Below are 131,427 nucleotides of genomic sequence, written 5' to 3' on the forward strand. Positions count from 1 at the left end.
AGTTGCAAAAAATGTTGATTAAAAAAATCCGAGGCGGTTTCAAGCTGCCCACCCCCCCCACTCCTCCACCCCTCCACTCCTCCAACCCCTCCTCCTGACAAGGGGACCGGTTTCAAGGCGGCCCTCCAGCTCCTGTAGGGGGAGAGACGGCGCTGGAGCTCAAACCACCGAGGGAGAGCGGAGGGAGCAGGGGACGATCCTCCGAGCTGTAGCCGCCGGCGGGTGCATGAGCTCGGCGGCAGCAGAGAGGAAGCCCCGCTGCAGCATGGTGGTGGTTCCGGGTGAAGCAGCGACACGTCGTGTATCTGATTTTTCACCGCCGAGCTGGAACAGAAGAGGCCGCTCGGCGACAGCCCTCACCCCGCCGACCCGTCTGCTCGCGGCGGCTGTCACCTCTGAGGGGACCCGGGAAGGGAATTACCAGGCGGAGATCAGAGCGGTGTCCCCGGCCTTTGTTCTGCAAATCGCTCCGGCTGGGAATTCAGACAATGGGTTCAGATTAAGGCCCCATTGTTGCTCTCTGCTCACCCGGGGAGCAGGAGGCAGGTTTCAGCTTCAGGTTGTTGTTGTTCCATGTCAGATGCAGCGGTGCTGGTGGGGGGTTATCTCCACTCAGAGGTGGGTGTGTGGCGGCTGAATGGGTCCTGCAGCGTCCCGGTGCTTCTCATACAATTTGATTGAAACAGCTTGATAGCAAGGAGCACAATATATATTTTCTTTTTTATAAATGCATTAATTAAATTAAATACATGTTAATGTAATGTCCACTGACTTAAATGCCTCATCCCGCACTTTATATTATTATTTGACATTTTTCTATGTATTTATTATCTGTGCTAAATAAAGCTGATTTATGTCAAAATGCATCAGTTCTGAATTATTGTTGATAAAAACGAATCTTAGTGCATTTCTGTGTATCATCCATCAGCCATTGGAGACTAATTCAAAATCTCTTATTCCACTGTGGACATAAAACAGCCACCAGTTTATTAGTGGAACAATGTGTGCTTTATGTGCAGGGCTCGCACCTCCATCATTGTAACTGTAATAACAGATCTGCCTACTTTCTGTTTATTTCTAGGTTAGAGCTTCTCGCTGTGACGCTTTACTGCAGGAACAGATGGGACCAGTTGGTAGATTATGTTTTTTTATAGCCTATAGACACCAACTGTGTCTCTGAGGACGGTCCAATCTAAAGCATCCGAGCTCCATGTGGAGCTGCAGTGGAAAAGTACTGAAAACCACCATTTGTGATCCAAAAAACCACCACCAGTTAGTCACTCCACCAAGTCATCGAACTAAAGAGTGCACAATGAGATCACGTTTAGGGTGCAGTTTCCCCCCGTCTTGTTTTCCTTCTTCGTCCAAACACCATATCTCACATCAACCACCCGTGTGCATGGCTGCCCAAATATTTCCGCTGCTCTTTCTGTCCTGTATATCAGCTGAAGGATCAGGTAAATGATTTGATTTGGAGGCCAGACTATCTGATTTTCCCCGGGCAGGCATGTGGCTGCATTAACCCACAGGGGACACAGCTCAGAGACAGCATTGATTAATTCAGCTGGAGGGGGAGTTTCCACTCCTCTCTGGTAAAGAAATACATAAATAAATAAATACAGGATGATGTGGTCCTGCATAAGCACCCACCCTTCACTAGCAGCACTTTCCTGAGCACATCTCACCTTGCACTGGTGGTGTTATTAAAGCATGAATGCATGGCCGCGTTCCCAATAACACCTACTTTCTACAATACTCCATAAATGACAAACTGTAATAAATAACAAGGGTCCAGATATTTTATGTGCCCCCTCTCAAACTGCTCTCTCCCACACACACAGTGCCTGCACGGCCACAGGGCTGTTTCATTCATCATACCTTGTCCAATGCTCCACACAAGCACTGCGTTGTTGTGGAAGCGACTGCTACTGCACTGCAGCAAGACCAATCCATAACACGATGCTGAAGAAAGCTAATTGCAGTGTCATGTTATCTGTTGGACTGAAACGTACGTGCCAACAGCGACACACACACACACACACATGCTATTAACATGCAGCTGACTCTAAAACAGCACATACCACACATACACACACACACCAACCCCCCACTTGAAGCGGGCACACACATGTACACACACACAGCCCTCATGGGGTACCTGCCAATCATCAGACAGGGCCCTGCAGGGGAGGGCTGGTGGTGGTGGGGGTTGGAGCCGGAGGACAAACAGTCGGCCACAGGCGCTCACCGCCCTGACAGTCACACAGCTGAATGTGCAGCAGTCAGATGACACCAGCGCACAATGAAAATCGCTGTCTGTTGGTCTGCACACGATCATTATCTGTCACTAAAAATACTATGATTTTGTAATTGCTCATTTCTGGTCATTACTGTCTGTTTCAATATGATGAGATTTGTTAGAGTGAAATAATAAGATGCAAACATATATGTACACGGCCATACATGTGCTAACCATCCATTACATTACATTAGGTTATGCTATAGTAGAACAGTGCTTCAATATGCAGCCGTTTGGGGTTCAGTGTCTTGCCCAAGGACACTTTGGCACACAGAATGGAGGAGCTGGGGATCAAACCACCTACCTTCTGGTTAGTGGACGACCCACTCTTCCTCCTGAGCCATAGCCCTCGTACTGATCCACCACCCATGCATCACTTCAGCTAGAAGTAAATTGACCCAAATTTCTGCCACATCAAACCACATTTATCCTGAATAGATAAAAATCTCAACATCTATTACATTTACTCTCCCTGTCAATGAAATCATACAAAAACACGAGGATGAGACTCAGTAGAACTCATATCTCCACCAAGGCCCAACAGTCCACTCATGAAACCACATTGACTAGATCCTGATTTTTATTTGGATCTGCATCAAATTTCAGTTCTCTTTTTTTTTTTTCAAGATCCATTAAATATTCTCTGAGAAATCAAGGAAAATGTTGTCCCTACATTGGGTTTTGTAAAAGTCTGTCTGCTAGTTTTTGCGTAATCTTGCTAACAAACAAATAGACAAGGGTGAAAACAAAACCTTCTTGGCGGAGGTGAACTGCAGTTTAAGTTAAATCAAATGCAAATAACTGAGACGAGGAGACAAAAGTCCAACCAAGAAGAGGTTCCCATCTGCCACTGCTCCAAACCCTGATGGGGGATGGGGAGGGCAGTCATCTGTGCGTGTAGGGCGCGCCGGTAAACTTGCAACGCACTGGGTGTGTATGTTTTGGTGTCTCTCTTCCTGCAGTGACAGGACTCTGGGAAATTATGAGGTTTTTCTCGAGAGAGAGAAAGAAAAAAACAACCATACCACAACCTTTAAGGAAACACTGATGCAACAGATTCGGGGCCACTGAAACCTCAAGGAAAGGACAGTCAACCCCAGGGAGGGCCTCCACCCTGCAGCTCCTCGCACTCAGGACTCTTTCTGCTGAGTATACATGATCAGTCTGAGATATGTAAAACCTGCTCCCTACTTTAAACAATGACCCCAGTGATCAGTTATTATCGCCTCCTCTCAGTCAGCAGCCGCCACCTGCAGTGAGTCAATCAAACAGAATAATATTCACTGCCATAACGGGGCAGGGGGGGTGCGCTGTGCCCTCAGTGCACATGTCACCCTCAGTCGAATGCAAATCACTCTGCGGCCGGCAAAAGGATGAGCCACAATATTAGAATCTGATCTATTATTCTCCCCTGGCCTCCTTCTGTCAGCTGTAGTAGCCTTCTCTTTGCCTTTCACCTACTTTACATGCCTCACGCAGCCCAGCAGCTCCATCTGTTGGGAAGAGACGAGAACCGCTGGGTGGATCAGGGACCTGAGCGATGGAGCTGCTGGGAAGCTGCTCGGCTGTAGTGAATGGAGGAACACAGTGAGACTCACTGGTCCCCCCTCTCTCTCTCTCTCTCCCTCCCTCTCTCTCTCTCTCTCTCTCCCTCCCTCTCTCTCTCTCTCTCTCAGGGGAAGACGATGTGCTGTTATGGACATTTCTGAACCGATGAGCTGTAGTGGCTCATTCACAAACACCTGCAGTGCTCCCACTTGCACAGGCAACACACACACACACGCACACACACACACACACACGCACACACACACGCTAACCTCGAAAAGCAAAAACACCTACACACTCTCTCTCTCTCTCTCTCTCTCTCTCTCTCTCTCTCTCTCTCTCTTTCACACACACCTACACACACATGCACAATAACCTCAACAAGCAAAACACACACGTACTCTTTCTCTCATACACACACACACACACACACACACACACACACACACATACACACAGATGCATGCACACACACTCTCTCTCTCTCTCTCTCTTACACACATATACAAACACAAACCACAAACCACAAACGATAACCTCAAACCTGAATACTATACATTCATAGTACAACACACACACACATGCATGATAACCTTAAACCTGGATACAAACAGTAGGCTACAGCACACACACACACACACACACACCCTGGCAGTGAGTGTTTTGCTGGCGTGGCAGTAAAAGGATATCACAGGGAAGCAGTCTCAGCAGAATCACAGGGGGCTGCGGTGAGATTGAATAAATTTCCAATACCAAACACACTTGATCTCCAGCGTGTGTATGCGTGCAGCTGGAAGTGTGTGTGCAGCCTGACTTAATGGACGCATACATGAATTCATATCTGTGCAAACACACACTTCTGTATGCAAGCGCACAGCCGGCTAGCATCACCATACATCACGAGGAGCCTCGAGAATGCAGCATGGAAGTGGGACATCCAGACTAATGGACGCTGCAGGACGTTGGTTATTACTGGATCTGATGGTGTCATACACAGAAACAGGATATGATGCATAGAACATGAGGGTGGAGCAGCACCATCCATCTTATCCTCCTTCATCTCTGCAATATGCAAATGTGAGAGAGAGATCGGGTTTCAGATGTGGACACAGGGAATGTGAATCTACTTCCACCGTTTCCAGGGAAGCTGGGACAAAATGTCAGCATCAGCATTGTGCTATAACCTTTACCCATGCTCCTTTGCTGCTGCATGAAACACACACTCCTGCAGTGTCGGACCAATAAAACCTCCCAGAGTAAATTAAAATCAAATGTAACTTTATTATCCAAAGACAGAGATTCCTACACAATATTCAAATCATTATAAAAGTCCAGATCTATTCCTTTTCAGAGGCTTTGATGTTAAATGAATTTGAAGGCGTGTCGTTAACTCACATCTCACTTTGAGTAGAAATCTAAAAACAGGCTTTCATCGCCATCTCCTGTCTACACCGTGTAACTGCTGTGGATGATTCACAGTCGGGTTATGATGGAGAATTCTTTTGTGTCAGAGCAAAGTTGAAAGAATACTGGACCAATTATGGAAAGTGGAGATGCATGACTGTGGAAATGTTTCGAGCTGATAAACAAGCTGCGATCTCATGACCCCGCAAACAGCGTGATCGAACATCTCGGGATGTCATGACCAGAGGCCCGAGGATGGGGATACAATTATTTTCTATATGTGACAATCGATGACTGTTCTGAGATCTGTGCTCATCATGCGAAGCTGACTCACTGTCTGACCTTTTCACTGCTTCGTTCTACAGCTGCGAGCAAACAGGTCAGAATACAGCAGATACAGATTTAATGGTGGTGATATATCTGCTACTTGTAATGGAAACATATTGATTCCTGATACGGAACGAGCACTTTAAAGAAACATTGTGTTACAGAATAAAAGATAAAAGTTATAGTCAGTCTCTGTCACACTTCATTTCGTGATAATCAGGTTATACGTATTAACAATGTAAACCTGCACCAGTGTTTTACTGTAAATGCTGCTATTATACATCTGCTGCTATTTATCTCCCCCTGTGGATGCACATTACTTTCCATAAAGCGTTATGCACTATTCATATCTTATCGACCCTGAGCCTTTTGACTTTGTACTATGTTGTGTTCTTTTTTTAATGATTAATATGTTCCGCACTTATATGTTCTATTTATAAGTTTACAGCAGGGATTAGAGAGAAACAGCATTTGACCTTCACATGTGGCAGAACTGACAATAAAGTTGACTTTGACAAAGTTTATGTTTGTGTGACTTCATCAGATGCTTTTAAAAACCACGTAGCTCTCACCGTGTAATCTGAGGTTTTATTTCTGTGTATAACATTACCTTAAGTCACTGGTCCGTGTGTAAACTTCACACATTTCTCACATCCTCTTGTGTCATCCAGGATTCATGCTGCTGTTTGACTAATACATCGTGTTTAAGCAGGCGCACCTCTGGACTCGTCACCTCTCATCTGTGTTTGAGCAGGTTATGTCATCCTGTTTCCGACTGGAAAAGTCTTATCACTTCACTGACGGGCCGACATTAAGTGCTGCAGGGGTCAGCAGCCGTGTCTATGAAATCCTAAAGCTTAGAATGGTTTATATTCACATGTGGTGTGAACAGTGAAGGACAATAGCTCATTAATACCAGTTTTCATCTGTTTGTTATAAGGATTACACAAAGACCACTCATGAAATTTTGCAGAGGGGTGGGACCTGACCTAGGGAAGAACCCATTAAGTTTATTTATTTCAGGCATGTTTAGAGGGCTGCCATTTGTGAATGTGCACAATTTAAATGTGGCTTCATGAGGGGACTGGAGGTCATAGCTGTGACATTCCAGTTTAATATTTTAATTCCTCAGACAGAGGCTCAGATTCCTGCCACTGAAGGTGACAGCTTTCATGTAACAAGCTTGACCAGCACAGGCCTGTTTGAGTTAATAGGTGATTCTAGAGGTTTGAATCATTATTTCACAGTAATTTATTCTAAACTCTAAGTACCAATTAAAAATAATTTGATACCAATTAGGTGGTTTCCCCTGAGGCTAAGACTAGAGTTGAAAACTGAAGATTATTGTTTCATCTGAGATATATTCAAAACTTATGAATGTTTAATTTTAACTTTTGTGTTGCAAGAACCACCAGCAAAGCATTTCATACAACTTTTTCCTGTTTGAAGAACATCCTGCCATGATCCAGTGTTTTCTGGCAAAGTTCAAAGATTCTCATTTCAGTAGCTTTCAAATATTTCAAAAGACAGACAAGAGTCAAACATCATGTCGGAACACATGTGCACTTTATTGGGATTGTTTAGTCAGTGTACAGGTTGGCCCCACCGGTCTGGCACCCCATGTTACCCCATCACTTTCGAGACCCCTTGCCCCACCACCCCGGGGATGAAACCTCCAACAGGGGGAAGAAGAGGTCACGATTGGGTTTTGCATAACAAAAAACAAGAAAATTAACAGGACCAAGATATTTTTAAGGCTGAAAGTACAAAAAACCCCAGACATAATTTACATACAAGCGATACTACAACCATGTTTAAGTATGCGCCAACCACTGGGCAGCCTTCACAGAGGCGAATACGTGTCTGAACAATGCAGTTAACATTTGGAACCATGTGTCTGAACAATGCAGTTAACAAACATTTGGAATGACTCGAAAAAAATAAAACTAAAGAAAAAAAAACAAATGTACATTTTTAAGTCCCCAGATGCAACTGCAGAACCTTGGGGTGCTTTTTCTTTTTAAACCTAGCCAAACATTACTGTCTCCATCGTTCCAGTTTTAAAATCCTGAGTCAAGCGCCAAAAATAACTGAAGCCATGCCAATGAGTTGGTCATCTAGGCTCTGCGCCTGAGTGTGTATGAGAGATGTGTGGTGTGGTTGTTTTGCACAGAGCTGAAGTTGTTGGGCGTTTGGTTGGGGAGGGAGAGGAGGAACAGTCTGTTTAGAAGCATTTGCGGTGGACGATGGAGGGGCCGGACTCATCGTACTCCTGCTTGCTGATCCACATCTGCTGGAAGGTGGACAGGGAAGCCAGGATGGAGCCTCCGATCCAGACAGAGTATTTACGCTCAGGTGGGGCAATGATCTGCAGAGAGACAAAACCAAATGTTAGGACACCAGAGCTTTTTGTTCTGATTAAAACTTTCCTGATAATTCAATGCAAGCAGCAGCAGCAGTGACTCTGCTGTTGTGCAACAGGTCAGCTCACCTTGATCTTCATGGTGGATGGGGCCAGGGCTGTGATCTCCTTCTGCATCCTGTCGGCGATGCCGGGGTACATGGTGGTACCTCCAGACAGCACAGTGTTGGCGTACAGATCCTTACGGATGTCGACGTCACACTTCATGATGCTGTTGTAGGTGGTCTCGTGGATTCCACAGGACTCCATACCTGGGAGAAGATTGGAAATACTTAGTTAGTTGAAGTGTAGAACACCCATAAAAAGGTAAAGTATGTTTTTTAGCATGTAATGGATGTTGGGCATCAGTTTGGAAACGTACCGAGGAAGGAAGGCTGGAAGAGGGCCTCTGGACAACGGAACCTCTCATTGCCGATGGTGATGACCTGTCCGTCAGGCAGCTCATAGCTCTTCTCCAGGGAGGAGGAGGAGGCAGCGGTGCCCATCTCCTGCTCGAAGTCCAGGGCGACGTAGCACAGCTTCTCCTTAATGTCACGCACGATTTCCCTCTCAGCTGTGGTAGTGAAGGAGTAGCCACGCTCTGTCAGGATCTTCATGAGGTAGTCTGTGAGGTCGCGGCCAGCCAAGTCCAGACGGAGGATGGCATGGGGCAGGGCGTAACCCTCGTAGATGGGCACTGTGTGGGTCACACCATCACCGGAATCCATGACAATACCAGTGGTACGACCAGAGGCGTACAGGGACAGCACAGCTTGGATGGCAACGTACATGGCGGGGGTGTTGAAGGTCTCAAACATGATCTGTAAGGGGAGAAGAGAACATTTTAGTGTTTACCAAACACAGAAGTATTTAGCTTTTGTGTCCACTGCACCAACTACATGCAATAGAGTGAGGCTCAGACTGAAGTTAGTAGAAAAAAGGTGTAAAAGTCAGCATTCCTTCACACTGGTGCATGTCAGATGCCCATTAGGTGCCAATCTACTGGCTCAGATAACACATTAAACACAAGTGCAGAGAAGGCACACAGTCAAGAGAGACCTGTTGATGATAGATCATCTTATAGGAGAGAGGTCCTGGAGGAGAGGGGGGAGGAAGGAGCAAATGAGAATGGAATAGAAGAGGAAACCAAGGGGGAAATAAATGAGGCAACTACAAATGAATAACCATGTGTGCACATGAACGGTTTGTACCTGGGTCATCTTCTCCCTGTTGGCTTTGGGGTTCAGGGGGGCCTCTGTGAGCAGGACTGGGTGCTCCTCGGGGGCGACTCTCAGCTCGTTGTAGAAGGTGTGATGCCAGATCTTCTCCATGTCATCCCAGTTGGTCACAATACCGTGCTCGATGGGGTACTTCAGGGTCAGGATACCCCTCTTGCTCTGGGCTTCATCTCCTACGTAGCTGTCCTTCTGGCCCATACCCACCATCACTCCCTGAACACATCAGAAAATATGTTTAGTTAACAATGTCACAATAAAGACTTATACCTGCATTGAAGAAATTTAAATGTAATCTTTAACAAAAGAGAGTTTGACATCGCTCACCTGATGCCTGGGGCGACCAACAATGGAGGGAAAGACAGCACGAGGGGCGTCGTCTCCTGCGAATCCGGCTTTGCACATACCGGATCCGTTGTCAACAACCAGTGCGGCGATTTCATCTTCCATGGCTGAACTATTGAGGAGAGAGAGAAGAAGAAGAAACAGTTACTCTCAGGTCACTCATCCACTTCCCAGCAGCCATGATGACGCTCTGCTGTCACTTCCTGTCTACGCTCCAGCTGCAGTTGGCCACGTCGGCCGGTAGGTGGAGCTCTCGCCCTGCACATTCCGACCCCGCCAGACAAAAGGAAGTGGCGCTGCGTTCTGTTATTACCATATAAGGACATGGTTCGGTTTTCAGCAGCTTTGCGGTTACCGGCGTCATGGCGCGAGGCCAGCGCGAGAGGAAAAAAAAAAAACACGCAACATTGGACACGATCGCACCCGGAGCGACGGGACCACTCCCTCCGCTGGTCCACTGCGGTCACTGGTTTGAGTCCGCCATCAGAAAACCTTTGCTTCACCGTCACTGCGTCACATCCATTCATTCATTCATTAATTCATCGCACGCGAGACTCTTCACGCAGTCACTACACGATGTCTCGTTTTTTTTTTAATACGTTAACGCACAAAAGACATAGTTGCATAACGACGTCATGTCTAATGTTCGAGTCCTTGACCGTTGCTCCATTTCCTGGAGGCCACGCCTTTTCTGGGATTAGCGGATTTTGTCATTCGCACTTTCGTCACGTTCACATAACGGGAAAATACTGCGATTCAAGGAGAAAACTGTTGAATTCATCAAAGCCTTTAAATTCGATTTATACTTATTTCTGTGGGCCTCGTGTTCCACTAATTAAAGTCTGGTAATTAATCAGACAACAGGAAAAAAAAAGACACGCCCTGAAAGTGCACATAATAAACCAGGGAGTTGGTTTTTATCTTGATTTAAAACCGCTCCCGTCCCCAGTCTGGGAGCTAGCATGCTGCGGCTAGGCTAGTCAGCTAAAGTAGGTCACACCCCGCCGCATCGGGAGCACAAAGGGAGCAGCCGGGATCCGGACCCACAGAACCCGGGGTCTCTCTAAAAAAAAAAACCCTGCCCGAGGTTAACACACTAAAAACCCGCATCACTGGAACCCGCATGACGCCGGGATGAAAGTTACACAACCAGGAAGAGGGAGCGAGACAAAGACCGCAGGCTACAAATTCCTCCTCCCAGCCGGTTTCCTCTATAAAAAAAAATGCACCTGTAATTCATAACGGTCCCCGGCCATCACCGCAGCATCCACCGGGAGAATTAAAACACTGGTGTCGCAGAATTAACGTGGATTGGTTCGTTTGCAGCGGGACAAAGAACCTCGTGGTCGGTTGCCATCTTTTCACATTTTTCCCCTTTCTTTTAAAACCGCAGAACAGGCAGAAATTCAAAGTAGCCGAGGCGATGATAAAACAGATCTACAGCATGCTAACGCGTCATTACTTGTCTTTTCCCCTTTGTTTTCTCGTGCTGGTCCTCTTACCTTATTGGGTGGGGGGGCTTTTCGCTTTAAGGGAACCGGTTCCAGGCAAGTGATATCCCGCACGAGCTGCGTGTGACGGCGCTCAGAGTGAATCCGTTAGCTGCGGGCGCGCGTCCTTTATACCGCGTCAGTCGCCCGGCTCGAGCCATAAAAGGTAAACTTTCGGAATGGCGCGCTCCCATTGGTCCAGCGTCACACACTGGGGCACGACGCGCGCACGCCGCGGTGCACTGGGCGCTCGCGAGTTTCAGGCGGCGATGATAGTGAAGGAGAGAATAAAGAGAGAGAGGGGAAAAGAGGAGGGGGGGAGGGAGGGAGATCAGCGTAGTGAGGCCTAGTGAGGATAATGTATGAATGTAGGGTTTTATACAGATGTTTAATAGTGTTTAAAGGTGAATACGTGCGAGGACAACTTCCCGCACCTGCTTCTTTATAACGGTTTCTATGTTTTATTGTGATCAGAGCTCCGCTGCAGGGCTCCTCCCTGGGCAGGCTGCACAGGCCCGGGACTCTCCACTCTTATGGGATCCTCCCGACACTGTTTCATATCTCAGACACGAGGCCATGGTGGTGTTGTCGTCCACTTTGAAAAGCAGCTGGTCACACACACAACACACAACACACATGACAACACACACACAGAGGAGGGGGGGGATGACCACCTATTGTATTGTGTCCTGCTCATGTGCAGCCAACGCCTGCTGATAATGTGCAGTTATCGATCAAGTATTTGTCTTCTCTGCAGTCAAGGCTCCACCTAAATCTTTGCTCTCACACACACACACACTCGTCTCTCTATAGTTGTGAGGCCACTCATTGACATGATGCATTCCTCAGCCCCTTACCCTGACCTTAACCATCACAACTGAGATGAGATAAGATAGGATAATCCTTTACTAGTCCCACAATGGGGAAATGTGGAATCTGAATGCCCAACCCTAATTCTAACCCTAAACTCTTAACCCTCAAGCAACCCATTTAGTGGCCCTCATAACTATAGGAAGATTAGCACACACACACACACACACACACACACACACACACACACTGAAATACAATAGTCTACACGTTTAAAGGGAGAGTTAAAGGTTTTCAGCTGCTGCTTCCTCTGCAGTCACGTAAGTTACGTCTCTGATGTCACTGCGAGGCAGGAAGTGCCTTAAAATCACAGTTTTCATTCGCCTTCATCAAATAACACACTGACACACACACACACACACACATCGTGTTATTTTCCACTTGCAGCTAAACTTGTAAAACTTTTTTTTCCTTTCTCCCGCCGCCTCTTTCATGTCCAGACTGATGAAGCCCATGTGACACATTCTCAGACTGAGATTTCAGGGTTCTTGGTCCTCGGGCCTGCAGGACAGTAACATTTCCATCCCTGATTCACCATATTAACATTCCACACTCAACCAGGCCGCGGTCTTATCATAAGTTATGCTCCTCCGCCCTCTTACACTTTTCTCTTTTTCACCTCTTCTCTTTTCCCTCTCTCTCTCCCCGATCCCCCACATCCCTCTGTCATCTATCTCTTCTTTAACTCGCTTTTTATTCATTTGTGTTTGCATTAGTAAAACGACAGGACGGCCTCAAGTTGTAACCGCATGTGGCCACTGAGACACGCTGCAAGTGTCCCTCTTCCTTTTTTTACCACTTCCTCTTCCTCTCTCTCTCCTATCACATCCTGTGTGTCTGTTTATTTTTGGGGCTCTTCCTCTCTTCCTTGTCTTCATTCATGCCCTTGAATTGGCTTTAAATGGACATTACTGTCGTCCCCACATGACTCGTACAGCCCCTTTCATTTAGCTGCAACTCAGGGACTCTCCAGTGTGAGACAGTGCTCTTTTCATATCTCTAACCTTCCAGATTTTGATAAAGTTAAGCGGCACATTTCAGATGTATTTTCCAAACGCAGTTCAGTCTCACCTTGGTCCAAAACTAAAATTAATTCGAATGACAGGTAACAATCGGAGCTAGGTTTCTTGTGACAGACTCTGCGTTGTTCGAGGGTTTACAGACGGGAGGAAGAGCACTTGAGATGGTCAAAGGTTCACTGGGCCCATTTATTGATTTACAGGCCCTAAGTCCCATTGTTAACGGTCAGATCTCACACCCAGTTTTCTCTGTGTTCAGTCATATTTGGTGATAATGATGTGGCGCGAGATTGAAGTACGGGTGCGTCCAGGTGATGCTGTTAGCAGAGATTTGAACAGAAATAAGCTGAGAGAACAGTTTCTCCACGTTAACGCTGTAATGGAATGAGCAGCGATTAACTGGGAAATGTTTAATCCAGCCTCAAGGGTGTGTGTCGCTCAAACTATGTGTTTGCACAAACAAGTGTGAGTGAATCATTATTCCGGCCCAGCCCAGTTTACTCCTGGACTCGTCGACTCCAGAATAAAGAGCGATATTAGAGTTCAAATATGTTTCATTGTGTTGAATAAGTTTCCAGTCAGCTTAGGTAAGCAGGACTTTGGACATGCATGTATTTAGATACGTGTGTGTGTGGCCCACTAGCAGTAAGTGAGAGGACTCTGGTTAAGTGTCGTGTTGTCAACACTCATCAGGGGGAATTTACACGACAAGTGCTTGGAATACTGTCCTGGATAGACTCCTCTCATGTATCATAACAGTGTGTGTGTGTGTGTGTGTGTGTGTGTGTGTGTGTGTGTGTGTGTGTGTGTGTGTGTGTGTGTGTGTGTATATGTGTGTGTGTGTTTATGTCCTGGGTGCCAACTAGACGCAGACTGTCTTAAGCCGGGCCTCGCTGCCAAGGTCCTTAGTGCCATGAAGCCACCTGAAGAATTCGTCTGGGAATCTTTCTTCCATGCAAGAGTTTATACACACGCACTTGAGATGTTGATCATTAGTTCTGTAAATAGACCACTTGTCAAGCTAAGTGACACTTTAACAACAGCAGCAAGTGCGAGCTCGGAGGTTAAACCTGCCCTTTGTGGTCGGGGAGAGTCAGCGACTGAAAATAACTGTAATTTAGCCGTGAAAGAGCTGTTAAAAACACCTGGAACGTCAGGTTCTACGTGACGAGTGTTCAGCAGCTCACCTGAGCCACAGTCAGGTGGAACAAAGGTTTTCAGGCAGGTGACTTGTTGGGTTTTGAGCCTTTCGATGCTTCTTGTTTCCACATATCTGCTCGACTGGAATATCTCAATTCACACAAGCCAGTGGTGTGAAGCACTGACACGGATTGAAAACTTTAAAATCTGAATCTAAAGCTCATCAATTCAGGTTTTATATTGTTTGCTTGTTTCATTACAAAAGTGACAAATTCATTTGTTCTCCTAAACTAAAATAAATAATGCCTAAAAGACTGACTTTATGTTTTTCAATCACATATTAAATATACACGTAACTTTATCACATAAGTTCAATGTAAAGTCACATTTAATGAAGTGTTTTCTATCATGTTGAGTTAGTCATAATAAAACAAAGAACTTGATTTGATTAAATAAAGTTAAGCTTGTACATTAATATACACATTAAACACACAAGTTTTATGTTTATATTTAGACCTAGTTTTTTTTTGGGTGCATGTGACGTGAATAGTTTCCGAGCAACCTGGGGAGTCATGTTTAGTGGTGAGATTTAAAAGTGCAAGTCGGCAGATTTTGGTTCTTTTAGTCAGAGTCAGGCAAGTTGTGTTTTTACCCCTGATTTGTTCATTGGTTGGTTTGTTAGCAACATTGTTACACAACTGTTACACAAAAACAACTGAACAGATTTGTATGAGACTTCCTTCCTTCTGAGCCTAGTGACGTAAAAGTATCTGTTGTCTCCTCTAAAGCTTCGCTATGCATACAACTGTAATCCCCAAAATAAACTATTCCTTTAAATAATGACTTCTTAATCTAATCTAATAAATGTATTTAAACATCTACTTTTTTACTGCTATGTAATCATGTGTTTCAGGCCTTTGATTTATATCATGTGAGCAGCATAAATGACAAGTGATCTCATGAATGTTTTGCCTTTGTCCTGCTGAAGTCAGGAATCATCACGGCCATGTGATAAGTTAATCAGTAACTCCGTGGCCACTGAAACACGTGTGTTTATATGCGTGTCAGTGTGTGTGTGTGTGTGTGTGTGTGTGTGTGTGTGTGTGTGTGTGTGTGTCTGTGATTCAAAGGTCAAAAAATCTAAAATGGCAGCAGCTAATCGTAACCAAATGCTATCTTTGATGATGATGGAGGTGTGTATGAGTAATTCAGAGCTCCCTGCTAAGTTCTGCTGTATGATCTGAGTGAGCGCACACACGTGTCTGACTGTATGTGTGAGGGTCAGGCTACACGCTTGACACTCTGCTGACACATCACCACCCAGTCAACTCAGTAAGAAGCAGGTCTTAACCATTTAAAAGCCCAAACACACACACAACCGTACAAACTATTCATGCGTGTGTGCCTTTGAGCATGCGTGTGTGCCTGTGTAGTCTCAATGTTTACTAATGAATCGAAACTGTTGTGACGCCCTCGCGTGACGTCACTCACTCAGGGTTTTCTCTTCAAATAAGGCAACGAGCAGCCGGCTAGCAGCAGTTCCACAGAAGAAACAGTCTGTTGTGCAGCACCGCCCCTCCCTGCGTTACTGCACCCGCCCCGCCATGACTTCCTGTTCTTCTAATGAGTAAAGAGGCCGCGAGTTTCTCTTCGCTCTCGACCCTGAGAAGGCCATTGTTGTCCAACTCACTTCCATTAACTACTCTCCATCTTCATTTATGGTGTCTCCTCTCCTTCCTCTTTGTGTCACTCGTATCATCAGACTTGCATTGATTTCATGGAGACTCTTTCCAACCCATGGACTTAACACTACTGGCCTAACACACACACACACACACACACACACACACACACACACACACAGAGAGTTAAACATCTGCAGCCTAACTGCGAGACAGCAGGACTGCAGTTCAATACAAAAAACATTAGTTGCAATTAGTCTTAAGTGAGGTTGAAAGCTCTGTGCTGGAAATGTGGACATTCAAAGAGGGACTGGAAACCAGTGTGAGACGAGATAAATCCAGATGGATCAGTGTGTGTTAGCATGAAGGAGATGATGAGAAGCATTTACTGACGTCTTGCAAAAGCTTCACACTTGTCATCCTCTGGAGTTGAAACTCTTGCTTCACTGCCATGTGTAGTAATATGTACGGAAATGTAAAAGGTCAAACTGAATGAGGCAATGTTGGGAATTTTACTCTTTAAGATTACGAGGTGCTTAAATTAGCAGTTTGACACTTTATTAATTACACTTGGTTACACTTGAGAGTCAGATGAGACCGATACCACCTTCATGTAACACAGTAAATATGAACACTCACCCTGGCTCTGTTCAAAAGAAAAAGGAAATCCAACCACTTAATTGTAAATTCATGGCATTTTATATGGTGTTTTAGCTGAATAGACAAGTTACGTACACTCCTTCTCTAACACACAAGAACTCGTATACCAATGGTGTAGAAGGCTTCACCCAAGACTCATGCAGACTGGATGAGCCCGGGATCGAACCAAGACAAACACGAATGTGCAAGATATTCGTATTCGCATTATCGTTGCTGTCGTCGTCCATCTTTATTTAGAGTCCACGTTCCTGACTGGCTGATTTGTTCAGAGCCAAGCTAGCTGTGTCTCCAGTGTTTGTGCTAAGCTAAGTAATTCGGCTTTGTGGTTTTAATCTTTACATTTATCTTGTCATCAAACTAGTGTAATTCGTGTGTACAATTGTGCTTTAATGTCAAACTTTAGCTTTGACAATGTTGAAGAAGTTGCGTCTGTCAGCATCTTTCTTTCTTCATTCATCCATCCCCCATCTCGCTAAGGAGGCCGTTCCACCCGGCCATGCAGCCTGTTGAAAAGTGACTGGCTGACCAATTGTTTGCCATCTGTGGGTGGTGGTAGTTTCAGAGAGGGAAGAACTATTCACCACTCTTCCCCCCCCGCCTCGCTCCACCATCAACCCCCCAACCTGATGCAGCCAATAGATTGCTAGACTGCAGCGTCATTGATCCGTGGGTCACCGTGGTGATAAGTCTGACTCGGAGGCACGGGCCAGTTACCAGCTGTGTGTGTGTGTGTGTGTGTGTGTGTGTGTGTGTGTGTGTGTGTGTGTGTGTGTGTGTGTGTGCGTGTCCTGCCCGCCAGCTGGCCTGTTTGTGCTCCGATTGGATTAGCTTCCCATTTACGGCCCAAATGGATCCTTAACTCCAACCCCCCACTTCTTACCCACACACACTTGTGCACATACACACTTTATTGGCCACAGTATCATGACCAGCATCATACATCATTTATCAAACCTTGCAACACACACAAGTCCTTTGAATCCACTCAACTGTTTTGCGTGTGGTGAGTTCATCCACAGCAGAACAACAAGTCGTTCAGAATACAAAGCACATATTGTTCCGAGGATCCAAACACATTTTTGTTGTTTTTCAGGCTTTGCACTTCCTCTTTCAAAACTGTGTCACAACTCCTGTTGGTTTCTCTCCAGTTCCTGGTGTGGGAGCTCTGAAACAAATGGGAAATTGTTAGAGCCGGCTTCAAAACTAATGTGTAAGGTCTTCAGCTGATAATCGATCAGAAGTCTACCGCTGCTCGGGAGAACATGCGCTTTGCAAATCCTGCGGGTTGTTTGTGTCATCTGATCAGAGGCTTGACGAGTTTAACCCAGTTTTCAGACTTTTTTCCCTCTCAGACAAAGGGAGCTTCTCTAAAACATCCAAACTGATGTAATAACCACATGCAGCGCTCGAGGCAGTGGGGCCTTATTTCTGTCCCTCGTGAACACACACCAGGACCACTGTCCGCACCTCGTCTTCTCCTTCCTGGGCCTCATTCGCTCACAGCGCTCCGGCCTCCCATTGGCCCAAGGTAGAGACTGAGGTGCCTTTTAAGGCCGTGAGGTGAAACTCAGGTGTCTCGTCTTGACCATTAATGGAGACATGTCAAAGCGGAGCCCACGTAGAGACACCCCACTGTGTTGTGTACGCTGTGTTACTTTAGAATGTGTTTTTGTTTTGTAAGTTTATACAAATTTAACATGTGAAGTTAATCTATCTTTACTGCTCAGTCAGGCTAAGAAGACTTATCTATCTCTGTATCTAATTCTATGTCTCTGACACACACACACACACACACAAACACACACATGCACACACACTCACATGCACATGCACACTCCTTATTCAACCCCTGCATGGTGGCGAACCCAGGGAAGCTTATCTTTCCTCTGCCATCTGTCTCTGTTCAGTGGGAGGGCTCGCTCCTCTCAGATTGGCTCACTACACATGCAGCCAGCCTTCTGATTGGCCCGTCTGGTAGCAGGGAGCCTCCTGACTGGCGAAGGCCCTGCTCTTACTTCCTGACTTTCCTTCCTCCGCCGCTGCCCCCACCTCAACTGTGCAGCGAGGGAGGTCAGCCACCCACACACGCCCATGCACTTTGGTCTGCACAGTCCCTGGCACTCGGCTCTCTGTGGAACGTTCTTTACGTAATGTTGCAGCCCGTCCTGCCTCCTCGCTTTCTCCCCTCATCCTGTCAGTATCGTTTCATATCTCTCTGCCCTTTGTCTGTTCCCTTTTCTTCCCATGTTTAACTACGACAAACACTCAATCAGGTGTGAACCACTGATTCATAGAGATAAGCACATGCACAGGAATTTAAGTAGGATGCCGAGTCATCCCTCCGTCCAGACACTCCTCTTGGCTCTGGAAATCTATCTCCTCTCCTCTCCTCTCCTCTCCTCTCCTCTCCTCTCCTCTCTCCTCCTCCCCTCCCCTCTCCTCTGCATAGTAACCAAGCCCACCCTCCCTGTTTTCCACCAAAGAACAACTTTAATGCGGCGCTGCAGCCTGCACCCAGTGGCCTGAATTGCTGAGTAAAGTTTGCATGCGTTGCTTTGCTTTGTTGTATTGTAACACCTCCTGTTTTGTTCCAAAGCCAGCAGGCAGATTGTGTGTGTCTGTGTGTGTATGTGTGTGTGCTATATTGTTTTGTATGGTGCAGCACTGTTCTTTTCTGTTTGCAGTTCCCACCCTTCTCCTCTCTCACACTCGCCGTTTGAATGAGCTGCCTGCTCCGCTCTGATTGGCTGCCGGTGGCTGCCATATAAGGACATAGGGCAGCAGCAGAGGCAGGAAATGGGGTAAAGAGGAAGTAGCGAGCCGGCTCCTGGAGACCAGCAGCAGAGAATTCATAGAAGAAAAAAAAAACAACTGCCACACCTTTTCCTCCAATACTTCTCCATCTTTTTCCTTGCCACCACTTCATATCTGCTCCACACTATTCACGTCCATCGCCCTCTCTTTTCTTCCTCTCTCCTCCTGTTTTCCTCCCCTCCTCTCCCTCATGACTTAGCATCCCATCCCCATGAACGTGTGTCGCCTCCCTGGTAATACCTGCTGTGTGTATAAGTGTGTGACTGGAAGTCTCCTAATCACTCATGGCAGCACTGATCTTTCAGCTTAGTGCAGCAGAGTAGCTTTGCTTTACAGCCAGGGCTCGGACAAAGTCCTCCCAGGGCTACGCAGCAGCAGGACACGGTGTTATTGTGCAGCAGATTGTTATATGAGTACAGCGTGATGTAATGTGTCAGTAAGAGACTCTCTGTCCATCTGTGAGACTTTAACTCCCTAAAGAAACCTATTACAATGCACAGAGAGGGGGACAAAGAAAGCTCCTTGGTGTCTTTTACTTTCTTTACTCATCATTTTGAGGACAAATTCAAAAACCTATCTATCGCCATAGTTACCGCTGCAGACACTAAGGTCAAAGCCGTTTGGGTTTTAGAAAAACTCAGCGAGCTCACATCATATATGAAGTGCTGGGTATTTTAGGGGCAGATTGAGGTATTTTAACAGTTACAATTGTACGACTTTTTTGCGGCAATCAATAAAGTTTCTGATTAAGAGTTTGTTGCGTGATTCATGTCTGAAAGCAGCTTTAGGATCAGGTGTGCGATCAGAAAACCTCGACCTCCTGTAGGAGCCACGTTTAAGTTTATTAATGTTCACTTTATGTATCGTTGTTTTAATCTGTGTTGGTAAGTAAGCGCTCTCCTCAGAACGTGTGAACAGGCGGGTGACAGACGATCATTGACCTCAGCCTCTATCTCCACAGCAGATCAACAGACTTTACACTTCTGCATTTCGTTTTCTTATAATGTTTATTAAAGGACAGAGAACCTGAAAACTCCTTGGATTCCTTTTGGGATGTTTTGGCTGCGAGGCTGATAAACTGCCTCACATTCTCCATGGGGGACGGTGGGGGAAGAATTGGGTTACAGGTCAAACCCCACCCCAAATGTTTTATTGTCTACATTACATAGCTTGAGGATAGGGGGAGGAAGAGGGAGAGGGGGAGGGAGAGGGAGAGGGAGAGGGGAACCTGGACATAATCAAACAATGAACCGGGCAAACAACCAAGACCTGAGAGAAAAAGTCTGACACTGACAAAAGAGACATTTGCAGTTATTAACATATCAGCCACAGGGACAACATTTCTATCCCCATTTTACATTTTAACAATGGCTTTTATTAAAATTGTAATCTTTATTTCCAGTTTGAGTTGAGATCATGATTCAGTAGCAGCAGTTTGTCAGAACGAAAGTCTCTGTACCCATGAAGAGACGCCTAGGAGGATGACATCGCTGCCAGTCTCATTTCACCACTCCCTCACTCCCTCAGTTTTCTGTCTCTATTTGTGTTTGAGTTGGCAGGAAAGTGTGAGGTGTGTATTTATGTGCTCTCTCATTTGTGTGTGTGTGTGTGGACGGACCTGGGTGTGCATTAGTGAGGCCACATCCTCCTGTTAACACTGACATCCATAAAAGGAGATCTTTAAGTTTGTCACATGACAACAATCTGAGGAATGCAAGTCAGGTCACATGGGATGCCGTCTCAAGGAAATCAGCTTCACCCCCAAGGACTGGGAAATTATGTGTGTGTGTGTCTCTGTGTGTGTGTTTGTGGATGTAGATGTGTGTTTGTGTCCTCATCATACCTGCTAGTGCCCACAGGCAAAGCATCTTACATCAACGTGTCAGTGATGAAACTGAGTAGCATTGTGTGTTTTAAATGTGTCTCCCCATCAGTGGGAATGTGTGTGTGTGGGGTTGTGACTAAATAGGGAAACTCACAGCTCAAAAGATTTCACTTCTCTTCTTGTCATGTTTCAGTAATTAGAAACTGCAGAGGAGGACATTTAAATGTCCTTCTCTTTGTGTTTGTGTGTGTGTGTGTGTGTGTGTGTGTGTGTGTGTGTGTGTGTGTGTGTGTGTGTGTGTGTGTGTCAGTGCGGCTTCACACTTTCAATTGAAAACCCCAAAAAGGAATTATTTAAAAATTAAAGACCCAAATTCACATTGCACTATTCACAGCCCCGCCTGGTGTCAAGTATGAAACCGTCCTAAATATTAGTGTGTGTGTGTGTGTTTCTGCAGAAATGAAAATCAGCACTCTCACCACTTCCTAAAGCTGCGGCTGCTGTGTGGGGCTGCTGCTCGGTGCTGCCTCCTGCAGCTGCCAGCCGTCTACTGAAACCATGAGGATGCCACTTTTCCGTCGCTGCACGCAGAAAGGGACTTCCTCCTGGTTCCCCATGAGGGACCATATAAGGTTAACGTTTGACAGGTATAGACACAGACACCAGTACGTCTGCACCAGTAAAGAGACGCTGGCATTGGTGGAGCAGGGGAAACCATATCTGGTCAAACTGGAGGCGTGTAAACCATATTTTCCTTTTTATTTGTGGCACTGTCAGCGTGTGTGTGTGTGTGTGTGTGTGTGTGTGTGTGTGTGTGTGTGTGTGTGTGTGTGTGTGTGTGTGTTAGTCATCAGGAAATTTTGGGCTGTTCAGCTGTCATCAGCACATCACTTCTGTTTTTTCCAGACTGGACCAACAGCAGATAAAAGTTCCCCTTTTTAGTGTAATTTTAACTTTTTCAGAGCTGCATTTTTTTTAAAACTATGTCAACAGCGAAGCTCTAGGAATTTTAATGTCGACTGACTCAATAACCAGTGGATGGACTGTGAGGAGAGGATGAGCCCGACAGACTTTAGTGATCCCGACCTTCCCTTCACTGCCACCATGAGACTTACATAGTTTTTATATTTACTGCTACTACGTCTCAACAGCCTTGAAGTGAAGCTCTGCTGTGTCTGCCTTACAGAACAGATTTCCTCACACACTTCGATGTTGTCTTCCTAACTGGTGCATTCTTTGTTAGTTTAATGTCACAGGCTCGACAAACTTTGTATTCGAGACACGAAGTGGACTCAAAATTCTGAATGAAACCAGTTGAGTTCTCCTCTGAACCTCGTCCATGGCTCATCTGATGTGGAGGAATGTGCTGCACACCGCTGCACCACAGGGAATTCATAAACAGTTTCTACTTTGAGCTTCTGTCGTTCCCCTGGCGGCTCGTTTCTCCGTGCGTGACCTCCGAGCTCCACGGCCACAGACTCAGCTCCACTGTGACCTGCACGTTCACCTCACCTTCCCCGGCCTCGGGCTTTTATAGCTGCAGGAGAGCGTCTGGAAAATATAGAAGGGAGACGCAGAGTGTGTGTGTGTGTGTGTAGGTCAACTAGCCGGTTTAACAGTGTGTAATAAAATAAAACACCCCTCTCTGCAGACCTTGCCCTCTCCCTCTGCAGTCACACTGACCATTTGCACAGAGCTGTGGCCTCCTCGCACTCCCGCTTCCCGCCTGGCTGTGTGCACACATTCACTTCCTGTCATTGGATTAAAGTGGAAGCAGCTGTTTTACAGAGCGGGCTCAAGGTTTCATTTGTTGGAAGAGGAGACGAGCGGGGGAAAGAAGTTAGGAGAGAAAAGACAAAACAAGTAAAAATGAAGGTATACTGCGTGTCTGTGTTCACGTGCATGAGTATGTGTTAGGGAGCATTTGTGCAAATGTGTTACGACTAATCATGTGTGATTCCCTGAGTGGTAGGGTACAGTCAGATTCTGAAATGTAGGTCAAGAGGCACAGTATTTTCCTTGCACTGTTGCATAACCATGCACAAACACACACGCACACATTTTTGTGTAGTTAGGTTTCCACGCAACCAAGATGCACAACATTAGCTGTTTCAATGCCGATGTGCAGGGAAGACACAACGTTCTTAATGAAACCTTCACTGTTTCCTTCCATCTCTACACACAGACCTCTGATAGTCAGTGTGTCGGTGTGTCAGGGAACAGAACAGGGGGACTGGACTTTTGCAGGCATAGATAACCTGCTGCTCGCTCATTGGCCGAGGGCTGCAGGTAATCACCTCGACTCGTTGGCCTTTTAAGGAGACTTTTAAGTCACAGACCCGTCGTTAATCCCTCAATCATTAACTCTAGATTCTCCTCCTCCTCTCTATCCACTGATCCACACACTCCTCTGTGGACTGAAGGCAGACGGGACAACAGGGAGAGGCTGAAGAGACATGAGGACAGTAGAGGAGGTGTTCCGCCTTCTTTTGGCTCATCTGATTGTAAGATGATGACCAGGAAGGCGCTACCCAGCTGTTACATAAGGGATAGGAGACACCCTGACAGCCATTGTGTGTGTGTGTGTGTGTGTGTGTGTGTGTGTGTGTGTGTGTGTGTGTGTGTGTGTGTGTGTTACAAAGTACAAAGTAAGCAGCGGTCCCATTTCTGTCTTGTTTCTTTGGTAACACATGGATAACTAGGTTAGTTGCACTGACATCCTTTCTTCATGGAAAAAAATGTCCTTGTGTCTGTGTGTTTGTGTGTGTGTGTGGATGTGTGTGTGTGTGTGTGTGTGTGTGTATGTGTGTGTGTGTGTGTGTGTGTTTGTGTGTGTGTGTCCTGGCTTTTATTCCCCCTCCTTAGTCTGACCTAATTTCACAATCACATGTATAAACTAGTGACATGTGAATGTTGCGTTCAGGCGCACGGTGGGAAATCCTGAAATATACATTTGTATAACTTTATGAGTAAAACTCGGGGAGGGGATGGGGGGGGGGCAGTAAATTGCTGTTTCAATAAATTATTAAAAGTAAAACTTGCATTGAGAAAATTCCCTGGGCTCTACCCCCTTCACTGCTCCACTGTGTGTGTAAGGGGATCCTATACATTTTCATTTAGGGTGCACGTTCTACTTGAGTAACTCGCACACAATTAAGGACAAAAACCTTTATTGTGAAGGTTATATAATGTGAGAACAACACAGCGAAACTTCATTGTGTGAAATGTTCTGTTGAGCTGCTTGGCCTGGAATTATAATATAGAATTTAACATTATAATAATCCGCACTACAATAAGTCTCATGACTCATAAAACAGAGGATTCTTCTATTTGTTGGAGACCTGATGGGAAACCTGCAGTAAATATGAAGCTACAGGCCGGCAGCTAGTTAGCTTAGCACAATGACTGGAAACAGAGGGGAACAGTTAGCCTGGCTCTGTCCACAGAGAATGAATAAATCCGCTTTGTTTCATATGTTTAAAAATCCAAAGTGTAAAAGACACAATTTTTTGATGTGTTGCCAGGCAACCAGCAGAAACTCAGTTACTGCCACTTCAGGGGGACGTGGTCAACGAGGCCCCGGAGGCTGGCGGCCTTCACGGGCTGCGTAGATCACGAAGGCTGAACCGAACCGAGACGATCGGGTCTACAGAGGATTCGATCTGAGTCTCCAGCTTGTCCTGCTCTGACCGCTGTCGCCTAGCAACAGAGCTGCAGTTGGACACAATGGGACAGTTTTAATGCCCCTTGGTTTTTTGAACGTGTCAATCGTTAGCTGTTGGGTTGAGTTGAAGTCTGATACTTTAAAAAGTGTAAACATAGTTTGGGTCTAGTTGCTTTTCGTCACCGTTATTTCTTTGAAAAACCGAAGTGCAATGAATCCTGGGATAGGTTGTGTCTGGGAAGGATCCACCTGTTGCAGTCTTCGTTAGTCGGGAAAGGAAGGACGCATCCGGAGGAGCCTTCTGAACGGGACAGCTTCGTTACGGTGCTGTGATGCAGTCTTCACATGCAGCCTCTGAAGGAGGCGGCCCCTGAACTTAGACACAGTTGTAGACAAAAAACACATTGTCTCAAGTTTACACTCATCTAACTCATCAATGAAGCATGTGTGTCCTAAAATGTCAAATGTCCCTTGAAGCAGTTGTGTAATGACGTCCTACAACAATGTGAGAATGAGATGATGCTTGAACATCATTTCCACGCTCGCTAATGTCATAACGTCAGATTAGAACTCATCCTGTCGAGTGGATTGGTTGGAAACATCAGCAGAAGTCTGGATTATTAACATGGATTAAATTCTTACTGCAGAATAAAGAACAATCAGTTTCCTCCAGGTCTGAGCAGGAGAACAAAGATGGCTGAGGTGTGCATGCAGTTCCGCCTTCCAGCAGGAAGGGGCAGCACTGAGAACAGTCTAGTTTGAATTATTTGAATTGGGAAAAGAAAAGAAAGTTGCTTTGATATCATATGAAGAAAATACTTTTGTATGTGCACAGTAGAATGAAATTACATTGCTTCCAGCTCACAGATTATTAATGCTATGGTTTCCTAAGCAGGTATTAAAGATATCTAAAATATAATCAGTAGTAATATATGTTCAAGAATAAATAGATAAATAAAGTAAAAATAGACATTAGGATACAAGTGAATGAAATCACACATATTGATAAATAAGATGTAAACAGACATGAGAATTATTGCTCATGTTGGATATATATTTACTTTGTTATATATAATATCTTCAGTATCACTGGATCTGTAGAAGGACAGTTTACCCCCTGGTGTGGCCCACAAAGGTAGCTGCTGTTTAAAATGGCCATCTGTGCCAGATGTTAATGATCCCCCTGTGTGTGTGTGATAGCTTGGTGTGTGCATGTGTGTGTCAGCAGATGGTTTCATCCGGCACACACATGCTCTCCTCCATCATCACTTCCCAGTCATCAATTATTCACACGAGGAGACTGAAACCAGTGAAGGAACACAACAAACAAATTTACAGAAACATCATTAAAATCAGACACATTTGACCCAGAAGGAAAAATACTTCAATACATAAATGCTTCTCTAAAGAAGTGTGTGTGTGTGTGTGTGTGTGTACAAGATGCATGCATGTGTGTGCAAAATGAAAAGAACCAGCGGAGCTAAATCTTTTAGGTGATCTGTGTAATAAGAAGCCAACAGAGAACAGCTGGTGTTTGAGTTTTGTGTGTGTGTGTGTGTGTGTGTGTGTGTGTGTGTGTGTGTGTGTGTGTGTGTGTGTGTGTGTGTGTGTGTGTCCAAAGAACCCCCCGTAAATGGGCCTCTGACCCTTTGTTGCCGGGGCATATCATTAGCATCTAAAACTCCTTATTGCCCACGAAGAGAGAGAAAGACGAGATGAAAAGCTGAGGAGAGAGGAAACAAGTGAAGGAGGGAAGGAGAGAGGGAGTCAGAAAGGAAGGAGTGAGGGAGGGAGAGGAAGAAAGGAACCCAGGGGATACAACAGGAAAGTGGTGGCAATGACCAGCAACACCTGCCAGTTACCCCACTCATGTGCCCTCTTTGTGTGTGTGTGTGTGTGTGTGTGTGTGTGTGTGTGTGTGTGTGTGTGTGTTGCTCACAGTGGGTGTGTGTGTGTCTGTGTGTGTGTCTGTGTGTTGCTCACTGTGGGTGTGTGACCATGAAATTGATTCATAAGTGGGTGGAGGCTCTGGCTGTGGTGTAGTTCTCCGCTGTCACCAGTAGGTAGAGCAGCAGCGCTCCTTTAGAGGCCTGTTCAGTCAACACACTGCAGAAGATGGAAGGAAACAGAACTCACAAATAATTAGAATCAACAAAAAATAAAATGCTTAAAAACCAGGAGAAATTAAATAAAGAAGCTATTTTCAATAAATACATTTAACTAGGGGATAGTATGACACTCGCTGGAAGGATGGGACGTGGGTCAGGGGACAATATTTGAAAAGATTTAACCAGTTGATGTATCTTTAAGATATTTTAGTAAATCTAAAGGTGGGCGGATTTCCTGAGGATCGTGACCTGATACAGTCTGAAGGGGGGGAAAAAAATCTTTATTTTTAGACAGAGAGAAGTTAAGGTAACACTCTGCAGCCGTTTTCTGCCTCAGGGATCAAACAAGTGACTCATGGTGTTAGGAAAAGGAAGGAAATGAGTCAGGGAGGAGGGATGTTCAGGTTCCTGACCACAGAAACAGGGCTCATTCATGAGGACAGGATGTGACGTCACAGGCCTCACGCCGAGAGGCAGGAAGAGGTATTTTTAGTGGCGTCCTGATCAAGTTTCCCTGTGGTCAGAGCTGGAGGCGCCAATCAGGGCCCATAATCAATTCAAGCATGCACACACACACACACACACACACAGGCACATACGCACGTGCACACAAACAATACACACACACACACACGCACAAACAATAGTGTGATACATCCTCATGACCTTGGGAGGAAAATCTGCATCTCGTTTCATCCCCTGCAGAAGTGTCTGTGGGGGTGGGGAGGTGAAAATGAGATGATGTGACACTTGCAAAGACTGTGATGCTCTCTCTCTCTCTCTCTCTCTCTCTCTCTCTCTCTCTCTCTCTCTACACACACACATACACTACACACACAATACGTAAAAACACGCAGGGACACACACCACACACACACACACACACACACACACACACACACACACACACACACACACACACACACACACACACACACACACACACACACACACACACTCACACACACACACACACACACACCCTGCAGTGCCACACTCATGCCTCCCAGCTCTGTCTCTCCAGACTGACCTATATCTTTCTGTCGGCTTCAGGCATCATGGCCACACACACACACACGTGCACACACACACAGAACTACACACAGAGAATCACACACACTTCATAATGTGTTAAACAGAGGGAGAAGCTATGAAGTTGCTCTGCTGATCTTGGCTGGACTGCTTGGCTGTTGCCATGGCAATGAGAGGGGGGGTGGAGGGAACGGGAGACACCCCCAACAGAGCGCACACACCAAATGACCCTTGACCCGACGAGGGGAGTGTGTGGTGTTCCCCGGTGGCTCCAGCTTCCAGCTCTTTGTTGGTGGAGAGGAGGCCCTTGGTAGGGCTGCAGCTGTGTGCACACACACACAAGCCAGACACACACACACACACACACACACACACACACACACACACACACACAAAAGCCAGACACAGACACACACACACACACACTCAAACTCACATTCCTTGTTGATTGCAAGAGACATCAGCTCACACAGGTCACTCACTTTCTCTCTCTTGCAGCCACTTCACACAGAAAGAAGTCTATATATCCATCTCTCTCTCTCTCTCTCTCTCTCTCTCTCTCTCTCTATGGATGTTTCTACCTGTCCCACTGTGGTCACACAGCCGGTCATGTGACAGACACTCTCACACTGAACAGTGGATGTTCTCAGTGAAATGTGGGTTGCAGCAGCAGCAGCAGAGCCGACACACAGTTCCCACATGTTCTTTCATAATCAATTCGCCAAATATGAAGCAGCCGAAGGTCCTGGACCATCGAGAACATGTCGGCTCTAATCGATCCCAGCTCACAACCATGTGCACGTTTCCATGCACCATCGCCAGAACTCCTTTATTCTCTCCACCCCATGTTCACACCATTCACTCTTCCTCTGTTATTCTGCTCGTATCCTTCCCTCCTCAGCTGATGTTTCCACTTCATTGTCTTTCTCTTTGTCATATTCATGCTCGTTGTAGCTCGATCAGGTTTGTGAGTCATAAAAAGCTGCAGCAACATCTGTCCAGCTGCAGCCAACACATCACACTGAGTCATTTCATTTGCTATTAAATTAATTGCACTCAAACAGGCGATGGTTGGCCATATTTTCCCTCACACATCTGGAAGGGTGTTTCCTGATTGGTGGAAGTTATGAGCGAGGGGTGGAGGGAAGATGCTGTGATTGGCTCCAGCTAAGAGGTGTGTGTATGAAAATAAGGCTGATTGGTTAGATCTGTGTCTGCCGACGCCGCGCTGCGCCGTCTGCAGGTGTTAGTGAGTCCAGCAAGTGTGTCAGTGTGTCAGCGTGCGCTTGTGTGTGTTGTGTGTGCGCTCACTGCAGCAGACTCGCCTGCCCTCCATTACCCAGCAGATAGGAGGCCGGTCTCCATGGAAACCGTCCTCAAAGCTCCGCTGGAGAACAAAGATGGATCCCCCCCGTGTCCCTCCCTGCTTCCTTTAGACCAAGCGTGTGTGTGTGTGTGTGTGTGTGTGAGTTCATATATGTGTGTTGGTTTGAGTTTATCTGAGTCCACATGTAATCACCGATCACTGCTAATCTCATCAATCTCATCAAATCTCACCATCAGTCTAATCACATATCTTGGTCTTAATCAGAAAGAGTATATATATATGTGTGTGTGTGTGTGTGTGTGTGTGTGTGTGTGTCTGTGTGCCTGTGTGTTAGCGTCTCCCTCTCAAACACAATTGAAGTTTTGGAACGAAGCAGAGCATTTTTCAAAGCATGAATCATCTTTAAAAAACTACAGTCATTAGAGCTCATATCTCCGCCGAGGCCCAGCAGTCAAATTCAATCAAGCTGCACCAGATTTCCACACACTCATAGAAGCCAGACCCTCCTGCACCCCTGGTCATCTCCCCTCAACCATCCAATCAGAAGCCTTCGTGAGACGTCCCAACTTCCTGCTCCATTCCCCATCACAACCACCAGTGTCTCCTGGTTGTGATGGTGGTGATGGGGAATGGAATGGAATGGAGCAGGAAGTTGAAGCAGGAATCTCCTTCATACCCAAAGCATCAAATTCACAGGACTGCATGATGTTCTACTTCCCGCTGGAGTCTAAGCACCAAAGTCTTCTGTTCACAATCAATTTCATTTCATTCAGATTTTCTCATTTGTTTCTCTTTAAGTCTCCCTGATTGAAATTCTGTTGAAAGTTGGATTTCAGTTTCCAGATGAACGGAGGATTTGATCGTCCAGTCTGGACTCAGAGATCTTTACATGTCATCCCTTCACTATTCAGTTTTGTAACTCCAGCTATTAAAAATAAACACTGCACAACACGGGCAGATGAAAATATATCTGGTGATTTTATTAGATTGTGCTCGTGGAGGTGAGATTTGATTTGTCTGAAGATTAATCCGGGCTGCAGCAGAGACACGGGGGTGATCACCTCTGATCAGATTACAGTTTAGGCTCAGATTACTTTCCCAGCAGCGACACTCTGAAGCATCGTGACACTCACTGGTTGTGACAGACAGAATTCATGAATATAATTTATTCATGAAACATGTAAAAAGGTTTTGATGCTGGTAAAATATTCAGGAGGAGTGATTTGGGTGGAGAATTGAAAGTGAATCCCAACTTCTGATGCATAGTACAAGTTGTGTTAAGTTTAAAAAGGAGGCGGTGATACAGTGGTACAGTGGTCGACACTGTTGCTTCACAGAAGGGGGGTTCTTGGTTTGAATCCTGGGGTGTTTCTGTGTGGAGTTTGCATGTCTTCCTCCCACAGTCCAAAGATGTGCAGATTAATTGGAGGCTATAAATTGATGGTAGGTGTGAATGTGAGTGTGAATGTCTTTGTGTGTTGCCACAGTGATACGCTGGCGACTTGTATGTACTATTCATTATTATTAACTATTAATTTTGTTGTATAGACAATAAACCCACTATTTCAATTCTATTGTGAAAGTTGTTTTGACTGTTCTAGATTTTGTTCCTCTTTAGAATCATATGTGATTGGATATGATCGACTTGTACGTATGTATCCTTGGAGGTCAGAGGTCAGAGATGAAACCATAACAACGCTCATGTCATTTCACTGGCGGAGAAATGAACCACGTCTGCTGTGACCTTTGTGTGACTGTTTTAATAAAGAAGAAGAGACACACACTTTGTGTAGCCGTCTTGTATAGACTGTGTGTTTTGCTCAGGCTCATGCACTGACTGAGAAGATTCCAGCACTGATCTGTTTGACCTCTTTGTTTATGCTGCCTTCCCGGTCCTGTGATGTGCTTGCTCGTCCATGAATGGAGCTCTGTGTGGACGCACACACTCCGTCCTCATGATTTGAATACTGAGTCCATCGCGCGAGTCCTACACAGAGAGATGACACTGATATGATGTTATCACTTGCAGGAAAACAGATAAACCTACATGTGCACACACCCTCTGAGTGACATAGGATAATCTACTGTGGCAAAACAAGCAAGTTTAAATGAGGATATATCTAAATTCTTGTTGTTTTTGATTTCGTAAATACAAACTGAACATTTAAATCTTTTCTCCTGGTTTTTTTTTGGTGTGTGTTTGTTTTTCTCGCTCATTTCTAGAACAGAGCTCGTCTGTTTGTAATGTTGTGTTCTCTTGTCCTGTGTTGATGCTACTTCAGAATTATTCCTTGTTATTTGTCAGTCGTCCTCTTTTCAATATACTCCCACTTTCTACTGTTTGTGTGCTGGATGTTGTGTGCAGAGTGAAGGTAGAAAACGTAGTGTTCATCCTATCTGGTTTATCTGCAATGAAGATTGTATAGCCAGTGTTTTTGGTGTTATACTTTCATACATTAAATGTCGGCTATTTCAGAGGTCTACTAACCAAGGGACACAACTTTTCAAAATAAAAGCTCTCAAATGCAGCTTGATACAAAACATTGCAGCAGCAAAAGTGACGTTGTGCTTTTACTGTGCAGCTGTGAAAGTCTTCGTCAGTCTGATAACTGCTGTAGTTTCTCTGAGGACGTTGAAGTTCAACTCGGTCCACAAACTGCCCCCCCGCTGACGGCTACAGAGCGATGGTTGTCTGTTTATTATAACTGTAATATTGAATGTATCACGTGTCCAAATCGCACCAATTTTGACTCTGCACCTCCCTGGGCCATTAACAATACATAAGCCAAGTGTGAAGCCGATAATACGGTAGACATTAACTCAAAAGTTTGTCTTTCACATTCTCCGTTCAGACATGAGAACAGAAATCGCTGGAGCGTTCACGTGACAGGACGTAGAGTAATGTAAACTCTCTTGACATCTTTGTCTGTGTCGTCTTCGTGTATGGCTCCTCTTCTTCATCCTTAGGTATTTGTTTTTGTATTTTTATTTGTGCGTCTGATTTGCGCACGCTAGAAACGTCACCAACATGCTAGCTGCCAATCCTGCGGAGGATCTCCGGCCGTTTTCTCACATGGGATCATTCGGACATTCTCTGGGGTTTTTACCTGGGGGCTGGTTGGAGAATCTCTGGAGAAAGTCCGGAGTCTCTCACTCGGAAACTCGCGTTCTGACATTCAGCTGCTGCTGGAGAATGTCCGGAGTTCCGTGCACGTCTGAAAACAACCGTTAAATCTAAGTGTTTGTGTTTTTTTGTCTTTTCAGTAGAAAAGTTCACTTCAGCTCCCAGATTTCTGCTCATCGGAGGGGGGCGTGGCCTGCAGCGCTACGTCACTGGTGCTTATATATGCTGCAGCTGTGGTGGCGGGCTCGCGCTGCTGAGACAGGCAGAGCTCTGCGCGCGCTCACGGACTCGCTCTCAGCCACACACACACACATACACACACACTCTCCCCCCAAACAAAGAGAAGCACGCGAGGCAGCGCAGCATCATCTCACCCTTTCAGCCGCGAGAGCACGCACACTCTCAAATACCCCCATCCCCCCCCACCAGAACCGGTCCGGTCCCAGGCTCGCGCGCACAGATCCGACCATGAGCACCAACGGCGCCAGTAACGGAACCAGCGACATGCTGCAGATCCAGTTCGGGCTCATCAACTGCGGGAACAAGTACCTGACGGCGGAGACGTTCGGCTTCAAGATCAACGCGTCCGCCTCGAGCATGAAGAAGAAGCAGATCTGGACCCTGGAGCAAAGCGGCGACGAGTCCAACGGCAACGTGTTCGTGCTCAAGTCACATCTGGGCCGGTACATCGCCGCCGACAAGGACGGGAACGTCACCGGGGACAGCGAGAGCCCGGGCCCGGAGTGCCGCTTCGTCATCACCGCGCACGATGACGGCCGCTGGTCGCTGCTGTCCGAGCCGCACGGCCGCTACCTGGGCGGCACCGAGGACCGGATCATCTGCTTCGCGCAGACCGCGTCCGTGGCGGAGAAGTGGAGCGTGCACATCGCCATGCACCCGCAGGTGAACATCTTCAGCATGACGCGCAAGCGGTACGCGCACCTGAGCTCCAAGGTGGACGAGATCGCCATCGACCGGGACGTCCCGTGGGGGGTGGACTCCATGATCACGCTGGTGTTCCGGGAGCAGCGGTACCACCTGCAGACCTCCGACAACCGCTTCCTGAGCAGCGACGGCGCGCTGCTCGCCGCCACGGACCGGAGCACCGGCTACACGCTGGAGTTCCGCTCCGGTAAGGTGGCCTTCAGGGACTGTGGCGGCAAGTACCTCGCGCCCTCCGGACCCTCCGGCACCATGAAGTCCGGCAAGAGCGCGCGCGTGGGCAAGGACGAGCTGTTCGTGCTGGAGCAGAGTCACCCACAGGTGGTGCTGACCGCGGCCAACGAGAGGAACGTCTCCACCCGGCAAGGTGGGTGTGGTGGTCCGGTGAGTGTGTGCTGCAGACCCGGTGCTGCATGGGTCACTGTGTGTGTGTGTGTGTGTGTGTGTGTGTGTGGCTGGTGTGTGTGTGTGTGTGTGTGTTGCAGGCCCGGTGCTGCATGGGTCACTGAGTGTGTGTGTGTGTGTGTGTGTGTGTTGCAGACCCGGTGCAGCATGGGTCACTGAGTGTGTGTGTGTGTGTGTGTGGCAGACCTGGTGTGCATGGTCATGTGTGTGTGTGTGTGTGTGTGTGTGTGTTGCAGGCCCGGTGCTGCATGGGTCAGTGTGTGTGTGTGTGTGTGTGGCAGGCCCGTGTGCATGGGTCAGTGTGTGTGTGTGGTGTGTGTGTGCAGGCCGGTGCGCATGGGTCACTGTGTGTGTGTGTGTGTGTTGCAGGCCCGGTGCTGCATGGGTCACTGTGTGTGTGTGTGTGTGTGTGTGTGTGTGTGTGTGTGTGTGTGCTGCAGGCCCGGTGTGTGTGTGTGTATTGCAGGCCTGGTGCTGCATGGGTCACTGTGTGTGTGTGTGTGTGTGTTGGTATCTCATCCCTTGGCAGAGGAAGAGTTAAAGTGATGGAATGTCAGACTGCATCCCCCCTGCAGCACACACACACACACACACACAGTAATGATGGCCTATATATTCTCAACCAGGGGGTCTTCATGTATCTGCACATGCACGTTTCCATGTATTAACGTTCTCCATGTAAATAACTGACGCTGTCCGTGTTTGCTGACGTCTCTCCAGTGTCACATGTAAACACACGTGCATGCTCCACGTGCACGTGTGCCATGCATGATTCAAAGGTACAAGTGGCACCAAGCAGAACAGCTCCCTGGTTAGAGAGGAGCGATTCACACGTGACTCCTTTAGAAACAGTAAAATCCTCAAAGTGAACGAGCCCTTGTCACCATTAACACTGATGAGCAGAGTGTGAATCATCTTTATTTCAGTCTCACAGCCCTGGTTCCCCTGAAACCCAAAACCTCCTGAGTTTATCGTCCTCTTGCAGCTGAGGCTGGAAAGTTCCAGGTTCTTTAGAAGTTGGCGTTGCAGACTCGGGGTGTTTGTTCCCGGCTGGTACCAATACTTGGTCATAACCGTCTCCAGGCGAACTCACTCCTGACTTGAATGTTTCTTTCTCTTTGTTTTTGTCAGATTTTATCAGTGGGTTTTTGTGTGTGTGTGTGTGTGTGTGTGTGAGCGATAATTCTGTCCATGTGTGTCTCAGCTGTACGAGTGGGCAGAGAAACAAGTTTGTCCCTCCGCCTTCTTTCCTTCCTTCCTCTCCTTCTTTTTCCCTCACCCCTGATTCATTTTTCCATCCACGTCTTTCTCGCCTCCTTTCACCTCACCCCTCATTGTTCTTTTATTCTTCTTCTTCTTCTTCTTCTTTAACATCTCCCACAGCTTCCCTCAAGCCTCGTCCTCCTCGTCCTCCCCTCCCCCCCTCCCCCACTCCTCCCTTCAGGCCTGGCTGCTGTGTGTGTCTGGGGTCAGTGTCGTCCCTCATGCCGCACACTGGACGGGTGTTGAAATAAAACAACCGTCTTTTGTCTCTTTCCCCTGAAGTTGCCTGAAGAAAGATGCTGGTTGTGATGGAAACGTGTGAGTCACGCTCTAAAAGCCCCTGTGACTCTGCACAAAAACAATCATCATAGGTGTGATTTGGTTTGAGACGAGGAAAACGTAGAGAAGCCGGGAGACAGTGGTGCTGTCCTGTCTGCAATGAGTGATGGGAATATAGTAATTAATGCTCTTTAAATCTATATTTAGCTCCTGTTGAAAGGAGAGAGAGAGATGGAGAGAATAATGTGTGGTTCAGTGGTTTTGGTTCCTCTTTTCAGAAAGTATGATCTGTCTCTCCTTTTTATTTTCCTCCTCGGTCTCTCTCTCTCATCCTGAGTCTGTTTGTTCTGTTGCTTTGTTGACTTGTCACTGTGATATTTATCCACTTCTCACTCTGACAGGAGTCGACTCCTCTCTCCGTCTCAGGCACAAAATGGAGGCCGGTTTGAAGGTTCCTGTTGAATTAAACATTATCTGAGATGTATTTATAGCTGGGGGTTTGACGTCCTCTGTAACCGGAGCATGGATTTCACTGTAATAATCCCCAAGCTACAAAAAAAATGTGTGGAGTTTGCCTTTTTACACATGAAGAACGCAGCAGGAGATTCTCTGGTTCTTTCCACGTTGGCATCTTCGTCTTCTTCGTGAATGCCTCCTCTTTTTCATATTTCTTTTCAGTTTTGTGTTTGTCGTGTGTTGGAAGCGTCATCAACTCGCTCGCTGTGAGCTCTCCAGACATCTTCCTGCTGTTCTCTCACATGGGCTCATTTGGACATTTTACCAGGAGTCTGGCAGGAGAAGTTCCAGAAAATGTCCGAAGCAACTGACTTGGACATTTGCGTTCTCAAGCACCTTCGTTGTTACGTTAACGTTGATCTGAATGACATGAAACTGGCAGCAGACCTGTACCATCTTGAGATGTTGGTGTTATAGAAGAGAAGTCTCCATCTGTTGCAGTCATTTGGTGGCAGTGGTTCTGCAGAGTCTGTTTTTAGTGCCACAGATATCTGACGTCCCTCAAGTGAACTCTGTAGTTGCTCTTGCTCAAGGGCACTGGTTGGTTGCTCTCTTGGGTGATTGGACCCATGTCCTCCCTGCTCTGTCTGCCACCCCGCAGCTCAGATCTGTCTCTAACGAGCAGAAGGTCTGAATCTGGTCTGAAGAACACGTGCAACACGCCAACAACCGGATCGTTGTGACGTGGATTTAAATGTTTTGGGTGGAATTAAACTGGCTCCAGATGTTTTTAAAACCGACAGCTGCTCGCGGCCCATATCTGCGGCGGCTTTCCGGCGGGTGGACCTCAGCCAACATGGCGGTGGAAGCTGGGTTTTTCATAAGCAGCTCAAGTGGGTCAGTCCAAAAGCTGCTTTGTCCAATCGAAACTGTCGATTCTATGTCTTGCATTTAATTGACGCTGATGAAGATTGTGGTCTCTTCAGAAAATGCTGTGTTTAGTTTGGTGGGAACATTTGTCATTTATGTAATTTGTCCTTCTTCTTTCACCTGAATCTATTGTCGTTGCTTCCTGATTCCCCAGGAACTGAAAGTGAAGCCAGTGAAATTAACTTGACTCCATTAAACTCAGACTTTTTCTTCATAATGTCAGAAAGCACCAGAAACAAATGTCATTTTCTCTCCGACAGATACGAGATGCACATCACAGCAGTGCCTCTGTCTCTGCTCTCCCCTAATTTGTGCTCGCAGCAGTCGTTAATCCGACCCTGTGCTCGTTGCTCGTTTCCGGCTTGTAACGTCCACTCCGCTCGTCCCTGGTCACAAATTCCCTGAGAGGCTGTTTAACGACCCTCATATAGACTGAGATACAATTATCGGTCATTCAGCCTGGAGCTCCACGGGCCATTAAGTGCCCTGTTCTGCCCCTAAACTGAGGTGTGGGTGAGGACTGAGCGCTGGTTTGTCTCCAGCTAAATGGATGAGAGTCCATCACATCCTGTCGGCTCCTGGTGGGACCGCCGAGTGTTGACTGCTCTTTACAGCTGATCGGTGACTGCAGGGTTTCATTGCTCTGTTCAGTTCCTAATGGTGTTTATGGAGTTTGATTCCCATTGGGACCACACTTTTATGTTTTTATGTCACATAGTAACTCTACTGAATAATCGTTGAAATCCTGATGGAATCTGCTTAAAGGCACTAAGGCCGTGTCCTGGCTTTATACTGAAAGTGGGATTTGCGCGACTAAATCTGTGTCCCAATTTTTTTCCCGTGGAAGCTGTCTACACGGGCTGAACCCAAATGAGACTTTTCAGATGCCCCTCAGTTCAGTTGAGATTAAAATGCCCAAAACATTTGTTTAAAAAGCTAGTAACTCATTAGCTTAGCTTAGCATAAAGACTGGCAACAGTGGGAAACAGCTAGCCAACAAAAATCAACAAGCGTAACAACAATTCTAGTTTTACACGGAGTTGAAAGTGGAATTGATCTTCTCATCTGTCAGCAAGAAGACAAATAAATGTTTAATGAATCATTCAAGCGCTGACATCTGTGGCTCTAGTTGTTCAAGCAGCTGCTCTGTGTTCACATTTCAACACGTAAACCAGTTCAAACTGTGAGACTCTCTGGTTTGGGTTGGCCTGGTTTCTTGCTGACTCCAGTGCAAAACTCTCAGAAGTGTTGAAAATCGCTCGTCGGGTCAGATCAGATTCACCATCTGGCTCTAAATCATGTATTGTGTCGTATGAGGTTTAAAAAACAAAAATGTGGCTCCGTGTTGCGTCTGGCTACGACTCAGCCCTGACACCCTTTCTGCATCCTTCACCCCCCCGCTGGCAGGAAACGAGACATGAGACTCTGACCTTGGCCGGTGTGAGTTAAACCCTGCAGGCTGAGGGCCGATGATTCGCTCCCTCCCTCACCCGATGGAGGAGAAGTACGAGGGCGTCAGTTTATGCATCCTTGGTGTCCAGTTGTCGTGCATGCTGATGCTTTTATGTGTTTACAGACCTTCAGCATGTTTGTGTGTTTTTCTTTGTGTGTGTGTGTTGGGAGCGAGCCAGGGGGAGCTGCCTCACGCCGGCTGCACGGCACCAGGAGGCCTCTCCTCCTTAGTGTCAGCTACTTTCTGATGGGTTTGGACTTCAGCTGGTCCCCAGTGTGTCATTCTGCTCAGCTCTGGGTGCGTCTCCACATTAACGCCCTCAAACTGGTCTACTGTTGATTTCTGCAGCACAGTGAACACAGAATGACTCTTTAATCAATTCAACGAACTATTTGGGGCACAACTCTGTGTCTGACCTCAATTTGACATGTTTTTTCTATTTGCTGATGGAAGTAGGGCCATTAATGTGGTGTGTGTCTGTGTGTGTGCAGTGTTTCAGTTGGCACAGTGTGTAGGTTGGCTGGTAGTGTGTGTTTGGATCAGAACAAAGGCCGATGATCTGGCTCCCTGTTTGTGCCCCAGCCGGTCGCCTCCTCAGCTAGGCCTGCTGAACAATGGGACACACACACACACACACACACACACACACACACACACACACACACACACACACACACACACACACTTACTTGCACTTGATACAATTGCATGCGTTCACAGCAGGCCTCTGCTGCTGGCTCACAGTAACCGAGGCCAACAATCTGTGCCTGCCGCCATCAGGCTGAATGTGGTGGGCGGGGTGGACAGAAAGATAGAGGGGTTGTTCTCAAGAGTGTGTGTTTGTGTGCGTGTGTGTGTCTCTGTATTTGATGTGGTTTGGGAGGTTTCTGCATGTGTGGTCACTTTGTTGGGTGTGTTTAACTGATGAGGTTGACGCTGATGAGGTTGACGCTGAGTGCACGGACCCTCGTCCCCTCTCCTACAGGAACCATGTGAGCTCCACAAACTGATCAGAATAGACGTATGTGTTTGAGTTATTTTCACACACACATACACACACACTCAACCTCTCTCTGAAGCACCACAGTCCTCAGGGCGAGTGTTTTGTCTGTCAGTCGTGTATTTTCACTTTTTGTGTGTGTAGCCACCAATGTTGTTCTTTTACTCATTGTGTGTGTGTGGGTATGTGATGTTAACACAGCTGACATTTTTCTATTTCCTTCAAAACATCTTTGATGGTGAATGTTATTCAAAGCACCTGGAAGTCTAATTTACATAATTCAAATTAGAGGATTTATTCCCTCTCTCACACTCTGTAATGGAAACACAGTACGATGCAGTCTGCTGTGCAGCATGTAAAGAGTTCACCTTCATTTCCTGGTGGATTTTCATATAGTGAAATTCACTCGGGGTTTTTTTTTTTATCAGTCGATTTTGTGGTCGTCTCTATTTCCATTATCTCTGACCAATTTGACGACTGCACATGAAATTCAAATGACTCAAATGAAATCTGTTTTTTGTGCAGATCTTTTTCTCCAAATTAACTGATTACTTTTCAAAATCTGAGTCAAACTAAGTCCCTGATTAGTAACCAGGTAACGCTGAGCCTGTCTCATCTTTCAGATCCTGAATAATGAGCCCAACGTTTTGCCTCAGACGTTTAGTTGGAATGAGCTCATTCATGTTGTAGGTGAGTCGGTAATCACTCGTGGGCTGAGGCGTCCCGCAGCAGATGGTTACGCTCCCTCCTCTCACGTAGTAATAAATGGGCCTCCCTGTGCTACTGTGCCGAGTGTGTGTGTGTGTGCGTGTGTGTGTGTGTTGGCCGAGTATTAGAGGACGGTTCGGTGATGTGAATGATGATGGTGTCGTCAATCAGAATCTTTCCTCCTCTAATGCTCCTCCTTCAAACCCTCTGCAGCTAAACTTATATTTCATTTTCTCTGACCCGCCCCCTCCGCACCATGTGGTTCACATTATGGTCAGTTATATTCTCAGTCGTGTGTGTGTGTGTGTGTGTGTGTGTGTGTGTGTGTGTGTGTGTGTGTGTGTGTGTGTGTGTGTGTGTGTGTGTGTGTGTGTGTGTGTGTGTGTGTGTGTGTGTGTGTGTGTGTGTGTGTGTGTGTGTGTGTGTGTGTGTGTGTGTGTGTGTGTGTGTGTGTGTGTCCATCACATAGTTCTGCAGAAAATCAATCTGTCTGCAGAGCCCAGAGTTCTTAAATTGTCTTTAGCACTCGACAGGAGACGAGTAATTCTTTCTTTTTTTTTTTTTTTTTCAGACTTAAAATGTTCGCAGTAATTCTCCAGTGAATAACAACCTATGTAATACTTGCTGTGGTGAATCGGGCTCGTCTGGGATCTTCATGTTTAATATGAAGTCGATTTTTGGCTCCAGTTTGGGGACTGTGAAGTGCGTTGACTCATCAAGACTAGAAAAGTGCTTTATTAACACGGACCAGTTACCAGTTTATAACTTCGTCTCTTTCTAGATAGAACAGTTTCAGTTGATAAATATCACGAGCAGAAGCTTCACGAACCCGATTATGTTTTTTTTTTTACAGTTTATAATCTTAGGGCCGATTTTAACGAGTTCAGTGTGACGAGTGGAGCGAGTTATGAGACTGGGAGAGAACAAGAAACATGGAAAACATGAGATGGAGATGGAGATGGGGGGTAGGGAGCACATGAGAGTTGGTTTGTTTTCTCAAACACATCTTTCTTTCTTTCTGTCTGGTTCTCTCTCTCTCTCTCTCTCTCTCTCTCTCTCTCTGCACACATTTACACAGCAGTGCTCCACCAGACAGTTCCTCTCTCCCTGTCTGCTCAGCCCTCTGGCTATAGGTCCATGACTTCATCATATACAAGAGCTCCCATTGTGCGGCATGACGTGTGTGTGTGTTTGTGTTTGTGTGTATGAAGGGAGTGGTCCACTGGAGCGTTGTGTATATGTTCGTCCTATATGTTTGTTTACCTCTTTGTTGCTCTTAAGAGTCGGAGCGGGTCGATGTGATTTTTAATGAGGTCTGGTGTTCTATATACATACAGTGGTGATGGACACACACACACACACACACACACACTGCAGAGTTACACAGATCAGCCACATTTAATGTTGTGGGTGTTTGATTTAATCAGTTTTTTTGTTTTAGCAGCTAATGTTTGGAATATAAAATGGCAGAAAAGTGCTTAAAAAGACAAATGAGGACATATCGTCGTTATGATAAATGGAGAAATAATCTGGAGTCGTTGTTCTGATGTTGGTCCCACATGGTTTTTATCAAAGGACACATTTAACCTGATATAATTCTTGTTTCTACTTCAAAGGACTAATAGTGATGATGAAGATAGTCGCGTGATAAACGTGTTTGAACCGTTTCAGCTGTTCTGTCCTCAGTCAGGGTTGTTGCTAATGATCCTCAAGTGTTTAGCGATGATCCACCATGACGACTGATTCTTTGAACTGCACTGACAGATGTGTGTGTGTGAGACAGGCTTCACTAGTCCAGGCTGTCTGGTGTTGCTCATTTAGTGCGTCTGATCCTGACCAGAGGATGTGTGTATGTGTGTGTGTGTACACATCTGGACTGCTGTTTTTATAATTGTCACCCGCTGTGGCTATTTGTAGCCTTCAAACCCGCGTTGGACTCCGCCTCCAGTCTGTATTTTAACTTAACCCCCTCCTCTCTGCACCCAGGTATGGACTTGTCAGCCAATCAGGACGAGGAAGGCGACCAGGAGGTTTTCCAGGTGGAGATTTGCCGCGAAAACAGGAAGTGTGCGTTCCGGACTGCTGCCGGGAAATACTGGACCCTCACTGCTAACGGCGGCCTGCAGTGCACCGCCTCCACCAAGTAAGAATCACACAAGGCTGAGGACTCAACTAACAGCTCATCTCCTCCACATGGGAACAGTTTCATTACTGTAAAATACAGAATTGAGCTGCACAACAGCTGTTAGCAAAGACAACAGGTTCAGCGACGCTTGTAATTGATTATCCACGTTCTATTCTCCACTGGAAGCAAAGACTAATGCCAGGTGGTCATCTTCTGGAAGAGGGTCATGTGATAGGACCCTGACGAATCAGAGAAGGCTACGTCGTGACCAAAAAGACAAAAACTTGGCCCCAGAGTTTGCAAAGTAAAACGCAGCCTGCAGCGTTTTTCAAACTTCTTTGTTTTAGCGTCTTTAAAAACTCTGAACCAACAACGTAGAAATGTGTGTAGCAGGAAACTCACCACAAGCACAGCTGCTCCATCAGTCACAGCTTTTAGTTTGTAGTCCTGTTCTGTAATTTGTGTGTGTGTGTGTGTGTGTGTGTGTGTGTGTGTGTGTGTGTGTGTGTGTGTGTGTGTGTGTGTGTGTGTGTGTGTGTGTGTGTGTGTGTGTGTGTGTGTGTGTGTGTGTGTGTGTGTGTGTGTGTGTGTGTGTGTGTGTCATTTCCCTCCAGTGGTTCAGTCCAGCCACAGGATGTTAACCTTAACCTTCTTTGACTCTGACTCGAACACATTCAGGAGCTGAAGCTGCTTCTCGTAGAAACTCTCCTCGTTGTGTTTGAGTAATAAGTCGAACACCACCTGGTTTATCTTCTGTCCCAAAATGACTTATTTTGAAAATCTCTGTTTCTAATGCAGAGCACGTGACTCGAAATAATCTGCAGATATGAAACAGATGTGACGGAGAGCGAAACGATAATCTGATCCCGTGTCTGATTGGTCGGAGAAGCATCTGTCCTGACTCAACCCGGAGGTTGACCCCCCCCCCCCCTCCTTTTTTTAAGATAATACGGAGCAAAGATGGTCGTCGACCCGGAGATGGGGGTGGGGGCTCATACTGCAGAGCTCTCTCTCTCCAAATTCCTCCATCGCATTCTTGAGCGTTGACTCCTCGCAGATTGGACCACAACCATGTTTTCTCTCAACAGGTCCTCTCGTGGTTTCAGGAAAAAACATTTAGTGGGAATGTTGCAGAGCTTGAGTTCTGATCCAGGAACGTTAAAGGAACGTTGGAAAGTAAAAGCCGACTCTCTGCCGACCGATCCAGTTCCCAAACACTACCTGAGCAGATAGAACAGCTGGGGGTAGATTTCTGAGCAACCTGAGATCTGAATGTGAATGTGTGTGTTTGCACTCCGACCGCCCACTTAAGGGCGAGACTGGATTAGTGCCAATGTACATTTTAATCTCCCTGTTTACCTCTCACGCCTTCACTTTCTCTCTGTAGGTCGGCTAATTGCTACTTTGACATCGAGTGGCGTGGGAAGAGGCTGACTCTCCGGGCCGCCAACGGGAAATATGTCGCCGCCAAGAAGAACGGCCAGCTCGCAGCCACCATCGACTCGGCAGGTGAGTGTGATCTGTGGAACCGGCCGCTCGGACGCTGACCCGTGGCTAAGTGATTTACTTTGGGACAGTGAGAGTAATGAAATCATGGCTCTTGCAGACTTCAGCACCTCTGAAGGTTTGTGTCGGGACCACGGAGCCGCTCGCTCCTCTGGGATTCAGCTGTTTGCTTCTTTTGGTTTGTTCTCTTGCCATGATTAACTTAGAAAGAAGCTTCTTTCTAAGTTAATCATGGTGATTGGAAACATGCGAAATCTCGTGGGTTTGAAAACGTTGAAAAAGCTTCTGCCCCAAGATCGTATCCCTCGCTACAGATTCACATGAAGAATCTGTTTACAGCGACCACGCCCACATCTCCATTTCTATTTAGCCCAGGCAAAACGAATTTCTTTAACTTGTTATTGGCCCAGATGTGCTGGTGGATTCTGGGTATTTTAACAGTTTTCTCTTGTCTATGCTAATGTAAATAAACATGTTGCTCAAAATCCCTTTGAAAACGTAACGTACGATGATGAAGTGAAGACTTGGCACAAAATTCGGTCGTTAGAGCAACTTGGCTCGTTTTCTGCCGACACAGGCCTGAAGTGAGGAGGCTCCGGGGTGATGTCAGTGAATCAAAGCTGAAACTTTCACTTTGCTCTGCAGTTTGTGACGAGGAGCTGTTGGCAGCGTCGGTGCTGAGACTTCAACTCTTCACTTACAGACATCTGCATTTAGATATAGAAGCCAAGTCTTGAGTAATTAAATGTGTTTCGAATTTCAACATAAGTGAACTCACTGAAACGTGCTGCGTCCCCTCGTCTGCCCCCAGGTGAGAGCGAGGAGTTCATCATGAAGCTGATCAACCGCCCGATCATCGTGCTGCGCGGCGAGCACGGCTTCATCGGCTGCAGGAAGGTGACGGGAACGCTGGACTCCAACCGCTCCACCTACGACTACTTCACCCTGGAGTTCAGAGACGGCGCCTACAGTCTGCAAGGTCAGTGTCCGTCCGGGGCCTCGGGCGGCTGCAGCAACATTATATAGTTTCATATTTACTCGTACAGCAGCAGCCGGTAAATATCTCCGGCTCATCAGAGGATTTGGAGGAAGCTCCTGCAGGCTCACGAGGGATTAAAGCATTTATTCTTAAAGGGATTCTCATTATGGATTTACTCATTCACCGGAGTTTGTGCCAAAAAGAGGGATTTCATCGGGATGAGTTCACTGCCTCTGTGTTCTGCAAATTTAAGCCAAACCTTTTGTTGTTTTCACACCCTCCCCCACCTGACTGACACACGACGCCTCCTTCACTCTTTCTCTAATCCATCCTTTCCTCCTCCTGCTCCTGCAGACTCCACGGGTAAATACTGGATGATCGGGAACGAGCAGTCGGTGGTGAGCAGCAGCGACACGCCCGTCGACTTCCTCTTCGAGTTCTGCGACTACAACAAGCTGGCCGTGCGCCACGCCGCCGACGGCAAGTACCTGCGCGGCGACCACGCCGGGGTGCTGAAGGCCAACGCCGACAGCCTGGAGACCGCCACGCTCTGGGAGTACTGAGGGAAACCACGCCGGTTGCCCACTGCTGCGATGCTGATGATTGAATGAATGAAGTGTGGCGACCCAGCACGACAGCACTACCTGTCCGTACATCTACCTATCCACCCCCCCCCGCCCCGCCCCTTCCTCCTCTCATCCCCTGCATCATGTCCTTTACGTCTGACTTTATGTTGATAAACTGCACAGGGAGAACAGGAAGGATAGAAGGAGAAGACGAGAAGGAGAAGGAGACGCCTCTCTCTCTCTCCCGACTCTCCCTTTCCTTCCTTTTATCCTTCCTCCCTTTCCCAGCTCTGCTCTGCAGTGCCGACCTTTATCTGTTGCCATAGTTACCGAGGGGCTGTGCACTTTTTTTCTGCTCCGATCTGATTCGCTGCTCGACCCGCCACTCACTCCCTCACTCCCTCCCTCCCTCCTTTGCCTTACGATTGGGCCGTCCCTCCCCCAGAGCAGAGCAGAGCCACGTTTAAAGAGCCCCCCTCTCTCACCTCCCCCTTGTCTTTCTACCTGTTATCGGTGTGGGCAGCATGGTGGCAGTATTTATGGTGTCCGACCCGGTCTGGTCCGGCAGAGCCACTTCTACCTGATCCAATCTCCCAGAACAGACTCGCTCCTGGTTTGAATCTGCTCCTTCAGGGCTTCATCCACACGACTACGTTTGAGTTTAGAAATGCTGCTGGTCCCGTTTTCACTCCAGAGCTGCATTTAAGTCTGAACGGGCAGAAACGGAGTTTGGAGAAAGACGTAGTCGTGTGGATGTCGCCTGCGGAAAGAAGGAGAAAGTGGGTGAGTTCTGGTTCTGATTGGTTCATGTGGAAACCGATTTTTTTTTTCTGCTTCCACCAGACCGAGCCGAGTATGTTTTGTTTTCCTGAGCGGGCCTCGTGGCCTCCGTGTGATATAACTGGAATGGATCTTATAACCATATGGAACCCGATGTAACTGAGGGGTTTAAAGCCCCTCGTCTCCTCATCTCAAGTGTAAGATATTGAAATGTAAACCAGTTTCCCGTGGCGTCCTCCTGCTCTGTGGTTGGCGGAGGCGTCTCGTTTCCTGAACCAAACAGGATGTAGGAAGTTAAAACACGTATCCTCCCTTTCCCCCCTCCCCTCACCCCCACCCCCCCCCACAAGCCAAACCCATTGTCCCGAGAACTGTATAAAGAAAAATTTAAAAAAAATAAATAAAAAAGTTGCGGTCACGTATGTTCACTGCACTCACAAGGTGGAAAACACAGTTGGATAAATTTCTTTTTTTTTCTATGTCCAAGGCACAGACATTATCATGGGTAGGAGGACAGGCGGTGGCCATAGCAACGGGAGGGAAATGATTTATAGATCCTTTTTGAAAGCTGCTCTTTGAATCCCTCAACCAAACCTAAACCTCAGCCTTCATCCGCACCAAACCTCTCTTGATAACTGGATCAACAAGCCGTCATCTCACACACACATAACTGGAACCCTGGTGTCGAGAAACGCCATCTCACAGACCTTCTCCCCCCCCCCACCACACACACACACACACCTGAGAGCCTTGCCATTAAAACCAAAAGGGCTGCGAGAGCCCGTAACTCATAAACAACCTAAACCCGCTTTTTTCTTTTGTTTTGAACTTCTGTCCGAGCTTCGAGGAGCGGTTGTCCCGACGTCACGTTTCTATTTGTGTTGGATGTTTTATGTTCCTGACTCGTCGGTGCAGGTGGAGAAGGGAAGTTATGCAGCCGTGTAGCACATTGCACCCGTGGGTCCTGCCCTCCAGGATTCTCAACCCTTTTGTCGGCCTGTTTTTTCTCCCTAATGCGTAAAGCAGCAGTGGGTTTTTCCTTAATTTGTCTTTTTTTACAGTACAGTGAAGTTTACCTTGGCCCGCGGCTCAGAGCTACTGGGCTCTTCATCGTCATGAATACATTCCTCTGATGTGGAAAATCAGAACAGGAAACCGATCAGTGCAGGACCGTGAAACGTTCTTGTAGCCGACTCTGAACCAAGTCCGTCCCGTGTTCTTTCTGAAGTTTTGACCGTTTTTTTGCGAGGAAGGGCTGAGAATCTGAAGCGAATAAGAGGACTGGTTATCCTCGGAGAAACCAGCGTCTCCGGGGTAACTGGGACCAATGCTTAGACAAACGGATGTGGGAGGGTAAACATGTGGTAATGACTGTGCCTTACTCTTGAGTTTTTGGGCAGTAGTTTGAAAAAAAAAAAGAAGATGGAAAGAAAAAGAATCCACATCTTTGCTTTGTATAACTGGAAAGTCCTTTTGTATTATTATTTTGTATGTTTTTTTTCTTTTCAATATTGTGGATTAATCTCTCTTGTGCCATTGGTTCACCTGAAATCCAACGACCAATAAAACTGGGATTTGGAAGCTACGAGTCTGTTGTTTCCTTTTTGTTCCACTTGAACTGTGATGTTTTTCAAAAACTCTCCAATAAAACCTCAACGCTGGGATTTCCACTTTCTCCCACTGTCCAGAAAAGAAGCCACAATTTCCCGGACGTGAACGCTGACATCATTTGGAGGCAGAGTTTACGCAGAAGTGATCGGGGGGGGAATGGAGCCGACCAATCATGAGTCAGTCTCACCTGTCAATCATGACGTTTCACCTCGTTTTTGTAGCATCAAATAACTAATGAAAACCAAACTTCCACAGTTTATTAGTTGTTTATAGGAATGTTTGTATAAACGAGTCTTGCAGGATGTTCTCCACTCCCCACTCCTGTGATGCATCTGTTCACAACAAGGCCTCAGGGAGCTGGCGCCTGTGTTCTGCATCATTCTGCACATTCTCCTCAACTTCAACGTGACATGTAAGTGCTCGAGGAGACTAAATAAACCTTCAGCTGACTTTCAAATAAAGTCCAGTTCAAACGGAGAGAGTTGGACGGAACCAGGTTTAGTTTATTTTCACGCGGTGGCACTGATTCAACCTGGAAATCATCGTCTTCCCCCACAATCCTCATTTCTCACATAATCCCGGCGCTTCATACTTGGTCTCCTGCCAGGTTTCTGACCACAGCAGCTCCATGTGCTGTCCCACTTACACACACACTTACACTATGGAAACACACACACTTTTTCCTGTCTCTGCTGAATAGAGCCTTTGTGTGGAAACATTTATTCTAGTGCAGAGAAAGGGCAACCCCCTCCACACAAACTCTCTCTCTCTCTCTCTCTCTCTCTCTCTCTCTCGCTCTCGCTCTCGCTCTCGCTCTCGCTCTCTCTCGCTCTCGCTCGCTCTCGCTCTCTCTCAGGATTCAGGGTGGTAATGTAATGATGGAGCCTCCAGAGCAGGTCTCTAATCCATTTCCCCCGTCAGGCTCGCAGATCCCAGAGGAACACCCAACACGGCAAAACAAACACACACCACCCCTCTATCTAATCTCCTCCCGTCACTCCCCCTCTCTCTCTCCCTGCTTTAACCAACTCTTCCCATCAATCCCTCTGTGCCTCACTCCTTTCCCACCCCCGCTTCTCCATCCCTCACTTTTTCCTCCTCCCTCCTCTGGACGACTTTTGCTGAAAAGATGAGTCACTCAAAATATGACCCAGATCCCAGAAATGGGTGCAGTGGTTTATGGGTAAAAGAGTCGGGGCTGCAGGCGGAGCCGGCTGGCTCGGCTCTCTCCCTCTCTTTTCAGAACGAGTGAGGCGAGGGAGGGAGGGAGGGCAGGGTTGAAGGGAGGGAGGAGAAGCAGTGTGTGAAATGGCTGCCATCTCCACCCACATCCAAGCCCCAACCAACTGCCTTGTTGCTATGGAAACGCCAGCTGCTGGAAGCTGAATCAAAGAGGCGAGCGTGTGTGTGTGTGTGTGTGTGTGGTTGTGGCGTCGTCAGGCCAGAGATGTCAAAAAGCTTCATTACATCCAAAAAGCAGGCCGATTTTGTGTGTGGTTTGAGGGGGTGGGGTGCAAGGGGTTTCGAGAGGGAGGGGGGTTTGGATGAGGACCCTTGGGGAGCAGGAGGAGGAGGAGGAGGATGACGGGGGACGTCTGTCTTTGATCAGAAAGGAGCTCATCATCATTGAGGAAACAGCGAAGCGGCCAAACTCTGCTGAGCTGCTCCGAACCTTTCCCACACTTATCTTCCTAAACGTGTGTGTGTGTGTGTGTGTGTGTGAGTGTGTGTGTGTGTGTGTGAGTGTCTGAGTGTGTGTGTGTGTGTGTGTGTGTGTGTGTGAGAGTCTCCCCTCTAATCAAATCTACATCCACCGGTGTTTTTCCATCACTTCCAGTCACTGGGTCACTGGGTCAGTCACTAATCTCTTTAGGGGATGGAAGCAGTAACTTGGTTCTGTGCAGGATGAACAGAAGTCGTCTCGTCTGACATACCTTTACATTTACTGCATTACATACAGTATTTGGTCATAAATCAAAGTACTGGACAAATACTGATGAGATAATGTCGCAATGATGCAACTAGAATAAAGTTAAGGAAGCAAATCATCCTGAAGAAAGCAGTGATGTAGAAAAACAAAATTTAAGGTTAGAATTTCCTTTTGACTCAAAGTCACAAACAATAACCTCAAAATGGAGCTGGAGGAAAAGTCGTCTTCTCTACAGAGTCAGTCCGACCTCTTTCAAACACTGTGCAAGTCCCAGCACTGAGCAGCTCTCATGTCAAAGCACACACTCATTAAAAATAGACACACTCACTAATGATACACACAAATGATAACACACACAAACAATGCCAGCGGAGGTAGAGCGGCAAAATGTGTCTGGGGAGCAAAATGCTGCCAGACACCAGAGGTCCCTGAGGAAGAGGCAGTGGAGGGTATTAATATGCATGTACACACACATGCACACACACACACACACACACACACACACACACACACACACACACACAGATGTGACTGGGGGTGTGCAGGTTTTGTCCGTAGAGCTCGGAACTTGAGGTCAAACAGGAAGCTGATAGTTTTCAGTCTCAGGTGCTGGAGCAGATACTCGGGTCGTGCGTCGTTCATATTTTCAGAACCACAAACAAAACACGCAGCTCAAATTGTATCTGATCAAAACCTATTCACTGCATCACGTCCTCACCAGCTGTTTGTTTTCACTGGTTTGAATGGGGAGCGTCGACGCTGCTGTATGATTGTTCAAAATCTATATGTCAAGGCCGATAAGACGAGGTCAGCGTATATTTATACGACTCATATCACACAGAAACAGTAGAGAATGAACCTCTGCAGCCAAATGTCACACACTCAGATATCGGTTTAATGTGAAATCATGTTTTCATCAAGATCCATGAAATATTTCCAGGGAAAACTGAGAAAATGCTCAACAGGAAGGTATGTTTCTGGATAAACATGCAAATGTAGAATTTGACAAATCAACGTTCTGATCACGTTGATGCAAAATTCATTTAAAAAAGTAAAAAGAGGAAGTTACTGAGTCGTACGGGAAACAAGAACTTCGTTTCTAAAGTTATAGATAATCCAATGGTTGTAGAGATAAAAGATGGATGTCGTTCTGCTGCTGTGGCTGTAAATACAAACTTTAAAATCAATCTCTAAACTTCTGATCATCTAAGATCATATATATAAAGTATTTGTACGTCAGCAAACCAGAATCTTCTGAATCTATTTAAAGTTTCCTGTCTCAGTGGGTGTGAGGCCTCTGAGTGACAGAGCCTCCTTCATGGAGACTGATCACATTAGTTAATCCAGCGCTTTGTTCTTTGAATGCAATGAGTCATTAGCAAATAATGCTCTATAACACTATGCAACCGTAATCCATGAGCCAGGCACTCGTCGAGCGTCGGCCCCCGCGGCGCCTTCAAGGACGAGGAGACAATACGACACAGCAGAAAACTGTTGGACTAATAAAGGATTATCATATCATATCTTATCTTAGTCATGTGAGCTCCGTGGCTCTGGAGAAGACAACGTTGGTCCATCGGTAACTTCACCACCTCAGTCCAGAGCAAAACATCTGAAAAATTAACTGCGATAACATCTTGTACAGACATTCATGGTCTCCAGAGGACGAACCCCAACAAGTCGAGGCAGACGGTCGCCCCACGCTGAGTCTGGTTCTAGAGTTTTCCTCCTGGTAAAACGTTGCTTGTGCTTGTTGCTCTATAATTGTGCACGGTCTCAACCTCAATGTGTAAATGTCCTTGAAATAAATAAATAAAGTTGAATCGACTTCCCTGACATCGAGTGGGCGTCTGTGGTTGGACCACCGCAGATGGACGCAGTAAATAAACTTGTGTGTGTGTGTGTGTGTGTGTGTGTGTGTGTGTGTGTGTGTGTTGTGTGTGTGTGTGTGTGTGTGTGTGTGTGTGTGTGTGTGTGTGTGTGTGTGTGTGTCCTCGTGCCCGGGTGTTAAATACAAGGTAGATTATTTCATTCATGACGGCTCGGCTGGTGTTAGATGCTGAATCGGATTCAAGTCTAATTGTGACTCTCACACAAACACAGTCTGTCTCATACCACCCATGACTAACACCATTAGGACCCCCGGGCTAAAACGGGGGTTCGCTGTGCTACATTTACAGTCTGCATGCAAAGACAAGAGGCTGAGAGTGTGTGTCTGTGTGTGTGTGCAATGAAATGATTTGTCACACTCGCAGCACACTTGGCTGAACAAAGAAGTCCCCTCTCTCTGCAACATCACAAAGCCTGGCTGTCGCTACGCCGGGATTGGTGGAAAACATCCTCTCTGCCATGTGATTGGTGCATGGCCCAGGGGCTCAGTTATCATGAGTCAGCCCCTTTTTCTGCATGAGACGAGGAGAGGGGGGCCAGACTGCATGGTCTGAGAGAGAGAGCGAGAGCGAGAGAAAGAGAGAGAGACAGGCAGAAAGGCTCAGAGAGACAAAATCTACGTCTCAAGACAAAGTGAACACAAAGCTTTATTAGAAAATCGTGTGGTCTCACACATTACACAAAAAGATACAGGAGGGAATGTTAATTGTCTTTTTTTTTATTGTCTCAAAAATATCTGTACAAACAGGGACCGACCCGTCTCAAGATTCTCCACCATTTGTCAGTTCAACCCAAATATTCACGCATATAAAGAGGAACGATGGAACATGTAACGTGAGGATCCTAAGCCCCAAGTTCACCAGGAGAAGGCAAAGTGTCTGAACGTGTGTGCGTGTGCGTGTGTGTATCAATCATTTCAGTGTGTTTTACTATCTGAAGCCAAAAGGACGCGTCGAGCAGAAGGTCCGAGACCCGAGATGTGAAACAGGACGAGAAAAGGAACAGGAAAAAGGTGATGCTCACGGAAAAAAAGAACATCAGATCTCAAAACCCGCCACTGAAATCAGAAGTAGAACTGTAGTAACAGGACGTGAGGACGTGAGTCCGACGAGGACATAATCGCAACAGGATTAAGGCTACATCCACACTAAGACTACCTTGTCAAAATAAAATGATCCGTCCACACATGTGTTTTGGCTCCTTATCAGTTTTAATCCCTGTCGATACAACCACGCCTGCAAACGCATAACACGTGACCACTCGCGTACACAGGGCATTTGGTGTTAGTTTGCAGAAACAGCAAGGCTACAAACAAGTCAACGAACTCGTCACCTATACACATAAACAGTTGTATCGTTGTAAAATACAGAATTTAACTGCACAACAGCTGTTAGCAACGGCAACAGGGTCAGCAACGCTTGTTATTCTACACACGTCTATTCAACGTATCCATGTCGTGTTCTACGCTGGAAGCTGAAGCTAATACTTGAAAGGAGCCTGACGAATCAGCAAAGGCTACGTCGTGACAGGAAAAGAACCAATCAGCGAGCTGTGAGTGTCTCTGTCATCGTTTCCTCACATCTCAGTTTCCGCCCAGTCGGATTAAAACACAGCCCGGGAGGTTTCAAACTAAAACGGGGCCGGCAGCGTTTCACCACTTCTCCGTTTCAGCGGCTCTACAACACATCAGGTGTATCAGTAGCAGAGCTGATGCGTTTTCAAACGAGAGCGTCGCGGTGTGGATGTAGCCGAATTCTCACACTCGTCACAGAGCGTCTGTTAGAAGGACGTCTGTTAGAAGCGTCTGTAGTAGCGGTGCGGGGGTCCGTAGTGCATGGGCAGGTCCATTACGTCGATGTTGTGGTGATGAGGGTTGACGGGAGCGTTGAGGTGGTGGTGATTGTTGTTGTCATTGATCGGGGGCAGGTGCTGCAGGGGGGGCACATAGGGAGCCGGGGGCAGCCGAGGCACAATCACCTGGTGGTATATCCTGCCCTGAGGAGGAGGTGGGGGGTAGCGGGCGCGCGGAGGGACGAACAGGGGAGCTTGCACCGCCTGGGGAGAGGAGGTGCCAGGGGGATGGGGGGGTTTTCGGGCGGCGGACCCACCCGCGGCCGCTTGGTGTCGGCGACGGGCTCCAGAGGAGGACCCACCCTCTTCCCTGAATTATCTGAGAGAAGAAGAAGAAGAAGAAAAGGAAGTGAAGCAGCCGTCTCGTCTCAATCTGGTTTCTTAGCGCAGAGGAAAACGACGTTGCTGAGGGTTTGAATAACCTCCGCACGCCGTCACCTGCTTCACGTACTCATCACAAACACATTGGGACAAACACAGGAAGTGCTGCTGCTGCTGCTTTATGTTGTAAACAGCCAATGTGTCTGAATACATACAGGTTAAAAAAGACAGAGGATGCAGCAGAGAGGAAGACTAATGATGTAACACTCCTCTGCCAGGGAACATTATTTACATCCGTCTGGAAACACAACAGGCGGCTGATAAATGGGATAAACACACTGGGTAACAACATATAGAACTCAACAGCTCCACTGAAGTAGTTATGAACTGAACTGACCTGCACATTTCTTCTTCAGCTCTTCCTCACCCTCCTTCTGGATCTCCTGAATGATTCGCTCGTCATCTTGCTGCAGACACACAAACACAAAGGAACCACTTTAGTTAATAGTTCTACTGACACGCCTTCTGTTCTCCGCTCACTTCTGTGGTTTTAGGCCACGTTCAGACTTCAGGACTAAAATCCTTTGTGTTCTTTTCTCAACAGTGTGAACAGAACAGCACATGGCATCTTATCTTTTCCAAATTCCCATTTGGAAGGTTACATTCCCAGTTAGATTCCCATTCCCAAATACTCCTGTAATTAAAAATCAAGCTGTGGCCGACACAGTGTTGGTTTAGCTGCAGGCTTGTTGTGTCTCTTCTGTTGCTTGTTGTGTCTCCTCTGTTGCTTGTTGTGTCTCCTCTGTTGCTTGTTGTGTCTCCTGACAGGTCAGAGCTTCCGTGGTGGGCGGGGGAGCAGTTTGATATAAGAGAAGCCGGTGTGGCCCAGCTGCCTTCAAAAATTAACTTGTGTGTTAAGTGAGTCTAAGACCTTGTGTTCAGAACTTCTTTCACCTCTACGCTCGGCAGAAAACCTCTAATTTAAATAATGTTCAGAAAGCAGCGGACCCCCCCCACACCCTCCCTCCACCGGTCCCTCTGTTTATCCATTTCTTGGCAATGCTTCCAGCACCAGCTCTTGGCCGACGCCGGTGCCTCCGCAGAGCTACTGGAGCAGCTCCAGCTCATTAACTTCTCGGGGACTAATTGTTGCCCCTGGTTGCCAATGACACTGTGGCCAGGTCGCTGCTGTGCTGCAGAGGAGTCAGAGGCTCACGGTCAAAGTGCACCGAGAGTTAGTGAAGATCTTTGTGAGTGTAAAAGAGTGTGTGTGGAGAGGACTGCCTGCCCGGCAACAATCAATCTCCAACGATGAAGCACACGTCAGGAACTTTACCGTGGGGTCGGTCCAGAGGGAACACTTGCGGCAGTGACGGCACGGCGCGCCAGGAGAGCGGGCGTGCTGGCAGAAGTGGTTGTAGCCGGTGATGGGCTCTCGGCAGAGGTAGCACATGAAGCTGCCGCAGCGGCACGACATGCGGTTGCAGCCCTCCGACTTGACCAGGCCCGTCCCGCACTTCACACACTTCCTCACTCGAGCCGCCGTCATACGCTCCTCACTGCGGAAGAGAAATTCAATTAATTTTCCCTGTACAGAAAACAAGGGGCTGTCGTCCTGAGGTGTCGCTTCAGGGCCAAACACGTTTTTCACATCGACTGGTTCTTTATCATCGAGTCAACATAACTTTAGACACAAGAATACATGAAACATTCGGCCTTGATCCATTGTAAAACAAAGATCCCCTGAACACTGCACTGTTTATGACCATGAAGTATCAAGATACTTTTCTATGGGTAGTATCATTATAATTCTATAACTTTACTGTTTATGTGAGACCAAACCTCTCCACATGCAATGGACTGGGATTATGATTCTTTTAGTTTTGTCTGGTTCTAATAATCAGCTCAGTCCGGACGCTCAAATTGTCAGATCCCGATCAACTGATCTGTCTCCCAGGCCACTTCCTGTTTCTCTCAGCACCAGGAAATAAGAGGATCTGCGGACGGCTCAAAACAGGAAGTGCCGCCGGTGGGCCTGCTGGGCCACGGGAAGCAGCCGGGCCGCTCCACTTCCTGGAGGACTGTCCGGGAAACTGAGCTGTTTACCCAGCATGCTCCCAAAGTGAGGAGTCAAAAATACCCTCGAAGGGTGGAACTGTTAACGGGTATAAAACGCTCTGGATGATTGGGATTGAATTTGTCCCGACAGGCAAGTCACTCAGCAGCTATATCGGCAGTGTACTGTGGGCAGTGAGGTGTGAGTAGTGAGGTGTGGGTAGTGAGGTGTGGGTAGTGCCACTGCTGAAACGGTTTAGTGACTTTATACCTGAAGTTTCAAACACTCCCCATCACCCACAGGTTAAACGTATACTATGCCTGTTACGATATGTTCCACATTAAGCTTTTCTCAAGCAGATGGTTGGTTTATTTGAGGAAGGGGCTGGACCCGTATCATACGAGCGCCATCTTTAGTGTTACAGACATTTTGATCAAGATTCTTCAAGTGGTTTATCCATCTATATTATATTATTACATTTATGTTTTTTTGTACAATGTGTAAATGGTGGAGGTGAAAGCAAAAAACAGTACTTTTACAAGCACAAACTTGTAAAACTACAAGTTTGTAGCATATGTTTTTACTTCATATTTAATCCCCTCCCAAAATATCATGATGTGACATGACGATAAAGACGTCTGTGGCGAGATACTTACAAGAGCACCCTCATGCGGATCTCATCTCTCTCCAGGACCTGCTCACACGTCTTCCCCACATGCTGCTTCCACTGGACATGGCACTTTCTACAGCTCTCCTGATGAAGACGACCAGAAGAGAGGGAGACAAACGTGGTGAGAGATTCGAGGAAGGCGGAAGGAAAGACATAACGAGAAAGCAAGAGAGCTTCTTGTAAATTTATTATTTCATCGTATCTCATCAAGATTTCAACATTTCAACACATCGTCCCAGTTCCTGCTGAATCAGAGGAGCCCTGCAGTCAGACTCTTCCTCCTGCTCTATATGCTGCTGGTGCCGCCACTGCAGGGACTCGGACTCGCACAGACACAACTAGGTGTGGCTCTCGCTGCACGTGAGCGTCTGCAGCGAGAGTGCGATTTGCTCGGTGCCAACTGCTCTGTTGCCTAGAAACAGCAACTTTGTCCTCTCCAACCTCCTTTTTGGTGGCAGCCCCGAGACGTGCAGGGCTGACAGCATTGCAACACACACACACACACACACATCTGCTGAGGGCTGCCTCCTTTGCTAACCCTTAGCTAAGTGGTGTCACCATAAATATTTGAGCCCCTCATGTAATATTGAGGAGCGTGGCATATGACAGCTGATGCAGCACAGAATGATCCATATCTTCACGGCAGCCTCTAGTCTGAAGCTCCAAACCCACCCTTTGTGTTCAGTGACCTCCTTAAATCACTGTGTGTGTTTTATATTTTATGAATTTCTGCCAACACCACAGCCTTGTAGCTCCCACAGTGTTTGCTAAGACAGTCGTTTGTGTGTGTGAGTGTGTGTGTGTGTATTTGCAAGGTCAACCAAAGGGCGGGGAAATGAAGAAGAGAAGCCAGAGTTTTTTTTCGTTGGCAATTTGAAACGTTTTTGGATCGCAAACTCTCTCTCAAGGACCTTCAGGGACATTCTGTGGCTCCACAGTTTAGAAGCTTCGAGCGAGGGATGGGCCTTTTTTTTCTGATACACATCTAACATGGAACAGATGAAACGTAGCCCAACGACAGCAGTGAAGTTTTAGACTTCGTTCTTGTAAGGGAGTGTCCGAGCAGCGAGATGCATGAGACACAATCAGCAAAAACTGGGAGGAGAAATGTAGAATCAGCCTCAAATGTCAGAGAAAGCCAGATCACACAAAGACGGATGAGGCAGGGAGTGAGGAGGGGTGGGGGGGCAGGAGGCAGAGTGGTGAAAGATCGCCCCCTAGTGGTAGTCTGGAGAACTGGAGGAGGGACAGCATGAGTAAGAGCGATAGTTCCTCTATGTGTCTAGGAGCGGTTTGACTAAGAAGGAAGACACCTGAGGTTTTACACATGTCTGAAACCACAGCCGGGGGTTTTGAAGTCAACTCTGTGTCATCGCCGCCCTCGAGTCTCTCATTTAAGATGGAAAATGCAATAAGAGCAACTTGAATCTTGGGGGGGGAAAGTGCATGTTTAGCTAATTGACTGTGAGCCACCCCTCCTTCCACCCTGTTCTCCTCGTTTTATCTTATCTCCAGTCATTATACCTTCTTCTCTCAGGCCCTCTCCTCCACCCACTTTATTCATCCTCTTCTTTTTCTATCTCTTCTTCTGTGCTGCAGGCTGCAGCATCCCTTATAAGGCAGTGCAGGCTGTCTGCAGCACTTCTGATTGGGGTGTGTGTGGTTGGGGTGTGTGTGGTTGGGGGGGGTTTGTGTGTGTGCATCATGTGCATTTTTGTGTGGATATGGCTTTTACCGCAATCTAATCTGAGCGCTGATCACAGGGCAGGATGGAAGAGAGAAAGAGATGCATGATCTGATGTGATATAGTGAGAGGAGAAGCTTCTGTGGGGAGGGGGGCAACTGCAGCTGAAATATGCAGCAGATGTGATGATGTATGAGACGCCAACTGGAGCAGCACATCACTTACAAAACACACAACAGACGCACTGTTGCACAGATTCAGCTCTTGTTTGCACTGTGGCAGCCTCCCAGTGGCCTACATATTACATTCCTCTGATTTCATGAAGTAATCAAAGCCAGGCCCAGAACAGGCCGGTCCAAATGTCCCCATAACCACATAAGCCCATGTGGAATACATTAGCAATTACATTAGTGTGTGTGTGTGTGTGTATCTGGGTCACATTTGATTGGAACCAAGTTTGAAACAGAGGAGGAAGTGTGTCCGACCAGTAAGAAAACAGTGCAAGGGGCGTGGGAAGCGTGGCCGGCCAATGAGGCAGCAGCGTGGAAGGAGACGGGTGGGCTTACAGAAGTGTGTCAGTTACATAATGAAGCCCCTCCCTGCTCGTAGACGGAGCAGGCTAAAGGGCCTGAACTGTACAACGGTCTTCAACCATGCTTATGCTGATGGGAACCACAGATTCCAAAAAGTAAAACTTGAGTAAAAAGCAACACGTACATCAACATTAAAGTTTGTCCGGCAGATAATCTCGAGGTTTACGAGAAAGTTTCCACCACAAACTCTCCAGAAAAACACCAAAGCAGCCACAGACTCACATTCTCATTCTTACACATTCAAAAAAGTTAATTCTTTAGTTTACTGCTGACAAAAAAAGAGCAGGACCACTTGTTCTTCAATAACTCTAAACTTTCCCCTTTAGAAAGTACCATAAATATTGTCTTGTGGGAGTTGACCTACATCTGCAGCTGCAGACGACTAATATTCAGAGAAGGAAATGATCTGGAGCCTGGAGAACTTTTTCCTGTCTTTGGGTTTGTGTGAGGATGTAATGGAGTGCAGATGTAGAATTACACTGCGAGTCAGCCACTATGAACCTCTGGCTCCACCTACAGGCGAATGGACAGAACAGCAAGAGAGCTGTGCCCTGTGTTTTCCAAACAATGACAGAAATCACCAAATACGAGGCATTCAAGGATATTATCAAAGAAGTTGTTAATAGAAAGGCCAGTGAGGAGAAATAGGCTTTAGACACAAGTTAAGGCGAATTTTTTTCACTTTCCATCAATACTCTGTTTTCATTTTGTCCGTATTTGTCTTACAAAATATTTGTATTCTCTACACAGCTCCTACTGAGGGTTTGTGAATGTGACTAATCTAACTTTTGCTGCAACGGAACAAACAATTATTTTCAGAACTCGTGAATCTGTTTCCTCTTTCTGGATCCTCTTATTTTAATCTAGAAAATGTTTATCAGATCATTTCTTTAGAGCCGGATGACGACATCTCCACCAGAATGTTACTGGATATTCATGTTTATTTCAGTTTGACTGTGTTTGTATCAGCATGAGTTGAAAAATGCAAAGTAGGAAACAAAGAATACATTTTAAAAACTAAAACGCACACACACACTCCTATTGCTACATTCCCGGAATGAGGGAGAAAGGTGGGGTGTGTGTTGAGCTATACAAAGATTGTGATGTGGCAGGAGCGAGTGTGACACACAAAAACAGACACAAAAAAAAGAGACAAAGACACATCAGAAGAACGAAGGGAGTGATGTGTTTGTGTGGTAACAGTGAGAATAAATCTGTGTGTGTGTGATTTTCAACTGGAATCCATGTGACAGCCTTGGCAGACACAAAGCGATGCCTCCCCCAGCATTCCTCAGACAGAGGGAGGAGGCCCAGAGATAAACACGAGCGAGAGACAGAGGTGGCGACCTCGCCAGATGGAACCATTACATCATCAAAAACTGTTCATCAATCCTTCCTCGCTCACTTAGTTTGATCTAAGCCTCTTGTCCAGATTGTACCGAAGAAACTTAAGAACTGAAGAAACGGTAGAAGTGGACACTGCACACAGAGCTTTTCTCTAGAACCCAAGTTCCGGTCCAATCTCTCTTTTGTAGAGTAAGATACTTTATTTCTGTCAAACAACCATATGTGATAACATCAGAGGGTGTGTATACTCTACAAGAGCAACAGTGTTGACCGACATTTGACTGTGAACGCATTCCTTGAAGGATCTGTATGAGGAAACAGCAGAGTGTTAAATAAACTAAAATACAAAGAGCTGGACTGACCTTGCGGCACCGAGGGTTAGGACAGCTGAACAGAGACCTATCTTTGTCCAACAGGGCGGGGAAGTTGCAAAACGGACACCTGCAAAGACCAGAGAGGGAGAAGGGTTAAGGACTCCAATCAATCACATGAAATCTAATCGGATCATCTTTGAGTCCAACTCAAAGAAATGTCCTAAAGGCAGACTTGAGATATCACATTCACTGTGACCTTGACCTTTGAGCTCCCTAATCTAATCATTGATGATGATAAATTCCATTATTGATTAATCTGTTGATTATTTTCCAGACTTGTCGATAACTGGATCATTAAACATGATTCAATATGTTAATTGAGCTGAATCACCTGTGCGCAGTTGTGACTCACACACACGTACCGCACTAGTTCGTCAGCACAGGTGGCAGCGACCGCCTCCTCCGCCTGCCTCTCATAATATTTACACAGTATGTTCTCTGGAAGGACCTTCTCCAGCTCAAACACTGGGTAAGAGCACAGGCAGCCCCCCTCCATGCAGCTCAGCTCCGACTGCAACACAAACACACACAAACAATCAGAAACACACAGGTTGTTTCACAAACAGACATCATGTCTACTGCAAGTTTCAGCAAGTACAACACATTTATTAACACAAAAATATTTAAATGTATTAAACATTGATAGATGGCTAAAAAGGACGATATTTCTGTTAAGTGCACACAACTGTAGAAAATTTGGTTTAATGCTGCTTTCAAAACAATGTAAGAATTGTTACCAACATTAGCAGGTTGGCCTGACTCACATTATGTGAGGAAAACAATGTGTGTGTGTGTGTGTGTGTGTGTGTGTGTGTGTGTGTGTCTGTACCTTTCCTGAGCCAAACACTGCCTCCTGAGCATATTTCAACAGGCAGTCTTTACAGAACAGGTGACCGTCTGAACACTGCGTCATCTTCTCAAACGCAAACTCTCCGTAGCAGCAGCCACACTCGATCAGCTGGCCGTCCTGGAGAAAGAATTACTATCAGACTGCATGTTGGTGTCACATTTCTGAAGCAGCGGTAGTAGAAAAGGAAACAATTTCCTCCTCTATCCAGTCTGATATGAAGTTTATTTGTAATTTAAAATGATATGAAACACTGTGAAAGTTACATCAGCCTTGTGGAGGTATGTGTGCACTTCTTACCATCTTATATTCATCTTCATTGACCTGCAGTGCCAAGAGGAAGTCCTCATGCTGGACAGAGAGAGAGACAGAGAGAGAGAGAGTGTCAGACAGCAGGAGTGAACTGTCAATCACCTCAACTGACAATAAGATTATATAATAATGAATATTCAATAAATAATAAACATTTGACTGATGGATCCCTTCAGTTGGTGAGTTTATATTGCATATTAGGTACTCAGACTGTAATCAGACTGAGCAAAAAGCTTTATTATGAAAAAATAAAATAAAACGTGTGTGTGTGTGTGTTTACTGCACCTCTGCCCATTCCTTGGCTTTCTGCTGATAGAACGACAGCTCCTTCTGCACAGAAGCTTCCAGATTGCTGTACGTCCTGTAGTAGCGACGGTCGTTCTCCAAGAAATACATCCTCTTCTCAAACTTCACTGAACCTGGTGAACAGAGGGAGAATATTCATCCTACATTCAGAGCAGCTCAGTTTGAGTACAAACAGTAAAAGCGTTTTTACAACACTTATGAAACACTCGACCAGACACCAAAAATGCTAATTTGTCGGCTTTGTATTACTTTGTGAACAAAAACAGGAAGGTTTTAACCAAAAGGTAAGATCTTAAGTTGCTTAAAATATGTAAAACGTGATTTAAACTATATGTATTTTCTAAATTCTAAATTCACTACATAATTCACAAGCAGGTGGGTGCATAGATGAGAGCATGTGTTGTGAAACAGCAGCAGTGAACAGAGAGAGAAAAGTCAGAGAACTATCTCACCATGCTCGAAATGGAAATCAATGTAGCAGCGCTCAGAGGAGGCTCTGCTCCGTCGTCTCTTTCCTGAGGGGTCGCCTGAATCCTTCCACTTCTTCAGAGCTTCACATAAGGCCTGGGCGAGTGGAAGAGAGCGACCACGAGAGGGTGTTAAAAGAGGCAGTTGGAAAAGAGGGCGAGAAAGTAGAGAAAGGTGGAGAACTGTGGTGACATTCCTACGACGCAACGCGACCATGTTGTTACCTTGCGTGTAATTGCATAGTGTCCCTTCAGAGCATTGAGGGCCCATTTGATGTCCTGACAGCTGAGCATCCTGAAGTCTGCCATGAGCAGGTCGGCAGCTTGCATCACAGCCTCAGGTCCCACTGCGCCCAGCTTGGTAAAGTCAAACAGGTCCTCGCTCACCTGAAAAGACCAAATACCCAGACACTTGGCTATCAGATAAGGAAAATGATGCTGTGTGACTGTGATTTGTGGCTGGGATGAGATTGTCTCTTTCTATATGTTTTTATACAGATTTGTACCTAGTTGACTGTAACTGTCCATTTTCCATAAGAAACAACTTCTCCTTCATTATATTAATGATGTAACTGCTCATTGCGTAGGTGACGATATTAAACCTTAACTTACACCGAACCACATTTCCTGCAAACATCATCCTCTCACAGAAAAACCTTTCACTGGTCATTCACTCACCTCTGTCTGGGTGTCTCCAGACTCCAGGAGGATGCTGGTGGGAGCTGCATTGGCGGCTGCAGTCTCCCTCCTTGGATACTCTGGGTTCTCCAACAGCAGGTTACAGATACTGGAAGTACAGCAGAGGCGAGATGCAGGTAAACATACTTGTATAACTTTAAAACATCTATTTACACAAGCTAGACACTAAGGGCTGGATACTTCCTGAGAAGCTGAATCACTTATCGTAGCACTGCATGAAACACTGGAGAAAAATGGTGGGTGCTTCTTACACATTCAAGTCTTTCACATTATTCCTTTGGATCAGTTCTGCTACATAGGCTTCTTGAACATCTGGGAATAGATCCAGCTGTGGAGAACACAAACAGAAAAGGGAATCAGAGTTGAAATAGAGGAGGTGAGAGGCAACGTCACAGTCACACCAAAATTAAAGTTATTAAAATTTCTGTTCAGATGAGGTGCAGGTGTATGTGTATGTGATACTCACAACACCAGTGATGAGGGTTGTGACGTGAGGAGGCCGCTCTGGATTCTCTCGTGGTACAGAGGGACCAGGCCTTGCATCCTCTATTCTGGGAATGTCCTCTGGTGCAGGGGGGACCACAACCAGACCAGGGGCTGGATTGAGCCTCTCTGGGTTCGGGACCATAAGGAGACGAGCCACCCCTCCATTGTGAGGGACTGAAGCTGTTGGAGCTGGAGGAACGGGAAGGTTAAAGTTCACATTGGATACCCTAATGTTGAGGCTGCGGGCTGGTGGACCCACACTGGAGCCACCAGCTTGTGGTGGAGGATTGGGAACAGCCTGTCCAGGTGCCTGGCTCCCAAGGATGATCCGGTGACCAGCCTCTGGAGGTCCTAGTCTCTCTGGGGCTGCAGCTATTAGCACTGCAGGGGGGATCATCGGTATCACCTGAGGGGGATGTGTTGCCTGGACTGGGAGCTGGGCAGGGGCTTGGGCCAAGGGCTGTGGCTCAATCTGAATGAGATTGCCTTGCATTCGGTTGAATGTCTGCGGCACGTTCTGGGTCCTGAGCTGCAGCTGGGGCTGGGCTATTAGAGCAGAGGCTTGGATGTTCAGCTGTTGCGGAAGAAAAAGTAGCTTCACCTCCTTCACCTGGATGAAGTGGGGCTGTTGGGTTGTCATCCCAGTGGTCTGGAGCTGTGCTGATGTACCGGGCTGAGGCTGTGTCCGCGTGTGAGACTGTGCAGATGAAGTGCTAGCCTGAGGATTGTCTTGTGAATGAGTACTTGTACTTGGCTGTTCTTGAGTCTTTGTAGAAGAGTTTGTTGTTCTAACTGCAACCGCACAAGAAGAGTGTGTGGCACCAGCAGAGGTACTTGCCTGGGCCTCCACCGGTACATGTGCTGAAGAGCCTGCTTTAGGTTGTGCTAGCCCAGATGTGCTGGGCTGAGGTTGAACAAGTACTTGAATAGGTGTTCTGCATGAGATGGCGTTAGCCTTGAAATTTGTGGAGGTAGATGGGTTCTGGACAGAAGAGACTGCATGGAGCTCCACATTTGTATGTGTTGATGTACCGTCCTGTTTCTGTGATTTTGTCAAGGTCAGTTTTGACGGGGTCAGTTTGCACGAAGAGGAGCCTGGTTGTGGCTGTGTGTTTCCAGAAGTGCCCGACTGCACTGTTGTTTGTGTTCGTATGGCTGGCCTTCCTGCGGAGGAGTTGGCATTGGTATCTCTGGAGGTGGAGGGAACAGAGCTAGGGTCCCCTGTGGGAACTCCGGGAGTTGTAGTATGAACTACAACTTGGATTAGGTTTTGAGAAGCTCCACTCCATTTCGCTGCTGGGCGAATCAGATGTCTGCGTGCGGGAGTCAGCTGCTGCAGGTAAACATAGGAGGCAAAAGTCACAAAGTGATCGATGAATGGAAGCGAAGATGCTAATTCTATTGTAACTTCTGCAGCTCAAAATATTGAAAGTAGTTTGGTAAACAGAATAACAAAACACGTTTCCACTTGTCGAATGATATAAAATACAAGTCTCTGTAAGAACACTGTTTATTGGTCACCTCAACTATGCTGACGTCGTCATCGGCATCATCCGGGACTAAAACAGGACTCCCTGGTACCAGAGTCACAGGCTCCTCGTCCGAGTCGTCAGAAATGGTGATGAGTTCCCTCTTACGGGCACGGGAGCCTACACAGGCACATCCAGCATTTTCAGTACAGTGCATGAGGACAGATGAAATCTAAGTAAAGTAAGAAAATAAGATTAAACTAGGGCTGCGAGCAGCACTGTGCGGTACCGAGCACTTGCGACTTGATGAAATCTAATCAAATTTAAGTTGTAAAACGACGCTTACTTCCTGTAGGTGCCACTACATACAGATTAATACATCTGTTCAGGTCAAAAACACTTCAGATCGTATAAATATTTCAAGTTTGCAAAATCTAAGAGATCAAAGGATTCTATGACCACGGACACTGACATTATACAGATACAACAACTTCGTGTTAAGATGGCGTGTAATCAAACTTTGACGGCACGCCGCGGACCCACCTTGTGACGAAAACATCGAGGAAGTTTTAATCTCCATGTCGTTGAGATAACCCTAAAATCGATTAAATAAATCTGTTCAGGTCAAAAACACTCTTGTTTCTCTTCAGATCGTATAAATCTTTCATCTTTGCAACATCTAAGACATCTAAGGAATCAATGACCACTGAAACTGTTATACAGATACAACAACCTTGTGTTTAGATGGAGTGGAATCAAACTTTGATGCCACGGTCACACCGCAGATTCTGGACGGTTATAACAGAAACTGCAGTTTGCATCTATGTTTTGCTGAATTTCTAGACTTTGGCTGGATGAAATTCGTGGACTAATTCAAATGAAATTTCCCTAATTTTGTCAGTGATTAAGTACCGATTGGTTTGGAGCCAAACATTTTAAATTAAAAACAAATGTAAATGTACACACACACCACTGGAAAAGTCTGATATGCTCATATGTATTACGTTTATATCATTGTGACGGAGCTGCTCCGTCACTGACCCGCCAGCGGTCCACTCACACACACACGTACACCGACAAACATTTTTCAAGCTTCCTGTTACAGTTTCTAGTTGATCACTATTTAACCATCGCCGACTCTGTTTAGCTGAGGGTGCACACTCGTCAGCTCCGCATCTGGGTTACACACACATACGCACACACACACACACGCACGCACACACACAGTCACTTACCAGCGGTTTACGGACGCGGCACGTTCATCTCGCCGTCAGGGTAAAGTTACAGGGAACAAACAGGGCTTCCCAAACTTCCTGTTTGTTTAAATAGTTTCCGGTTGTGGTTTTTTAAAAGATAATTAATAAGAGTTGTTCTGTTTCTAGTTATTACCTTTTTGTTTATAAAAGTCATTTGATTTGTTTAAAGATGATTTATTTGGTGACATGCAAAGACTTTATTGTAAATTTTTGTTTCAAGGACTGGTTTTGCAGATAAATTTGTCTGAATTAGTCATTAAGCCCGGTGGGAGGGGCTAAGGGTTGAAAAGGGCAGCTTCAAGGCCTTGCCAGGGGAGTCTGAACCCAGTTACAGAGAAGGTCACGGCAGAGCTCATGAGAGCATTAGACAAGAGTTCAAGAGTCAGTTTGATTTTAAATTATTTTGTTTTGTATTTCTTGAAAATGTCCACGAGCACCTTGGAGAGCCGGCTGAAAATAAATTGAAAACACATTTTTTTGACTACGCCTGTGTTTTCACACTCTTTGAGGAGTTTTTAAGAGAGACCCCGCCACAATCATATTAGGTATGAAAATCAATACATTCAAGTTTATATGAATCATTAATATATAGAGATATGTGTTATTACAAGAGCTTAGTAGAACTAAACAGAAAGTAAACAATAAATATGAATCATTACATATGAATCATTAGTCTAAATACTTTATCAAAACAAAACAAAATATTGATCAATAATAAAAATTGAAGCTGTCAACTGAGTACGCAGATCCCTTATATGTGGCCCAGAATGCATTTGGGTGCATCTGGACCTGTACTGGGTCCTGACCATTTAGGACGCATGTCAACACCAAGTCTGACCAGGGTCTAAATGAACCACCAGGGCCAAGTCTACAGCCAGTTACAACCTGGCACAAGATAATATATATACACTGGTGTAGATGATCAAACAGAGAGATGGGGTTTAATGGTTTAAGGGAGTGCATCCCAGTGAGGATATGAAGATGTGTCTCACCTTGGCTGCGGTGGATGTTGAAACTTGCCAGGTGTATTACATCGTCGTCGCTGCCCCCATCTGCCATCGTGAAACTACACTTACCAGCTCCCTGAAGCCACCTACACTGGGTCACTGCTCCATCAGTACCATCTACCACACACACACACAGACACACACATGTATGTCAAAGAGCTGGCATTCCCCTGGAATTCAAACAAGTACTTCCACTTTAAAATGAGCGAGCACTCATGACCGCAGACTGGAGACTCAGAGCAGAAAAGCACCAGCTAGAAAAACAACATTAGCTACCAAGTAAAGTTGGTCTTGACTGTGTTGCCCAAGCTAATCACACAATGACACTTTAAAAACACTTTCATTAGTAACTTTACTTCCTCTAAACCTGCCCGGGTCGCCCTGCATCACGCCACACAAGACACCCCCTCAATAAATCTATTAAACACACAGCAACACTGGAAGCTAACAGGAAGCTGAGATTGTAGCTACGTCGTTGTTTTCTTCACCTCAGCCTCGACCCTGTGACATTAGCTCAAAGTTTAAGATGCTGTCGGTCAAACTAAAACCTTGTCAGAGCAGCTGACGACCATTTCCGCGTACACGCACACACACACACACAGACACACACACACAGGCAGACACACAACAGGGCAAACCCCTGCTCGCAGCTAAGCTAACGTTGATTAGCTTGGCTGGCTAGCTAGCCGAGGAGTTAGCTCACTTCTGTCAGTATTCCCGTGCTTCCCGCGGCTCCAGGGCCAACATGTCGATGGGCTAACGCACAGACAGACGCTCGCGGTCGGCGCAGCTTCGTCGGGAGGAAACCGTCGCTGGAGGTTTTCTCGACGAACTGAAAATCCGCGAATAACGAAACTAACAGCCAAAACAAGAACAGCCGTGACGTCACGCACGCACGGTAGACGTTTCGCTGCGTCGGAACCCGGTGGCATTCTGGGAAGTGTGGTCCTAGGGGAGAGGGACTTCTGCAACTTTTACAGTTTCAGCTGTTTTTGAGTCAAAGTCTGAAGAAACAACAAGAAAACTTTATAGTATAGATAAAATAAAGTAAGACATTTTTTTTTAATTAAATAAACACAGGTAAATCATGGAGGTTATTCATTGTTTCAAATGTCCACATGACACCGACCTGTGTATGTTTAAATATTTAAAATTTGTATTACTCACGACAGATTACAACATCTTCAAGTGACAAAAACTGAATGCAACAAAACTGGTTTCCTACCTGCTAATTTAAATTTGTGATTATATGAAATTTTTCATTATAATAATGATGGGGGCGATGGCGGGCGGGGACTGGGCAAAAGGGCTCTGCGTTGCGTGCGTTTTGCGCACAGCAGGAAGGATAAACGCTTCACTTCCTGTGTCCAACATGCAAAGCCAACACTAATCATGCATTACGGTCCACGCCATCAAATGCAGACCACACAGTAAAAAAAATTATGTAAATATTAGAGTTGTAAAACTAGGCTTACTTCCTGTTGCCAGTAGGTGGCGCTATCACTATCCCTACATACAGACCAATAGATCTGTACTAGATCTGCAATTTGGAGTACTGGACAATGTACAGTGGAGTGACAACAACCTCATTTTCACGCTGATCAGTAGGTGGCGCTATGACTGTCACTACATATAGACTAATAGATCTGTTCAGGTTGGGGTTCTGATGAAGTCTGACAAATCTGGGGCTGATCGGACAATGCACAGTGGGGTTGCAACAACTTAATTTTCACGCTGATCAGTAGGTGGCGCTATCACTAACCCTACATACAGACCAATAGATCTGTTCAGGCCCGGACTCTGATCATGTGACAGAATTTTTCAGGCACTTTTCATTTCCATCTTGTGATGATGACACTCACCTTGATCTGATGATTTCCCCAATGCTTCGTGAGACTTTTTTTTTGTTCGTCTGGTCATGATACGTGTGTGTACCTATTTTCGTGAAGATCGGCGAAAGCAAACTCAGTTTCTGCCACTATCACTACAAACAGACTAATAGATCTGTTCAGGTCAAAAACACTTGTTTCTCTTCAGATCGTATAAATCTTTCACCTTCGTAGCATCTAAGACATCAAATGAATCAATGACCACTGACACTGTGACATTATACTTATACAACAACCTTGTGTTTTGATTGGCGTGTGAAAGCAAACTTTTTCCTTAGATGGCGCTGTTGAGCTATTTTGCCACGCCCATTTCAAATTACTCCAGAATACGAAATTGTTTTTTGGACTTTGAAGTTCCTTCAAAGTTTCACGAGTTTTTAGAAATAATCACAAGAATAATGTAAAGCTTCTTTCTGTGGGCAATCTTCAAAGAGACCAAATAACGTTAACTATAAAACACACAAATTACATATTTTGCGAATAAAGTCTTTGCAGCGGAGCAGTGCCAAAACAAATGCACCACAGATTCTGGACATTACAGAAGCTGCAGTTTGCATCTGTCTTATTTAATTTATAGACTTTGGTTGGATGACATTTAAATTACACCCACCAGAAATCATCCATTTATGTCAACAAATGTAAATGTACACACACACCACTTGTTTCTTTATGCTGCTGGAAAAGCATTTATTACATGTAAATCATATCAGGCATGAAAATCAAACATCAATACGTTCATGTTTATATTAATCTATCATATAGAAATATGTTATTACAAGAGCTTATAACTCAACAGAAAATCAATTTGCAGATATTTTGACAATAAACTAATAACATCACAATTAACACATTAAAATCATTACATTTGATTTTAGTCAAATTATTTTATTTATCACCCCTGTGACACATCCCCCCCAATAATGCACACAACACAAGACATGTATTTTCAATTTAATTTCTTTTAATATAATCTTATTTACATTGTATTTTTTCATAAATGTTTAGTACATAGTAAGTTACAATACTCTTGCATCCATTACACAGTGAACTGAGAACCTAAAAAAAAGCAGATTGAAATGATACTGCTTAACAGTCGTCACTCTTCAATCTACGACAGATCTCAATGTTTTCCACGTCACTCGCTCAACATTTAGGTTTTTGATTTCATTCACTTCGATGGAGAATTAATGACTGTAAAGAGACTTTGTTCATTCATGGTGGTCTTGAGGAGGATGATTACTGTTCCTGACATTCAGGCTATTGACAAAAAGAGACGGGCAGAGAGAGATATCCAGGCTAGAGACGCAAAGAAAGTTGGTGAAATGGATGATGAAACATGTACGAAAGGCTGAGGAGATTTTATTATACACGTCACATACAACCGAAGAATTCCTGAAGCTGACTCCGTCTTTCCGTCCTCCTGGCTCGTTTTTGAAAAATATCCAGGTCATGCCCTCGGTCCTCTCGTGAACGTCAGTAGAGTTAGATTTGTCAAATTAGGGCCGGGAAAAGTAAATCCCTTTCACTTCAATAAATGTAACATGGTATTTTACACACCAACACACAAACAGTTTCCATACAATGACAAAGAGTATTTCACCGCAATAAAATGATGGTTAAAAAAATGTAACGAAATTCAATAAAACCCACTTTGTGGATTACTTGAATCACAAGTGAATTGACCCTTCAGCTCTGGTAGAGGGGCTGATGAAGAGATTAGTGTCGGCTCTTTGTAGAGCACATAGCAGCTTGGTCGGTAATCACTTAGTAATAAATAATAGAATATTAGAGTGGATCAGAGTGGTCGCAGATACAAACGGAAGAGACAAAAAGTTACCAAACAAGAGGAGCAGGCTCATTTGATCTTTTTTTTTTTCTTTACAGCGTAACTGGGTGCCATGCCTGACACACACACACACACACACACACACACACACAGTCACTCAGACGCATTCACGCACACACACACCCACCCACCCAGGACAGTGGTTAAACATAAAGCATGAATATTAGTCGATCAATCAGCTTGTCAGACAGAAAAGACAATCGGTCTCCGCGTTGTTCTTCACACATCGAATTTCAACATCTCTTGTTCGCAGGCTCGTATGTGATTGGTTGATTCTGTCCGGAGAGACTCAAGCGCGACTGTGGCGGTTAGACATTCTGATGGATGACATCATAGCTTGTTAAAACTGAAGGATAAAAATGCTTCTTCAAAACATTTGAAAAATTTTAAAATACTTGTCCCCCCTCCTGCTGTGCTTCCTCCTTTTACCCCCAACAGTCCGGTGGTGAAGAGGCGGCAAGAGACTGTTCTTGTGATGCTTGGCTGCTCAGTATACGCTCCGTATACATCATATTCCGTTTGTGTGTGTGTGTGCATATGTAAAATGTCAAATAGTCGTGTGCAAGCACAAGTGTAATTGTGTGTATGTTGGTACTGGATTCATCACTCCACAGCGAAGCCGCAGGTCTCCTCCACAGCCGTCAGCAGTTTCTCGTAAAGTTTCTCATAAGACTCGTAGGGTGGGATGTCTATCCTGTTAAAACTAGACACAGAAAAGAGAGATGAGTCCCTCCAGGCCGAACACCAATGTTGATCAAGAAGAGCATTTAATCCTCTTAGGTGTCCTTACCATGTGTGGGCCTTGGGCAGGTTGTCTGTGTTGGCGTCTATCAAATGGATGGTGAAGAGCCTTGGTCCTGCAGAACCTGTAGAACCTTACACACATTCATTCTAGTTATCACTGCTCTACTCTGATACACAGAGAGTTACACAGCATTTAAGGTCCTGTTCAAACCGGCTATAAACAACCATCCTGAGAAATGATCAGAGCCCACTTCCCTGCTGTATATGCAAGTACATGCTTACATCATTTATGTTCATGAAGATCAAATGATGTTGTTTCAACCCCGTCTGAGTTTACAGATGTGATGGATGAGTGTTTGTGTGAGTGTCAGTTATTGTGAAACTGTGAGGGTGGTCCCTCATATGTGGCCCAGGACACATTTGTGTTCACACAGCTAGAACGTAGCCACATGCGTCACATACCTCCTCCGAATGTGGTCGGAGAGATCAGATCTCAAGACGCATCGAGGACACGTGTTCATATGTGTAACTAGCTCTGACCACTTGTGATCAGATAGCTCAGGACTGATGTTAATACGAGGTCTGATAACAGTAGAATTAGGTATTTTAACTGGCCTGCGTTAATACTGCATGTATAGTGTGTGTGTGGCGTCTGAGCCAGTGCCTGACCCACCCTGCAGTGCTTTGAAACCCTGGAGCGGGACCCTGGTGGAGCCGGTGACGAACTGCAGCAGGCGTCCTCTCCTCTCCTCACTGAAGGCCTCCACCGCCTGCCAGAACCACCGAACCACATTGCTTTCACTTGTGCAGTGCTTCAGCCGGGTGTTTGTCTTCCAGTCTGCAAGGTCGATCTTCCCCAATCCACCGATGATCAACTGGACGAGGGGAATGGGAATGGATCAAAAAGGTGACTCAATATAAACACCACGCATTTAGACTACACAACTTGTTTTTACTGTTGTCGCCTTTCTGTGGCCAAAACCAAACAAATAGGACTGAAATGACCGTTATGTCTCAATGATACAGAAGTTGAATTATCAAATCTCTCTCAGTCAGCACATTTACCTCAAGTTCTTTATGGTCAAACGGTTTGAGGAGGTGTTGGGGGATGAGCTCACTGAATCCCTTCTGTAGAGCCAGAAACTGGGCTTCGATTCCTCGCATGAACCTCCAGTTCACGTAAAGTCTGAAAAACACAAACACAGGTGAAAAATAGTGTAATAAACCAGCAAAACCATTGGGCATAATAGCTCTTATATTGTTTATGCTGTATCTGGAGAAACACTTTAGATACGACCCCCCAAACAGATGGAACATAACTCTTTGTTCTCACCTGACATATTCTTTCTTGTTGTCCTCGGTGACGGGGATATTACGCCCATTGGGCTTGAGTTCATGTTGTGAAAACTTTCCAAAGGCATTGTGCTCCACGCAGAACGTGTGGTCGAGGACCGAAGTGATGTCGTTCTCTCTGCGTTGGGAGTAGAAGAGTAAATTTCAGTGAAAGAGAAAATCTATCCATGTCCAGAAAGGGAACAGTGCACGACCACCAAGAGACGAATTCATGATAAATGAGCTTTCTGCTGTCAGATTGACTTGAATTTGATTTATCATGTGCTCACAATATCCAGACGAGACTCTTGTGCAACTCCGGGTCGGTGGTCTCCAGGTCGTTGAGCTGGATGGGTTTGCCCAGCAGCTGTTTGTAGAAGGGCAGCGTGAAACTCCCATTGATGTAGTGACCATGGAAAACTGCAAGGCCCATCACACGACCCACAAAGTGGAAATATGACAAGTGGTCCTGAAAGTAGGCAACACAAAGAGACAGTCAGAGTCGGAGAGAGGCCCCTTATATAGCCCAGCCATGAAGGGCTTTATGTGTTTGTGTGAACTCACGGGGTTGATGGAGGAGTCAGGGTTGATTTGTAGCGTGTAGATATTGTCTGTCGAGTATTGGAACAGGCCGTAGTATGGGTTCAACATTTCATGACAAAGCAGGTACAGCCACTCCCTATAGAAAACCAACACATGGTTAACAAAGGTTCAAAAGTTACACAGAGATTGGTAAATTAATAATTTACAGGAAACAAAAAGAGAAGAGTTGTGAGAAAGTTGTCAGGTCTGTTGAAGCTTAATGAAAGTAAAGGAAATCACCCATTTCTGACTGAGTTCAACAGATGAAAAATATTGTACAAGCCAGACAATTCAAGACGAACCAGGGAAACCTGCTCAGCCACATGATTATTATACGAAGCTGACACTTAGAAGAGGCTCAATAAAAAAATAGTTATATCAATATTGTCAGTACTAGCCAGGGAGTCAGAGCTCCCAAAAAAAGTTCATATCACGATCAGCTCTGGCTGAGCAGCTGTAAACCAACCACCAGGTAAGTTCACTGAATGGACCTCAAAGAAAATTGTTTGTTTGATTTCAAACTGCCAAAGAACATTATAGAAAACAAATGTTTGACACAACATTCATTTTTAAAAAGCTGTGAATTAAATAGAAATTTCATATTCAGGGAATAGCTTTGAATTTCAGAGAAAAACAAGAACAATCTGCAGATTTTTGACTTATTTGCTGTATTCTGATTTCCTAAGCACCTGTGTACTAAGGTAGCTACTATTTCTTTACCATTTTAAACTAGATCACATGTTTAGTTTTATAAATGGTGCTCGAGGACGGAACGATGAATTACCTGGCCACCCCACCGTAGTCCAGACCCTCCTCTCCCCTGAACTTCACCATGAGACGCTTCTTCAGGTCTTTGGGCCTCATCTTCATTATTTGCCGATATGACTCCTGCAGCAACACACACACACCACATTAATACATACATACATACATATATATGATCAGATACTCATTATCACAGTGATACACAGCACAGCTCTTTAGCTCAGTGATGACAACCAGAGCCGCTTTTGTTTCTACAGAGAGATGACAATGAAAGAATGGTTTGAGGTGACTGGTGTAGAAGTCAGGAGCAGTGTGGATGTATAAATACAAACTTTTACATTTGTACAACTGTTCGATCTGTCTGTATGTGTGTATCTTGGAGAAGTTGTGATTTCTTTCAGCTGGTTCTTTTACAACCTCTTCATTTCGTTACTTCCTGGTTGCACCCACCTCAAAGATCTCCTCTCGGGACACCTCTATACGACAGTGTCCCGCTTGTGGCTGCTGCAATGACAGCTCGTGCCGGAGCAGCTTCAGCTTATGGACCAAGTCTCTCTCGTAGCGTGCTGCCACGTCTCCATCTCCTCCTCCACTGCCGCCGCCTACTCCGCCACCTCCTCCATCCTCGCCCCCCACATCCATCTGGGGGGTTTGGGAGGATTCCTTTGCTTGGGATTGCTGGCTGGAAGTGTGGAGAAGCAGAAGAAGACGGGGGGGGGGAGAGAGACAACATGAAGAGAGGAAGAGAAGGGTTGAAAGAAAGACAGGAAAAAGCATTGAATACCGTGCATTCACTTTGAGTAGCTTAATCTATTGCAAGCCTGCATTTCTGTAAATCACACTATGCAGCCGAAACATAGCTGATGACTGTTAGTAGGTCATGTTCATAACCAGTCTGAGTTCAGCATTATAGCAGCAACAGATTAGATTAACAACAGATTAAGTCAGGAAACCACCAACGCCGTTTTCAGACATTCTCCGGAGAATGTCCGAACTTTCTCCGGAGTTTGCCTTTCACATATGAAGAACGAAACAGGAAATGCTATGTTCAGATGCATTCTGTTTACAGCACATCTTTCCAAGTGGATATCTTTGTCGGTCTCTTCTACGTATATATATATAGCACTTCTTTTTCATACAGAGATATTTGTTTAGTTTTTGCTTTTTCTCAGATTTCTGTCCTTTGCATGTTAGAAACGCCCACTTGTTGGCGGTGAATCCTCTGTAGAATCTCCTGCGGTTATTCTCACATGGACATTATGTAGAGTTTTCACTAAGGGGCGTGTTAAAGAAACGCCGGAGGAGGTCTGCAACTACTGACTCGGACATTTGCATTCTCACACACACCCTCTGGATTTCAGGAGAACAAGTTTTTAAGTGCGTGTGCATTCCTGTACCTGATGATGGTGTGTAGGCGTGGATCTGTGAACTGTGTGGTTCTGTTGTTGTGGTCCACAAAGTAGATCCGACCGGACACAGTGCTTCGGACCTCCCAGCCCACCGGCAACGGACCAAGCTCTTCGCAGCTCACACTGGCCAGGTCCCTGCAGCAGAGACAACACTTCTTTAGCTCTTATAATCCTACACACTGTATGTTCTTAACTCATCGTACTGACGCAGGAGGCCCAAGGAAATAACCCGAGAGATTTTCTTTTAAACTATTGGTGTAATTAGCGGAGCATTTAAGTTCTTCTGTTGAGTGATGCACGAAGTGATGCTACCATGAAAGCGAGGACACTTTCATACATTTCTGAATCCATGCCTTGACTGGAACATTTCCTAGTCATAAAAATAGAACGATAATTTAAGTTTTATGGCATTTCAAAGACTTAAGTGTATAAACAGAAAACAGAATTATCCTCTGATGCTGAAATGACCTAGTTCCTCAGCAGGGTTTATTCTAGGGGAATCTCGTTTCAGGTTAAGCTTGGACTAGACCCAAGTGAAGGGGGGTGTGATCGTACCGTGGTATCCGAGGGTCGTGCCAGGTACTGACACCTGTCTGTGTGTGTAGGAAATACACCTGGCCCTGCACCGTTGTTCGCTGCTCTGTATAATTGAGAAAACAAAGAAAGATGTTACATGAGTTCATAAAGTCCACATGAGAGATTTCGTTCAGATAAATATGAAGAGTTGGTCAGGGAAGTGTTGGACGGACCATATCCTTCGGGTAGATCTGGCGGCTGGTGCCCGTGAGGTCTGTTCTGAGGGGTGTGGCCGTGGCCTCTGGAGTCCTGCCCTCTGATTCGCTGGGTCTGAAGACGGCTCTCCTGACCGGGTGAGTCAAGCCGGCAATTCCCACCCCCCGCCGCACCAGTGGGGTCAGAGTAGGGCAGCGGTTCTTCACTGAAACATCCCTCAAACACAGGCCTACACATACAAAAACATACACAGTTTCATGGTTAAACGAGACACCATCTTTTCAGGAAACAGAGTTTGATCCACCAAGAAAATATCAAGTATTTAGTTTTTCACAGTTAAATCTTTCAAGTCAGAAACCGAGATATGCAATAATCTATGAAACATGTTGAAACATTTAGTAATCGTTTGTCAAAATGTGACTATATGACTTTGGCAGCATTATGTCCGGTGACACACTCACCCATCATTTTCCAACAGTCCTCTGCAGTCCACCACGGGGCCTCCGCTGCCGATGCGGTCTCGTGTCTGTAAGCTCACTGGAAACAAGAAGGGGTCCGGGTCAGATTAAAGTGACAAAAAGTGAGAGAAAAGGTTCTGTGTATTCATCCTTACCAACAATCTGCCCCCGCACCGCGTCGCTGTCCGAGGGGTTGAGCTTACATAGATCTAGACGCTGGTCTGGAAAGAGAAGGTGAAGGAAATACATTCAGTTAATTCCACAGACCTGATCTGTGAGAATGTATGAATTTATATCTGAGCACTGGAAAAAGAAAGGTAGACTTACAGCCTGTGTCTTTTAGCCTGCTGATAGCATTAGAAAGAAGTCGTATGCAGCCGAGGAAGCCCGCCCCCTGTCGTTTATGGATCTTTTTGTGGTTCCATATACTGATGGTGATGGAGTCTGTCTTTCCAATGTAGCTGAAAGAGAAACATCATCACAATCTAATGTCTTCACTTTAAAAGCAAAACACTGAATCAATAAAAGGGTGCATTTAATAAGTGAGCACATCATTTAATATTGATTTAAAGTACGGCTACACTTCATTGTATTTAACATCTCAAAGACAATCAGCATCATCAAGAACACAAGTAAGTGAGTGTGGTGCAGGAGACTCACAGGTCATAGTGCTGATTCCATTTGGGATCCAGTGTGCTCTTGACTGTGTCTGTCGAGTGGCATTGACCTGATCCGTCCACCACAACTTTGGCAAATGGATCTGGCAGACCTGCGTGCACATAATTCAGTTGTTTGCACACACATAATAAACTCACAAAGACAATAGTAAGAGTGTAGCATGCAACACTCTTCACAACAATGTCAAAATCTCCATCACTGCACACATTCAGCTAAATGTATTATTCTTTTCTGCATCTTGTTATCTGTTGTGCCAATAATGGCATTTTTAAGTGAAGCCTGAGAAGCTTTGAGAACATGTCTGAGTGTGGGCCGCTCGCTGCAGTCCACTCAGGCAGGCCAGATGAACGTGTTATGATGGTGCTATCACAGGTCAACACTGCTCCTCCCTGCTGTGCGGGAACGAGGGGAATGCATAGTATGATCACAGCGCACAGCAAGCGAGCCGCAGCAAAGCCAATTTATGCGGAGTTGCTTTTGATGGCACAAACAGCTCCTTAATGACACACACAATCATCATCACCAATCACCACACTGTCGGAGTAGCACACACAATAGAGGTACTTACGAAAGAAGTCTTTCTTTGCGAGGTTCTTGGCACATAATACTGCAAAACAAAAAAATCATTATGAACAAAATGCCACAGACACAAATATGTAAATGATCTCCGTGTGTGTAGGCTGCTGCAAATGGATGCTGCTGCAGATAAAATCATCTGAGGAGGAACAATGTTGGACAGGATAATATATGAATGCCAGGGGATGGTAATGAGCAGGAAAACTTATGTGACATGCAGACTGAGGGAGACGTAAAGTATAGGCTAGTGTCAGGACCATGGCGCACACACGCACACGCCGCCCACAGTGAGAGTGGCAGAATGCCTTCTCTGCCACATCATCTTTGTGGATTCAGAGAGCAGCTCTGATCTGACCAAGACAATGTGAATTTATAAGTCTGTGCTAAGTATTTAGTTTACTGTGTGTGTGGGCGAGTGTTTTTGTTTGACAGACAGTCTGTGTGGTGCAACAGCTGGCATATGTCACTCTAGGTTAAATCTGCTGCAACAGACAACTGAACCACATGAAGCCAATTTTTAGAAACACACTCATGTCCAGTCTGTCACAATATGACTTGATTATAGGGCAGTGTGGAGGAAAACAAGCTGCTTGTGTGTATTCAAGGCTGATGTAATGACCTCAGAGAGTGACTGCAACAAAAAACATTTAAACTATGATTATATTAACACTGCAGGTCAGAATGGCAAAGTCAGTTTTTTTTATCATAAACTTTATTTGGTCCAATGTAAGCTTGAACATGATAATCTTCTCAAGAGTGATCAGAAAGAGATGCATCATCCCGACAAACCCAAAATATTAAAAGGCAGTAGTACAGCCATATTGAAGAACATTTTTTCGAGATCGTAATTTATAAGAAAGACATGATACAACAGGTTTTAAGTATTTTTAGGAAACAGCCAACAAGGAGTAACACTCCATCTGGATCCAAACTCTTAATCTCATCGTTTCTTAAGAAACTGTGAAACCTCTTTGAATAACACAGATGTAACCAACGATGTGCAGCCGACCACTACCAAACCTTTCCTCCTCCAGTAAAGAGGCAATTTCCTTTGAGTGTATGTGGTTCTTTCTTCGGAATAGACACAGATTCTTTCACAATCTTTTCAAAGTCCTGATACTTATTACGATGTGGAGCTGATGTGACAAAAGATGAAGTATTTCATTAGTTATACAACCTGTACTAAAAGTATAACTTCAAAATATGCTCCACGTTCCTCATGTCAACATGTTCCTGTCGAGGCTCAAAAGAACAAAAGCAATTTCGTGATCGACATCACCTTAACATGTTATCACTGCTTTGAAATCCATTTACAATCTGACATGATTTGGTTCGGCCCAGACATCTATCTAGGAAGTTAGTCAGTCAGCCAGTGGTTAAGGATGTGGTGACTGTGGTGGCGTAGATGTGTCTAGTGTAGGCCCATCTATTTCCTGTGATTAACGCGTGGAGAATGGCTGCAGGATATCCTTCTCTCTTCCTCATCATTCCCTTTGATTCCTCCTCCTCTTCATCCTCCCCCTGACTCATACATTCCACGGCGAAACCTCATCTTTTCTACACAGACACAATGAAAGAAACACAGCGACAGAGGGAGAGAATCAAGTTTCTAGTTAGCCCCAGCCTCCTCTTCCTGATGAGCAGGAGAGGACTTTCTCTGTCACTGTCACTCCTGCGCTCTCCTCCCCTCTCACCCTCCAATCTCTTGCCAGAGACAAGAGACACCCCTACTTTCACCCTATCTCTCTTTCTTTCTGCCTCTTGACCAGCTCTTCTGTGTTACTGAATGTGTGACAGGCCCTTTCACTGCATCTCAGGAAATTCCTCTTTCTGCCAAGGTCAGGGCTGGTGAAGGCGCACACACACACAGCCACAGTTCAACTGGTTCTCAGTTTTTCCCCAATGCCGCTGTCTTTTTTAATGCCATTTTTTGTCCTCTTTAAAAAAAAAAAAAGTGAGAGCTGGGGAGAGGCCGTGCGGGGGACAAATTCTATTCATCCAATCTTGAGTGAAAAAGCAGAAGCATTTTAAGGGAGATTGAAAAACGGAGCTACTTCTGTACCAGGTGAGCAGCTCCTCAAGGAATTTGAAGACACAGCACGTTTGTAGCACAATTAACCATCTCACAAATATCTCAAGTGTTTGCACTACTGCTCCCCGCTTGCAGCTTAACTTCTTAGAACTTTAGATATTTTTCGGGTAAATGACACGAACCATAGAAGTTTAGAAGGTGATTAAAACTTCTTAAATCAGATAATAGTTAAGTACTTTGCTTGATGGGGATTGATAACCATGAGCACAGATCTAAAAAACTTAATGAACGCTAAAATCCGTATGGGTCCGACTAGACCGTCTTAAAATGCAGTTCACAAGTGAAGTAAACAGACGTGTGTAATATCACTTTCTGTCTAACCATCATTCTTTTGCTCCCGTTCTCTTTAGTTATTCCTCATTGTCCCACTTCTCTGCCCTCTTTCCAGTTTTCCCCCTCTCCCTCCCTGCTGTCCTGACATTGCCCTGTGCTGGCGCCTGGACAAGTCGGCGTTCAATCCGACTAACGGGCACAAAAACCACAAGCAGCACGTGTTGCTTCCATGAGAAAAATTAACATAATCCTGCTGAATCACTGATTCTTTCATTCATTCATTCATTCAAGTGCATTTCTCACAACAAGGCCCATTTATTTCAAAACAGAAAGACACTTATTCCCCATCTTTGTTTTCTGTCTCTTCCATTGTTGTGATCATGTATCTACATAAATAAATCAGGGCAGAAGAATCTGAACAGTTGTCCCCAATGTCAGCATTAAGGTTCAATAAATCCTGCCAAGATCAGAGTATCAGCAATTGTTTCCTTGAAACGTCTACTGTTCTTCCACATCTCACAAGAACACATTAGATACGGACATTTTTCTTGCACACAATTTGCGCCTCCTTCGTGTTTTTTTCAGCTCATACCCAAGAACTGATGGCGGAGACAGAGAGAGACACAACAATCACCTCTTCGTTGACGAAAACACGTCTATACAAACACAAACCAATCTCTTTAAATGTGAACCAATGTCAAACTTGCCTGGTCTGTTGTCTGAGGCCCTGCCACAGACACAGGCTTTTCCGATGTAGGCCAAACAACCCCTCTCTCCCACAGACTAAACAGAGCACCGGCCAGCCAGGCAGCATTGCACTTCCATTGGCTCACCACACATTCCTTGCCCAATTAGAATTCCACTCATACCTATGGGGGCGGGACACACAGTCACAGGCAATAACTCCTGTTTGAATCCAAGCTGAAATAATGAATGACTGGTTCATAACCCCAACATACCACCAACATACTATTATCAATGTCAAGTCAATGTGTTGAGCACTTTCTTGATTGATGGTTTGCTCTACTAAATGTGATTTATTACGATAAACGTCACATTAATATTTCTTTTAAATTTAAAAGACTGACTTTTGCTTCTTGAAGGTTATGGCTTTAAAACTGATATACGGCCAAACATTTTACAAATCTGAGGCCAATCAATTATGTGTTATACCTCCTCACTGTGCTTTCAAATTCATAAGCACTCTATTTACATTATGTTTCTATTGATTGAATTCATACTGTGATAATTGATATTGTTCTGGTGCCCAGGCCTGTGTGATACCTGCCAATTAAATGTAAACTGAAACGAGCACGTCAGAGTCTAATTTTATTGTATTTTATTTATTTTGATTCGAACGAAGCTGTAATCAGGTCTCAGAAAACGAGGAACAGAGTAGAAAAATAACCACACGGCACTTTGGCTCATCCTAAATCATAAATTTGACAACACCTTCCTTCATAGATCTTTATAAACCAAACAAAGGCTCGAAATTGGGAGTTTTGCTCAGTTATTATGAACCAGGGGGACAAGGCGCCTGCCCAGCGGCAGAGGGGTCATTACCATTTGAATGGAGGCCCCTGGATGCCCAGTGGGGTCACATTAGCTACAGTAAAAACCATTGTTCCAGCTGTGTGTGTGTCTGTCTGTGTGTGTGTGTGTGTGTGAGGCTCCTGTGTGTCCTGCAGGGGAGACTCACACCAAATAACCCCGCACAGAAATGTCCGAGTGAACACTGAACCCTGGGAGCAAACGTGTCCAGCCTCTCCGGGCACAGGACAAGTTCAGCGAGTCAGACACTCGTGTGGCTGCAGCTGACACAGCAGCGAAATCAATACTCAGAGCTAATCTAGGCTAGCATGTCACATCTTCCCGATAGATCGATTCCCGGTGAGGCTGCCCGGTCCACGCTCGCTCCACATCCTTGGTGCAGAGTTCGTGGCGGCCGGGTCAGTCGGGGATCTCGACTGGTGGTCAGTCTCCCCCCCCCCACCCCCCAAAATATGGGTGTAACGTTAGCTAGCTGAGCGTTAGCGGTCAACGTTGACTACAGTGTTGGTGTTAGCTAGCGCAGGCTGGCTAAGAGTGGAGAGGGAGAGGGGGAGAGAGAAGTGTTAGCATCGGGTAAAGTTTCTGGCTAAATCGTCGGTGTTTCCAGTGACCCGGTAAACAGCGGACCGGCCGGGGGTGTGAGCGGAAACACCCGCGGGACAGGGGGGCTGCTTCCTAGCTCTCGTTTCGGTTCTCTGGCTAGCATGGCAGCTAACAGGCTAGCACTTGTGCCCCTCACAAAAAACCGGATGTTTGGGCTAAAGGCTGAGCCGCACACACTCCGCGGCGTCTGGCTCCGCTTCGCTAGCAGCCAGCACTTGTGCGAGTGGCTCGCGAACAAACAGAAAGCTCCAGTTTAAAAAAATAAATAAAAAAAACACGCGCAACGAGCGTTGTGTTTTTTTTCCCCTGCGTTTTTTGTCGTTTACCTGTCAGTCGGATTTTAATGCTGGACCCGTTCCTCCTGGTCCCAGGATTCGACATCACTCCGGGGGTTGGAGGGGGAGCCGCGGATCGCACACAAACTTCCCGTTCGGAGTCGCCGGTAAAAAAAAAAGCCGCGGTTTCGCCTCTCAGCGGGGACCCGAGCAGCCGCGGGTCGGACTCATGCGCTGCGCCGTCGCTCTCCTCGCGGACCAACACGTATCATTTCATGGCGAAGTCCTGCTTCTCCGTCGAAACCCGACAACACGGGAGAACATTTTCGGGCAGGCTCAGAGCGCGTGCTGACGTCACAGGCTCTTAACGGGCAGGGAGCGTTTCGCGTGCTCGCGTCCGGGAAAGCGTGGGCGTGCCCGAGGGGACGGGGGGGGTGGGGGGTTCCTCCAAACAAAGCGCTGAGGTTTGGTTTGATTTATTTAAAAAAAGAAAAAAACACTTTACCCCCCAAAAACTGCCTTTATTCTTTCATGTTGTTTTGATTCTATTATATTTTTTTATATCTCTAGTTTTATATTTTAGGTTTTATCTTTTTTAATCTGCTGAACCATAATTTACAGGCTTTATATGATTTTACTCATCTTATATCTGTATTGTAAATATCAACATTAGCACATACTTCTCTACAGTGGCATATTTGTATTAGTTATGGTGGCTAGACTTTCATCTCACTACAATAAGTGGACTTATTCTTAACTTATCCTTGACTTTTTATCATTCTTATGCTCTTGTGTCTATCTCTCTATCTGTCTATCTGTCTATCTCTCTATCTTCTATCTCTCTATCTCTCTATCTATCTATCTATCTATCTATCTATCTATCCATCTCTATCTATCTATCTATCTATCTATCTCTCTATCTATCTATCTATCTGTCTGTCTATCTATCTATCCATCTCTCTATTTATCTATCTCTCTATCTCTCTATCTTTCTATCTTTCTATCTATCTACAGACAATGCAACAGGACAGTGGTGGAGGATGTCAACAGTTTGCTTAAGTGAAAAGTACAACACATTAACTTTTCTACTTTACTAAAAGTAAGTAAGCACTGGCTTTTAAATACACTTGAAAGTATTAAAAGTAAAAGTAACCTATCCCCCTTTGAAACAGTCTACTACATCAACAGTGCCCACTGTATATCTAGTTTAATACAAGAATAATACAAACTCCGTCATATTGCTGCAGAATGCTGCATATGACGCTGACGATAACAGATTATTAGTCATATTATTAAATGTTTAAACTAGTATTGATTTCTCCCAATGTCACCAGCTCCTGGATATTTACTCTCTTAAAGTCGTAGCCCTAAGAATAGGCATTTTTGTCTGTCTGTCCCCAATCAGCTTCCTCCAACGTCATTAAATTGACATTAAAGTACTTTAATGTGAGAGCCTGACACACTTTTACACTTTTTTTTTATTCTCCCACGATCAATGAATTCCTCTTGTGTTAGGGCCCTCATCAATAATATCTTTGTTCAAAAGAGCGTGTTGTTTTTTTTGTCACTTGAAACATTCACTGGAGAAGCATTACAGACATCAACCATGAAGCAGCAACTTCATGGATGTTGGAGCCTCCTAAAAGCACTTGAATGCAACATAATGATAACTTTCCACAGTATGGATGTGCAGATATGAGCTCTAAATAGTGGCTGCATTGAAATTAAAGTAACTACATTACTCACTAACATGATGTGCTCTAAAAACTATAAATCAGTAGCGCATGGTGGATGAAAACACTGGTCCCGTCCGCAGAAGGCTGGGGGAGAGCCGGGTGGACAGGGATAATAGTTGGAGGGATTTGGTTCTTTAGCAGCACTGGGTTTAGCTGCATGGCTGCAGTATTAGCTGCTGGAACAATGGACTCTCTCACCAGCCTGTTTACAGGGCACACTAAATCCACATAAGCAGTGAAACGGCTTGCAGGACACCAGGCGAGGCTCGTAAACACACACTTTCCTCTCATAAACAGAAACATGCAGTTTTTAACCTGCATATCGGTTTTTAGTCAGTTGATCTGTCTGGAGTCTGGAGGTGAACGTGATGTTAAACCAATTATCTTTTTGTTCTAACCCGTCCCTCCTCTATTACTACTTCTGTTTAATTCCCTCATGTGTTTTTATGTGTTTGTGTGTTCAACTATTTCAACACTCCACAGGTGGCAGGAACATCAGACGCACACAAACCAGCACACACAAATTAGTTTATCCCTCATGTACAGCTGTTAGTGGGATTATGGGTGTGTACTGTATATGTGCACATGTACGTGTGTTTGTAAGTGTGCGGTGAGGAGCCCCTGAGCAGCTGCGTGTGTTCACGGCTACTTAGATAATTTTGCTCATAGAGACAAACTTGGTCTGGGATCACAGACACACACACGCACACACACACACACACACACACACACACACACACACACACACAAAATATGGTCAAACTCAAACATTAACTCTTTCGATGCTGATGCTACGTGTGTGTGTGTGTGTGTGTGTGTGTGTGTGTGTGTGTGTGTGTGTGTGATTATTAGTGTTGATCTGTGTCTAAGAACAACAGCTGCTTCAGTTCTATGGAATCTACATTCTGGATAAGCTTTTTAATGAGTTATTATTTCCTTGTAATACAGTCGGTTTAAATAGTTTTACTTAAAAGATCTGAGGACTTCATCCACCACTGTGAGTCAGTGATTTAAAAAAGTCATGTTTCTGTGAAGTGGTACTTCAACAGAACTCAACTCAGCTTTCTCACAAAAACCTCAGCTCAGCCTCAGAAATCTGTTCATCCATCCTCCAGTCCACAGCGGATTGTGTGAAGATAACATACGATGCACATGTCCTGATTCGGTCATGTACTCGGTTAGAGAAATATACAGATTTATTCTACAGCAGATGTGGTTTTGGGCACCGTAGAGCAAAAGACAAGGATTATAACATAACTAAGACATCTAGACAAAATGTGTCCACTCCTGCTCCGTGTGTCATTGGTTTTAATTTAAACTGTCTTACTCATCCCAAATCCCATCAGGCGCACAGAGAGAAAGCAACTGATGGTCAAGAGCAGAGGCCGTGGTTGGATGAAAAGGTGTGGAAGGGCGGAGGGATGGAGAAGATAGAGCCAGCGATGGGGGTGAGGAAAGGAGATGCTTTCAGCCGGAGTGATGGCTTTCCAGGGAAACCTTAAATGGAAGGAGACACACTGAAGAAATTCCCAGATCCGGAGCTGCCACACAGATCAGAAAGATGAGACCTCAGGGTGGTGGCTGGTTTTAGAGTTGTGACCATATCAGGAAAGTGAAGCCCTGATATAAAAGAGCGTGACTTCAATACCCGCACCCATAGTCCTCCTCAGCGGACCTCTGCCTCTTGCATTGGTGAGTATCATATTGATCAGACAGCTTCTGTCCGTCCTTTGATTCTCTTGAACTTTATTTCCACTTTCTATTCTGTCGCTCAGCTTCTCTCCGCAGCAGCCAGTGGGTGAGTGAGCCGGTCAGTGTGTGTGTGCAGCAGCAGCAGCAACAGCAGCAGCAGCAGCAGCAGCAACAGCCATGCCGGCTGCGTATAAAGGGGAGTGCGGGGACAATGTGGACCCCATGCCGTTCCTGGTTCCCGTAGAGAAGGAGCGGCTGGATGCTATGAATACCCCATACGACATCAAGCGCTCCTGCTGGATCAAAGATGAGAAGGAGGCTTTCATCGCTGGGCAGATTCAGTCAGAAGATGGGGACAAAGTCACCATCAAGACGAGGAAGAACACTGTAAGAAGAAAGTTGTCTTTAACGTTTACTTTAAGTGAAATGATAATAATATTCATGATTCAAATATTGACTCAGTGATGATTGTTTCTGCTCAGACGGTGACTGTGAAGATGGATGATGTTCAGCAGATGAACCCTCCTAAGTTCTACCAAGCCAGCGACATGGCCAACCTCACGGTCCTCAACGAGGCCAGCGTCTTGGAAAACCTGCGCAGCCGCTACGTCAGCATGAGGATCTATGTAAGCCTGATACTCAAAACACAGAGAACCTCTCAGGCCCCTCACGACCAGGTCCTCGTGACAGCTCGAGGGAAGTACAAAGATCTTTGTTACATCGCTGTCATGGCAAAAACTGATTGGGATAAATTCAGCTTAATTTGCTATGGGTTATAAAGGGCGGTTCCGCCAATTCTACACATAAATATCATTTCATTTGACACAAGAAGTATCTGTTATCCCTTTGAAAACAGTTATATAATACATCAGGTCTTCTGTGTCCCGGGAGGAGCTTTGTTAAGTCTGAGAAAATAACCACAATGATGTCGAAGCAATGTCATCGGGGTTCTGTCGGTTTAGGGTCAGAAATTGGACATTTACAACAGAAACTCTGAGTTGTATTATGGGAAACGTGGTTCTGAAGCTTCACCCATGCTGCAGATTAAAAATAGTTTTACATTTTATTTTGACAGCTGTTTTTAATCAGTCTCTTAAAAGTCCCCTGACTCTATGGAGGAGAAATAATAGAAATGATAGAAATAATCAGTGGATTAATTATGACATAACTAACTGAAGTAGAAGTACACCTCTGACAGTAGAAAGAAGAAAAAATTATTTAATTTCATCACAAAATATCTCTGCAGTTGTATTGAATACATTTAAATATTATTATTATTGAGCTTTCCCTTTAATTGCATCAGATGTTTCCCTTTTTATGTACTGAATTAACGTTTAAGACAGATACACAAGGAGAAAGGGACTAAATAACATTTGAAAGCGCCGGTGAATCAGATGCGTGTCCACTCGGCGAAAAGCTTCTCTATATCATCCTGTTTGCATCTTCCCTCTTCTCCCCCCCCACTCCCAGACGTACTCCGGCCTCTTCTGCGTGACCATCAACCCGTACAGATGGCTGCCCATCTACGGCGCTAAAGTGGCCCAGATGTACAAGGGGAAGAAACGCAACGAAGTTCCTCCTCACCTCTTCTCCGTCTCCGACAACGCTTACCACGACATGATGATGGGTGAGGAGAGGGCGAGGGGTTGGAAGACTAAACAAAATGAGGGACTGTCAATCAATCATAGGTCATTGATGGGTGAGGGGTTATAAAGTTGGCAAAGAGGAGTGGTAAACATGCAAGTGGTATGTGGTGATTCGGGATGACCCCCTCGAGATGAGTTGCTTGGATGTAATTGCACAGTTATATGTGGAAAGAGGGAGTGGGGCAGTTGCTGGAGGTGTGTGATTAGTGCGGCGTCCGATGATTTGTTCAGGGAGTAGAAAAATACTTTGAGGCCATTATGTGGTATCAGGGGAGAGCTGTCAGCTGTCTGTGTTCTTGCTAATGCTGACAGGGAACATCAGCAGTGCTCTGATCTGCTCTCAGGGAAATCAGCAGTAATTATTCCCGCCTGGCTCACACTGTCTTTCTGTCTCTCTCCTCTCCTGCCTCCCCCGTCAATGTCCCGCCACCGCAGAGCATGAGAACCAGTCTATGCTGATCACGTGAGGACACCGTGCTTTTTTTACACTCCTCCACAAATGTTGTGCATCATGTAATCTGTATGTGAGTGACTCCTTTCTGGCGTCTGTCCTCCAGTGGAGAATCTGGTGCCGGCAAGACTGAGAACACGAAGAAGGTCATCCAGTACTTTGCCAATGTTGGAGCCTCTGGGAGCAAAGCCTCAGACTCCAAGGCAAGTGTGTCTGTGTGTGAGCGGATGATGCAGACATGAGTTCAGATGGTGCTTTTCTAGTCTGATATGAATCATAACTCCTCTCCTCCTCTCCTCCTCTCCTCTCTCCTCCTCTCCTCCTCTCCTCCTCTCCTCTCTTCTGCTCTCAGGGCTCTTTGGAGGACCAGATCATTCAGGCTAACCCGGTGCTGGAGGCATTTGGCAACGCCAAGACCATCCGTAACAACAACTCCTCACGCTTTGTAAGGACACACACACACACACACACACACACACACACACACACACACACACACACACACACACACACACACACTAGTACAATCATCACATCAACAGGAATCAGATTCATGTGTCTGTCTTGGTTTCAGGGAAAGTTCATTCGTATCCACTTTGGGTCGACAGCTAAGCTGGCTGGTGCCGATATTGAGACTTGTGAGTGGCTTTATTCTTTTATTACTGTGGATCAGGCTTCACCAGCATCATTGCACATTGATGAAATACCAAATGTTCTTTTACTTTGTGATATGTGTTATCATTCTAAAACCAACATTAGCTGTACCATGAAAAATAAGCGAATTCTTATTAACTGTGTTTATCTTTTTCTTTTTTCTTTCCCCCGTGTCTCTGTTCGCGTGTGAATCAGATCTGTTGGAGAAATCTAGAGTGATTTCCCAGCAGGCCACTGAGAGAGGATACCACATCTTCTACCAGCTCCTTTCTGGAAAGAAGCCTGAACTCATTGGTGAGAGACATGAAGCTGCTCTGTCTCTACTTTTCTATTGAACTAAAGACAATGTTATATATAACAAACACGAAATCTGTTGTCAATTTCGTTTGGTTATTTAAAACTACTAGTAGTATTTTAATGAAAGGAAACAAACTTTCTTTCGATCATCTGTGAAATGACCAAGCATGAATATGAATAACAGAACCAGCTCAATATCGACAGAACTGTTTTATATATTTAAATTTAAATACAATAATATAAGCAATCATGTGAAAAATATTTTTAGCATATAATTAAGTGAAATATTATCATTTTCGTGTTCGATAAGTTGAGAAACAGGCAAAATATGTTATAAATGAAATGTGTGGTTAATAATGATTAGCATCCATTACACAGATTTGCTTTCAAGGTGACACATGATTATTTTCTTCTTATTATGTTAATGATATGTTTTCCAGAGGCTCTGCTGCTGAGCCCAGACCCCAAACAGTATGTGTGGGTGTGTCAGGGCGTCACTGTGGTGGACAACATGGATGACGGAGAGGAGCTGCTGCTCACTGATGTGAGTCAACACGTGTTCGCTCTCATGCTTTGATTCAAAGCGTCTTTGTGTGGCTGAAACACTCAATCAATCATGAATCTGGCCATATAAATCCAGGAGCCTGTTAATAAAGATGTTTGCCACTGACGACCTCCCCTCTGTCCTCACTCTGTCTGTGGTTGTGTGTCCACAGGAGGCGTTTGATGTCCTGGGCTTCACTCCCGAGGAGAAGAAGAGCGTGTACAAGCTGACTGGAGGCATCATGCACTTCGGCAACATGAAGTTCAAACAGAAGCCCAGAGAGGAACAGGCTGATGTGGATTCCACTGAGGGTATAACCCCCCCCCCAACCTTTCTATCAACATGCCTGTCTATCGTCAAACTACCTCACTCCACCGTGTCCATCTGACCTAGTTCTCTTCTTCCTCTTTCATTCTTTTTTGACATTTCTCTCAAAGCCTCCTCTTTCATTTTGACATCCCAGCTTAAACTTTTCAAACTGTACATATTGTTTCTTCCTTCCATAAATCCTGGTCTTATTTTTGTGCAATACCTTCTGACGTAAAAGACGCTGTTAAAATATTTAATTAAATCCTCGTCCCCTCTCGTGATCCTTTCCCGAAGTGGCCGACAAAGTCGCTCACCTCATGGCCATCAGCTCTGGGGATCTGCAGAAGGGCATAACGCGTCCCAGGGTGAAGGTCGGCAATGAGTTTGTGACCAAAGGTATATCGCAAAAACATTATTAAGATGATTAAAGAAAAATCTTGGAAACAATTAACTTATTCCCGGTCCATATGAACTCAGGTCAGAACCAGGACCAGTGTGTGTACTCCATCGGTGCTCTGGCAAAAACCATCTATGACCGCATGTTCAAGTGGATGGTGACGCGCATCAACAAGACGCTGGACACCAGGATGCCGCGGCAGTACTTCATAGGAGTGCTGGACATCGCTGGCTTCGAGATCTTTGAGGTGAGATGCACGTGGGTTTTTTGGTTTGAGATATTTAGTTTATTTACTGTTGTGATCCAACTCCGTCTTTTGTCTCCAGTTCAACAGCTTTGAGCAGCTGTGCATCAACTTCACCAACGAGAAGCTGCAGCAGTTCTTCAACCACCACATGTTTGTGCTGGAGCAAGAGGAGTACAAGAAGGAGGGCATCGACTGGGTCTTCATCGACTTCGGCCTGGACCTGCAGGCCTGCATCGACCTGCTGGAAAGGGTAACGCACTCACAAATGCACAAGTGCAAAGACGTGAATGTACAGTATCTTGTACATTGAGTATGTCTTTCTCATTCTACCCCCCCCTCTGTATCTCCTCTTCAGCCTATGGGTATTTTCTCCATCCTGGAGGAGCAGTGTGTGTTTCCAAAGGCGACAGATGCGACCTTAAAAGCAGCTTTGTACGAAAACCACCTGGGCAAGTCGTCCAACTTCCTCAAGCCGAAGGGGGGGAAGAAAGGAGCCGAGGCCCACTTTGAGCTGGTGCACTACGCCGGCACTGTGAGTACTTGATGGATAGAGATAGAAGTTAGTGGCAGGTATATGTGTGCTAATGTTGTATAGGTGTGTTGTGTCATTTCCTGCAGTGCATAGCCACTGACCAAGAGCCGCCCCAAAGTCCTTAACATCTCTGACTTCATACTAGAACATGTAACTTTAATGTGTACATGGGTGCTTTAAAGCGGTTTGTGTCTTTCACAGGTTGGTTACAACATCGCTGGCTGGCTGGAGAAGAACAAAGACCCCCTGAATGAGACGGTGGTGGGACTCTTTCAGAAGTCCTCCATGCCCCTGCTGGCTCTGATCTTCAAAGAGGAGGAGGCCTCTGCAGGAACCAAGAAGCAGAAGAAGGGCTCTTCCTTCCAAACTGTCTCCCACTTCTACAGGGTAACTCATGTGTATTATACTTAAATATATCAGCTAAACAACCACAATACTTGACCATCACAAAACTAAATACTGAGGCTCACAAACTCACAGGTGTCTGTTAACTTATATATTTATAATTATATTATACTCAAGGAACAACTGAATAAGCTGATGAGCACCCTGCGAAGCACTGCTCCGCACTTTGTCCGCTGCATCGTGCCCAATGAGTTCAAGAAGTCAGGTCAGTGAGTGAGGAGTGATGTTGGATTATTGAAGATGTTATAAGTTTAGAAAAGTGTTTTCACCTCTTCTTTGTTTCATGTTGTAAAGGTGTGACAGACAACCATCTGATCCTGCACCAGTTAGCCTGTAACGGCGTATTAGAGGGCATCCGTATCTGCAGGAAAGGATTCCCCAACAGACTACAGTACCCAGAATTCAAGCAAAGGTCTGATTCTGTCATTACTGTGTTAGTCTCCATTATTCTAGTATCATCTCCATTTTTAAAGAGCAGTAATGTTAGATATGTACATTCACATAATCTGACTATTTATTATACCTGGTGTTTTAGAGCTTTATCATTGTGCTGTGTAGGAAATCTGGACAAAACATGAGGTGTTTTTTTGAGAGATTAAATGAATTTTGAGCTCAAATCAGAATCTTTGTCTGACCCAACTTTTCCATTCCCCCCCGTTCTTCTTCTCTTGTTCTGCCCCTGATGTCTCCTTCAGGTACTATATCCTCAACCCCAACGTCATCCCCAAGGGATTCGTCGACAACAAGAAGGCCTCGGAGCTCCTCCTCAGCTCTGTTGGCCTGGATAATATGGAGTATCGCATCGGCCACACCAAGGTACATCAGCCATGTATTTACATATGTGTTGAATACACGTTGATAAATACATTTACACAAAAATACGCCTGTTTCTATGCACTGTAATAGATGTGTTGCACTGTTTAATCTGAAAATATGAGCTCCACCTCGACCAACTGATGAATAATAATGGCCCATTAATATACACACACTGACAGAGGCCATTTTAGACATGCATTTTATTCCTAATGCGTATGAACCGCTACTCAAGTATTTAGTTTTGATGCAGTATCTTTATTTTTGACTTTTTATGTATTTTTCTTGTATATTGTGCTACTTTTACTAGAGTCAATGATCACCCCCTAGTGGTAGCTACTATAAAGTTACATGTTATGGTCAACATAACACAGGCTTTTCCAATAGAAATATACAGTTATTATATATCTAAAACACAACAAAAACATAATTATTTCTTATCAAACAATTATAATAACTAAATAAATAAATATATTGAAATGTATGTATAGATATTAGGAACAACTTCACTTGTTACTATCAGTATTATATTAACATATATACTTATTTTTTACCAATCATTAGGGTAATTGCTTACAGTGTTGTTTCCTATATTAAGATACAGTATATGGTAAATATATTATAAATATATATTATGTAAATAATTGAGAAAATCTCAGAAAATCCCAAGCGAAATCACTTTGTGTACATTGTCCTCTCTGCTGATTATTGTCTATCATCTTCTGTGAAGTGTTTGTGTTTGAGATGTTTTTCCTCACCCCATCTTCTTCTTCCCTCTTTCCCCTGTTGGTGTTTTTCTTCTCCAGGTGTTTTTCCGTGCAGGCGTCCTGGCAAAGCTGGAGGACATGCGTGACGAGCGGCTGGCGAAGATCATAACCATGCTGCAGGCTCAGCTGAGAGGAAATCTGATGAGGATTGAGTTTAAGAAGATGGTAGACAGACGGTCAGTGTGTGTCTGTGGTTAACAGCCTGGTTTTCCTTTGGTGGTGACTCATGTGAGCTCTAACTTCTGCATTTGTGTGTGATGCAGAATTGCTCTAATGGCCATCCAGCGCAACGTGAGGAAGTTCCTTCAGTTGCGTTACTGGGGCTGGTGGAAACTCTACACTAAGGTAAAATCTTGAAGCCCCCCATAACAATCGATATATTACCATAACTATCATCATCATCATCATCATCATCACATATCTTCCCTCAGGTGAAGCCCCTGCTGATGGTCGCTCGTCAGGAGGACATCTTCAAGGCCAAGGAGGAGGAGCTGAGGGTGGCGGTGGAGAAGGTCAAGGAGCTGGAGGGAAAGGTTAAAGTTCTCGAGGGGAAGGCGGTCACTCTGTTGCAGGAGAAGAACAACCTGGCCCTGGCGCTGGCTGCAGTAAGTGAACAAACCTCAGTTTACATGGGACTCCATGTAAGGATCACACGTGTCTCTTGAAACATGCAAACAAGTGTAAATCTTGTTTCCCTGCAGGAGCAGGACACGCTGGGTGATGCTGAGGAACGCTGTACACAGCTGATGCACCAAAAGGTCCAGCTGGAGGAGTCAGTGCAGGTAACTTACCTTTCTGATTGAAATAACTGTTCACCAATACCTGGATGTATGCACTAAACTGAATGAGAAGGGATGAGGGAGGGAAGGAGGATGGAGGGATGTAGGCAGGGACGAGGGAAAGAGGGAAGAAGGTAATGTTCATATGCAGACGCACATGATGTCTTGAAAAGAAAGATAAAACTAACTGGCTATTGTTTAACTAACATTGTGAATTCAGGATCTGCATGAGCGCCTGGAGGAAGAGGAGGGCAACGCAGCCTCCCTCCACGGCCAGAGGAGGCAGCTGGAGGGGGAATTGATGGAGCTGAAGAGAGACCTGGAGTCTCTGGAGGCCATACTGGCCAAGACTGAGAAGGAGAAACAGGTAAAGGGAGGGAGGACCAAGCCGAGGAGAGAGGACGTATATCAGCTTTGGAGAATCTATTTTACTGTTTGGCATCTTTTGAGTTTAGCACTAAATTCTTGTTCAACGGTGCGTTCAGGGTCTGGACTTCAGGGTGCGGACTCTGACAGGGGACCTGAGCCAGAGGGACGACCAAGTCAGTAAGCTCCAGAAAGAAAAGAGAGCTCTGGAGGAACTGCAACAGGTAGACAGACACATGGACGCAGGGAAACATGCATGCACTTTAATTTGTATTTTCTATCATGTAACATTATGTGTATGAGAGACCAAGAAATAAAGCCTACATGTTTTTTATAATCTATTCAGAAAACTCTGGAGGATCTGCAAACAGAAGAAGACAGAGTGAACCATCTAACCAAGACTAACAACAAGCTCAACACCCAAGTGAACGAGGTACCACAGGCTTCACCTTCAGAGACCTGACGGGTTGTTTGTCTGCAAAACTCTTTATGACCCAGACATGTGTGGATTGGTCTGCGTGGGTAATGTGCATGTGTGTATGTGTGTGTGTGTGTGTGTGTGTGTGTGTGTGTGTGTGTGTGTGTGTGTGTGTGTGTGTGTGTGTGTGTGTGTGTGTGTGTGTGTGTGTGTGTGTGTGTGTGTAGCTGGAGGACAGCTGGGAGCAGGAAAAGAGGATCAGGGCAGAGGTGGAGAAAGCGAGGAGGAAGGCAGAGGGAGATCTGAAGATGACGTTGGAGAACCTGAATGAGATGGAGAACGCAAAACTCGATCTGGAGGAGGTCATCAAGAAGTAAGAGAGGAAATCTTGCACATGACCGCACACACACACACACACACACACACACACTCTTATGCAACTTCATATCTGACACAGTCGCTCTTAATTCTGATAAATCTAATTCTCTCTCTCTCTCTCTCCCTCTCCCTGTGTGTGTGTGTGTGTGTGTTTTCATGCAGGAGAGACTTTGAGATCAACAACATGAACTCCAAGCTGGAGGATGAACAAGCTCTCTGCTCCATGCTCAGTCGCAAGCTCAAAGAGCACCAGGTTTGTGGTCAGAGGTCACAATGATGTTTTTATATCATCAAATTATTCAATACCAAATTTACTAGCCTTTTACCTGCTAGACATCAACATGTAAACAAGTAGTTTTGTTATCTGAAAAGCTCACTTGCATGTGAAAGTCACACGTGTTCATCCATGTTGTCTTCTCCTCCTCCCTCAGGGCCGCATCGAGGAGCTGGAGGAGGAGCTGGAAGCTGAACGGGCTATGAGAGCCAAGGTACAAAGTTTTCAGGCTACTTTAGTACAAACCCCACTCACGACTGACCACTAAAACATGTGTATAAACGTTTGGATAAAGAGGCTGAAAGGTGGAAGATTACATGCTGCAGTTAAATTAGATTCTCTGTTCTCTGGTAGGTTGAGAAGCAGAGGGCAGAGCTGTCACGAGATCTAGAGGAGCTCAGTGATAGGCTGGAGGAGGCGGGAGGAGCCACCGTCGCCCAGGTGAGTGTGACTGACAGCTGTCAATCAATCAGGCGGTGGTACTCAACGTGACCTTTGCCCTCTGACCTCCTCTGTGCCCTGTCGCTTCAGATTGAGCAGAACAGGAAGCGGGAGACGGACGTGCTGAAGCTGAGGCGGGAGCTGGAGGAGGCGGCGCTGCAGTCAGAGGCCACGGCGTCGGCGATGAGGAAGAAGCACTCGGACGCGATGGCAGAGCTGGGCGAGCAGCTGGAGAACCTGACCAGGCTCAGGGTCAAACTGGAGAAGGACAAACAGAGCATGAAGGCTGAGATCGAAGACCTCAACGTCACCATGGAGGCCACTCAGAAAGCAAAAGTACAGTGTTATTTGGAAAATCTTGTTTAATGAACTCTACCAAGAAAACACAACTTGGATGAATGTAAACTTCTCTTGTTGTGTCTTCTCTGTGTATCTGTGTGTGTAGATGAACTCTGAGGCCCACGCTCATAAGCTGGAGGACAACCTGGCAGAGGCAAACGCTCGCCTGGCGGAGATGGAGCGAACTCACACTGAGCTCAACACTGCCAAAATCCATCTGACTGGTGAGAACACGCCGCCACAAACACAAGCACATCTTGTCATACTCCTGTTTTCTATTTATTTTTGTATTCTTGGTTTGTGTGTGTGTGTGTGTGTGTGTGTGTGTGTGTGTGTGTGTGTGTGTGTGTGTGTGTGTGTGTGTGTGTGTGTGTGTGTGCGTGTGTGTGTGCGTGTGTGTGTGTAGTGGAGAATAATGATCTGAGTCGGGAGTTGGAAGACGTGCAGAGTAAACTGACGCAGTCGACCAGGCTGAAGGCCTCGCTCACCCTGCAGAACGATGAGCTGAAGCGACAGGTGGACGAGGAGAACAAGGTACAAGTCAACACGCACGCACGCACACACACACACACACACACACACACACACACACACACACACACACACACATTATTTTTGTTGTATTGAAAACTTGCCGATCAAACTGTTATCAGACCCTCAAATAAAACCAACAACTAAGACCCCTCTCCCTCTCTGTAGGGTCGCAACACAGCGGTGATGGCCTCGCCAACGCCCGCCATGACCTCTCCCTGCTGAAGGAGCAGCTGGAGGAGGAGTCGGAGGCCCGCGGGGAGATGCAGCGTCTCGTGTCCAAGCTCAACGCTGACGTCACCTCCTGGAGGAGCAAGTATGAGACGGACGCCATCCACCGCACCGAGGAGCTGGAGGAGACCAAGTAGGTTAAATAAAGCTTGAAAAAATAAAACTCAGAGACAGTGTGTTTCATATATCAGTCAGATGTGTGCCAATGAATGAAACTACTGAACTAGTGTTGATACTTTTTAATTTAATGCCACTCTTGACTCTCGCTCTTTCCTCCCACCCACTCTCCTCCAGGCGCAAACTCGCCGTGCGTCTCCAGGAGGCCGAGGAGGCAGCAGAGGCGGCACAAGCCAGAGCCGCCAGCCTGGAGAAGGTCAAGCAGAGGCTGCTTGGGGAGGTGGAGGACCTCACCATAGACCTGGAGAAGGTACACACACACACACACACACACACACACACACACACACACACACACACACACACACACACACACACACACACACACACACACACACACACACACACACACACACACACACACACACACACACACACACACACACACACACACACACACACACACACACACACACACACACACACACACACACACACACACACACATACAAAGAGATCCACTCATGCCTTAAGTTTTACCTAATACTACTAATCCTTATTTCTCACAGATTTTCTTACTGAACAGATTTACTTACTTCAAGCCCCCTGCATTGTGCTGAAGCTTTAGTGTTATTCCCCTGTTACTTTGGATAAAAGTGTCTGCTGAATTAGTAAATGTACTATAATATAATGTAATGTGCATGTAAGTGAGACATTATCTTTTTAATCAACTAGTCCAACGCAGCAGCAGCAGCTCTGGATAAGAAGCAGCGGGTCTTCGACAAACTGGTGGCCGAGTGGAGCCAGAAGAACGAGGAGCTGCAACTGGAGCTGGACAGCAGCCAGAAGGAGAGTCGCTCCTACATGACGGAGCTCTACAAGCTGAAGACGGCCTACGAGGAGAGCCAGGATCTGATAGACAACGTCCGCAAGGAGAACAAGATCCTCTCAGGTGCCTTCTAACTGCTGCAGATCCTGTGGTACAGCAGATTATAACGGGAGGTGTGAGAGATGCAATGGAATCTGAAGCAAATGTATATTAACATGCTTTTTTTTGACTATGTCCTCTCAGAGGAGATCAAGGAGCTGGTCGACCAGCTTGGTGAAGGAGGCCGCAGCGTCCACGAGCTGCAGAAAGCCAAGAAGAAACTGGAGGTGGAGAGGGAGGAGATGCAGCTGGCTATGGAGGAAGCAGAAGCTTCATTAGAGGTGCAAGAAGCTCTCACGGCCAAGAAACAAACGGGCCTTGTGTAGAGTGACTGAGTGTAGATTTTGTGCAGACTCCACCCCCCCCCCATTCCCAGGTGCAGTGGTCAGAATGTGGTGTTTTGTGTGTGTCCAGGTGGAGGAAGGTAGGCTGGTGCGTGTGCAGCTGGAGTTGGCTCAAGTCAAGGCTGACATCGACCGCAGAATCCACGAGAAGGAGGAGGAGTTCGAAGTCACCAGGTCAGACAAACTGTGACATGCAAGGACAAGCGTGTGTTCAGGCTGCACACACACAGACACACACTTAAAGAACCACCTCAAAACACAAAGGTCATACAACCACTTTGTATTTGTATTTACATATCAACGTGTACTTGTGAACACGACATCTCAAGAACATCTCAATGGAATGAACGAATCAGATTCTAGAACGATTAAAAATATCAGGAATATCATGTCAATATAGTGATTCTTTACTTTTCACTTGTTTCATTTGTGAGATGCATTTTTCAACATTTTTGTTGATTTCTTTGGTGAAATTTGGTGCAGATCCAAATAAAAATATGGACCTAGTTAATTTAATTGTGGTTTTAAAGGGGGACTGAGAAGTATGTGCTCTAGTGAGTGACATTGTAGTTCTAGTTAAGCAATTACAGACTTTTCATTACTTCTGCACTATAGATGTTTATATATCTAAATACGTCCTGTGTGTTTGTGCGGTCTAGAAAGAACCATGCTCGTCAAGTGGAGTCGCTGCAGGCCAGTCTGGAGGCGGAGGCCAAAGGTCGTGCCGAGGCTCTGAGAATGAAGAAGAAGATGGAGGGAGACTTGAATGAGATGGAGATTCAGCTGGAGCATGCAAACAGGAACAACGCTGAGCTGGTCAAAACCCTCAAGAAGCTGCAGCAGCAGATCAAAGTGGGTGTTTTATTCGAGGTGGAACTTCAAAAGATACCAAAGTGGGAAAAATACTGCAGCGCTAACTTTTTGTGCCCCGTACCGCAGGACCTGCTGGTGCAGATAGATGAGGACGCCCGGCACCATGAGGAGCTGCGGGAGAAGTACAGCCTCCAGGAGCGGCGTCTGTGTCTCATTCAGGGGGAGATGGAGGAGCTGAGAGGAGGCCTGGAGGCGTCCGAGAGGGCCCGCAAACTAATAGAGCAGGAGCTGGTGGACACCACGGAGAGGTTCAGTGAGATCAACATGCAGGTAAGTGGCTGCACAGGACGGCTACAGACAAAATGATGGGGTTTTAATACCATTTTCCCTTTTTAATTACTGTAGGTAATGTGTTTATTTGGATCCCTCCTTTGACTTCTTGTTGCTGTCATCTTCTCTTGTAAGATATGAGGTCAAATCTTTTTTTCTCACACTAGAACCAAAGTCTGACGATCCTGAAACGGAAACTGGAGGCCGAACTCACCCGGCTGTGCAGTGAGAACGAGGAGCTGATCTCAGAGTTCCGAGCTGCTGATGACAGAGCCAAGAAGGCCGTGACTGACGTGAGCCACCTGACTACACACGGAAAAAAAAGAAATACAGAAAGTTTTAAACATACGTATCATGGCAAAGGCACAACACATCCTAATGCGTTGGTATTTGCGTCTGCGTTCAGGCAACACGACTGTGTGAGGAGCTTCGGCAGGAGCAGGATCGAAGCTCCCACCTGGAGAAGATCAAGAAGAACCAGGAGCAGAACCTCAGAGACCTCTCACTGAAGCTGGAGGAGGCTGAGCAGCAGGCGCTGAAGGCCGGAAAACGCACCATCCAGAAACTGGAAACCAGGGTGAGGAGATGGATTCCCTGAGGGAGTTATAGAGGGGAGGAGGTCACACTCCCACACACCAGGATCAGGCCTCTCTTCCACATTTTACATACTTTCCCCCCTTTATTGTTCTAGATCAAGGAGGTGGAGAATGAGATGGACCAGGAGCAGAAACGCCACCTGGAGACGGTGAAAAACCTCCGTAAGGGAGAGCGTCGACTCAAGGAGCTGATCTTCCAGACGGAGGAGGACCACAAGACCAACCAGCGCATGCAGGAGCTGGTGGAGAAACTCCAGAACAAGCTCAAGTCCTACAAGCGGCAGATCGAGGACGCTGTGAGTGGGAGAGCTGACACAGGATTTAAACTGCAGACGTTTGGCTTTGGGGAGGATGTTTTACAGGGAGCGTCTGCATATGAAATGTTTTCCACTCAATCTGAAGTGTGTGTGTTTATTTGATACTGAGACCAACTTCTCGTCCGTGTCTCTGCAGGAGGAACAGGCCAACAGCAGCTTGTCTAAGTACAAGAAGACGGTCCACGAGCTGGACGACGCAGAGGAGCGTGCAGACATGGCGGAGATGTCCCTGAACAAAATAAGGACCAGGAATCGAGCCTCGGCCACGAAGGGCTTCACCTCGGTGGAGATTGTCCAGGTCACTAAGCCCAGCAGCGGAGGACAGGACGGCTAAAGTGGACACACACACACACATAACATGGAGATAGACTACCTGAGCATGTGCTTATATGTGTGTTTTTGCCCCCCCCCCACAGTGACACACACTCATTCAGCCCTCTGGAGGACGCGTTGCCGAGGACAGACGAGCACAGGCACCCAGAAGACAGTCTTAAATAATCCCAGACAGAGAAGCTTAGAAAGTCTTAAACAATAGAACAAGTCTCTAACATCACCAATAGTCTTAATCACAGGTCACGTAGCCTGTTCTTGTTCCTTTTAGTCTGCATGCTGTTTGACTGTTACATGTCTGTCTGTACTCTGAAGGTGTTTTTATGTCGTGTCTGACCTTTCCTCTCGTGGCTCTGTACAGGTTGTCTGATCCCATTTTGTCTGTCAGTATGTGTGATAGTTCTTTTTAAATGTGTTTATAAGTGTGTCCCTGTGCCGAGCGTCGTCTGGGCTCGTGTCCCCCGACTGGAGGGAGGAGTGGGTGAAGCTGCGTTCTCACGTCAACGATAGAGAGCCCACCTGTGTGTGTCGCTGCTGCTATGAAGTCTCAATAAACATCAAGCAAGCAACAGTGCCGTCATGTCGTCCATCTTTACTACTGGTACTACGGTCAATGGTGTAACTGAGGCAGTGACAATCATTATGAATAATTATATGTGTAGCCAGGTTATTTTCAGCTTAAACAGTAAGTCAATCATTCACATTTTGTGCTCAGGGTCTTTTCTTTGGTTCACTTGAATATAATCATGTCTATATTTTTAAATAACATCAAAATCTAAAAGTAGCACGGTGAGTTTACACCTAGTTTAAGAAATGATATCCAGGATCATCTTGTCGTGGTGGTTGTCATTGAAATGTCAGTGCTTTTCTTAGTGAATCTAAAACACCAGTGTAACAAGAAGAAGAAAAGCACCTATCTCATACATCAAGATGGAATTTATTTATACTCATTTTAGTTTCAGATGAACGTTTCACATTTTTATACAAAATCATTAGAAAATGCCTGACACTCCGAAATCCCACGGCTAATCCTCGTTTACTAGATTCAGACACCAAAGGACCGATGGTGGGGGTGGGGGGGTCATGCAGCATCCTGGACCAGGTGACCGAGCTCAGTCCCGTTCAATCCAAACTATAATCCACAGTTCACTCGTTTGGCCGCACGCCCGCTATCCCACTGTCTTTCACCCGACAACATGGTACAGTGATATCTTGCCACATCTAGTTATGTACAGAGTATAGATACTGCGGGTGAGGAGGAGGAGGAGGAGGAGGAGGAAGAGGAGGCTGTCACTCAACAGCTCCACTGATCTGACTGATCTCCACCCAAATATCTCTGATGTATGGACACAGTAGCACACCAACACCACCATGCATGTTTTCATACACATGACACATCATTGGCTATGATTGGTTAAGTAGATATATATTTTTTAAAAGTTCATTAATACCAATGTTTGAAATCAACCAATGAGTGCAGGCCTCAGGAGGGAGGGGCAGGCAGGAAGGTCTATCGAGCCTCTGGTTGGATGAGGAAGGAGTGAGCGGGCGGGGGGTTTGCCGGGCTGATATACATGCCCGGCAAACACACACACACACACACACACACACAAATAAGGTCTCAACACAAGCGCACAAACACACTCTTACACACAAACACCTCGGCCTCGCGCACCAAGCCTCCACGTTAATCTTTCAAAAGTGAACTCGACTGTGTGTGAGAGAGGAAGAGGTTAGAAAAGATAGTACACACCCTCGATTAAGATCCAACAACTGAAAATAGATTTTTATTGAGCCAATGAGAAAAGAGATCTCCCTCTCGGACAGAACGCGCCCGGACACCGGGGCGGAGAGGCACTTACACAATCGCTTTCATTTCACACAGTGCTTGTGTCCGTCTTTTTCGAGGAGACACGGCTACATTGTTTTGATCGAATGTCCAAATACGCGCACACACACAGACACTCGTTTTCACATTGGAGCGTGTTTTTAGCGGTTGGCACGTGTTCATGCAAAAAAGCGTCAGTTTCCGCCCGCGCAGGCGAAACTGGGGGAGGAAGCCGAGGAAAGGTGGGGAAGGAGGGAAGAAAAAGATAAGACTTGATATGAAGAGACAAACGTACAGATGGACTGACGGACAGGCTCTTGAACGCTTTGAGCGTTTTAAAAACACCCCCTCCCTCCTCTTTGATTCTGCCCCCCGCCCCCCCTTGTGTCACATGTTTGTAGCAGCACCAGAGGAGCCCTCTGATTGGTGGGTACAGCCTTTTCCGTTAAGTCAGTCAGTCAGTTTCAAGGATGAGCGGCGGCTGCTCGTTCTCCTCATCTAGGCGCAAGTCGTTGAGGTCATCGTCTAGGCCCGCCCCTCCCACGGCGCCCTGCTCTTCACAGTAGCCTAGGACACAAAAGTTCAAAGGTCATGTTCTATTTACGGTACTAAATATAGAACACAGAACATACATATTTAAAACTTCCTTTCGAGGGAATGATCAACTGCCTACAAAGTAAACACAACTAAACTTAACAGTACAATTACAAAGTTCACTGCAGCGAGAAGGTGACACTTACCTTTAGTGATAGCAGCACTGTAAGTTTGGGCCACAAGTGGGCGATCATGTGACCCTTGATCAAGGATCTCATTGGATGGTTCAGTACTGCCGTCTAACCTGAGGTGGATAGAGAGCACAGATTCAGTCGGGGTTGGGGATAATCCACTGAATTGGCAATAACAGTGTGAACAGTGAAACATTGTGCCGGTACAATCATTAGCATTAGTGATGCAGTGTAGAAAACACCCAGCTGCAGCTTCTCACTTTTCACTGAGCATCGCTGACACCAGTTCAAATCATAAACACCCAAGTGGCTCGTCGTATCAGCTGTAACTGATTCACTTGATGAAACCGGGTCGTTATCAGTTTCTCTTCCCTGCACACAGCTGGCGCGTCGCTGTGTAACGTGACTGCACCAAGTGTCCATATCCATGCTACTCTCTAGAGCTGCTTTTAGACATGCACCAAACTCCAGACGCTTCCCTGAAATTGTCTCGGAGGGGCTGCATGTGAGAATGCAAATGTCCGAGTCAGTTGCTCCGGATTGCTGCATTTTCTAAACTTTGACTGTATCGACTGTGTGTGTGTGTGTGTGTGTGTGTGTGACAGTTACCTATGCTGCTTCATGAGTGTACATTCTCCTCCCTCTTGTGGATCCAAGTTGTACAGGTACAGATAACCATCAGCTGCTGCAACCAACAACCTGGGAATCTTCTGAATCCTGATTTCAAACAGATTGTTCACAAACATCGCACATCAAAATAAGAAAATATAATATTCACTAAGCATAAATGAATAAAAATAAATAAAAGGCACAACACAGATTTGCATGAGACCACACAGACTGGGTCTTACACAGCTAAGGCGCAGATGTTCTTGTGTCCACAGAAGGGCAGACGTACGGTGGCGAACGCTCGCCCCTGGGTGAACATCTCTGTGACCTGTGAAGGCAGGTAGGTGGTGGATGCCATCAGGACCTTGCCCAGATACCCTCCCCAAGTGGTGGGCTCCTCCGCAGGCCTACACACACACACACACACACACACACACACACACACACACACACACACACACACACACACACACACACACACACACACACACACACACACACACACACACACACACACACACACACACACACACACACACACAGAACATAAGAACCACTGTGTAACATGACATAAGGTAAACAGGAAGGAAAACCCTGTCCAGCTTCCTCAGAAGTCTTAAAATCAGCCGTAAAAAAAGACTGAGACAGAGAGATACATACACATACTTCTCCTTCTGTGTTTCTAATTTGAAGATGTGGACCGTCTCTGTGTTGCTGGAGGCCGACAGGTACAGGCCTTCCATACTGAACGCCAATGAGCAAATGCTCACACACCTAAGAAGACAGACGTGTTAACATTCAGGGAAGCAGGTGAACGCAAACACACAGAATCATCCCAGTAAAACCACTTAGATTTCTGTAGTAACAAAGTCATTAAATATGTTCAACCTCTTGACTCCTCGCCGAAACTCAAAGAGCTTCTGTCCCTCTGGGATTGAGAAGACGCGAATCACTGTCCCCTGGGAGGAAGTGAAAGAAGAGCGAAATACTGAGGATGACAACACTCGAAAAAGAAGCAACAACAAGGAAGTGTGTGTGCTCAGGCAGGAAAACACAAATTAGGCCCACAGATAACACAGAGGCAGAGAGAACGGGACCTACCTTCTCTGAGGCTGTGGCTAGCTTGGTTCCACTGGCATCGAAAGCCAGAGCAGCTAACGGGCTGTCGTGGGCTGGAATCATATTAGCCGCTCGCTGGAAAAACAAAATCCCACTTTAGTTAGAGATGTAGCAGACAGATAAACGCTTTGACTCAGAGAATAGAGACAGCAGAGTCTTGATCAACAAGCTTCAGCTCTTCAACTTTAACTTCACAGTGTCTGTGTTCACCTACCAGGTTGACGGTGTCAAACACTTGAACCTCTCCTATCGTCGCACTGCCTGGGTACGCAAGGTAACAGTTATCATTGCTGATGGACAGGGCACACAATCCTGGAGAAAGGTGGAAACAAATAGAAAAATCATAAACAAAAGATCAAACGCAGCAGAAACACATGTATCTGAACTCGACAACGTGTAAAACTGACACTGAAATAATAACTTAATTATGTAATAAAACTGTAATTAAACTAGAAACTGGTTCTGGCAGCAACGTTTCTCTTTCTCTTTGTTCTGTGGGTGTTACAGATAGAGCAGCGGCACATTTCTGCCTTTAGGGCAGCAGCAGTCAGAACAAATGATGAACAGGCTAACAGCGCTAACTCAAAATAAACTGAGGGAAACGAAAGAGAAACCCAAAGCCTGAGGAAAGAAGGACACATCCCTGGTTACAGTATGAGCGCACAAACTGTACAGGGAAAAACCTCACATTACAAACTATATGATGTTGTGTTGATAAATGTCCTCCCTCACCTGAAGGGTTGGGGGGAGTCTCTCTGATGGTGTGCAACACTTTCATGTCTCGGATGTTGTGAATGTACAGTGACTCCTCCAGACACACGATCAGCCTCTGCAGAGGGACGACAAAACATCAACATTAGAGTCTTTTTCCACAGGTCAAACAAACCCTCTAACATCGGGCGTTTGTCTGGAACCACAAAGGATACAGCCGCCATTTAATCCAGGGTAAAACAGCTCTGCAGTAGACAGGGATTTTATAAATCAGCTCTGGACAGACAGGTGTTTCCTCCCACCTGTCTGTTGAGTTTGACGGCCAGTATGGTGTTGGAATAGGAGTAGTTGCAGATCTCGGTTCCCTTCTTGAAGTGACAGACTTTGAGCTTCCTGGGGGCCTTCAGGCTGACGATGGCCACCAGGCTGCTGGAGAACAGACGCTCCACAATGCACACATCCTCTGTGTCTGCTGCACACAAACACACACAGACACACACAAAATTATATCATTTCACAGCTTTCATTGCTGAATGAAACAATCACATGATAGTTTGGGGGCCGTGAGCCACAGTTTTCAAACTTTCTGACAAATGCCAAGAGTGGTTTGACTTTAATCATTGTGAGTTTTGTAGTCTGTACAAGCTATATTTATGAAAATATATCAATTAGGCAATAACTTTATTAGTTATAGTTAATAGAACATATCTGCCAGGACGACTCAGTTGTTAAAAGGCCAGTTCAACACAGACGGGTGCATAGTGAGGACGCTGCAGAGCTCATATCATGATGTATGTGATGTGAATGGACTAATGAGGAGGACGGCTCATGTTAGAGTATATAAGACAAATGCTGACAAACGTTATTAATATTTAAGAGCAATCCCCTAATGGTACATAGCCTGTGTTCCGTCTCGGCAGCATGCATTAAACATTATAACTTGAAAAAACAATGACTCAGTTATCGTAGAAGTGTATTTTGTATTTACTGTACATTTGACTTACGACATTCATAAATCTGCTCCAGCTTGTCCACTGAGGACAGAGAGAAAAACTTGTATCCGGATTTGGTGCCAACAGCTAAGGACCTACAGACAAAAGAGACAACAGCATTGATCAGTGACAGTTCACACACACAGACACACACAGACACACACACTGAACGCTGTCAACCCCAGGCACACGCGTGTCAGTGTGACCGGATGTCCCAGTGAGGACTCGGACAGTGACCACACAGCTGCAGGTGTTTTGCAATAGGCTCCAGGCCTCTGTGGTCCCCAGCAGCCACAGCACCGAGTGGGACATGTGTTGCTAACGGCTAACGGTCGCGTCTGAACCGCTGTCGCAGTCCATAAATCACCCAAATGCAAATATGAATAAATTCACCCACAGGTTACATGACACCCAGCCTACATGTGTGCTGTGGCTAAAGTTAGCCTCGGACCACACATCCCTCACGTTAGCTACCGAGCTAAGCTAGTGACGGGGGAAATGAAGCCTAAGTGGACATGGTGTTAGCTAGCTAGCTAGCATCAGGGGGCGTTAGGAGCCTTCCCTCCCGGGAGAAGCCCCGTCCCGACTCCCTGTCGCCCGGTCACACGCACGGTCCGCAGCTAGCTACCGGGGGCTAGCTGGACACCCCGGGCCGTCGGACCCTCACTGTCCCCGGCCCTGCCTTACGTGTTGTCCTGGTTAAAGTTGGCGAAGAGGAGCTGGCTGCCGCCAGCGTCCCCGCTGTGACTGGCCAGGTTCATGGACTCGGCGCCGTCGACATATAAAGCTCCGGAGGAAACAGCAGCGGTGGTGACGGACCGTGACGCGGATCGGACGTGTGAAGCTTCACGAGTCCATCTTTCTCCTCTAGCCCCTGATTGTTGTTGTTGCTCACAGGTATACAACTGCGCATGCGCACGGGACGCGGCGTGAGGAGCGTCTTAAAGAGACACGAGCCGGTTCCACGCGAGCTGTCAATCAAAACCCATCAGCTGTTTAAACTGTCCTAGTTTCCAGGGAAACGGAGAAACATCTGGAGCCAACACCTGGAAACACTCTGCAGACGCTGTTCATGACTTCCTCCAACACGCACGGTCAATGTGTGCAAACTGCGCAGGGCATGAGTGTAAATGTCAATAAAGTATTAGATAAATGTAGAAATACAGAAATATAGAAATAAATAAATGTAGGAATATGTAAATAGTGACCTACAGGTGTAGTGTATTGCATGTGCGACAAAAACTGCGAGAGGAGTAGCACGACGACATTTGAGGCAGAAGAACGAGGAATAATAGTGACGATAAGAAGTATGGGGAATAATAGTATATGTGCATTCATTGCATTACTGCACACATAATTAATAAATACATAAATAAATGTAGGAATACATGGATAAATAAATAAGCGTAGAAATAAATTAATAAATGTAGAAATACAGAAATATAGAAATAAATATATGTAGGATTACATAAATATTTAAATAATTAAGTAAATGCAGAAATAAATAAATTTAGATATGAATAAATATGTATAAAAAATACACGTATAAATGCATAGATAAATAAATGTATTCATATATTAATAATTTAATGAATATGTTTGAAGGTACAGAAATATCAAACTGCATTTATTTATCTATCTATTTCTTAATTAATTAATTATTTATTTGCTTTTCTACTGTTCACATGTGTGGTTTATATATATACGTTTGAATGATTTATTTAATAGCTGTTTTTTTTTCATACGTTGCATGTCACAGGAGACACAATCTTCAGACCCACGTTCATAACTTTTCAAAACAAAAAGCTCCAATTCAGCTCGATAAATAGCATGGCAGCAACAGAATTCCAGAATGCCGGAAAACAAAAGTCAAAATTGCACCAAATCTGACTCTGCACTTCTCTGGACCGTTAACAACACACGAGCCAAGTGTGAAGCTGATGAGATGAAGTGTTTGTGAGAATTCTGAGTCATATACAGACAGACAGAAAGCTGCTCGTGGAATTAATGGGTAGAAACTTGTGAAAACCATCTTTTCACTTCAACAACACTATTGTTCAAGGATCTCAGATCGATTCTCTTCGGGGGCCGGCTCGTTTTTTTTTATTCCACATGAGCTGTGTTTGAAAGGAGCACGAGCGTGATGCAGTAACGACTGGAACGACTGGAACAACAGGATCTGAGGCTCGGGATGAGAAGGACACGCTGACTGATGTGATGCCTTTGACTGGAGCGTAATTTGGGCTGTGAGTCACAGATCTTGTCTGCGTGTGTTAGTTTCATCACGGCGTCAGTTGTGGGTTTGAGCGTGTGACCGATACAAACTATTGAAACAACAGGAAGCTCGGCAGTTGGGAAGATTCTGAGTGAGACTGACTCTGCAGACAGCTGCCGCTCATCCTGTGTGTGCGGATCTCACAGAACAAAAGAAGGATGTCGAGTAGAAACACTGTCGAGTAGAAAAAAGGCAAGAAAATAAAGCAGCACATCTGAGAAGATATCAGACCAGCACGATGAACCCTCATTCACAAATACCTCAATACAGTTGGTGCATAAACTCACATGTCGTCCTGATAAACACAAATTGTAAAGTGAAGTCTCTGAGTGGCCTCGGCTCTGTTACAGTGTGTAGATACATTTTATATTAATATAAAGAAGGATAACAATAATGAAAATAATAATAATGATACTACTGCTACTATGGTACTACTACTACAACTACTACTACTGATAATACCAGGATTTGGTCACTTAAAAAGGTTTAATACAGCGTTAATCTACATGATCACACACACACACACACACACACACACACACACACACACACACACACACACACACACACACACACACACACACACAGTTAGCCGTATTTACACTGTATTATTTACCTGTACAAATATGCTCATGCCGTCCGTCCACTGATATTTTGAATGTTATCTTTGAACACAGCTGTGGCGGTAAATGTGTAACACGTTTCGATGGAAGCTTGGAAACGCATTTGGATGACTGTGTGTTTGCATAATGTGTCTGTTCTGTTTCACACAGCTGCTGCCACACAGGGCTGCTGCTGCCCACTGTTATTGTTGGACAATATTTAATTTTCCATTCAGTGTGTGTGTGTGTGTGTGTGTGTGTGTGTGTGTGTGTGTAAGTGATTTGCATCAGTGGATCTGCGAAAGGACAATTTGCCTTTTTCTGACACTGTGAATGTGGCTGCTGAGCTGGAGATAAAGTGGAGCCACATCTTTTAAAATATCACTTACAACATAGACGTTACTTAAAATGTATGTTCCTCAACATTTCAGAAGGAAAAACTGTACTTTTGTACTGCACTACTTTTGTCTGATAATCTAGTAAATGATTAAACACGTCTTGTTTGACTTGTGAATCTTCACAGTGTGTTTCCACTTTTAATCTTTATTTAGTTTCATCTTTTGGAATAATATCAAACAAACTCATGATCTCTCCTAAAGACTCATTCACTGTATTTTCTCCTGAAGGTCTGATATCGATTGCAATCATTTTGTAATCTTTTATTTGATCTTGTTTTAAACTAATCTCATATTCTTTCTGTGCTCGATTGCTGTTGGATATTCAAATTGCTTTTTAACTGTTTCCAGTTGTTTGCTTTTTAATTATTTCCCATTTGTTGCCTTTACATTTGTCCATGTTTAACCTTTAACCCTGTTTTGAGAGAAGTTGTGTAGATACAGTTGCATTTATCATCTATTATCACACTCGGCTGTATTGTAAATAAGGTCAATGAGTCGTAATAAAGGTTGAATGACTGAGTGAACTTTTCTCTGCGTGTCCAACATGTTCACGTCAGCAGCAGTGAGCTGCAGCCAGTTGGAGACGTGTTGTGGGGAGGGGCTGCTGTTTGCTGCTGTGTTATCATCAGGGGGTGGGAGGGGAGGAGGGGTTACAAGCCCAGTCCCGCGGAACATCCTGCAAACACATCCGAGACTCTAACTAAACTCCGCACAGCTTCCCCCGCACTGTGCGCCGCGCATCGCCCGCGCTCCCCCGCGCCGCGCTCCGCCGGATGGCTGCGGGTGTCTGGTCCCCAGAACAGACCAAACAACGCTCCGGTCAAAAGTCGAGCAGCTGAACCGTGGAGCGACTCTGCAGGTCGTTGTCCCCGCTGGACCTATGTGTTGGCGTCCGGACGCACGGCGGTGGGACATCCGGAATGGGGACGAGGCTCGCGGCTGTGGCACAGACGGAGCGCGAGCGCACCAACGCGTTGCGCGCTCACGACCCTCGCACGCACGAGATGGACTTGAGGAAGACTAAATTCGGAAGGTAACGTGATTTAGTCTGGAGAGTTTGGCTGCGAAGTATCTGGCACCAGAGTTTCTCATGTGCGACGGACCCATGTTCATCCATGCGCACTGGCACAGGGGCAATCAGAGGGATGTTATAGATTAGTGTGTGTGTGTGTGTGTGTGTGTGTGTGTGTGTGTGTGTGTGTGTGTGTGTGTGTGTGTGTGTGTGTAGAGAGGTTGGCTATGACTGATTTCATTTTTCAGTTTCACTTGATTTCATGCACCAGAGTTCTTCTCCGACTGTCACCAATTACTAATGGGTATCGAACAAATGAATTAAATTTGTTCAAATCAGAATTGACAAGTTGTATCACCACAATTGATCAAATTAATTTCAATAACATATCCATATATATTTGTGTCAAGCCAGTTGTGGTGTGATGTTTTCATGTGAGGATGTGTGAAAGCTTAAATAAATACTTTGAATAGTTCACTGTAAAAGAAATGGGTGAGGATAAACACTTTTTACCAAAAAACGAAACACTGAAATGAATAAACAGAAAGAAAGGGAATTGAAAGTGATGAATTAACAGCTGAAATACATGGCTAGTGTGTGTGTGTGTGTGTGTGTGTGTGTGTGTGTGTGTGTGTGTGTGTGTGTGTGTGTGTGTGTGTGTGTGTGTGTGTGTGTGTGTGTTTGTGTGTGTGTGGGAGATGGTGATAATCGTGAGAACCAGAGTTGTTGTCCCGGAGGAGATGAACTTGATCTTCAACTGGAAATAGGAATAGTCGTGGAGTGTACACACACACACACACACACACACACACACACACACACACACACACACACACACACACACACACACACACACACACACACACACACACACACACACACACACACACATTCCTATAATGTACACTATATCTACCAGGATCCAAAGTCTCTGATCCTCTTAGATGCAACCGATCCTATTAATGTATGGAATGTGCTGTAAAGAGCTTTTAGAACTAAAGACTTTATGTGTTGACAACATGGGTTTTACACGGACACACACACACACACACACAAACACACAAGAAAAACAAGTGTGTGCAATGAAATAATTCAAGTAGCAGGAAGAGAGGAAGGAGAGAGAATAGTGAGCCGGCGATGCCAACAATGTCCTCTCTGATCAGAGCCTGTGAATCCCTATCCCTTCCTTTCAACTCATTACACACACACACACACACACACACACACACACACACATACACACACACACACACACACAGGGTTGTGTCATAACCCATTAGCGGACATCAGAGTCCCACATTCAGGTCCATTGATAGCTCTACAATACCGCAACAGAGAAATACCGATCTCTTGTCATGCACTTGGCTCAGCATGTGGAGCGGCACGTAGGAAGAGAAGAGGGAACAGCGGCCGTACGACAATCACAGCTCTACGTAGAGTCGCTCAGACATTCAAGGTGATTATAAGTCTGTGTTTCATTTATTAAGTGATATGAAGTTGGGAAGAGTCTATTTCATGAATGTGATTGACATAAATAACGTAATGTTAGTTTAAAGAGAGAGAGAGAGAGAGAGAGAGAGAGAGAGAGAGAGATAGGGAAAAGTAGGTTTAGAGAAAATATGTGTGTGAGAGGTGTTTAGTGCTGGAGAGAGCCAAACCAGACCCACAACAGGAAAACACCGCAACATTCCTGTTGTGAGCATTGTGGTGGCGAGTGCACACACACACACACACACACACACACTTGCACTCCTGTCTTTGTCGGGGGTCCGTCTTAGACCTTGAGAGTGAGGAATGTAAATATTTGGGAAGTAAAGACATGTTGGTTTCTCCATTAAGAGGCTGTGGACTCAGACCTGTGTGATCCAATGACAAAGACAGACAGTGACTAACACCTCCAGTCCCCACAGTGTCCTGGTGAACCCGAGCCGAGTCCACTCGTCAAGTCCTCAACATTTTCTGGATCCCATCAACCACCACCAGTGTATAGACCCCGGGGGGGAGGGGTTTCCTATACTATACAGATACATACACACCCCCTTTCAACCTTGATGACATGTCTCGATTCATGCTTATTGCCAGTGAGATGTATTTGTCTGGCAGGAAGCTTCGGGCCATCAGAACCAAAACCTCGTGACAAGACAAATGTAAAAAAATATATACGTATCTAACATTCATATTTTATGTATATTGTTCTAGTGTTTATCATATTTACACACTTTTCCATATTGTTAAAATGTTTTATTTACGCTTACGGACAAACATACCACAACTAATTCCTTGTATGTGTAACCTACTTGGCAATAAACCCTGATTCTGATTTAATTGTAAAATGCTGTTCACACGGCAGCGTCATATTCAGACTATTGGATTATTGGTGTTGATGTAAACATGAGTACTGACTGTGGGAGGAGTCTAAGAATAATAAACTCCAGTGATATGTATAAGCGAGTGTTGGTTAAGTGAATCTAGTGTTCGACTGCTTTGAGTTGGGATTCGTGAGCTGCTGCCGTAGTTGGACTTGAGCGGCCATGTTACCTTCCTCTACTTTCTTCTTCTGCCGCTTCCCTCTCTCCTGATGGCTCTCTTCACCGTGCAGAGTTAATAGACCGTCGCAGCAAACGCCGTCGGCCTAAATGTGTAATCAAATAACACAGCTGACCGACAAAGGCACACCTGTGGCCCTGCGCGAGCAGCCGCATTCAAGTGTGTGTGTGTGTGTGTGTTTGTTTGTTTGTTTGTATACGAGTGTGTTCATCTTCATGTATAAAATGTGTTTTCGTAACATCTCCAGATGTGTTTTTCCCTGTAAGCAGGGATTGAGAGATTTACTGCTGATTAAATAGCCTACACAACACGCACACACACACACACACAAGCGGAGGGACATACAGTAACTCATAGCAACATGATAAAGGATGCAAAAAAACGAATGGTCAGCGGTATCCTGTTGTGGTCGTGCAGACAGGGACACTGGGGGTGCCCATAGCAACGCAGACAGTTTCCCCAGTAACGATGAGGCACAGTAAAATTCAGACAACGTGATGTGGATTAGAGACTGTAAATCCCCCAAGAATGACCATCACACACACACACACACACACACACTTGGTCTTCATGGGTTCCGCACACAGTAACTTATTAACTAATAAAGCCTTCAGATCTAAACTCTCTTTCTCTCTTTCTTTCTGTCTCGCTCTCAGGTTCATGAACTGCAGGGCGCCATCCAGCAAGAGATATCAGCCCACCGACTATGAACATGCCGCAAACTGTGCCACACATGGGGTCAGACAAACACACACACACAGACACACACACACACACAGAAACACACACTCTCTCTCTGTCCAGGCCTCCTCTTGGGTTTTCTGCGTTCGTCAGTCAAGGGAAAAGATGGATTGCGAGGAATGAGGCAACATGGGGCGGATTTTTTGGCTGAGCTTTGGAGGCAGAGGTCTATAATCTGTGATTCATCCTGTAGCTTTCTCTAATCTGCTGTAATCCCTGTGCTCTTCTGCCTCCGAGAGAGCAAGACAGCGTGAATGGAGCAGACAGACAGGATGAAAACAGAGTGCAAACACGACCATAATTACTGTAAAGCCTTGAATGGGGCAGGATTTACTGAGGTTGTATTTGTTGTAATTTATATATTCACACATTCACGGGCTGCCAACTTGCCATGTTTCTGTGGAGTTTGCGGAATCAGTGACATTAATTCTGAAAGTGGACATTTAGTGAAATATTCCTGTTTGTTTTGATGAGAGTCGCAGGAGGAAATTGACACCGCGGTCGTGTCTGCAAGTTCAACATGAAGCCGCCTCTACGGCAGAATGTTTTCTGAGCCTGGTATAAATAGAGGCAATGGGGGAAACAGCTCGACCTGCTTCTGCTCAAACAAAACAAAATCCCTCAGGTTAGAGTGCTGCAGGATTTATTGTGACTTCCAGGACGTCGTTACTGTAACGTTGAAGAAATAATTTGTCCGGCACATTTACTACAATTTGTCATTTTTACACTTTGTTGTGTGGATCGAAGAAATTAGAGAAAACATGTTAATGCAGATGTTTTGGACAGATGTTTTGGCTAACTGTTTCCCCCTGTTTCCACTCTTTATGCTAAGCTAACAGGTTTCTGGTGTCAAAGACAATTAAGTTAACTGTAATAAACTTGCCTGTTATTTGCTACATTCCCAGTAATTTTAGGTATTTGTATTCCTCTGTGCCAGCGTGAACATGACACGTGAAGTTCTGACCAGTTTAAGAACCTTGAACTGTTTAACCGATAAGATTTCGGTGGCCAAAGGTCAGAGGTCATGGTTGATGGAGGCGTGCAACTGGAGGGCAGTCATTGTAGTTAAGAGAATTTAAAATTATACCGAGCAGTTGTTAACGTGAAAAATCTTAAACAATGAAAAATGCCATAAGGAAACAACAATAATATGAAACTTTGTGTTTCTTTGTTGCAGTTGTGGATCTTACCAAGTCTGGTGGGCGTGTCGGTGCTCTACTTCCTGTCCGTGGACCAGTGGCATCGTGTCGCCGCCTGGCTCTACGGGAGCGGACTCACCGGCCTGTTCGTCACCTCAACACTCTTCCACACGGCTGCATGGAAAATTAGCCACCTCCGGTCCGTGTGTGTGTTTGCATGTGGGTGTGTGTGTGGTTGTGGTTGTGTTATTACTACTGTCCTCTTCATGTGTACATATGGAGACAAACAAACTTTCACTCTCACCTACACACTACTATCAATTTAGAGTCTACGATGAACTTGCATTGAGGCAACAGTGGTCTGCCATGTACTGGAAAAATAAACCTCAGTACTATGTAAAGATTTATTGGATTTTAATATGTTATACTCTGGTGCCTGTATCAGTTAATGTTTAAATGTCTTTTACGCAAACTAGATAAATATATATCGTCTCTTTTTCCTCCGTGTAGGAGAGTGGAGCAGCGTTTCCACATGTGTGACAGAATGGCCATCTACTTCTTCATCGCTGCTTCCTATTCGCCCTGGTGAGTCACGTGACTGTAGCCAACAAATCCCATAAACAACAGCGCACAGTGAATATTGACGTGCGTGTGATGTCTCTCCCTGAGGTTGATGCTGAGGGAGCTGGGGCCCTGGACGTGCCACATGCGCTGGCTGATCTGGGTCATGGCCTGTGTAGGATCCACGTACGTCTTCTTTTTCCACGAGAGGTAACACGGCCGCTCCTTCTGTCTCTCTGCTCCGCGTGTCCCGGTCTAACAGAATTAACCTGAAACCAAACTGCCATCCTCGAGTGTTTACAGCAAACAGTGGTCTGCTGTTTGAAGCAGAAACAACCACGTAGGGAGACGGAGGCTTTGTCTTTTCACGTTCACAGTTTTTCTACCTGCAGGTACAAGCTGCTGGAGTTGGTGGGATACGTGGCCATGGGGGCTGTTCCTGCTGCGGTCATCCTGTCCATGGTAAAAACAAATCACTGACGTTTCTCTGCTTTTAAGAACCAAACTAAAGTTTTCCCTCTTTAAAAGCTGCAACACACTTCCTGCTACTGCGCGGGAAACAAACAGAAGTTTTTATTGCCCCTAGAAACTTGAAACTTTTTGAGATACAATATAACGTCTCTGCTGATGGTGCGGTTCAATCCTATTTGATAAATCATAACGCTAGCATTTTGTAATAAATATATTTTAAAAAACAATAATGGGTCCATTTTCATCTCTTTTACCCTTTCTGTGACATTCAGCCCGAAGACCATTCATTCTGAAGCTCAGTGAATATATATATAATATATAATATAATATAAATATTACAGAGGCAGCTGCAGGGCTTTGAAGTCTTTTGCAAACGTCACTGAAACAGGAGTAAAGAGAGTAAAACATTTGTTTGGGACGATTTCCTGCAGATTTATTCCCATTTGCAGATTCAACCAAGTAAGTTTGGGAAAATGGCAAAAAAGGAAAACATATAAACAATATAAAACTCCTGGGTTTAAGCACATGAGAGCTATGATAAAGTTAATAAAGTCCAGACTTGGAATATAATCTCATATCTGTTTGTATCCTTCATTCTTTAAGATCCTTTAAATCGCTACCGACTCTTTCCCTCACAGATTCCTCTGATGTGTTACAGGTGGAGCGCTCTGGCGTGTGTGAACTGGCGGTGGGAGGTGTCTTCTACGTGGTGGGGGTGGTCTTCTTTAAGAGCGACGGCCTGGTCCCGTTCGCCCACGCCATCTGGCATCTATTTGTCGCAGCTGGAGCAGGAATTCATTATTACGCCATCTGGAGGTACCTGTACGTGCCCGGGCCGCTGCTGCTGCACACGGCGAGGTGACCGGCCGCGCTCGGCTGGAGTCGCAGGGTCCGACAGGAAGTGACACGACCAAGAGAAGAGTGTTTGAGTGGTGAGATCACTGGGTTTCCTGTTGACCCTCAGCACCGACCTACAGCTGAGGATCAGGTGACTTTCTCCCCAGGTTGGACCAAAACCCCTTTAGCGTTTAGTTACTGTGTGATTTGGCCAAACCTGTAAAGACTGATGATAATTTATGATTTTACGACACAGAAATGTATAATTCTGATTAAAAATGCTTTTGATCACAAGGACCAACTCTTTACAAGAAAGGAAGTAAAAGTCAAACTGTTCCTCGACAAAACCTCCTCAGCTTGTAAACTTGTGCCAAAATTGACCAGACACACATTCCTTAACAGCGGTGCTCGGAGCCAGATGTGAACGGAGGAATTCAGTGACACAGTTGCACTGATTTTTAATTTCCTCTAACCTACTTTTGCACATCTTCAAAATATGAAAGTGTAGTCAGCCGATAAACTTCAAAGTCAAAGTTTACAGTTTCAGTTTTTAGGGCCGATTTTTATTGCATTTGCCTCTGAGAGCATTTCAAAATCAAAACTGTGAGTCCAACATCTTTGCTGCCGCTGGTCTTTGATTGTCACAGGTTAATTCAACTGCTGTCACCAAGTATTATCTGAGGGACACATTAATATGAACAAACCTGATGAGAGAATACAGTTAAAACACAAGGAAAACGGACGATAAACAGACCCGTTGTGATTTTAAATTTGATTGTGAACCGTACAAAATCTGTTCTCATGGTTTTTACTGTAATGTGATTTAAGAAATCTGAGCGCTACTGTAACTCGGACAAATGATAGTTCAACAAACCTGCGAGGCTGTTTGCATTGATTGTTTAGAGGACGATGATTAGCAGGACTCTTTAACTGATTATCTTCGCGCACTTTTCTATCGACAGCAGGCACGATTCAAGAAGAATTTCATGAAATCCTCTGAAAATGAACGAATTAACACATGGGGATTAAATATATGTAGATTATATATATATATATATATATATATATGCAAATTTCTACTATTTTTATACTTCTTCCAGCATTGTATAGATCACAGTTTTCAGGTCTTCCCTAAACTCTAGTAGTTCAGCAGAATCTGTTTTATCAGAGCACTTACTCAGGATTTTTATTTTTGAAATCAGATGATCTATTTTGTAAAATGTTAAGTCTGTGAAATCACTGTAATAAAAAGAGAAATGATATGAGTGATTTGTTGATATGATTCATGACCTTAAGTTTCATTTCAATATTATCGTTTATTTACAAAAGTAATGTGCAAAAAAAATCAAACAACAATCACTGAGATGCAGATTTGATGTAAATCCAGGTGCTGAGATGTGTGTTGTGCATGTTTGTTTGTGTGTCACTGTGTGTGTGTGTTTGTGTGTTTGTGTGTCACTGTGTGTGTGTGAGGCTGGTGAGGGTTCGCAGTTGCAATGACATGGACAAGTTCGTGTCTCGGTGCCACTGTGGTGTGGTGACATGCGGGGGCGGGGTCAGGACACTCTGAGCCACACCGGGGGTCCTCAGCAGCGACCACAACTCCTCCCCCCTCGTCACTATGGCAACCAGGTCCTCCTCGTCAGAGCACCAGGCCACTGAACCCGCTCTGCTCACAGTTCTTAGCTTGGAGAGGAACAGAGAAACCCTACAACAGAACAAACACACACAATTGCACCACATTGCATAATATGAGGTATAATAAGATAGTTTGATATCTAGGCGCGTCACTCACCTGGGGATGAGGTCATGAGAGCGTGACGCCAGCTTAGCGAGAGCACTAATGAGAGTGGTGATGACTCTGGGGGCGGGGCAAGACGCCCCAGGGGGCGGGGTCGATGAAGTTATTTCAAACAGCACCGCCTCCAACGTCTCAAAACAGGAAGTGATGAGCGTCACAGAGCAGCGACTGTCGCAGGAAACAGAGAGGTATTCTCCCAGCGCCCACACCTGGGAGCCAAACAAGTGGAAAAGGAGTCCGGAGTCAGGTGTCATTGTTTTTGGTGCGAGACATTTGAATACTCAGGAAATGATTTGACGCTCGAAATGTGAGATGGGATCAATGGGATCAGATCAATGGGATCCAGACTGATGATCAATGTCAGGGACATTGATCATCAGATCGACGTTCTGCCTCATGAGGACCCGGCTTTGGTCCCCATGACATCTGCTGCTCCTGCTAAAACCATAAAGAGGCAACAATAACAAGTTCACACAGTTTCATTACCACGTGTGTGTAGATTTCTTCTTTGCTGTAAACGCCGGCTGTGGTTCCAGCAAACTCCAGCAACACATGAGACTGGTCCACTACCAGAGAGGGGTGGAGCTTGCACAGCCTCAGCAGGTGGCAGCTGAACACCCTGCAGAAACAAAGAGAGAGAGAGAGAGAGAGAGGGGGATGAGGCGAGTGGGGAGATGTTGAGCAGAGTGACACTGAAGTTCTGTGTGAAGTTCTACCTGTGTATCTCCTTGACGTATGTGGGGAGGTTGAGGAGGAGTCTGCTTCTCTCCAGCATCACCAGGATCAAATGGGCTAAAAGCTTCTGGTCAGCCACCTACACACAACACACATGCACGGTAGTAGAATATCCAACTGAAACTAAACACCCAGCACTTTAATGCACAATGGTTGTATTTGTGAAAGATCATTTAATGTCTTCACCGTGATGACGGTGTTGAAAAAAATGTGCAACAGCACCGGGACCGTCTGGGAACACTGAACAACCCTCGGCCAATCAGCCGACTCAGCGAGGAACTCATGGAGCGTGCTCAGTCTGTCGATCGTGTCCCCTGTGTGGGGGGGGGGGAGAAAAACCAGTTTCAATGACCAAACTGCTGAAACGACTGATGGAGCAGACAATCTTTACAACCATAATGTATTTAATATGAATATAAATACATTATATGAACCATTGTGGCCTGATTTCTGTATGAAGAGCTAACCAGCTGCAGATTTCCAGCAGATAAGCGAGTATTTTACAATTTAGAGCCACTGAAAGGGGAAGAAATGTGTGATTTGTGAGATCTGATGATAAAGTTGAAATAATTCATGAATAAAGTCATAATTTGTTTCTGCACTATGGCCCTAAAGCTCCCTTGTAGTATTTAGATGGAATATATTGCCTTAACAAACGCAATCTAACTTCATAGCAAGTAAGTGCAAAAGTACATTTTCTAAGATGTCGGACTATTCTTCTAAGTGCGTTCCTGTGATTACCTGATCCGGCCTCTGGTCGAAGCAGGTAGAGAAAAAGGCCCCTGAACGAAGGGCTCCGGAAGGCGTCCAGTGACAGGAGCCCACGTCCACCTGGCTCGGAGATGGGCGAGCTCGTCGACCTGCAGAACACACAAACAGAGGATCAGTCAGATGTTGGTAAAAGATGTGAATGCACTGAAGCCCCGTCAGGGTGGTAGGTAGGTTTTTCTCTGACGTGGACACGCACCTGAGCTGCAAGACCAGCGTGGCAGAGAGACAGGGCAGGTCGAGCAGCGTGTGGAGCAGCTCCACTGCAGTTTCAACGGTGACCAGAGAGGGCAGCAGATCCACAAAGTCATCCACCACCGCTGGGCTGTCCCAGGCTAAAAACTACAGAGCGAGAAAGAGAGCATAAAGTATCCCACTCATTAGTTTACAGTTAATGTTTGTGTTTGAGTATTTGGATGCATAATCTGTGATCGTGACCTTCAGCAGGTTTGGGAATGAGCGAGGATACTGCGGGACTCGCAGCTGCAGGCTCCCGAGGTTCAGTCGTAGGAAGCGTAGAAGCTCATGGGCCAGAAAGGGATCGTTGAAGAGCTCGGCGGGGAACCGGCCAAACACCAGCTTCCACACGCTCTCACAGTCCACCGCCGCCATTTCACCTGCACAGGTTCACATTTAGCCATTTTGTACGTATGAGAACTACGACGCACACATACATTTTCTTACTGCTGTATTTACAAAGAGAAGCTGAAGTAGAGCCCATGTGTGTATTGATGCATACACGTACCATGGTTGAGGTAGAATTGTGCTATGGGCAGCAGGACTCTGGCAAACGTCAGGTCGGAGCTGAGACGACCAAACAGGGCCTTCACACACGGAAACGTTCTGTAGACCAGTGACGTGTCCTCCACACACACACAGTCCAGGATACACACGGCCTCCACCAAACACTAGGGAATGATACAAAATCTGGTTAACAGTGCTGCCTCGAGTAAAAGGGAAATGTTTGTGTGATGTTTTTAACTTTTTCTCTGTCAAATCTGTTTCTTTCATTTTTTACTAATTTTAAATTTTCTTCTTGAACTTGATGGTCACTTTTGTTAATACTCATCTACTTGAGGATAGAAAAAGATGATAAGTAGATTTTAAGTTATTAATAAGATTTGATTAGTGCCATAAACATATGGTGGATAGGACTGGGAGAACCTGTAGGAAAGTATCGTTTAAGAAGTGTATATTTGCAAGTATAAAACATGGACTCACCGCTTTCTGCAGCTCGGTGTCTGTCCGTTTCAGTGCCTCTGAGACACAGAAAAGAATCCACATCAAAATGTTGTCTACTATAGTGTTTCATAGTCTTTAATATAATGTACAGTAAGGAAAACAAACAAACTTGAATATGCACAAGTTGTTGATTTATAATCTGCTTTACTGGCGGCACAAGTTACTCTTTCCTGGTCGAACACAAACTCACTGCGGTCGCTCTGCTCGATGAGGCGTAAGCAGTACTGGAACGCCTTCTCCCTCAGACGCTCCTTTGGAGGCAGCAGTCGGCTGGAGGAGGAAGTTGCCGAGACCATGGACACCACTGAGCCGTCCACCTCCGACCGGTCATCTGCAACACAAGAGGTCAGGAAGGAGAATCACGAGTCAGATGATGTTTTTCCACACATGTGGACGGGGATCAGTCGTCTGTTAGAAGGTTTTTGATTACATTCAAATTAAATTAGTGGATGATTTACAGAAAGAAATGTTATGAAGAGAAGAGAGCAGAGCCAGGAGGGGCTGAATAAATCAACGTGCGTAAGATTTGACCCATTTAAAAAAAGGAAATCAATACCTCGGGTTCAATGTTAATTTGACGGTGGCCACAAATAAATCAATATATGGACACGGAGAAGCGTTAAACATATTTTGGGGTTCATTATGAAACTGCAGCGGGTCAGAGGACATCGGGACACATTTCCAACACCACCTCCGGATGTGGTCGGAGTGATCGGTTCCCCAGACTCATTGAGGAGGCGTTAAGGTGCAATCATGACTGGATTACTCAGATAGGATGTTAATACAGAGCTTGTAAATTCCCCGGTGGTAGATTATTACAATATGATATTACATTGCAACATTTTACGTATACATGAGTAAAAACCACATATTTATCGGGATTACACAGAATATAATTTGATCCAAGTTGGTATCAACATGACAAACTATCAGAGCATCCGTTTAGTCATTCACCACAGTGATTCATTCAAGTTTACTGAGTCATCAGAAGATTCACGTTAAGGGCGAAAGACGCACACACACCAGTGAAAGTGTCGTTAAGAAAGTCCATTATCAAGGTTTCTGGTTCGAGATCATCTGTTGAATTAAATGCGGTTGTGAGTCACGATCATATCAGGAGTTGTGCGTTGACCTGTGTCACCCCGGAGTTAGAGAACAGAAGATGTAGGAGTCACAGCTTCTTAGAGGCGCATGCAGGGAAGGTCAACAAACTCGCAAATCTTACCATTAGAAAAGGAGTGGGAGTGGGACAGAGAGAAGCTGAGCTGTAGCCTGTTCGCTGGAGATGATGAAAACACAGTACAGGTCATTGGACAGGAGCCATTTAAATGTATCACAGCCATCGTGGCCGATTCTTTGTGGCTGATGTTCCTTGTTTGTACTTTGTGGCTATGACATAAAGTAATGAGCTTCTCTTGCATGGGAAGATGAAAGCTTGTGGTTTGCACCAGTGGAAAATCATACCAGTATCTGCGAAGGCGTTGCCACTAGGAGCAGAGTGGTAGGTGAGAAGCCAGTGATGCAGCATGGAAAAGGAGTAAACATTCATCCACTGGTCCTCGGTGAAGCCTTGGCCCACACACAGCACAGTGAAGAAATCCCCAGACACCGTCCCGTCCAGCTCTGCTATCGGCACCGGCTGATGTAAATAACACAAAATACCACAGTTGAAGGATCAAGAGAAAGCTTTGAAGACTGGTTTTAAAAAAAGGAGTGTAGATTTACCTGTCGCGCCCTGGGTCCTGTGAAAAATCCACCTGAAGAAGCTCCGCCTCCCTGTATGATGCTTGCATAACGCAGCCAATCGACAAGCTTTTTACTCAGTAGGGTGACGTTATCTGTGGGACGTCCGGTGGGGAGAAGGGAAGGTTAAAAAACTTTGCACGTAAAGAACTTCATCATTGATTAACAATTCACTTGAACTTTCTGTCTTTAGATTTGCTGGGAACTTAAGTGGTTGGTGTCGGTTTGTCTGTTACCTTCGTTGAGGCACTCGGGGCTGTGTGTGAGGACGGCGTTGAGGACGGGCAACGTGTGTGTGAGCGAATGAGTCGGACCCTCGGGTTGACGGCTGTCCAGGCTGCGAAGGAGCTGAGCGCACAGAGATGACAGATCGGCTCTGGATCCCGCCTGCAGGGGTCAAAGTGTGGGACAGAGTTTAGATCTGGAAACAAAACAAACAAATGAAGCCAACAGAGCAAAAAGTATGTTTTATAATAAGTAGTAGTAGTAGTAGTGTTGTAGTAAACTGTTTTCAGAGGTTTTCACAAAATACAAACCAGGTAGTTCGGGTTAAGAGTTGTGGCAAAATGACTTAATGGTTTGATCAGTTGATCGTCAAGATTTTACTCATGAAGATTCATGATTTATTCTCTGAGAAATCAAGGAAAATGTTGAAAGATACCCCCTGACCCGGACCTGCACCAAATTGTAAGCGTTTCTTTCTTAACCCAAACTGCATCCTTCCACACTCGTTCTTGTAATCTGTCCAGTAGTTTTTGCGTAATCCTACAAACTAAGAAACCAACAAACGCCAATGAAAACGTTATCTCCCTGGTTGAGGTAGTTATGTTGAAGACGTCACCTGTGAGAGCAGCAGGGCGGCGGAATGGCTGTTCAGCTGAATGTTCTCCTCGTTGTAGTTCAGTTCCTGGCCAGAGAGGGGCAGTGTCTCTCTGAGCACAGCTGAGCTCAGCACCTGAAGCGGCTCCACTGGTAAAGAGAGGAGAGATAACAGCCTCCTGTGTAGCTCCGCGGGCAACCTGTGGTCAGGACAACAGAGGAGACACAAGACCAGGGGGTTGGACGAGGACAGAGAGGTTCATGTTGGATATTAAAAGGTTTGGTTTATCATAGGAACTATAAACAATATGGATTTAGAGAAGGAGAAGCGGGGGAGTCTGTGTGCAATGCAAATTGAACGGAAAGACGATAGCAGAGTGGACAGTGGCTCAGTAATATGAGCGGTGTCGGTTATGGGATATGCATATGAGGCGTGGGCTGCAGCTCTTACGTCCTGGTGCGCTTGGTGGCAGAGAGGATGAGGTGCAGCCGCTGCAGGGAGTCCATCGTCTCATGACCGAACTCCTTCCCCACGAGCAGCTTCACTAATCTGCCGTAAAACTTCTGCAGCTCGGGCTCCTGGATCTCCCTGAAACGAGATGACGCCGTCTCTGAAAAGTCTTACTGCTGAAACCTGAACGAATCATACTTTGATGATCGATTCATCTTTTTGATTGATTGTCGATGAACAATATTAGTTCACTTCTCTACTGCCGTTCTCCGAAAGCCTCTGACAAAGAGTAAATGGGTCATTACGCGTCAGAATCATCACATGTTTGGCTGCACTGTCACAGATCTTTAAGAAATTTGGCATGTTGACCAAGTCATATGAGAAACAGCGTATCTAAAGTCTCTGATCCAAATTAAGGACAGATATGCTCCATCTCTTTGAACTCAGCATCCAGTGATGACCTGGGAGCCCATCAAGGAAGAAGTGCATTGTTGTTTTGAACGTGCCAGAAGATTCACCAAACAAACTCTCTGATGATATTAAGTTTTTTATAGACATTCACAGTGCTGTTATTTGTATATTTGGGACATGGAGCTTGACAGGAGCTTTAAACGACGTGAGAACCATTTTCTCTGTGACCTATAATAAGAAGAAATGAGTCAAAGTCACTGAGTTTCCCTCAAAAAGTTCAGACTTTAGTTTCCCACAGGATCTGTGACGGGGTCATGACCCAAATACACAAACATACTGTGGACTAGGCAGGGTTTGGGTAAGCTAGCTGCCTTTAGCCCAGTTAGCATAGCAACAGCAAACATGGAGTAAAACGGAGTAAAAACGAGTTGACGGAAGCAGGAATTCATCTTGATTTATATTTCCTTACCTCGCTTGTTTGATCAAACTCTCTGTACCGTGAGAGAACATGTTTCCAGGACATTTACTCGGTTACACCGGACTGCAGCGGAAGGTAAACAGTCCGCTCCCTAATGGTGTCCTGACTGCAACTCACGTGATGCGACTTTTAGTTCCGCTTTCACAACAAGGGAGTTTTTTTTGGTTTTTGCCCCAAAAAACTTTATTTAGAATCAAAAACTTTATTAAGAACAAAGACGGTGAATAAAAGCAGACTGAACACGAAGCTGTAAAACACTCTTTGATAAAAATAGGACAAAATTTATTCAAATTAAGGGTCAGAGGTCTAGTCAGGAAATAAAAGTTGCATATTTTCATAAATAAGTCAGCCATTTTTTTTTTTTTAGTGCTTATACTTTATATTTAGCACAGAAAAATACATACAAAAATGACAAATAATAAAATACAGTGCAGGAGGAGGCAGAAAACCCCAGAGTTTATTCTAAAGCCTCTACCTAAATATGGTTATTTCACAAAATTTGAAAATACAAAAGTGACACAAAATACTATGACCTGCTATGAAAGTCAGGACATTAACAATGTAAAGCCTAAAAAACACTAATATCAAATTATAGAAATAAAATATTAATATTAAAATATTAAAACAAAATACTACAACTACTTCTGAGGTTTCATAGGTTAATAGACACACGGATGAAACTAGACTGGACATGAAAGTCAGATGTAAATATTGCTGCTCTCTCACTGTTTGCTGCATTTGTTTGCTATTTGCTTATCTGACGACTTTACTCTGTAGAGATGAGGGTTTAAAAGATTTGGATCCACCACAGTTATTCAGCGGTGGGAGAAATGTTTGGATAATTTTCCTGCGTTCAGATTTCTGTACGGTAAGTACAGAACTTTAAATAGCTAACAGAAGTGAAACATACTCATTATGCAGATATCCTAATTCAGTATCAGTGACGGAGGAAGTATTCGGTGCCAGGCCCCATTAGAGCAGCAACACTGCAGTATTAATACAAGCAGCTTTCACATAGATGTTGTGGAAATGTTATATTTCCCCCTAAAATAGTGTGAGAAGCGACACTTGAAGCCACTTCAGTATTTCCATATTCTGAAAAAAAAAAATTCAGTGCAATTAAATGTGTATAGTGCAAAATCACAAACATACAATATTATAGAGAAACATCTGTCAAAGTTTTCATTATGTCTGATTACTGAAAAACACGAAACTTGGAGGAAGGATGTGGTTTCGGGTCAGGAAAGAATCCAATGACAGATCCAGGAATTGTGATTCACTTCCTTTGCAGCATTTCCCAAATAGCACTGAACACAATTGTAAACTGCGGCACCAGAGCAAAGAACTAAAGTCAGAGGTAAACGCCTCAGCCTTGGTGGAGGAATGGGCTCTCAGTGATTCTTCTAAATTGGCGGCCACAGATTACACATTAACATCCATGCACAATTTTCCAATTAAGTAAGGTGCACATTTTCAAACAAGTTAGGATAGCGGCACTTCAGGGGCCAATCAGATTCCAGTTGGGGCTGGTGTTCCACCCCCCCACCCCGGGTCCCCCCTGGCAACTCCCCTGGATATCATGCAGTTTAAAGTTTAAAGTTTAAAAAGCACTTTCTATTACAAACCTTTAATAAGTTACTACATCAGTGGTGATGCATTGTGTGAAACAGGTTGTTGCTCTCTCACCTCCCTGCAGTGAACTTGTTATTTCCATCTGAGCTCACACAACGCCCACCTCTCTCTCTCTCTCTCTCTCTCTCTCTCATCTCTCTCTCTCTCTCTCTCTCTCTCTCTCAGTCTCTCAGTCTCTCAGTCTCTCTGTCTCTCAGTCTCTCTCTCTCTCTCTCAGTCTCTCTCTCTCTCTCAGTCTCTCAGTCTCTCTCTCTCTCTCTCTCTCTCTCATCTCTCTCTCTCTCTCTCTCTCTCTCTCTCAGTGTGTGTGAGTCGGATACATGGAGACAACATGAGCTTCTTAGTTTGTGGGTGAAACAACAGGTTTTGTGATTAAAACAAGAAGAAGAAACCAACACAAAGTTTGATCTGCCACCGAAACTTGGGACTATTTCACTCCGCCGCACCTCAGGTAGGTTAAAACAACTTTCATCATATTCTTCTAATCCTTCAAACGTCTGATGCTGATTCGTCACCGAACAGACACCAGTAAAAACACACGCAGGCACACGCACGCACACAACACACACACACGTGCTTCACTGTTGTGGGTTCATCATTGCGCTGCTTAATTATGTGACAAAACCTGTTCTGTGTGTAGATCCTGTGCTCTCCTGTGTAGATCTTGCTAATTTTTCTTCTTTAACAAACAAACACACAAAACACACACACACACACACACCACACACACACACACACACACACACACACACACACACACACACACACACACACACACAGGAGGAAAGAAAAGTGCATTACACCAATGCGATAATAATATGTCAAACAATATGAAATTCACTCACAATCAGAGAAAAATTATAGTAGTAAAGATGCATAGACATCATACGACAGCTTCTTCATAAAGATGCGTCCCTCGCGGCAAAGGCTCTGTCACCTTTGGTTTACAGCCTAGACTTTGGAATGGCTCGCAGCGTCCTACCAGAGGATCTCATAAACTACCATGTAGCCAGCATGTAGGCCTATGTATTATGGAATTTGATGGAGGAGGTATTCATACAACGATGCTTGATTTGTAACCAGCTCTAGTAATATGTATGTAAATGGTTATATAGGAAAAGGACGGTATGAGACATTTTTAAAGACATTTTAAAGAGCGAGAATCAGGAGGAAAGCCACGAGACGACCTCCTCTCGCTGTCCCTCGGAGGCTTAGTTTGGCTACAAGTGATTACTTCTCATTATTTTGCTGCAACATCCCTGCAGATAAAGTGACTTGCATGATTCTCCAAATGCTTCCCCAGAATATAAGTAATTTGGGGGCAGGTGGTGGATCCTGTGCTTTCGGAGCTAGTTCGTGTTTTGCCTTCACCGAAATCATCTTGGCTCCTACATGAAAATAGAAAGTTATTGGTTTTGGTAACTGGAGCTGAACCTCTGTCATCCCTGGTACATTATCTGGCATTATCAACATTTTTGGGATTCCAGCAGCAGGTGCAGAAGACAATGTGACCCAGTGAGAGGGAGAATCAGGAAGATGCAGAGAGACACAGGTCACGTACAGTGCACATACACACAATGGGACATCGTTGTTCCTGGATCAAGTATTGGGTTTAATGTTTTTTAAGAAATAGAAAAATCTCCTCCTTTTTGAAACTGTGCGCATCATTCCCCATTTAAATCAATGTGCAGTCATTTTATAAATCTGAAAAATGACATAGTAATGAGAAGAGTCATCAAAATTAACTTTTGAAAATGACGTGAATGCAAAAGGAAAAGCATTCAAATGAAATGTATTTCATGGCTCACTGCAGCCTCCTGCACCTGCCCCTGTCTGGCTTTTTTTTTTAGAATTATGCAAACTGTAGCTGCAGGTGGGGGCCACAGGGCATAGACAGATCCAACATATCAAATTCCTATAGGCACCAGCATGTTTCTGCTGCACAATGGAGCCTTTATGATGGTTTGTACACCTGAACCAATCATATCCGTCCATCAGCCGGCCAATCCCACTCCAGCACACTGACAGCGAGCCTGGACGAAGGTCTTATATGGTCACTGAGCCGCATCTCCTGCACAAGGACAAGGTTTGAATGGACTTGAGTTGATTGAATTTGCATGAACCCTGCAACTTTAAATCCTGCAAAACATAATCCTCAAGTGCTTCAGAATATCTGTGTAACGTGATGAATACGACCGCATGGGCACAATGAAAAGCAAAAACATTCTCTACTAGTTCAGAATCTGTGGTGAACTGTTTATATTGTATTGACTGCTCTATAATCTGCTATAACCAGCAGATTAGATGTCCACAGTTTGGGTGTGTGTGTGTGTGTGTGCATAAAATAGTTGTGGTTGGCTGAGAGTTGAATGAATCTGGGTCACAATGCATGGGACAAATTTATACACATTTGTCATTGTGGTTTGTTTAATGTTTCAATTTACTGATTTAACTTTTAATAATAATCCTAATAACTTTATTTATAGAGAACTTTTCAACGCAAAGAGCAAAGTGCTGAAAAACAAGAACACAAATGGTTAAAGTACGGAAGGAAGGACATAAACAGCTAATATCAGTAGTAATACATTTGATGGGCTTCTCAAAAATGTAACCATTCCGTTTTAATGTGAAATGATTTGATATTAAAAATTACTCTGATCTAAATATAGGTCTTAACATTGGGGATCCACATAAAACTTTATTTAAACACTGAAGCATTTACAGTTTCAAGACCAAAATATAATTTTCATTTGAAAACCAACAGTAAAAACAATAAAAAAAAAATTGTAACTTATTTATTATTTAATTTTCAACAACAAAACAAGTTTGAACTTGTAACTAGGTGTGCCTCTGTGCACATCCTCTCCCAGGCATTCTGTGGTATGACCTTGTAAATTTCCGCTTCCCATCTCTGCTTTATCTGTAGGGAATTATGTAGATTCCTAGATAGAAATATGTTATATAGTTTACTTATTGTTTTCTTATCTTCGTTCCCCGTCTGTATTTCTATTAAGAACCCTTCTAAAGGGGTTCGTTTTAAAGGCTTTCCCCACTCTTTGTGTGTTGTTAGAAAAGTTCTCAGTTGTCGATATGTGAAGAAATCTGTTTCGGGGAGATCAAAATCCTTCTTCAGCTGCTCGAATGTCTTGAGGTTGTCCTCATTAAATAGCTGGTGCAGGTAAACCAATCCCTGATCACTTTCTAAAGCCCGTGTCTAAATTGTTGGGTGTGAAGGTCTTCATAGATCCAATGCTTGTTAGTGCTGAAATTAATTTGGAAGCCCAAATGCTGTCTGTATCTTAGTCTGCCAGTTCTTTCATGGGTGCATCTTAAAAAGGCAAGTTTTGTCAGGCCTCTGGGTGAAGGTATTTCTCAACATTAAGGCAGCGAGTGTATGTGATCTTCTGAATCCACGCCATCAAAGGTTTCATATGTGCAGCTCACAAGTCATATTTTAAGTTTGGAAGTTCAAGGCCTCCGTTTAGCTGAGATAGTTGTCAGGGTTTAAGTCTAATTATTTTTTGCCAGATAAATTTGGAAATTATTTTATCCAGGTTATCAAAAAAACGGATTTTGGAATTTCTATAGGTAGCATCTGAAATAAGTAGAAAATCTGGAGTTTTAAAGAGTAAAAGTGCATCAATTTATATTAATAATCTAATTATCGCAAATAATGCACATTTGGCAGTAATGAAATACAATCAAAAATACAATCAATGCAGTGTGAATCATGTATATTGCGCACACACAATATGTGAAATAAAACTGTGTGAGTAAGTTGCGGACTTACTGTTGACAGTTGTAAAAAGCAATATTTAGGGTGTAAGAGACGTGAAGGTGCAGAAAGTTAGCAGTTAACGATGTAAAGCATCAGCGGGTGTGAGAGAAAACAGTGGAGACAAATAAGCTGCTCAGTGCATGAAGAGTCCTGCAAGAGTGTGTGTTGTCGTAATATATTTGTTTGTTTCTCCAGAGTCTGAAATTACTGGAAAAGAGTCTGAGGACACACACACACACACACACACACACACACACACACACACATACACACACACGCAAACACACTCTCGC

At 45.3% G+C, this 131,427-nt stretch overlaps 9 protein-coding genes across 16 annotated transcripts in view; 4 read left to right on the forward strand and 5 right to left on the reverse strand.

Annotated features, from left to right (window-relative positions):
* Positions 1-7,122: 7,122 nt before the first annotated feature.
* Positions 7,123-11,213, reverse strand: actb2 (actin, beta 2). Its single transcript, XM_035181811.1, has 6 exons — positions 11,062-11,213; positions 9,542-9,671; positions 9,191-9,430; positions 8,362-8,800; positions 8,070-8,251; positions 7,123-7,946 (listed from the first exon to the last, which is right to left on the reverse strand). Exons 2-6 carry the CDS (start codon positions 9,662-9,664, stop codon positions 7,803-7,805), a joined length of 1,128 nt encoding a protein of 375 aa, XP_035037702.1. The 5' UTR covers positions 9,665-9,671; positions 11,062-11,213; the 3' UTR covers positions 7,123-7,802.
* A 21,330-nt stretch (positions 11,214-32,543) lies between these two features.
* On the forward strand, positions 32,544-47,291 carry fscn1a (fascin actin-bundling protein 1a). The gene is made up of 5 exons (XM_035181787.2): positions 32,544-33,623; positions 41,737-41,893; positions 43,263-43,384; positions 44,193-44,360; positions 44,715-47,291. Exons 1-5 carry the CDS (start codon positions 32,783-32,785, stop codon positions 44,921-44,923), a joined length of 1,497 nt encoding a protein of 498 aa, XP_035037678.1. The 5' UTR covers positions 32,544-32,782; the 3' UTR covers positions 44,924-47,291.
* A 4,480-nt stretch (positions 47,292-51,771) lies between these two features.
* Positions 51,772-67,793, reverse strand: rnf216 (ring finger protein 216). Its single transcript, XM_035181749.2, is given in 18 exon segments — positions 51,772-53,200; positions 53,203-53,307; positions 53,707-53,776; positions 54,646-54,868; positions 56,022-56,119; positions 60,022-60,100; positions 60,396-60,544; positions 60,863-61,000; positions 61,181-61,231; positions 61,478-61,611; positions 61,951-62,062; positions 62,191-62,352; positions 62,644-62,752; positions 62,916-62,992; positions 63,131-64,483; positions 64,672-64,799; positions 66,868-66,999; positions 67,586-67,793. Coding segments are annotated over 17 exon segments (3,324 nt in total). The 5' UTR covers positions 66,935-66,999; positions 67,586-67,793; the 3' UTR covers positions 51,772-52,931.
* Positions 67,794-69,712: 1,919 nt separating this feature from the next.
* On the reverse strand, positions 69,713-82,955 carry smurf1 (SMAD specific E3 ubiquitin protein ligase 1). Of its 4 annotated transcripts, none has more exons than XM_035181780.2 (19): positions 82,739-82,955; positions 77,886-77,924; positions 77,300-77,408; positions 76,967-77,100; positions 76,795-76,860; positions 76,643-76,718; positions 76,199-76,410; positions 76,005-76,089; positions 75,787-75,819; positions 75,438-75,584; positions 74,491-74,722; positions 74,060-74,163; positions 73,258-73,372; positions 72,984-73,162; positions 72,695-72,832; positions 72,427-72,547; positions 72,035-72,236; positions 71,408-71,492; positions 69,713-71,320 (listed from the first exon to the last, which is right to left on the reverse strand). In XM_035181780.2, the coding sequence occupies exons 1-19, from the start codon at positions 82,791-82,793 to the stop codon at positions 71,221-71,223; spliced, it is 2,232 nt and encodes a 743-aa protein (XP_035037671.1). In that variant the 5' UTR covers positions 82,794-82,955; the 3' UTR covers positions 69,713-71,220. The 4 variants fall into 4 exon arrangements, with proteins under 4 accessions (XP_035037671.1, XP_035037669.1, XP_035037672.1 ...); XM_035181778.2 differs by having other exon boundaries at positions 71,408-71,483; positions 82,739-82,807; XM_035181781.2 differs by lacking the exon at positions 75,787-75,819 and having other exon boundaries at positions 71,408-71,483; positions 82,739-82,810.
* A 745-nt stretch (positions 82,956-83,700) lies between these two features.
* LOC118123993 (myosin-16) lies at positions 83,701-100,721 on the forward strand. Its single transcript, XM_047343735.1, is given in 46 exon segments — positions 83,701-83,786; positions 85,770-86,115; positions 86,199-86,502; positions 86,598-86,741; positions 87,586-87,742; positions 88,197-88,224; positions 88,319-88,427; positions 88,565-88,657; positions 88,787-88,850; positions 89,062-89,160; positions 89,604-89,707; positions 89,880-90,018; positions 90,311-90,412; positions 90,494-90,660; positions 90,740-90,910; positions 91,016-91,192; positions 91,394-91,579; positions 91,715-91,802; positions 91,892-92,009; positions 92,293-92,413; positions 93,217-93,353; positions 93,441-93,522; positions 93,609-93,782; positions 93,879-93,959; positions 94,177-94,323; positions 94,442-94,546; positions 94,669-94,755; positions 94,968-95,113; positions 95,281-95,371; positions 95,550-95,606; positions 95,747-95,833; positions 95,924-96,169; positions 96,279-96,396; positions 96,579-96,706; positions 96,872-96,890; positions 96,893-97,067; positions 97,229-97,361; positions 97,787-98,003; positions 98,124-98,260; positions 98,394-98,497; positions 98,983-99,175; positions 99,263-99,466; positions 99,634-99,759; positions 99,873-100,043; positions 100,158-100,358; positions 100,516-100,721. Coding segments are annotated over 44 exon segments (5,841 nt in total). The 5' UTR covers positions 83,701-83,786; positions 85,770-86,115; positions 86,199-86,292; the 3' UTR covers positions 100,714-100,721.
* Positions 100,722-101,625: 904 nt separating this feature from the next.
* Positions 101,626-107,602, reverse strand: wipi2 (WD repeat domain, phosphoinositide interacting 2). Of its 2 annotated transcripts, none has more exons than XM_035181807.2 (12): positions 107,381-107,602; positions 106,706-106,788; positions 106,004-106,173; positions 105,723-105,819; positions 105,205-105,302; positions 104,973-105,065; positions 104,760-104,830; positions 104,538-104,645; positions 104,114-104,278; positions 103,872-103,979; positions 103,278-103,375; positions 101,626-103,104 (listed from the first exon to the last, which is right to left on the reverse strand). In XM_035181807.2, the coding sequence occupies exons 1-12, from the start codon at positions 107,452-107,454 to the stop codon at positions 102,992-102,994; spliced, it is 1,278 nt and encodes a 425-aa protein (XP_035037698.2). In that variant the 5' UTR covers positions 107,455-107,602; the 3' UTR covers positions 101,626-102,991. The 2 variants fall into 2 exon arrangements, with proteins under 2 accessions (XP_035037698.2, XP_035037697.2); XM_035181806.2 differs by having other exon boundaries at positions 104,532-104,645; positions 107,381-107,601.
* Positions 107,603-110,639: 3,037 nt separating this feature from the next.
* On the forward strand, positions 110,640-118,541 carry LOC118124039 (monocyte to macrophage differentiation factor 2). Of its 3 annotated transcripts, none has more exons than XM_035181823.2 (7): positions 110,640-111,001; positions 114,184-114,265; positions 115,446-115,606; positions 115,918-115,992; positions 116,077-116,178; positions 116,361-116,430; positions 117,078-118,541. In XM_035181823.2, the coding sequence occupies exons 1-7, from the start codon at positions 110,889-110,891 to the stop codon at positions 117,342-117,344; spliced, it is 870 nt and encodes a 289-aa protein (XP_035037714.1). In that variant the 5' UTR covers positions 110,640-110,888; the 3' UTR covers positions 117,345-118,541. The 3 variants fall into 3 exon arrangements, with proteins under 3 accessions (XP_035037714.1, XP_035037715.1, XP_035037716.1); XM_035181824.2 differs by having other exon boundaries at positions 117,098-118,541; XM_035181825.2 differs by having other exon boundaries at positions 110,936-111,001; positions 114,184-115,332.
* Positions 118,542-118,567: 26 nt separating this feature from the next.
* On the reverse strand, positions 118,568-125,845 carry ap5z1 (adaptor related protein complex 5 subunit zeta 1). 2 transcript variants are annotated; one of them, XM_035181776.2, is made up of 18 exons: positions 125,716-125,845; positions 124,836-124,973; positions 124,407-124,584; positions 123,802-123,952; positions 123,548-123,660; positions 123,287-123,461; positions 123,048-123,101; positions 122,013-122,153; positions 121,802-121,839; positions 121,326-121,488; positions 121,019-121,197; positions 120,780-120,922; positions 120,554-120,672; positions 119,999-120,126; positions 119,794-119,891; positions 119,564-119,696; positions 119,072-119,286; positions 118,568-118,984 (listed from the first exon to the last, which is right to left on the reverse strand). In XM_035181776.2, exons 1-18 carry the CDS (start codon positions 125,754-125,756, stop codon positions 118,732-118,734), a joined length of 2,460 nt encoding a protein of 819 aa, XP_035037667.1. In that variant the 5' UTR covers positions 125,757-125,845; the 3' UTR covers positions 118,568-118,731. The 2 variants fall into 2 exon arrangements, with proteins under 2 accessions (XP_035037667.1, XP_035037668.1); XM_035181777.2 differs by lacking the exon at positions 123,048-123,101 and having other exon boundaries at positions 125,716-125,823.
* Positions 125,846-127,639: 1,794 nt separating this feature from the next.
* The window catches only part of card11 (caspase recruitment domain family, member 11), a 14,893-nt gene continuing 11,105 nt past the window's right edge, over positions 127,640-131,427 (forward strand). Inside the window, exon 1 of the mRNA XM_035181752.2 lies at positions 127,640-127,807. The gene's annotated coding sequence lies outside the window, so the exon portion shown is untranslated. The remainder of the gene's footprint in view (positions 127,808-131,427) is intronic.

The sequence above is a fragment of the Hippoglossus stenolepis genome, chromosome 16 (genome assembly GCF_022539355.2).
Source record: "Hippoglossus stenolepis isolate QCI-W04-F060 chromosome 16, HSTE1.2, whole genome shotgun sequence".
NCBI classification, from domain to species: Eukaryota; Metazoa; Chordata; class Actinopteri; order Pleuronectiformes; family Pleuronectidae; genus Hippoglossus; species Hippoglossus stenolepis.

Excerpts from the sequence above, each read along its gene's own strand:
- actb2 (XM_035181811.1), bottom strand. The coding sequence starts at position 9,664 with ATGGAAGATGAAATCGCCGCACTGGTTGTTGACAACGGATCCGGTATG. Across the intron at positions 9,431-9,541 it reads TTGGTCGCCCCAGGCATCAG|GGAGTGATGGTGGGTATGGG; the intron begins GTGAGCGATGTC and ends TGATGTGTTCAG. Across the intron at positions 7,947-8,069 it reads CATCCACCATGAAGATCAAG|ATCATTGCCCCACCTGAGCG; the intron begins GTGAGCTGACCT and ends GTCTCTCTGCAG.
- LOC118124039 (XM_035181823.2), top strand. The coding sequence starts at position 110,889 with ATGGGGACGAGGCTCGCGGCTGTGGCACAGACGGAGCGCGAGCGCACC. Across the intron at positions 115,607-115,917 it reads TGGAAAATTAGCCACCTCCG|GAGAGTGGAGCAGCGTTTCC; the intron begins GTCCGTGTGTGT and ends TCCTCCGTGTAG. Across the intron at positions 115,993-116,076 it reads GCTGCTTCCTATTCGCCCTG|GTTGATGCTGAGGGAGCTGG; the intron begins GTGAGTCACGTG and ends TCTCTCCCTGAG.
- fscn1a (XM_035181787.2), top strand. The coding sequence starts at position 32,783 with ATGAGCACCAACGGCGCCAGTAACGGAACCAGCGACATGCTGCAGATC. Across the intron at positions 41,894-43,262 it reads CAGTGCACCGCCTCCACCAA|GTCGGCTAATTGCTACTTTG; the intron begins GTAAGAATCACA and ends TTCTCTCTGTAG. Across the intron at positions 43,385-44,192 it reads AGCCACCATCGACTCGGCAG|GTGAGAGCGAGGAGTTCATC; the intron begins GTGAGTGTGATC and ends GTCTGCCCCCAG.
- wipi2 (XM_035181806.2), bottom strand. The coding sequence starts at position 107,454 with ATGAACCTGGCCAGTCACAGCGGGGACGCTGGCGGCAGCCAGCTCCTC. Across the intron at positions 103,980-104,113 it reads AACATCTGCGCCTTAGCTGT|GATTCAGAAGATTCCCAGGT; the intron begins GTAAGACCCAGT and ends GTTTGAAATCAG. Across the intron at positions 103,105-103,277 it reads CAGTGCTGCTATCACTAAAG|GCTACTGTGAAGAGCAGGGC; the intron begins GTAAGTGTCACC and ends TTTGTGTCCTAG.
- ap5z1 (XM_035181776.2), bottom strand. The coding sequence starts at position 125,756 with ATGTTCTCTCACGGTACAGAGAGTTTGATCAAACAAGCGAG. Across the intron at positions 124,974-125,715 it reads AGTTTGATCAAACAAGCGAG|GGAGATCCAGGAGCCCGAGC; the intron begins GTAAGGAAATAT and ends ATCTCGTTTCAG. Across the intron at positions 119,287-119,563 it reads AAGAAATCTACACACACGTG|GTGTGGGCGCTGGGAGAATA; the intron begins GTAATGAAACTG and ends TTTGGCTCCCAG.
- smurf1 (XM_035181780.2), bottom strand. The coding sequence starts at position 82,793 with ATGTCGAATCCTGGGACCAGGAGGAACGGGTCCAGCATTAAAATCCGA. Across the intron at positions 76,861-76,966 it reads CAGGCTAAAAGACACAGGCT|ACCAGCGTCTAGATCTATGT; the intron begins GTAAGTCTACCT and ends TTCTCTTTCCAG. Across the intron at positions 72,237-72,426 it reads TTGACCATAAAGAACTTGAG|TTGATCATCGGTGGATTGGG; the intron begins GTAAATGTGCTG and ends CCCCTCGTCCAG.